This window comes from Mesocricetus auratus, unplaced genomic scaffold (genome assembly GCF_017639785.1).
Source record: "Mesocricetus auratus isolate SY011 unplaced genomic scaffold, BCM_Maur_2.0 Super-Scaffold_100020, whole genome shotgun sequence".
Lineage (NCBI taxonomy): Eukaryota > Metazoa > Chordata > Mammalia > Rodentia > Cricetidae > Mesocricetus > Mesocricetus auratus.
In genome coordinates, this window is record NW_024429201.1 from 32,618,831 (window position 1) to 32,763,009 (window position 144,179).

Sequence of the window (144,179 nt, forward strand, 5' to 3'; positions counted from 1 at the left end):
TGTGTTGTACAATATGGCGTGTGTAGCAGAGAGCAGTGGACAAGAGCTGAGAATAGCACCCCGGTGTACAATCAACAAGGCATCAGGGATTTGGTCCTGCAACTACAGAAAATGGATTCTGCCAACATATAAACACGCTTGGGCAATAACAGGAATAAAAACTCCTGTTTTATAAATGTGTGTTCTTTCATGCTGCTGTATTAGTGATTATAATCTGTGATTAGCAATAAAAATACTATCTTACATCAGATATTACTAAATATCTGTGGAATGAATGGATGCATGAATGATACTTTAGTACAATGCATGGTAAACTTAAGATATTTTTATAACAGAACAGATCAGGAAACTATGTGGAAACATAGATTAGTGGCTGAAACCAATTCCCACTACAGGGCTGTATCGGCACCTTGAGGAGATTGCTCCTTTTTCAGGGTTTTTATACCCTTTTGGCTAAATGTGTCTTACCAGCTACAAACTCTATCAAGTATCATCTATGCCAGACTCTAACAATATTATATGCAGCGGTATGCACACAAATTATGATTACCACACACAACATCCTTGTGGTTCTATGCCTATGTGTTAACAATTACAATGCTGTATTCTTCATTTATACTGATTTGACATCAGTATGTTTTTACCTAAAAACAAAATACTGATGCCATACAAAAAAAGGATGTACAGATATTTATATAGTAGTTTCTCAAAAATTCATAAGGAATGATTCCAAGATCCCAACAGATATCAAAATTCATAGATGATATAAATGACATAATATTTGCATATAATCTATGCAATACATCCATATACTATAAATTGTCTCTAGGATACTTATAAAACTCTATGCATGACCATGCTATAGAAACACTTATACTGTAATGTGCAGGGAGTAAGAAAAATTCTTTACATTCAAATTTCCATAGATGGAAATTTTAAAGAATATTTTCAACTTACAGCTGCTTAAATATATAAATGCAATAGATAAGTGCATAGCCTAGAAATATGGAAGCTTAACTGCATATCTCCATTTACATTTTATCTTTCAAGAAAGTTTAGTATGTATTAGTTCACCAATACACCCTCAAATCTATTTTGAATATAGGTATACATAATGTATAAACACAATTTTTAGTTGAAGAGACACCGTATTTCATTTAGCATAGCTGTACTGTTAAGTGTATGGTTGAATTGCAATTAATACTAGAATTTTCCTTACCTTCTTTTAAGTATTGCATATAGATTTGGAAAAGATTGGAATATGTAAGCAACATGTGCTCCCAGGAATCAATCCAGAAAAGCTTGACTGAAAGTGTACAGAAATTAAATGAACACCTTGTGCCTTCTTGTCACATAGGGGATAAGGTTGGAGGTTTCTGAGGAAACATGAAAGATTGATGTGTACTATCTGTTAAGTGTTTAGACATTTGCTTCTGAGACAAGGTCTTTCTACATAGCTTAGCCTGACCTAGAATTTACAATCATCCTCTCACTTCCTAAGTCTTGAGATTAAAGGAATGTGTCATCATGCCTGGCTGACTTTTGGTCATAACAGTATTTCTTTATATGTCATTACTTTTCCAGAACAGGTTGAGTGACAGGTCTTTCACAAAGCTAAGCAATCAATGTTCTATATAGCTATGACACCTATGGACTCCTAAGAGTGCAATATCCACACTTATATCTAGGAGAGGACCAGCAGCTATTGGTTTTGGTGGTCTAATTGGATTTATAGCCTATTCAACAAATCATGCATGGTACTGGTAACAAATTCAGGCTAGTAAGGTCACAGCCAGCATCATTCCTAATTGCATTCTAATACTCATCCTTACCACCACAGATAAGTGTAGCTCTCATACATCACCAAAAAAGTTTCTCTTTGCAACAGAATGGAGATGATTAAAGGAAACCACAACTGGTCAAAATGCAGAGAGCATATGGTATGGTTTCCAGCCCCAATGAATACTCTGCAAGACCACTGCTACACTTAAGGCTCAGGGAACATCAAGGAAAGGATGGGGCAGAAAGACTGTAAGAGACGGAGGACCAGAAAACCAGCGTGACACTGTCTTGCTGTAGATCAGTCTTTCTGTACACTCTGTGAATGTATGTCGTTATGACTGGTTTAATAAACAAGCCGACCGGCCAATAGGTGAATAGGCGGGAAAGCCAAACTGAGAATGATGGGATGAGGAAGGCAGAGCCTGAGGAACCGCCATCCAGACAACCAGTCGGACACATAAGATGAATAGAGGTAAAAGCCACGAGCCTAGGGGCAGCACATAGGTTAACAGAAATGGGCTAAATTGTAAGAGCTAGTTTGTAGTAAGTCTGAGCTATTGTGTAAGCATTTATAATTTATATTACGCCCCTGAATGATTATTGGGGAGCAGGCGGTCAGACAGGAAAACTCCGCCTGCAAATGGAGTTGCCCATCCAGGGACACTTACATCCAGACACATAAAGCCTGGAAAATCTTTAAAAAAGGATTCCAGCGGGGAGGGCACGGGAGGAGGGGAGGGAAAGAGAGAGGGACCTGGAACTGACTTGTGAAGCAACCTTGTTTCTTATCTAAATTTAAACTGGAAAATAAATAAATAAATAAATAAATAAAAATAAAAAAGGATTCCAAAACCACAAAAAAATAAAATAAATAAAATCAGACACGACCTCTTAACAACTCTTTCTTCAGGTAGGCTCTATTTGCTGGCAGCAAAGAGGACGGCTCTGTTAAAATGCAGCTTCTTTAATACGCAGAAGCGGTTACTCTATACTGCAGCTTCCAGGATCGCGCTAGTGACAGGGACTGCTCTTTTGGGAGATCCTGCTATAGAACACTTAAATGGGCTTTATGAGTAGTGGGCAGAGCAATACTGGCTGAGTTCATGGACCCCAAAATTCCCCAGAGCTGAGGCAGTAAACATGACTCCCCACTGACATCTGCACATTGAAGAAGCAGGGGGAGCCAGCCTCCTCCGAAGCCACTTAGCGGTGAGGGCTCATGTGGCCAGAAAAAGATAGAAATATACAGTAAAGACAGATTCAGATGAAAAATAAACCTCTAAACAGTTTACAGTGTGTTTAAAACTATATACATAGGCTTGGGAGAGAGAAAAGAAAGTGTCAAGCGGCAGCAGCTTTGAGTTCATGCAGGTCGATGGAAAGAAGTCTCAGAGACACCTGCAAGGGGAACCAGCCTTTTATTGTTCTCCTATTTATACCTCAGCAAGTTGATTTCCATATCATCAAAACAACCTGAATAATGCTTCCAAAGGGACAATGCCAAGTGCAAATCTCGACTCATGAGGTGCCACAGTTTTCCAGATTTCCCTGAACCAAGATATGCATACGATTTGTAAGGACAAGAGAAACAAAAGGTATCTGCTAAACAAAAGATGGATTAGGGTGAGGTGCTAGCATTCTGGATACAGGTCAGGTGTAGCTCAGTGGGGAGACTCCCACAAGAAAGAGCATATATAGTCACAGATTAAAAAATACAGTTTTAAAATAATAAAGTCCTTAAAAGGGAAGTAAAACAATATAAAAGATTAATAGTCATCTACAATGGTCAACCTTATAGTCTAGTTAGGTATGTTTTCAAGGTCATACACAGATATATTTAGATTGACAGGTAGTCTTCAAACACTTAAGAGACTCACAGAATATAGCATTTAATGTTTAATAACCTAAGGCTTTTCATGACAGTGAGACATGCCTCTTGCTGGTAGCACCAATTTACTTCAGAGAAGATGATGGGCATTGAAGAAACTACATATGGAGCTTGTTGTCTTTATGGCAAAAGCTAGCCATGTGGGCAAAGAAACTGTCTAAATTGGGCTAACAGAATGCAAGAAAGGTGACTGCTAAACGTTGCCAAGATAAGATAGGAACAGCCCTTCAAGATTATGTTACAGAGGAACTTTGGGTTACTGCTCAGGCAGCCAGATATCTGTCATTACGTAACATTTCATCCTTCTTGGATTTCTGATGGAGCTAAATACTGAATAGTTAAACATGCAGTTTTCCTTAATAATGATAGAAAACAAATTATGTATAAAATTTTAGACTCATCAAGATAGATAATATTTTTCTCTAATTTTACCAATTACAAATAGACTAGATTTTGTAACTGTAATTTTTACTTGATAACTACCTTTGTTGTATATAGTTTTAAAGTTACAATCTTCCTCTTAAATTAGACAAAAGGGGGGAAATGTTGTGGAATAATCCTTCTGTACACTATGTGAATATGTCACTATGATTGGTTTAATAAGCAATCTGACTGGCCAATAGCTGAACAGGATACAGTTAAGTGAGAAAGCCAAACTGATAATGATGGGATGAGGAAGGACATAGTCAAAAGAGTTGCCAACCAGCTAGAGAACCAGTTGGACACACAAAATGGGATAGAGATAAAACCAAAAGTCTCGGGTCAGCACATAGATGAATTAAAATGGGCTAAATTATAAGAGCTAGTTGGTAATAAGCTTGAGCTATTGCTAAAGTGATTATTTGGGAACAGACAGTTAGGACAGGAAAACTGCACCTACAGTGTCTACTAGAAATTACAGAGAAGCTTCCTTATTATGGTTGCCTAAAGAAGACTTGAACAAGGAAAATACCAACAGCAACTAATGTGGAGTAAGAAAGCTGATGGATACCACCCCTAATCCATGAACCATAGGCAGCTAAGGAAAGTGGAAATAAACTCTCTAATTGAGTTTCTCAATACCAAGTGGTCAGTCCTGAAATCACATACACACAATACTATGTGGACTCAAAGAAATTGGTTCAGGAATAGAATAGCTGGTCACATGGTGTTTCTATTTCTGCCTTTTTTCAGGAATCCCAATCCTGTTTTTCATAGTGGCTACAGCAGTTTGAGTTCCTACCAACACTGAATAAGTGTTATTCTTTTCCTACATCCTCTATAGCATTTTTGGCTTCATCACTTGGGGGTAGCCATCTAACTAAAGATAAGAAAGCAAGTCAGTGTACTCTTAATTTGTATTCCTCTGATGCCTAATGATACCAATGCATTTGCATTTCTGCTATTGAGAAATCTCGGTGGAAATCTACAGCCTGTTTTTTTTTTTACTGGGCTTATTTTCTTGGTGTTATGCTCCCCCCTCCATTCTTTATGTATTGTGGATACTTACCCTCTGCCAGATGTTTTTGTTTCATTCTGTAGGATACATCATTACTTAATTGACTGGTTTTTTTTTTTTTTTTGGTTTTTCGAGACAGGGTTTCTCTGTATTGTTTTGGAGGCTATCAGTCCAGCCCAGCCTCAAACTCACAGAGATCCCCTGCCTCTGCCTCCTGAGTGCTGGGATTAAAGGTGTGTGCCACCACCACCTGGCTAATTGACTGTTTCTTTTGCTATTTTGTTTCTTTTGCTTTTTCAGAAGCTTTTTAGTTTTATGAGGTTTTATTTGTGCATTGTTTCATTTTATTTCCCCAGTTACCAGAGTCTTATCACTTATGCCTTTACATTGTAACATCCACCCTGCCTTCTCTTCCAACACAGAAGAGTTCCATACAGAGTTTCAGGTTTTACATGGAAGACTTTGATCCATTTTTAGTTGAATTTTTGCAAGGTGAGATATAATGTATAGTTTGATTCCTCTACATGTGGAGGAATACCTTTTGTTAAAGATGCTGTCTTTCTTCAAATGTTTTATTTTGGTGGCTATAAAAATCAGGTTGCTTTAGTTATATGAATGGAAGTCTGTATCTACTACTCTTTCCATTGATCTATGTGTCTGTTTCTGTGCCAGTACATTAATGTTTTTGTTGCTTTAGCTGTGTAGTATTACTTGAGATTACATACAGTAATGTCTCTAGTATTCTTCTCTTTACTCAGAATTGCCTTGACTGCCTTGGATCTTTTGTATTTCCAAATGAAACTGAAGTTTGTCTTTTCTATTTTTTTAACATAAGACAAATGACACAATTCTTTATTCTTTGGAAATTTCACATCATATACCCCAATCCCACTTACCTCACAGTCCCTCCAATCTGCTCTTCACCCCTGCTGTGTCCCCCAAAAATGACCCCCCAAATCAATTAAAAACAAAACAGACGGCAGGCGGTGGTGGCACACGCCTTTAATCCCAGCACTCGGGAAGCAGAGGCAGGCGGATCTCTGTGAGTTCGAGGCCGGGCTGGACCAATAGCCTCCAAAACAATACAGAGAAACCCTGTCTCATAAAAACCAAAAAAACAAACAAACAAACAAAAAACCCAGACAAAGCAAAACAAAACAAAACCAACCCTACCTCAGTCCCTAGTGTCATTGGGTGCTGTGGTGTGTCACACAGTATACCCTTTTGTCCAGTCAGTTCCACAGGCAAATGTTTATTGCAAAGAATCACTCATTGGTCTGATTCAAGGCCCCTGATCTCTGGCACACCATAATCACTGGACCCTCACTGAAACTCCTCTTAGATATCCTGCTATTGCCCCGAGTCATGGAGATTCTGTGGCTATCATTCCACAGGACCAGTCCCTTCATCCTTCACATGGTCCAGCAGGTATACATGGGTTAGACACTAGGGTAGGCCAAACCAAGGCACAGGGGGTGGTGGGTCTAGGTGGTAACTGAGCTGTTCAGTCATGATTACTGGGACTACCTTCTTATGTGAGGGGTAGATCCAGCTCTCCCACCTCAGTGGTGAGGGGTGAGGCCATCTCTTCCAAGTGTGGGAGTCTAGCTCTCCTACTACATTGTCTAGTAAGGGGAAAGGGCAGCTATCACAGGGCAGTGAAGGGTGTGGCCAGCTCAGCACAGCCCTCAAACTTCAACATGGTTCCTATGATTTCATGTGGTAACATGGGCCATGACATCAACACAGATCCCAGTTGCAGTAGGACCATAGACTCTGACGTGGCCCTTAGCAGCAGACCAAGTCTGAATGACACCATGTCCCCAGGTGGCATCATAGGTCACTCAGATTGGCATGACTCCAGTGGTGGCATAATACATGGTTGCAGACATGGTCTTTGGCTGCATCCTAGGCCTGGATGACACCATGTTCCCAGGTGGCAGTGTAGGCCACTCAGGTTGGCATGGTTACAGTGGCAGCTTGGCCCTCAGACACCAGAATGACCCCAGGTGATGGTTACCTTTTTTATTCATGTGAAGAATGGTATGGGGTGCTGTGGAATAATCATCTTGTACACTGCAAATATTTTTCACTGGAATTAGTTTAATAGAGCATTGACTGGCCAGTAAGTAGGCAGGAAGCATACTCAGTGTGCCCAATAATGGGCAGAAGGTACAATCAAGGAAGATGTCAGCCAGTCACCCAGGAAGCAAGACATGTTAGAGAACAGGTAAAGCCATGAGCCACATAGCAATATATAGATTACTAGAAATGGGTTCATTTAAATGTAAGAATTAGCTAGTAACAAGCCCAAGCTATTGGCTAAGAATTTACAAGTAATACTAATCCTCTAGGTAGTTATCAGAGAACTGGTGGGAAGGACAGGAAATGGCCATTATAATGGGGATTTTAATTTGGATTGTATTAGGTCTATAAATTACTTTGGATACGATTATTTTTCCACAATATTAATTCTACCAATCCAGTAGTATAGGTCTTTCCATCTGCCAGTCCTTTGTAATTTCTTTCTTCAAAGATTTCAAGTTTTTATTGTAAAGTTCCTTTATCTCTTGTGTTAGGTTTGCTCCAAGATACACATTTAAGTTATTGTGAATATTAGACTGTTTCCTCTATGTGTTCTCAGTGTGTATATAGAAACACTACTTTTTTTTTCAAGTAGAGCTGGACTATTATATTTTTAGATGGTATTTGCTTCAAGCTTTCTCTTGAATGTAACTGTAATCCATTAACAAGTCAGCAAAATATGCTAGTTGTAATGTCCTACATCCACGAACTCATGTAGTCTTTACAACTGTCTTGGTAAGTAATAACTTTGTTAATTTTACAAAGAAACTAGTAGAAGCCTCTAAATGTTATCTCACCAAAATTATAAAATACATATAGAATATTGTGGACTATTCTTTTCTATTATTTGGCAATAGTCCATAAATTGAGAGGAATTTATTATTGAGCTATTTTCTCTTTATATTTTGTTTTCTTCCCAATCTCTACATCTTTCTTTTTTTCCATATATTTTTTATTTAACTTTTTACGCGTGTCACTTTCAGTTCTCTCTCCCTCCCCAAGACTACTTATTCTTAAGTTACTTTTTGTCCTACCACTTAACTGGAAGTGAACCACCTTGACATAGATCATGGAGACTAACATGGTCTTAGGAGGCAGCACTATGTACTACATACATAGTAAAACTATATACAAGAAGAAAAATTAAAAGGTAAGAATTGCATTCATAATATCCACTCCATTTGTACTTGTCAAATTTGGAGAAAGTACTGTATTATCTACCCTATCTTAGTGGGTTCAAAGTTTGTATCTAATTCACTTTCGATTCTAACTTGTACTACCAACCTAAAAGTGCAGTGATACAAATAAAGCTTATCTGAAGATCAGAATGCAGAGCTAAGCCCACTAGTCAACCACACACCTAGTTAAAAGTTAATCCACTAGCTAGCCAAACACACACACACACACACACACACACACACACACACACACACAAACTAAGGCATTAGTAAGATACACACCTAAGACACTGGCTAGCCATACAGGATAGGCAACGGTGGCCAAACAGGAGACAGAGGCAGATGGATCTCTGTGAGTTCAAGGTCACCCTGAGCTACATGAGAGTGAATCAGTCTAAAAGAGAAACGCGCTCAGCATTGAGATGACATGCCTTTAATGCCAGCACTAGAGAGGAATATAAGGCAGGAGCTCAGGGAAGTCATGCTGGAGCAATCTAAGGTTTTGGGTGGAGAGCATTGCAGCCTGCAATCACTCTGAGGACAGGATTGTCCCCCTCCCCACACACACACCTTGCTCTGAGCCTTGGTAGAGGTAAAAACTCTCTATTGGCTTGCCTGCTTTATTTTCTGATCTTCAGCTTGAACCTCAATATCTGTCTCTGGGTTTTTATTATCCATACTATACACAACTATCTTTTTAGACCTCAAAACATTTTCTTAGATGAACAATTTAAGTTTTTATGTCTCTCAGCCTTATATACTTTATATCTCTTATGTAATTTCCTTTTATGAATTTTGTATCAAGGAAAACTGTGACTATAACTATCTCATCTTTAACTCCATCAGAGATATGAGAAAGATATATTACCTGAGTAAACAGGAAGTATAGAGAAAACAACCTCCAAAACTAGGAACAGCAGACAGTTGGCTCCCTGGAGTCACCCAAAATTCCTCTGTAATGTTGGGGATTCATCTTCAGTCTAAAGATCTAGAATATCTGACAGACTTTTCTGTGAAGCAAGAATTTTAAAAGACTGCACTACTATGTCTTGGCAAAGTTCAGCAGTTGCTTTCTTTTGTGTCCTGCTTGTCCAGTTTGTACAGCATACTGTAGCTGTTGAGACAAAGGCAGTTTCTTTCCCAGTGACTAACTTTGCCACAGAGAAAGCAAACTCCATATGGAGGTTCTCTGATGCCCATCATCTTTTTCTGAAGTAAAGGTGCTTTCAGGAGCAGATAAGTCTCACTGTCATGAAAAGGTTTAAGTTAATAAAATATCTTAAATGCCATACTCTATAGGTCTCTGAAGTGTTTGAAGAAACACATTTCTAAAATACATCTGTTAAATATTGAAAACATACCTAACATGACTACATGCTTTATTATCAGAGATGACTTAACTACTAACCTGTATTTTTTAATTATCCTAAATGTCTTCCAAGGACTAGAAGTTTACATTACATTTTTAGATGAGCTGCATAACAAAAGTAGAAATATATATATTATACATATATATTATATATAACAAAAATAACCTTAAATTTGTGTCAATTAAAAATTTATACCAAGCCAGGCGTTGGTGGCGCACGCCTTTAATCCCAGCACTCGGGAGGCAGAGACAGGCGGATCTCTGTGAGTTCGAGGCCAGCCTGGTCCACAAAGCGAGTTCCAGGACAGCCTCCAAAACAATACAGAGAAACCCTGTCTCGAAAAACCAAAAAAAAAATTTATACCAGTGTAAAACATTTGAGACTAATGGTTAAAAGTAGTCTCAATAATCCACACATTTATACTATTATTCTATATCTCCCCTTTTTTGTCTCAGAAAGAGATCCCTGAATCTGATCTTCTTTATTTAGTTTCTTTTCTGACCATTACCAATAACAACTTGTAACCAACCCTCCACCCCCAAAAATGAAAAACATCCATAACCCACTGAATGAGCAAAAATCATCCACTAATCCCTTGGGAATGTGGGCTTCATGTTCTCTAGACTGGTTTCTGTTGTCCTGAGGTGATGACATCTTTAGGGGACTTAGAGAAAATTGGGATAGTAGTCAAGTCCTGGAAGAGCTAGCTGTATTATTTTTTATTTATTCTCTGTGGGGTGGAAAAGTGTAGAGCTTCTTTGAAGTCTTGGTTGGATAGTCTATGAGGCTGAACCATCTTAACCAGAAGCTTTGAAGTTACTCTGGATGCAGCATTTTGAGCAAACCCCGTAACAGAGGCATTTTGAAAGGCTGCATCACTTTTCAAAGGCTACTTGTCTTAATTGGTGTTTGGTATCTGGTTCTTTTGTTCTGAAAACACCCAGACTTTTAAAGGTAACATATATATCCATATTGACACAAGTATGGAACATGCAGAATGCACAAGTCAATCGAAGATGAATTTTTGTTTTATGTTTGAGTAAGATAAAGGCATCTGTTAACGCTATAATTTTGCTTAGACTGTATAACCAAAACTCTATCCATGCTATATGAAAGAATGGCATGTAATATAATAAGTCATGAGGATTCTATAGCCATCAAGATTGATCATGTCTCATCCAGTTTCAGAACTGTTCCCATGTTGAGGATCAGCATATACATCACCCAACCTGTATATTTTCTTGGCTTTTTCGCTCTTGCTGCAGCCAAGATTCTCAGGAGGTCTCCCTCCATCAAATCTGATCTTTCTTATCTCTGAAGAGAAGCATAACTTTTGCTTCCTAGGGAAAGAAAGGCATATCCTCTCCCACAATGCAACATATTTTCTCACTTCCATGCTGAAGTTAAGATATTCTTACAATATATGAGCTGGTTTAATTTAGCAGTTTTCATAATTCAGTTTCTCTCAGCAGCTAGTGCTTTTGTTCCTTAGCATTTAAAAATTGGAAGCCAACAAAGCACCATACAGGATCCAGACACCCTGTGTATTTCCCATCTTTACACGGCTTGTTTCTTTTGTATGACTTTACACTCTTTATTATTTTAAAACTATTTTTTCTATGACTATCTAAACCCATTTTCTTTTCTTTCTCAGCATCTAAGCACATCTTTAAACATATTGTGTGTTTTCAGAGGTTTTCTGTATCTGGACCTGGCTTTACACCTGCAGCATTCTCTGACTACTTAAAACAAATCTTAGACTGCTATGTCAGCTGCTGCATGGCTCAGCTTAATGCATGGTACTTGTGAGAGACTGCGAGACTAGAAATCCATGTTTGCATCTTTTGGAACCTTGTTTTGTTTGTTTGTTTGTTTTTTGGTTTTTGCTTTCTCAGGTTCTATGTGAAAACAAGTATTTCCACATTGGATACTACTTATTTGATTTTATTGTATAGTTGATTTAGAGTATTAAAACAATACTTACTATGAATTCAGTGGGGTTGGAAGTCAAGTGGTTGTACAGAGATATCCAGGTAGAATTAGATAACTAGCTGGTTTACGGAGTGGGAAAGATAAAGCAGAGGTGGCCTTTTGAAGGTGCTTTGGGTCCTATTTAAAATGTTGCTCACACACACTCAGAATGTCAGTGGAAGGAACACACAAAATGAATGGGAATTGGAGTCCCACCCTTTCTTCTTTACTGAAACCATTCAGTTCCTTTTAGTTTCGTTTCTAACATAGTACCATGAAAAAGAGCAAGACAGAGAGGAAACTATATAGTTCTTGGTCCGAGGGAAATAACTGGCAAAAAAGAAACAACTTAGAAATATTGAAGGTGAAAATTTTCTGATAATGAAAAAATCTGCAAAATACAGAAAAATAGGGCATAAAGATAAATGTTAATAGACATAATTTTATTCTTTAATTTTTCAAAGCAGTATTTTTTATATTTAAAGTTTAGACTTTACTGTAAATAAATTGAATGTCTAGAAGTTTCTTAATTTCTTTGGAGGTTGTTTTATTGCATGGGAAATGTTTTATAAATCTTTTTCTATCAGTAAGTTACAATAATCTCTGGATGAAAATGAATCTCTGAATGAGAATGACCCCATAGGCACGTATGTTTGAACACTTGGTCCCCAGTTGGTGGCACTTGTTGGGTATGATTAGGTGGAGTGGCCTTGTTGGAGGACGTGTGTCACTAGGGAAAACATTGAGCTTTCAAAAGACTGTCTCCACTCCCATTGAGTCTTCTCTCTGCCTCCTACTTGCAGCTCCCATACATTGCTCAGACATTACGGACTCTAACCCTCTGAAGCTGTAAGTCAAATTAAATCCTTCCTTTTATGAGCTGGTTGGTCATGGCGTTTTCTCACAATAGAAAGATAACTAAGACAAATGTTGGTGTCAGGAAGTGGGTTACTGCTGTGATTGATCTGACTGTGTGGTGTGGTCCTTTGGAGGAATGTAGAAGACTTGGGGGCTTTGAACAAGGAAAGCATTTGAACCATCTAAGTGGGGTTTAGTATGCCCTCATAATGTGTTCTGTGGAGATCCAGAACAAGGGGTTTTAGAGAGGAACAATACTGGGAGTAGGCTGTAGACCAACGCAGTAATAATCTGGCAAAGAATGTGGTTGCCTTTGGCCCATATCCTTAGGATTTATTTGAGGCTAAATGGAAAAGTAGTAGACTAATTTCTTTGGCAGAGGCACATCCTGACCCACCAGTGAGCAGTGCTGAGGAAAGGAAGTTGATTTTGAGATTCCACAGACTATGGGCCTCAAGGTGATACTGCCCAAGAGCCCATTACTGGGCTTCTTTGTAACTTTTATTCCAAGAGAGCTACAGGTTCAAAGCAGGGACAGGACAGCCATCATAAACATACAAAGCAATTCTCATTCCTTTCACCAAATGTGCTCAGGGGGCAAAAAGTCTGACTAGACACTGGTTCCTCCACATTTGAGGCAGTAATGGTTTATTTTGTGTCATTGCATGTTGGAAGAATGTGATTTGCTTTTCATTTTACAGGGGGTTACAATTAAGATGTCTCAGGAGAGACTTAGACTGAAAGGCTCTGGGGCTTTTGATGTTGGAATAAAGGTACTTTCATCATGATATGGCTGCCATCCTATGGGAGCCAGGGATGGGAATGTGGTAGTTTGAATAAGAATAGGCTCAAATACTAGACTGCTTGTTTTCCAGCTGGTGGAATTTTTTGGGAAGGAGATATGTGATTGTTTCAGGAGATGTCATTGGAGCCAAGCTCCGAGGTTTCAAAAGACCCCTGCCATTCTCAGTGTGGTCCCTCTCTGCCTCCTACTTGCGGTTTAAGCTGTGAGCTCTCAGCTATTTCTGCCAACACACCTTTGTTCCACCATCATGAACCCTAATTCTCCAAGACAAAGCCCAAACAAAGGCTCTCCTTTATACATTGCCTTGGTGACAGTGGTTTTTCATAGCGATAGAAAATTAACGAAGACATTTTCATAGCCTGTATCTCTTGAATGTTACTTTTTCAGAAGATGTTCCTAAGTAGAAAATGTGCTCTGAGGTCTGAGGGGTCGTACTGCAGGTCAACAATAGCAGTGGGGATATCAGGACTAGAGGTAAGGGCTTCTTCAAATTTGTTGAGACAGTGATAACTTTTGACATTAGACAAATAAAAGAACCAACTGGCACAGCTGAGGATGTGCTATGGAATTCTTAAACACAGTTGTAAGCACTTTATTGCTTCTCCCTTTTGTCCATCACCAGATTTTCATGTATTTGCTTAAGCACATTCAAGTTCTCTGCTATACTCAATGGCAGAGTTAGGATTACTGGTTTATCTATTTGACATGCACAATATGCAAAAATAGTTTGGAGTGAATTACATTAATATCTGAGGTGGCAAAGAGATGAGAATAAATACACTTATATTGTAAACTTTCAATATCTCATCATGAATGCCTTTTCCCAGGTTTTTATTATGTAATCATTAAATACATTTCCTAATACTAAATGATCCAAACAATTTTTGTTTAGCACATCCAAAAATTTTTTGTAAAGTCACAGATATAATGTCTTATTTTACTCTATGCAAAAGCTGTACTGCCTTCCAGTACCTCTCTCTTTTATACTTTCTGTGAATTTAATTAGGACTGTTTATGTCCCTCTGTTAACTGATGTTACATAAGTCCATGCCTAACACTAGTTCCTGCAGAATACTTGTCATTTCCCTCTCTAAAAAAAATAATTCAGTGTTTAAATAAAAACTGTTCTTCAATTTTTGACTAATGGAGCTTCAAGAAATTTATTTGTCAGGAAATTTAGGGGCTCATAAGAAAAAGAAGACACAGAAGCATAATATGAAACAGAAATTAGAAAAGAAAAATGGATGAAGTAGAAAAGGAAAAGAGGCCAAAGACAAAACTAAATGAAGTAGGAACATTAAATATTTTTGAACAATCTAAAATGTTACAAAACGTAGAAGCCAATAGAGATTTAAAAAATGTAGGGGCTGGAGAGATGGTTTCAGCAGTTGAAGGGATTAGCTGGTTTTCCAGAGGACTTGGGTTCAATTCCCAGCACCCATATGGCAATTTAACAACTAACTGCAACTCCAATGTCTGAAGCCCTTTTCTAGTCTTTATGGGAAATGCACATTGACCTCTTCTGGCCTCTGCAGATAATGCATGCACTCGATATACAGACATACACGCAGGCAAAACACTCACATATATGAAATGAAATATTTTTAAAGTGAACAAGCAATGATAAAAGAACAAAGCACTGCCTGGCACTACAAATAGAAATATATATTATATATATATCACACACACACACTTTACAAATAGACTTATTAGTTTCTTCCTGCTAGCATGAAATTTATTTCCAAAGATGTGCAGTGATGCAATACAGTTTTTACTTATGCTTTTAAAGAATGCAGATGTGTTAAAAAGCAGTGAGCATATCCAGAAGTGAGGAAGGGGAAAAGACAGACAGTGGGTTGTTTCTGCAGCAAAGTTTTCTAGTGACATATACTTAAAAGTAACTGGGAATATATGGAAGTGTGGAAGCTGTATCACGCTGTATTAAATACTGATACTTGAGTGCCAAAGACTTTTCAGGAAAGGAGGAGACAAGCTTGTGAGTGGAGCTGCGAGCCTGACCTGCATTTTCAGGAAGATGGTGTGTGAACCCAAAGGAAGGAAGATGGGTTAAGTAGAGGTGGTGACAGCTAACTGAGCAGTCAGCTCAAAGACCTGAATCTAACTCCCACCGTAGCGATGCGGTTTAGAGTGGAGGAGTGGGATTTAAACACCACAGGCTTTTAACCTCTGGCTGTGAACATAGTTGTTTTTGTATTTGTGTATTTGAGCTTCATGCATTCAGAAGTAGGCACAGGTGGGATTTTGGCTTACATTTAAAAGATAATCTGTTCTAAGCAGGCCACTGTAAGAAGCAGTGTTTCATTATCATTTTAATGATCATTTTTCTGCTTTATTTTGTTCTCATCTGCTCTTTTAGAATAGTACAGACCTTAGCAAACCAATATCCACATCTTACCATCTACCTAGTGAATGCCATATTGCCTCCTTAATTAGCATATCTAGCTCAGAGGTTCTCAAATTTAAGTGTGTCAACAATCACTGGAAGGACACACTTAAACACAAAGGGTGCCGTTTTGGATTCAGAAAGTCTAAGATGAAAATCTCTTAAAGGCTATTAGTCAGACTTCTACCCTGAGTCACACTCCCTTCACTCTCTTTCACCTTCCTCAGGTAACATTGCACACACGGCGACCACCACTGTTCCATCAGGTTGGACTGTGTGACAGACAGGGTGCACTGCAATGTGCAGACTGGGGAAATGTCCTGCCTGTGCTTTGTCATCTCCTCCAACGGCATCCCACCCCCCCTTTCCCTCTTGCCATCCTGGGCAGCTTGGTTTGCTCCATCTTTTTTTTTTTTTTTTTTTTGGTTTTCTCTGTGGCTTTGGAGCCTGTCCTGGAACTCGCTTGGTAGTCCAGGCTGGTCTCGAACTCACAGAGATCCGCCTGCCTCTGCCTCCCGAGTGCTGGGATTAAAGGTGTGCACCACCAACACCCGGCTGGTTTGCTCCATCTTAACAGAGAACATATGACCAGCGTTCAGTGGCAATCAATGTGACACTCTCTCCAGGGAGAACTGAAATGCTAGCTCACTGCAGGATCCCAAAGGACAAATTCCTAACATTGATAATTTTAAATAATCAGAATGATCTCTCTGTATGAATTCCTATATACTATCTGCTCTCTGTATCAGCAAACTATATATGCATGGGTGGCACACTACTCATATAAAAACATTTAGAAAAAAGTTTACCTGTACTGAATGTGTACAGACTTTTTGCTCTTATTCCCAAGCAATGATGACATAAAGGACATTTAGGTCACATTAACCACTGTAAATTACCTAGACATGGTTTAATGTATATGGAAAACGTGCACAAATTATATGATGCTAAGTCATAATCATATTTTGGAACTCACCAGTGCCTTGGAACATATCCCCAGGAAACAGCAAAAGACAATACTGTGTGTGTATGTGTGAATGAACGTATATACACATTCACATAAGGCAAACAGAAGTTTTTCCTTGGCCATATTAAGGGCGACATTGATCTGAGTTTGGTAATTTTGGAAAGTTCAGGTTTTGATTCGTCTTGCAGATTCTTGCACACAAGCGGGGACAAAACCACATTGATTTATGTTTTCTGTGCCACTTTTCCTGCTCACACCTCTTTACTATCTGGCGTGCAAACGTGTGAGCGAGACACCTGGTGAAGGGAACTTTGGTATACAGTAGTAGAGACCTGGGATTACGCAGTTTTCCATGGCTCCTTTCATCAGTCTTTTTTTTTTTTTTCTTGAGTCCCCGGGTTCAAGGTTTGGATTATTTTACCGTGTGACAGTTATACGATGACTTACATTGTGCAACCAAAAGGAATAAACTAGGACTCCCGCTTTGACCTTTGTTGCCGACTGCACCGGCGGTTGGGGACATTTTTCTACAAGTTAGAAAGTGGGGAACGGACTTCCTGGCATCCGTCTTTCCTTCCCATCGCCTCCTCGTCCCTCCGGTCCCTCGGGCGTGGACACGAGGGACCTTCCTCCTCGCCCCGTTAACAAAACAAAAGCAGCAGAGGGAGGCCGGCGCCGAGCCCCTCGGCGTGGAGGGAGCGCGCCACGCGTCCCCGGCCGCTCCGAGGAGGATGGGGGGGGGGAGCCGGCCACGCCTCCTCGCGCGCGCGCCCGCCGCCCCGCCGCCGCTTCCTGCCCGCCCGGGCTGCTTTCCCTAGCCTCCCTCCAGGCGCGCTCCCGGACGGCGCCTGCGCAGAAGCCTCGGGCTCCTGCCCCCTCCCTTCCTCCGCGCCCCGCCCTCCTTTCTCCCTCTCTCCCGGTCTCTCTCTCTCTCTCTCTCTCTCGGGTTTTGCTCCCGAGAGCGGCGGGCAGGCAGCCTTCGAGTCGGCTTGTGCGAACCCGCCCCCTTCCTCCGCCCCTCCCAGCGCCCGGGTTCCAGCCGGCGGAGATGAGGCTGCGGCGGCCGCGGCTCGGGCAGCCCCGGCGGTGGCTGCGGTGGGGGCGGCCGGAACCCGGGCCTTGAGGCGCGGCGGCGGAGGAGGAGGCAGCGCTGCCCCGGCCACTGCAGCGGGCTTCCCTTCCTCTTTAGCGCAGCCAGGAAGTTTGGCGCCCCGTGCATGTGTGCGCGTGAGTGTGGGTGTGCGCGGCCAGCCCGGGGAGCGTTTCTGCAGTGGCGCTGGGCTTTTTTGCCCGCGTCGCTTCCCGTAAGCCAGCGGCCGCCGAGGAGCTTGGGCTGTGGCCGGAGGAGGGGGCGCGGCGGCGGCGGCGGCGGGCGCTCTCCTTTTGTTGTTGTTTCCTCTGCTTGGAGAGCTGAAGGGGGGACGCGCCTGGGTGGGGCGGCTCGCGGCCCGGGCCTGCTGGCCCCCGGGGCTCCCGGGCGGCCGGGGTAGCTAGAGGAGAGCGGGCTTCAACATGATGGCGGCCGAGGCCGGCAGTGAAGAAGGCGGCCCGGCCACCGCGGGGGCCGGAGGCGGAGCGGCCGCGGGCTCCAGCACCTACCCGGCCCCGTGCCGGGTGAAGTGTCCCGCGGCCCTGCCGCTGGCAGCCGCCCCGTGCCCCGGGCTGGCAGACGCCGCCGACCTGGCTGCGGCCCTGGGCGGCGGAACCGCGATGGGGTCCGGGTTCCTGGGGACGGGGCCAGCGGCGGGTGTCCTGGGGGGCGCCGCCGCCGCCGCCGCTGCTGGCGTGGCGGGTGCCGCCGCCGCGGGACCTGCCGGGGACGGTGCTTTCACCAAGGGGACTCTGTCGTTGTCTGCCGAGACCCTCGGGCCGGGTGGCGGATTCCCTCCTCTGCCGCCGCCGCCTCAGCTGCCCCCTTTGGGCTCCGGCCTGGGGACGGTGGATGAAGGTGACTCCCTCGATGGACCTGAGTACGAGGAGGAAGAGGTGGCTATACCGCTGACCGCACCTCCCACCAACCAGTAAGTCCAAAATGCTGTGGAGGGACTGGGGGAAGCTGGTTCCATGAAAGAAATGGGCAGGAGGGAGCAAAACAGACCGTCCTCCTGCGGCTATAGTTTGTTTGAAAAGTTTTGAACTCTTCAGGTTCCATATATAGGGATTTAATTTGATCAGACGTCTTCTCTACAGGCACTGTCCCTGGCGTCCTCGCGTGTTTATTGCTCTTCTGGGAAGGCGTAAAGTTTTTCAGATGGGAAGCATGGGAAACTGTATCCAGTGAGAACCGGATATGGTTCTGCCCCTTCCTAATTGAGATAGTGTCCGGCATTCAGCAGAACTTGGCACTGTAAAGGCAGCCGCTGTCTATGCTAACTCCCATGCTCCCTGCTGAAACTATATATATAGTGAGAACCATGAGTACAGGTGTTTAAATGGGTATTGCATTAATGTAACTTGAAATTCATTGGTTAGAATGTTTTGTTTTTGCTGCAGTTGCAAATCCCTACTTAATGTCTAGTAGAAGCTTGTGATTCAGAAAAGACTAGATCACTTTAGAGAAGCAGCAGAGAATGGAAAGAAGTTCTGTGAATTACAGGTGTGATTAAGGGCCCATATGCTTAACACTATCTTGTTCCTTAAACTTATTTGTTAGTATTCATGTAATACTTACACTTATTTGTTAGTATTCATGTAATACTTCTATACTAAGACAGTATAAAACATTAAAATAAAACAGGGTCGTGACTGATGCTGTATTCTGTTTGGAAATTAATTTTGGTAGTTTATTGTGAATTAATTAGGGAAATTATTTTCCCTTTTAATTTAAAGTTGTCTCCTTAATGTTCTTTTCATAAGTGAAATAGGTATGTCTTTGTAAGTGTAGGTTGATCTTGATGAGGGAAAAGTGTTGATGGGAAGTGGTAGTAATAGGCAAAGCATGTTTTATAGAGCCTTCGAATCAGCCATAATTGACCTTTAGAATTTCAACAACATTGGTGAATATTCCGATAAAAGATTTGGTTCATATATTGACACTTTCTGGACACTTGAGAAGTTTTCTTTGGGAGGGTCAACTTCTTAAGAGGCTTAAGAAATGACCTAAAAACAATCAGGGAAGCATTTTGTAATAATAATCCATTTTGATTTAAGCTACATTTACTCCTCTTTTGAGTGGGTGTTATGATTTAGAAATGCGTTGGTCAGAATGCTTTGTGTTTGTTGACGTTTGCAAATTTCAATTTAGGTCAGTTTTGGTACTTCCAAGCCATGGTAAAAGGATGGTATGTTCCTTTTATGTTATTCAGCACAAAGTGTAACCTCTCTTTTCTAATTTTAATCTAATTTATGTCTGTGTAGTCTGTCCCGGGAATATTCTGTGTTAAAAACTTTTACAACATTGTGTGTATACCTTTTTGGCAAAATGAGTTATGTTTTTATTATAATAAAATGCAGTTTTTTAATACTGAGAGAATGTGGTCTTATGGCATTTTTGTAATTGAATTTGATTTAGGTATATTTAGAACCTTGGTTTTTTTTTAAAGGCATTTGAAACTTTATTTTTATGAGTGTTTGTCTGCATGTATGTATGTGCATTGTGACAGTGTCCAGTGACAGAGGCCAGAAAAGAGGGCATCAGATTTCCTGGAACTGGAGTTGTAGAGGGTTGAGAGAGAGCTCCTCTGTGGATGATGGGAAGCAAACACTGCTCCTCTGGAGGAACAGCAAGTTCTTTTAACTGCCGAGCCATCCCTCCATCCCAGTGTGTTATTCTTAAGTTATTTCTAGTAGATTCAGTTCACTTTGCTCTTTAAACAGGCTGTCACTCTAGTGGAGGATGGCTTGTAACTAACTCACCATGTGACCCAAGCTATCCTTGATTTGTGGTGATCCCTTTCAGCCTCCCAAGTGCTGGCATAGTAGGCTTGAGCTGTCATAGTCCCTTTCTAGGTTATAATATGCTTTAAAAGAGGAATTTAAACTTGATAGCAAAATGGAATGGAAAAATACAGATTATTTTCACACTAAATTTTTAGATTAAGCACGATTATTTGGAGAAAATTTTGTTTGTGAGAAATCTATTAGAAGTGATATTTTATTTTAAATATATTTAAAAATGAACATAAAGTTTGGTGAAGAGTTTTTATATTCTTTCCTTTTTCTTCTTTTTTTTTTTTTTAAGACGGTTCCTCTGTATAATACCTCTGGCTGTCCTGGAACTAGCTCTGTAGACCAGACTAGAACGGAACTCAAGAGATCCCCCAGCCTCTGCCTCACTAGTGCTGGCATTAAAGGCTTGTACCACCACTCCCTCCCAGCTGAGTTGTTCATATTCTAAAAAGTCCTCTATGCTTTTAATGTATATCTATTTATATAAATCTTTGTTATTTTTGAGATTGTAATTTAATTACATTTCTCCCTTTCCTTTCTTCCCTCCAAGCCCTCCCATATACAACTCCCTGACATCCTTCAAATTCATAGCTTTTTTTCATTGCTACTGCCTGCATGTTTGTGTTTGTGTATATACTGTCGGGTCATATATAGCTTTCATAATTCTCTTAGTGTTGTGAATCAAACCCACGGCTTTATAGTATTTAGACAAATACTCTACCACTGAACTATATCCCTAGGCAAATTTTTCCAGTATGTTTTTAAAATTTATTACTAATTATACAAGTTCACCTTTCTTCCTTCTTACTATAAGGTTTATTCTTATCTAAAGTGAGTTGCAAGGAAGCTTAGCTCCAAACTAATGTTCAGGAGACTCAGTTCCCTCTGTCTAGTGTGCAGTGGTTCTCTCGGAGGTCAAAGACCCTTCTTTCACAGGGGTTGCCAAAGACCATCAGAAAACACAGGTATTTACATTATGATTCATAGCAGTAGCAAAAGTACAGTTATGAAGGAGCAACAAAAATAATTTTGGGGGGTCACCCTAACAACTGTATTACATGGATGTAGCATTAAGAAGGTTGAGAACCACTGAGCTAGTGGTTCTGTCATCGTCTTTTCTGTTTGATGTGTGTATATGCATGTATTTGTCTGAGTGTGGCACACATGTGTGGTATATGCTCATGTATGTGTGGATGTTCATGGCTGTGTGTGTAGTACAGAAAAGGCCGTCGGGTGTTCTCAGTCACTTTTCACCTTCTTTGAAGCCAGATCTCTCCCCAAAACTTGAGATCAAATTTACTTTGGCTAGGCTAGTGGCCAGCATATTTACTTACTCTGTTCTCATAAATAGTTCCCCCAAATAACAATATAATTTTCTTATCATAAAAGAAAGTTCTGCCTACCAGTTCTTTTGGTATAGAGATACCTTTATTAGTAACTAGTTTTTCTTCCCTCCCTCCCTCCCTCCCTCCCTCCCTCCCTCCCTCCCTCCCTCCCTCCCTCCCCTTCCCTCCTTCCTTCCCTGACCTCCCCTTCCCTTCCCCTCTCCTCTCTCCCTCCTTAAATCAGATCTCAAGATGTTGCCGAGGCTGAGCTTGCATTTTTGGTATCAAGTGATCATCTTGTTTGAGCTTCTTGAGTAGCTGAGTTTTATGGATGGCACTTCACTGACTCAAAAATACTATTTTACTTAATTTTTTTGTTTATTTACTTATTTGAGACAAGCTATTACAAGGTACTGCATGCTAGTCCAGGGTTAGCTATCCTCCTGTCTCAAGTACTGGGATTACAAGTGTGTGGCATGCTTCACTCAAGTGCATGTGTGTGCATGAACAAGTCATTCATCCCTTCCTCTTGTCTTGCCATGTAGCTCAGCTTCCTTGTCCTTGAACTCTTATTTTTCTTGCTTAACCTCCTGAGTGCTGGGATCACAGATTTTCTTACTTAAGTTTTGTAAGTATTCAATGAAAGTTGATGCCATACTAATATGTAATAGAGGGAATACTTGAGTGATGGAGCTGGAAGTAAGTGATGGAGAAACAAAGATTATTTCTTACCCAAAATACTTGGGTCAGTTATTTAAAATTTCAACTTGTCAAAATCTAGGATATGTGTGTGTGTTTTATCAATCCAATTGAATATTCTGAATTTGAATCTATTTAAAATTTTGATGTTTAGATTAGGGATATTAAATCTGTACTTTACAATTAGACTTTGTCAGGACTGTCAGCTCCCCAATAATGGCACTTCTTATTAGTTATGAAAGCTTGGCTGATGGCATAGGCTTGTTTCTAACTAGTTCTTATAGCTTAAGTTAACCCACTTCTATTAATTTACTTTCTGCCTCATGGCTTTATTACCTCATTTCTATAGTGCCCATCCTGCTCGCTCTGTATCTCATGGCATCTCTGCCCTTCTTCCTGGTCTATTAACTGTTCAGCTTTTTATTAAACCAACCAGAGTGACATCTTCAGTGTACAAAAAGATTACTCATTCCATAGCATTTCCCCCCTTTTGTTGAAATAACAGGGAAAGGTTTAAACTATAACATACTAAAACTATATACAATAAGAACAATTATCAGGTATTGCCTAAATAGAAAGGAAAGGTATTTAACAAATGAAACTTGTTATATACAATAAGAGCAATCATAAAGCAAGAGTCACATTCACAGTAGCCAGTTCATCTGCATTTGGCATATTTGCAGAAAATATTACATTATCTATTCTATCTTGATGAGTTCAAAGCTCTGTATCTAATTTACCTTGTATTGTAACTAAGGAAAATTGCAACTATAACTACCTAGTCTTCAACTTCATCAGAAATCCTAGAAGGATATAGTATTGCCTGAGTAAACAGGAAGTGCAGTGCAAGCCACTTCCAAACCAGAAGAGATGACAGATATCTGACTGTCTAGACAGCAATGTTGGGGCATCCAATCTTCAGCCCATAGTTCTAGAATATCTGACAGGTTCTTCTATGGAGCAGGACTGTCCCTCCTTGCCTTGGCAATGTTCAACAGTCTTTTTTCTTTGCGTCTTTTACAGTTTGTATATCATACTGTCAACAATCAAGGAAAGAGCAGTTTCTTGTTCAAATAACTAGTTTTGGCACATTGAAAGCAAATTTCATATGGAAATTGTTCAGTGCTCATCATCATCTCTGAAGTAAATAGGTGCTGCCAGGAACAGATGTATCTCATTGTTTTGAAATCACTATGGTAACAAAACCATTTTAACTGCCATATTCTGTATGTCTTTGAAATGCTTGAAGACCATCTAATTATCTAAAATATATCTGTTTGACATTGAAAAATATACCTAACATGACTACAAGTTTGATTGTTACAGGTGATCAACTACTATCTTGCATTTTTTTATTATCTTAAATAGTTTGTAGTAACAAATTTCAAGGGCTAGAAATTTATATTTCCTTGTTAAATGTTAAGGTCAATACCTTAAACAAGAGTAAAAATGTATGTACAGTATGTTCTAACAAAAGTAACCTTAAGTTTGTATCAGTATACAAAAATCCATGCCAATGTTTAATATGTGAGACCAGTGGTTGTTCAAAACTAGACTCAACAATCCACCCTTTTATCTCACCATCTTTACACTTATCTCCCCTTTTTCTTCAGAAAGATCCCTGAATGTAATCTCCTCTGTTCAGCTTCTTTTCCTGACCATTACTTGGAGAGGCTGGATCATGTGAGCCACACGTTTTCATTGTTGTCTGGTCCTCTTGCTCTGAAAACATACAAACTTTCAAAGGATATATATACATATGTCAAAGGATATATATATATATCTGTATTAACACAAATATGGAATGTGCAGTGTGCACAAGTCAATTAAAGATGAATTTTTTGTTTTATGTTTGAGCAGATAAAATGTAGGACACCTGTCTTGTAGTTTTCTAGGTTTATTTTATGTCTGTGGCCAGGATTTTCATGGGATTTTTGATCAAACCTGATCACTTAACTTGGAAGGAATCCACATTTCATTCAGTAATCTGTTTACATGGTTTTTTCCTGTCTGGGTCTGCTTTACTGTGTATCTGTGACCTTTTCTGTCTGCATGAGCAAACCTTAAACTGTGTCTCTGTACTGAGGCCCTCACGAGAAACTACAGAACTAAGAAGCTGCATTTGCCTCAGTTTTTGTGTGTTTGGAACCATTTTTATTAAAGTTTTCTCAGGTTTTATGTGGAAATACTCACCTGGATGTTGGATACCACATATAATCACACGTTTTCATCAGGACTGTGGGCTCCCCAGTAATGACAGACTTCTTATTAATTATGAAAGTTGGATCGATAGCTTATTTCTAACTAGTTCTTATAACTTAAATTAACCCATTTCTATTAATATACTTTATGCCTGGTGGCTTTATTACCTCATTTCTGTAATGCCCGTCCTGCTTGCTTTGCATCTCTTGGTGTCTCTGCCCTTCTTCCTGGTGTACTCTGTGCCTAGGGATTCTGCCAGTCTATTGTCCAGTCTTTTATTAAACCAATCAGAGTGTACAAAAAGATTACTCCACAACAGTACTTTGCTTATTTTTCTTTGTTTTTTCTCATCTATGATGAAATACACATGCACTATTGAAAAGTTAATAATACCTCAAGGCTAGCTGTCATGTTTTTCTGGATTGAATTATGTCTCTGCCAGTGTTCATCTTGAAGCCCTAATCCGTGGTATGACTATATTTGTTGATAGTGCTTGTAAAGCAGTAATTATATTAAATGGCTCATAAATAGCATGGTTCACAAATTTAGCAGGACTGCTGTCTTTTCAGAAGAGATGCTGGGAGTATGCACATACAGAGAATAGTTCATGTCTTGATACTGAGAGGTTCACGATCTAGAGTCAAGGAGTGAAGCCAGCCTTGCTAGCTAGCATCTTGGTCTTTTACATTGTAGCTCCCAGAAGACTGAAACAGCACTGCAGTTGTTCAAGACTATGCTGTCTTGTTTGCTATCGTTTTGCTTTTCTTTTTTTTTATGGCGTCTTGAATTGAACCAAGGTTAATTCTACATATTAAAAATTGAGATAGGTGACTTTATGGAGGCAGTTAAACAAATATTACTTTGAGAAGAGCTGTCATTTTATTCCTTTTGTCATGTAGAAACGAAAACCTTGTGCTGTTTTACCCTTTTTGTGTGTCAGCAACATTTATTTTTCGGTTATATTTATGTTGACAAGATATGGCAGATTCAGGGTGGTATGATAGACTATATCTGTGCTAAGAGATGGAAATATTTAAATTTATGTCTGTTATTATATGAAAATCAAAAGTCCTATGGATGGAATATTGCTACAGCAAATTTTCTGTATTATGTATTTGTTTTAACATTCAATTAAATTTATTACAGTATTTTTCATCTTCAAGAATATCATACATGCATGCAATATATTTTGATCCTTTACACTCCTCCTCTTAACTACTCTTACGACCATCTTCACCCTCCCTCAACTTCTTGCCCCACCCCTACATAACCAATTGAGTTTGATTTGTGATACTCATATATGCATGATTGTGAGGCCACCCACTGGAGCATGGTTGACATACCAGGGACCTCCCACACCCTTTCTTCACGAGACGCTGTCACCCATCAGTACTCAGTTAGAGGTGTGTATTTCTACCAGAATGTTGACTAGCTTGCTCTTGTGCAGGCAATCACAGCTGCTCTGATACTGTTGTCTGGGGGTGGGGGCGCTGGCAGTCTCCAGCAGTACAGCCTTTTTGAGAGAAATCCATGGAGTTGACATAAACTAGACTTTTCTATTTGAGGGGTTTTAAGGGAAAAAGACACACATTCTCTTGATGACTTCCTGTTTCATTCCTGTTCTCTCACGTTTTTTCTCTGTTCTTTTTACTGATACTTTTTTCCCTACAGCTTATATATTCCAACAAATTGTTTCAGGCAGTATAGAAATTATAATGTGTTTACATTCTGTTTTTCAAGCAAATGATTACAACAAATACAAAACAAATGATTACAACAAATGAAAAAAAAAGCATATTTTCCATAGCCCTTACGTGAATAAAGAGTTTATGTACTACAGATGAAAAACAAATTATCCCAACAACCCACATGCATTCATACCCAAGCAACTTATTAAAGATTAACTGTGTGGGCAAGCAAGGTATTCTTGTCAGGTCTTTTATTGGCTGCATTTTGCTGTTACAAAGAAAGGCTCAATTACTTTATTACTTATCTTGAAAGGTAATCTTATCAGGAACCTTAACGGAATCACAAATCTAAACTTTTATATATGAAAACGAATCAGTCAGCTCTTCTTTAAATCTTTAGGATACATACCCACTCATTGATGTTAATTAAAGTTAGAAATTAGAAGGGAGGAGGGAGGAACCGAGCCTGGGTACAGAACCAGGACCGGAGCCAGGGACGGAGCACAAGCCATGGAGAGCACCTTAACTATAGTTTATTACAGCAAGACCAAAAGGGGGAGACAGACATGAGAGGGAGACTAAGGTAAGGGGAGTGAGAGATAAGAGAGGATGAGAGAGTGTGAGTGGGCAGGGTCCTTTGCACCTGCATGTAGACTGGTTCTCATGGAACTCTGGGCTGGCCAGAGAACTGCCTGAGTGAATCCTGCCAGGTAGCAGGGCAGGCCAGAGTAATGCCTGAACCTTTCATTCTCACCTTTGCTTATTAAAAAGAGGTGGGGGTGTTAGACGTGGTAGGTTAGGGAATAAGGACATTGAGTTCTTAAGACTGCTTCCTGCTGACCTGGGGGGCATCAACCATCTTTGAGGGACCTGAGAAAGCTGGGGTGTTTCCATGTCCTGGGGTAGCTGGTTGCTCCATCACAGTCCAGGCTCTGTGGAACTCTGGCATCTCTGTAAATCTGGCAAGATGTTAGCAGAGTGGAGGACAAGGTTAAGTTTAGAAAAATTTTCTTAGGTCCTGGTATTTGAGGGAAGATTGTAAGATGAGGGAGGGGTTCCCAAGGGGTTCCAAGATGAGGAGAGGGAATCCTGGGACCAGGGGAGAGGTTGAATATTTATTTGGAGTGAATCTCACCTGTTTTGATCGGTTCAATTTGGCTCCCTGGAACTTAAAAGAATCCTTTGAGTTTGTGAAAACATAAACATTTGACACATTACTAGCATATTTCATAGAAATGACTTGGCTGAAAGCATTACCATTTTTAAAACTGATAGATATTTTTAGCACAATGAAAGCACTGTAATTTTGAGCTTATAGTTTTGATCTTATAGTGGCATAGATGTTTAGTACTCAGTTGGAGTTGTATTAATAGCTTATCAGAACTTTATTAATATTAAAACTATGAACAGTAGCATAATGAAAGAGAAATCTGGAACATATTTCATTCTTTTTAATGTCTTAACTTACTTTATTACATTACCATCTTATATAGATAAACCTTAGAATACCTGTCCTGAAATCTGTTTTGTGACAGAGCTTTGCTTTGTCTGTTACTGTAAATTGGCAAAGCTACCAGTTGTCAAAAGCATCAGAGTTCTTGAGAAGGATAAAATTTACCTGAGATTGGAGAATGAACTTACTAGCTGACTGCATGGACAGCCACCCCCAAGGTCCTCCACAGTTGTTGAAGTTAGAGGCTTTAAGAACACCCGCCTGTGAATTGGGAACTTTTTAGGAAGACTTCCCTGCTGCTGACCCAAGCAACATGGAGAAAGTCGATTCCACTGTCCTCTTGTTCACTGTGGAGTCCTTTGCAGCAGTTGAGGTGAAGGGAAGGATTGGTCAGTGGCCAGTGTTGTCACTTAGTTTCTTCAGTGCCCACCAGTCTTAGAGGAAATGGGATGGTGCCAGCAGCTGGCCTGTCTCTCTCTTTCTTTTTTATAAAACATTTAAATGCCATGTTCTCTAGATCTCTGAGCATTTGAGGGCTGTCTGTTTAGTATGTGTTAGCAGATAAAATGTATCTTTAGTGACTTGACTTAAGCACATAGATGACTAGAGAAAAATCCCCTTTTGTAATAGCTTTACCTTTGTTAACAGCTTACAGATAGGACTGGGTGCCATAAATATTTTGTATTTAAAGATAAAACAATTTAGAAATATTTGGTACTTAGTATAGTTGAATTTAAATTGTATATAGAGTTACCTTACATTCCTTAAACAGTGGCTACATCTAGATACATTAAACAGGACTGGGTAAAAGTGTAAGAAGGAAGGACCAGAGTGTACTTTCTGATTTGTAGGTTGTAGCAGACAGACAGATTTAAAGAGACAGTCAGTGACGAGAATGCAGATCCATTGCAGATAGAGCAGGGGACCCTGGAAAGGCACAGTATTCCATAAACAAGCCATGCACAACAGGACCAGTGAAGGAAGGAATTAGAGATAAAAATAAAAGAGCAAAAGGGACAGAAATAAAAGACAAAAATAAAATAAAAAGCAAAGATAAATTGTATCTGTCATCAGGCTTTGTCAGCAGAAACTGGCTAGACTGAGTGGGCATGTTTCTGTCTGTCTGCCAGCAGAAGTGGCATTTTTTCTCCACCAGTGAGGCAGAAAGACGTGTGACCACCATAGGTCTAACATTCATTAGAATGTTGCAATGGAGAGACCCTTGGTGGGTCTGAGCAGTACAAAACCCAAAAACATCAAACATCATGGGAAAAAATGAAAACTCTAAGAGCATCCCTACAGACGCTAACACAGGCCAGGCCATTGAGAGCTGCTAGCATCTGTATCGAGAAGAAATATGATAGATGTGTAGCTGGATATAAAAGAGGAATTTGCCATTCTAAGCTGAATGAGCAGGAGAGAGACAAAACAGGACACTCCCAGGTGGAAGGTGGTTCCTGTCCTGAGACAGGTTTAGCCTCAGTGGCAAGTGGCAGGAAGCCTCTGTGGCCAGCAGGAGTTTTAACATGCAGGAAAGAGTGAGTGAAACAGACAAGTGAAAAAGAGTAGAGGCCGCATCCCCAACCATGGATCACTGGTGGAATGTAGGGTGTCAAAAGTGGGCACATGGTTTGATATGGGGGGGTTGGTCCAGCTTCCATGAGAGAGGCAGAGATCCAAAACCTATAACCGCCAGCGTCCTAGAGACTAAGGGAGAATCGATGTAAAAGGCACCAATTGATTTCCGTGATTCGTCAAACATGGTCAGGGCCAAAGCTCCTAGAGTTGAGAGACACACGAGGCCACCCAGTACTGGTATTCTGGTATTTTTGACTAATCCGAAAACAAAAGAGACCACAAAAGTCCTAACTCATGGAAGTAAGGGAGGGCTTACCAGACATGGCGATGGTGAATGGAAGAATTCAGATATCCTTAGTTGGAAAAGTGACTGAGTTGAAGTTTACAGGTTGTCGACGTCTTAGTCAGATCAGGAGGAGATGCCGGGAAAAACCTGCCCAGTCTTGGCACCATATGTTGTTAATTAGTTTAAAGTTAGAAATTAGAAATTAGAAGGGAGAAGGGAGGAACACGAGCCTGGGTACAGAACCAGGACCGGAGCCAGGGACGGAGCACAAGCCATGGAGAGCACCTTAACTATAGTTTATTACAGCAAGACCAAAAGGGGGAGACAGACATGAGAGGGAGACTAAGGTAAGGGGAGTGAGAGATAAGAGAGAGGATGAGAGAGTGTGAGTGGGCAGGGTCCTTTGCACCTGCATGTAGACTGGTTCTCATGGAACTCTGGGCTGGCCAGAGAACTGCCTGAGTGAATCCTGCCAGGTAGCAGGGCAGGCCAGAGTAATGCCTGAACCTTTCACTGATCAGTAGGTTTTTTTTTTTTTTGGTTTTATTTGTGTGTGTGTGTGTGTGTGTGTGTGTGTGTGTGTGTGTGTGTGTGTGTGTGTGTTTTAATATCAGGAGATTGAGGGCAGAAATGAGTATAAGGAATTAATTGTCACATTTGATTATTAACCAGACCTAGCATGGGGAGCTAGCTAACATCAGGCTGTTTCATATCTTTGACACTAGCCTAATGAGTCAGAGAGCTCAGCTGTATGTTCTTGTGAACTTGAGTTTATTTTTGAGGTTAATTATCTTAAAACTATTAGCAAGGTATCCCATAGAACCTGAAGTTGTTTTGAAGCTTTGTTTTATCTAATGGTACATGATGGCTTCTTTTCAGCATTAGGAGAATTAGAGTCGGCCTGGCGCCTGGACTCAGGTGCTTTCCTTTGTCATTAATCTGAGCAGCTCCTAAGGTAGAGCTCTCAGGCCTCAGCTGTGAGACTTATCCTTGTATTTGTTTCTATTCATCAAAACTCTGTATAGGCTATCATCATTATTATCATCAAATTAGACAGTACAGTTTAGGGAGGGGTCATCTTGGCAATCCACAGGTGAAAATGCCCAGTAGAATGGGACCTTTCCAAGAGATAGACACACTATATACAGGCAGTGGAGATCTCCCCATATCCAGTCACACCATGCTGGATAGCAGAGAAAGAGAATTCTTGCAGACAAGTAACTGCACAGCAGAAGCAAAAGATATTCCGGGGTCTGCAGCCCTGTGACCTTGCCAAAACAAGATTGTCCCATCAGAGAGGTTCCTTCTGGTGGGCTGAAACTTGGAACTTAGGTTGTCACTCGCTGCCCCTTTGGAATGGCATGTGAGTTCATTAATGCAGTAGTTCTGTCATATCCAGAAGAGAGCCATTTTGTCCCAGTCTTCCCTTGACCTCTGGCTCTTTCCATCCCCTATTCTGAGATACTCACTGAGCCTTGGGGAGATTTGCGATGTAGTTTTTTATTGATGAGTACTTCATAGACACATATTTTCTGCACTTGACCCGTTGTGAGTTTCTACATTAACTGTTATTCACTGCACAAAGAAATTTCTTGGATGACATATAAGCACAGGACTTATCTGGGTGTGTATATATTTTTTAATTTAAAATTTCCCCCATCTTTGTGTGGATATATGTATGTATGGGTGCACACCCCACTGCACATGTATAGAGATCAGAGGACAACTTGTGGGAGTTGCTTCTCTCCTTCTGACATGTGTGCCCTGGGGATCACACTTAGGGCAGCAGGCTTGGTGGCAGGTGTCTTTACTGGCTGAGTAATTTTACCATCCTCAGTCATACTGGTAACATCCTCTTTCTCGAGTACATCTGTCTCAAACTACAGAAAGGGGCTAGAAAGACTCCTTTTAATGCCTGTAATTTTTGTAGGTGTAATTCATTAGACTGGAATCACAATCAAGAACCTTGTGTAACAGAATCATATCTGTTCTTTGTTCTGTACTATCAGAGTACTGATTTTCACTTTTTAAGATAACATTTCTCTTGAGGTGATTAAACATTTAACATGACACTAAGAAAGCAATCACAGAGCCAGGTGTGGTGGTGCATACCTTTAATCCCAGAGCTCAGGAGGCAGAGGCAGGCAGTCTCTTGAGTTTGAGGCCACTGTGGTCTATATAGTGACTTTTAGCATAGCCAGAGCTACATAGCGAGATCCTGTATTAAAAAGCAAATAAACAATGGAATCCTGAAATTTGCAGGCAAATGCATGGCACTAGAAGAAACCATCCTGAGTGAGGTAACCTAGTCACAAAAAGAGAAACATGGCATGTACACTCTCATATATGGATTTTAGACATAGATCTGGGGAGTGCCAGCCTACAGTCCCATGGCCAGAGAGTCTGGGAAACAGAACCTTCATTCAGTGGCTGATGGAAGCAGAGGCAGACTCCCACAGCTAAGCACTGAGCTGAACTCAAGAAATCCAGTGACAGAGAGGGAGGACTGATGAGCAAAGGAGTTAAGACTGGACTGGTTTAACCCAGCCCAGAAACAGCTGACCTGACAAGGGGTAGCTTTTGAATCCCAGACTGATGCCTGGGAATCCAGCATGGGACTGATCAAGATCCCCTGAATGTGAGTGTCAGTGAGGAGGCCTAGGTTATCTATTGAGCCTTGGGTAGTAGATCAGTATTTATCCCGGGTATACAAATGGACTGTGGACTCCCATCCAACAATGAGAGATGCACTCTCACCCTGAACTCTTGGGGGGAGTGTCTAGGCTCTGCCCTGGATGAAATGACAGACTATGGACACCCCCATGGAGGGCCTCACCCTCCCAGGGGAAATGAGGGGATATTGGGGGGGTTGGTGGGAGGGCACGGGAGGAGGGGAGGGAAAGGGAGAGGGACCTGGAATTGACATGTGAAGCAACCTTGTTTCTAATTTAAATTTAAAAATAAAAAAAAGCAAATTAAATGAAACCAAAACAACAACAACAAAAAAGAAAGCAATCACCCATTTTGCTTCAGTATTATTTTTTTTTCTTTTGGTTCCATACTTTTTGAAAATTAAATTTTTGTGTTTGGGTATTATGATAAAATTACATTATTTCACCTTCCCTTTCCTTTCTCCAAACCCTCCCTTGTATCTTTTCAAATGCATGGCCTCTTTTTTTCAGCAGTGTTCCCTGAGTCTTCCGTAAGGGAGGTGTTTTGTAGATGTACACTGGGCCTGGACTCTACAACTCTACCTTTTGATCCATACATGGTTTTCTGTAATGGTCTTTGTCTGTTGCAAAGAGAGCGTTCCTTGATGAAGTGGTGAGAACTACACTCACCTGTAGGAATAAGGACAAATACTTAGAATGTAGTTGGGGATTATATTGGTTTAGTAAATTGGTTTTTGTCAGTTTTCCTCTAAGATCCATTACTTCAGTAACCCTGGGTAGTTGGCTAGGTTTCAAGAACCAGGCCTGATTACTCTGTTGAATGGGTCTTAGTACAATTAGAGAGAGCTGTTGGTAACCCTTAATAAGGGTTACTGTGCCATGCTGGTCACTGATGTGGTTCATATGTGTCATAACTCGGCAGGATTGTTGGTAGCTTCTCTCTTGTGGAAGTTGCATGGTGCCTCCTCAGGGAGGAGGCAGTTCAGGTCAGTTTTGGCTCAGAGGCCACTGGACCCTCCATCTGAAGTGCAAGGTACCTTCAGCTATAGATACTTCACTTTCTATCTCTGAAGGGCAGAGGCAGTAGCAATAACCCGTAATGTTTTGGAAGTTTTTTGATAACTTTGACCAACAACTCAAAAGATGGCTTCTCATGCCTACTTTTGGGTTTTTTGTTAGATCATCGTTATGTCCTGACACACTGCCTGCCCAGAAGAGACTGTGTATTTGTACTTATACACAGACTAATGTGCACCATAGGCTTCTTTTCTTTTCTTGGTAAATAGTTAATAGTATTATTTCTTATATTTCGTTATGACTTTTCAGACATCCTAACTGTTATTTTAACCCCTTTCCCTTCTCCTGTATTTATCTCCCTGATCAAAGATCCCACCCCCAGATTCCCAATCAGAGATCACTTATAACCAGCCATTCCTCTCTCTTGCTCCCCAACCTGGCAGTAGTTCCTTTTACTTCCTTGGTTTTAACAGTCACTTACATTGGAATATTTGGCTCTAGGAGTGAGCCTCTAATGAGAGAGAACATGTGGTTTTAGCCTTCCTGTATCTGTGTTACTCACCCAGTATAATCCTTTCTAGTTCTATTCATTTACCTGCGATGTTTATGATTTCATTTTTTTCTTTACAGCTACTTAGTATTCCATAGCACATGTGTACTGTATTTCCATTATCTCCCTTTCAGTTGTAGAACATTGGTGCTTTCCTTTCCTAGCTATGGCGACTAGAGCTGCAGTGAGCATGGCTCAGCAGGTGTCTCTGGAGTGGGAAGGTGGGTCCTTTGAGCATATTGCAAGGGTTACCTGGGCCATGTGGTAGGTTCGTTTTTAGTTGTTTTCAGCGTTACCCACACTGTACAGTGTGTGGACCAGTGTGCAGTGCCTTCAACAGTGAATGAGGCTTGCTTTCCCACATCCCCACACCTTTGCCATCAGTTGTTTTGCTGATCATTGCTGTTCTGACTGGGATAAGATGAACTCTCACAGTTGTTTTACTTTGCATTTCCCTAATTACTAGCATTGATGAACATTTTTAAAAGATATTTCTTAGCCATTCTGTTGTCTCCTTTTGAAAATTTTTGTTTAGATCCCAGGCCCAATGTTTGAATGGGTCATTTGCTTTTTAACTTCTGTTTTTTGAATTCTGTATGTATTTTGGATATGAACCCACTATCAGATAAATAACTGGCAAAGATTGACCCACATTCTGTGGGCTCTCTCGTCACATAATTCATTGTGTCTTTAGCTGTGAGGAAGCTTTTTGGTTTCATGATGATCCACTTCTTAAATTTTGGACTTAATTCTTGGGCAAATGGAGTCCTGTTCAGGAAAGCCTTTCCTACATTTGTGTTATGTAGGGTACTGCTTATGTTTTCTTATAGCTGTTTCAGGGATTCAGGTTTCAGGTTTAGGTCTTTGATCTATTTGGAGTTAGTTTTTGTAGACACAGGTTGTATAGTTTTATGTCAGGTTGATACAAGCTGAAGTCGTCCGAGAGCAGAGAACGTCAATTAAGAAAATGACTCCATAAGATCAGGCAGTAGGCAAGCCTGTAAGGCATTCTCTTAATTAGTGATTGAAGAGGGAGGGCCCAGTTCATTGTGAGTGGTATCATCTGTGGGCCTAGGTGGTCCTAGTTTCTTTAAGAATGAAGACTGAGGAAGCTGGGAGGAACAAGCCAGTAAGCTGCAGTCCTTTGTGACCTCTGTAGCAGCTTCTGCCTCAAGGTTCCTGAATCTGTTATTCTTACAGGTCTTCCAGCTTAATGGAGTGCAGGTACAGACTTTTAAAGTATTTATAATATTCTGAGTTTTTTAGGTCTGTTTGTAATGTTCTCTGTTAATTTATGATTTTTTTTAAAATTGGGGACCAGAGTGCTGTCAGTCTTCTCAGCAAACCTTGTCTTAGATTCGTTTATTCTTTGTATTGTTTTCTTAGTTTCCACTTCATTGAAATTTGCTCTGAATTTTTATTATTTATTGCCATATAGTGGGTTTGTATTTGGCTGATTTTTGTTTTTCCAAATTTTTGAGTTGTACCATTATGTTATTTGTGCTCTTTCTGTTTTTTTTTTTTTTTTTTTTAATGTGGGCACATAGGGCTATCATTTGCCCTCAAAGGAGGGAAAGTGTTTTCTTTTTATTTTTATTTTAAATAGCTTGTTTTACATGTCAATCCCAGTTCCCTCTCCCTCCCCTCCTCCCGCACCCCCCCACCATCCCCCCCAGCCTCCCACCCTATTGCCATTTCTTCCACATAGGGGATATCTAGAGTCTGTCATTTCACTCAGGGTAGGGGCCAGGCACTCCCCTAAGAGTCCAGGCTGAGAGAGCATCCCTCTTTGTGTTATGGACACACGAAGTCCGTTTGTATTCCAGGGATAGACACTGATACACAGCTCAGGGCCCCATAGGTTGCCCAGGCCTCCTCACTGACTCTCACATTCAGGGGATCTGGATCAGTCCCATGCTGGCCTCCCAGCTGTTGGTCTGGGGTCCAAGAGCTCTCCCCTGTTCAGAACAGCTGTCTCTGCTGGTTTTGCCAGCCCATTCTTTGCCAATTTGCTCATCACTCCTCTCTCTCTGTCACTGGGTTCTTTGGGTTCAGTTCAGTGTTTAACTGTGGGTGTTTGCTTCTGCTTCCATCAGTCACTGGTTGAAGGCTCCAGGATGGTTATAGACATCAAGTTCATTATCAGGAATGGGCATTCGAGGTGGTCTCTCCACTATTGCTTAGCTTGCCAATTGGTGTTATCCCTTTAGATCACTAGGGGTCACTCTGGTGCCTGATCTGTCTTCTAACCTATGATTCCCTCCTCCCCCTATTCTATCCCCCCCCACTCAGCCTTCCTGTTCCCCCATGACTTACTCTCTCTTCCTCTTCTCCCCCTCTCTTCTTCCCAGCTCCCACTCCCCCCCACCCCTTGACATGTTCCCCATCTGTTCAGAGGATCTTGCCTCATTCCTCTTCTCTTGGGTACTATGCATATCTCTTAGGTTCTTTCCTGTTTCCCAGACTGTCTGTAAGTGGAAGTGCAGACTGGCACTATCCTGATGGGAAAGTGTTTTCAGTGTGTTGTGTTTTCATTTTCATTTAGTTCCAAGAAGTTTTTTAAAATTTCGTTCTTGATTACTTCTTTGACCTATTCATCATTCATTAACAAATTGTTTAATCTCCATTAGTTTGTGTATATACTAGAGATTTTGAATGTGTTGTCAATTTTGTTTTATTGCATTGTCCTCAGAGAACATACACAAGTTATTTCAGTCTTTTAATTTGTAAATATTTGCATTGTGTCCCATGGTATGTTCTGTTATAGAGAATCTTCTGTGTGCTGCAGAGAAGAATGTGTTTTCAGTGTTTTTGTAGGATTTTTTTTTGGTATCAGTTAAGTCCTTTTGATATGTCATCTGTTGAAATATCATAATTTTCATTCAGATGACCTGTCTATTGGAGAAAGTGAGCTATTGAAATCACCCACTGTTAATAAATTAATGTTAATCTTTGTCTTTGAATCCTGTAGTCCCTCCTTCCCTCCCTCCCTCCCTCCCTCCCTCCCTCCCTCCCTCCCTCCCTCCCTCCCTCCCTCCCTGTGTATCCATATGAAACTGGATATCCCAGAGTTTGGGGCATACATGTTTAGGATAGCAATGTCTTGCCTAATGGTTATTTTGATTAGAACACAATGTTTCCCCTTCTGATTAGTTTTAGTATGAAGTATATTTCTCAGATATTAGGATAGAGATATCTGCATGTTTCCTGATCTCATTTGGAGAACTTTTGTCTATTCTTTATTCTAGGTTGGTGCCTATCTTTAAAGCTAAGTTGTGTTTCTTGTAGACAACAGATAGGTGGCTTTAGGTTTTTAGTTCATTCAGTCAACCTATGTCTTTTGCTTGGAAAATTGAGGCCATTGCAATTTAGTTACTGAAATGTGTGTTAATTGTGGTCATCTGGTTGTTGGTTTTTGGTAGTAGCATTTGTGTTCTCACTGGTGCTTTATGTTTTCATAATTATAGCTTTGTACTTCTTCCCACATTCTCCTTTGCGCTCATTCCTTTCTTTAGCCCCAAATATTGCCGTCTATTTCTTCTGTTTGCTTTGTTTGATATAAAATGTGCTAGGTTAGCTGCTTGTATCAGGGAGTGTTTTTCTTTGTTCTTCAGCTGTGGATAGTTTGTGGTGTACATTAGTGTAGTCTGGCCATCGTTCTTTCAGGAATTGGAATACATTGCTCCAGATTCCTCTGGCTTTCAAAGTTTTCATTGAGAAATCAGCTGTTACTATGATGAGTTTTCCTTTATGTGCATTTTTTTTCTTGCAGCCTTTAATACACTTTCTTTGTTCTGTATACTTAGTGTTTTAACTATGACATGCAGTGGATTTTCTTTTCTGGTCTTGTCTGTTTGGTGTTCTGTGTGCCTCTTGGATTTTTATGTATGTTTTTTTCCCCCTAAATTTGGAGTTGTTTTGTTTTGTTTTGTTATCTTATTGAAGTTATAGTTTATGCTTTTATCTTAGGATTCTTCTCATTCATCTATGCTTGTAATTTGAAAGTTTGGTCTTTTTGGTGTCCTGTATTCCCTTTATATTTCTTTCCTGTTTGCTTGTTTCTTTTTCTTTTCATATTCCTTATTTATTTGGTTTAGATATTCTACTTATCTGTTTCTTATTTATTTGGTCTAGATAATCTGTCGTTCAGAGATTTTTGTCTTCTAGTTGATCCATTCTACCTGTAGGTATTTCCTTTGAGTTTTTTATTTTTTCTCAAAGCACGTTAAGTTTTATTTTAACCAAGAAAATACAATAAATGTAATGTAATTTATTGTAGTTGGAACCTCGGAGGGGGATTGCAGGATAGTTTCAGAGCAGAAAAATTACGACCTGAAAAGGCAGCTCATCATGCATCCCCAGAGGGGGCCACCGAGGGCATTGGCCTGTGAGCACACACAGCATATGGAACAAGGAGGACCACAGCAGTGTCTATGAACCCACACAGAGAGGGTGAGTGTGTGTAGTAAATAAGTGGAGACAGGTACACTTCACAAATATATAAACTAGTTCAAAAGGACATATTGAATAGCATACATTAAAAAGTACTTCAGTTCTTAAAAAGGATGTCTCAGTCTAGACTTTGTGTATTGCTTTTGGAGTCTACCCAGACAAATCTTTAAAAAATAGTATTATTTATATAATAGTAAATACCCAATATTTAGATGATAAAAGTGCATTAAGTATTCCCATACAAGTGACATGCATCACTCCCTTGCAGTGACCGCTTTGAAGAGTAAGTATGGCCCTGACCTTTATTTTATGATATTTGTACCTATTTTTGATTATGAGAACCTAAACTGTTACATTTTATATAAAATGTTGCTTGTACATGACTCTTTCAAGCCTCCATTAATCCTCCTTGGAGTTTTCTATCTGGGATTCTCTCTGGAATTTTGAGACAGGATTGTTTTATGTAGCTTTGACTGCCCTGGCACTCACTCTGTAGACCAGGTTAGCCTCAGACACTGGTGGGCCCACCTGCCTGCCTCTGAGTGTTGGGAGTAAAGGTGTAGGCTACAGTACCTGGTGGGTTTTGAGTTTTTCAATCCCACCTTCATTTCCACTTCTGTCTACTGAATCTGTTCTCAAGTCCTGTACTGTTTGTCATTTTCATCAGCCTTCTGTTGGTGTGTTCTTGGGCATCACTCAGATGCTCCTTCTCCTAAATTCTTCCTTCTAATTCAGTGAGCTGTTGTTCTGTTTCCCTCCCTCCCTGCCTCCCTCCCTGCCTCCCTGCCTCCCTTCCTCCCTTCCTCCCTCCTTCCTTCCCTCCCTGCCTCCCTCCCTTCCTCTCTCCCTCCCTCCCTCCCTCCCTCCCTCCCTCTCTCCCTCCCTCCCGTGTTTACATATGGTTTTAAGTTTCTTGAATTTTTTTTGAGGAAGTATGATTTTTCTCTTATGTCTCCTGGGGTTCATCTAGGTCAGCAGTTCTTAACCTGTGAGTCATGACTCCTTTGTGGTTCTGGGCCACATATCAGGTATAATGCATATCAGGTATTTACTTTATGATTCATAATAGTAGCAAAAATCACAGGTATGAAGTAGCAACAAAAGTAATTTTATGGCTGGGGTCTCCACAACATGAGGAACTGTATTAAAGGGTCACTGCCTTGGGAAGGTTGAGAATCACTGCTCTAGGCATTCTCTTTGGTAAACATTTTTACAGGACTGGCACAAGACACTCCAAGATCAAGTTCTCAACACGAAGGAGATTTATTTACTCCAGAGGGACAAGGACAAGGGAGAAGGGGGAAAGAAACATGAGAGAGGGGGAAGGAATAATTTTTTGGGGCGAGTAGTTGCAAAGAACTGCCTTTGGATAAAGAGAAGACAGACATGGCTCATAAGAAAATGGCAGTTTTCATGTTAGGATGTTAGTTTTGATTGGGCATGTTTATTAGGGACCCAAAGGGTGCTTTTGATTGCTGGATTTTGATGCTTTGATACTTTGATAGCTGGACCTTGGTGATCAGCCTCAGGAGCAGGAAGTGGCTAAGTAAGGGAATAGACCTTGGTGACCAGCTTTAGAAATGTCATCTAATGGTTCTAGCAAGGCAGAGGGAATGGGGTAGAAAGGCAAGGCTTGTCAGAGTCAGGTTTGTCTTAGAGTCCCTTCAACTGGTAAATTTTGGAGAGGAGATACTGGCTTGATCTTTCACATTGTTCCTATTTTGGGGAGGAGATCTCATGTGAATGTCTTTTATTAGTTCCAAGTCTGATATGGATAAGCAGATTGGGGCAGAAGAGAGGTTGTGTGATGGGTCACTGTGGGTCAGGGATTGGGCCTGGAGGTTGAAATGCTTGGGTAGAATGAAGTAAGCCAGGTAGACAGAGGGCACTGGGCTGGTGTACAGGTTGTGTGTTCTGGACTGTGGTGGTAGATCTGTGTGAGCAGAGAGGTATTGTGTGGAAGTGGACTGTGATTTGGGGGGGGGGTAGGAGCAGTCCTGGTGTAAGTGTAGAGCTTTGTTTCTGAGCGGGCACAGGTGTCCAGTCTAGGCTGGGGCCCTGAATGTGAGTCGTGTGAGCTGAATTTGGAAGGATGCCTAGAGGGAAGGGGTCAGGGAGGATGTCTAGACTAGACCTCTGCAGTAGTGACATTTTATATAATAACTAAGTACGGTTTCAAAGCAAGAGACTCATACAATCCACTTGTTTCATTAGCTGTGTGTATTATGCGTATTTAGTGCTGTGTAGTTTTGGCACATATGTAGATATGTTATTATCACCATACTGGGGGTAGAGAACAGTTTGACCACACGCTTGCCTGTATACTTTTGTAACTAACATCTACCTGCTTCTTCATATATTTTTTCATAGCCCCTGTCCTGGCAACTACCTACGTGCTTTTCAGTTTGTCATTTAAAGGATGTTATGTAAAGGGGTTCCTTTTGACACTGGTATTTGTCACTTAGCAAAATGTGGTCTCACTTCAGCTATGTGGCTGTATTTACCTTTGTTCCATTTTCATTGTCCAATAGTTTTCATGATCTGTGGTATTCTCACATGATATAGGTGTACCTGTGTAACCAATCGGTTATTGGTGAAAATTCAAGTTCTTTTAGTTTAGTCTGCCATAAAAAAGACCTGTAAACATTTATTTTCTTGTTACATTAGAAAAATGCTTGTGAACACAGTTGCAAGGTTGTATGCAGGTGTCCCTGCTTTTGTTAGAAACTGCCCTCTATTTTCTAACCTTTATATATCCTTCCTGTGTGTGTCTTCTGTCACTCTGCCTTGTTCCCCTGCAGCAGGGTCTCACTGAACCTGGAGTCAGGGTGGCAGCCAGTAAGTTCAATGGTCCTTCTCTCTGCCCTCCCAGAATGGTGCTGTGACTGCTCGCAACCATGCCTGCCTTCTGTCATGACTGTGGGATCTGACTAAAGGCTTCTCATGCTTACACAGCAAATGTCTTACCTACTGAGCTGTCTCTTCAGCCTCTTTTCCCTTTTTATAATCCCACCAGCAATATACAAGTGACTCTATTTGTCTGTATCCACCAGCATTTGATGTCACTGTTTGTTAATTTTAGCCTTTCTAATAAATGTTCTCGATAACTTATTAGGATTTGAACTAACTTTTTCCTAGTGACTAAAAATGTAAAATCTTTTCATGAGTTTATTTGCTACCTGTATATCCTCTCTGGTGAAATAGTCTCCCCATTTTTGCCTCTTTCCATTTTTTAAAATTCTTTTTTAAAACTCAAGTTTTTAAAATTGCATTTCTACTTCTTTCAGGTATGGGCATATTCAGGTCCCATGGTGCACATGTAAAGGTCAGATGACAACTTATGTGAGAGTTCATTCCCTCTCTTCACTGCATGGGTCCTGGGGATCAAACTCAGATTTGGTGGCAGGTGCCTTTACCTGCTGAACAATCTCGATGGCTATTTCTTGAAAATTCATTTTTAAGCTTAGAATTTTTGTAATTGTTAACTTTCAGTAGTTCTGTATGTATTGCAAATATTGTTGGTTTTTTTTTTTCTATACAGTTTGCAAAGATTTTCTCTCAGCCTGTAGCTTCTCTTGGCCTTCTCCTAATGGGGTCCCTTGAAGAACAAGCTCTTTTCTCATCCATGCTAATTATTTTCTGAAAATCTGGGTGTGTAGTGATACTCCTTTTTATTCCTAGTGTTGGTAATTTGTATCTTTCCCTTTGTTAATCTTGCTAAGTGTCAGTTTTTTTTATTGTTATGGCAGAATTTAATCATGCGTTTCTTTTTATTCTGTGTCCCTGTTTTGAGACAGGGTCTCATTATCTATAGAACAGCAGCCATAGAAATTTTTTGATTTACTATTTCACTCAAGTGCTTTTGTTTCTTTTTGTGTATAAAACAGATCAGTATATAGAGTGCTTATTTATTTGTCCATGTCAGTTATGTTTTAGAGTGTGAACAAAACCTTGGATTTAGTTCAGTGTCAGAATTGTACAAGAGCTTAGATTGCTGTGGAAAAACTTTTGCCTTTGGATCACTTAGCACTAAGTTTGGACATGTGTTCCTTGTGTACCTTTGAGAGGAGCAATAGAAGAAAAATACAATAAAAGTAGATGCTTACTGTGTTGTGAAGGCCACAGAAAGGCTTACACATTGTAATGAAGGTAAGAATGGGATCTAGACAATCCTTTAAATTTTTATAGACAGTTGTGACTTTTGTTTAATAGGTTAGATTTGTATCTGTCTTTTCTCCTTCTCTGTCCCAATCGAATCAGTTACTGAGAATGTTCTATTCTAATTGCTTTAGAATTTGGCCTTTACCCCCTGTCTGTCTGTCTGTCTGTCTGTCTGTCTGTCTGTCTGTCTGTCTCATTCATACCTTACTTTTCTCTTTTTCTCTTTTTGGGAAAGTTGTTAATTTTCTCCTTGATCCTTTCTTTCCTTGACAAACTAAGAAGTCTCTTGATTAAAGTTTTTATTTCAGTCTGGGTAAAAATTAAGGAAATCACTATACATTATGAAATAGTATATGGTATGAGTCTAAAAGGAAAGCCTAAAGTTTAATGAAAAATGCCTTTTGAGGTTATTACTTGTGATGTGTTCTAGTCTCATTTTAATTTGTTCTATTGTACTTAACACAGATATTGGTAGAAATCAGATAAATCAAATTAAAACCTTTTTAATAATACTTTCCAGAACAATCTTGTGCAGATAAACCGTACCCTTTTTCTTGAAATCTTTTGTGAATGTTCTCTCTAGACAGTAGTAGCTTCTAACCCTCATTTTGACAGTGACTTAAAAATAGTCTTCCCTCCATGCACATAGCATTAACAGGCAAACAGAATGGAGACAGTTTGAAAAAGACTGTTACAAATTATGAGGTGCCCTATTGATAGTCTTTTTCTTTTTTTAATCTCCCCTGTTCACTTTTAACAAAAATGCTGGTCATGTAAGATGAGTTCTTTGCCCAATACCTTGGGCTTGCACACTAAGCAAAAACCATTAAATCACCTTAACCCTGTCTCCAGTTTCTTCGTGCTCTACTGCTTATTCTGTAACTCAGGGAGTTTTTTGTCTCTCTGCTGTCCGTTTCTCATGTCTGAGATGCCTGTCTTCTACAGGATTGTGGTGAATCTTCATTCTTTTGAATGTAACAGGTATCATGAAGTTGCTGTGATATAACTGAATAAAAACAGCTTTGTTCAAAACAATAAATGTAAGAAGTTACTTTATCAGAAAATTAACCTCACATGTATCAGTTAAGTTGATGTGATAGTTAGCTTGTCGGGTATGTATTCAAACTAGTGGGTTCTTGGGCTTCTTCAGTCTAAGGATGAAACTTGTTTCTGGTGCAGCTTTTATCTTGTTATTATGTTAGTATTTTTGTTGTGTGCATGAATTATATTCTTTTATGAAGGCTATGTAAGCAAACTGCTCCATATATTTTTATGTTAAATTAAAATTTATGGAAAACTTGTAAAAATACTGTAAAATAATCACATATCCTTTACTTTGACATTTTCTCGTTTAATTCTTTATTTTACATATGTATTATTTAATATATCCTTTCTTAAATAATTTATATACTTTTGTATGATTAAGGAAACCTAAGTAACTAAACATAATCAATTTAAAATTACACTATTCAGATATTTTTTTCTAAAATGTTGCTTAAAAATTTTTAATGTCTGCCGGGCGGTGGTGGCGCACGCCTTTAATCCCAGCACTCGGGAGGCAGAGGCAGGCGGATCTCTGTGAGTTCGAGGCCAGGCTGGACCGACAGCCTCCAAAACAATACAGAGAAACCCTGTCTCGTAAAACCAAAAAAAAAAAAAATTTTTTTTTAATGTCACATTCATTTAGTTTCCTTAAAACCAGAATAGTTTCCTCAACTTTTTTGGTTTTTTTTATGCAAAATTTTTAAAGTAGTCTTGCTTTGTATCCTACTTTGTAATTGAATTTAGGTTACTCATTCCTGACAAATACTCCAAGGTCAGGAATTCTCAGTGGGTCACATGCAGGGCACCTGCTGGTTGTTATGCTAATGGTTACATAAATTAGAATTTAATTGCTGTCGGTAGCACTAGATGTTGCCATGACCTCTGATAGTCACTGATATTTTTATTGACTCCATGGTTTTTGCCTTTTCCACAGTGAGATCATATAGTAGCTTTTTAAGATGGGCTTGCTTCTCTTAATATGAATTTAAAAATTCTCAATGTCTTCATGACTGCACAGTACATTTCTTTTTACTAGTGACTAGTATTATATTATCTGGATGTACCATAGTTTAATTATTTATTGAGGTACTCAAAGAAATCTTGGTTGCTTCCAAGCTTTGTCAGAATAAACCAGCTACAGAGTCATGTGCAATTTATTTTTGTATAGTGTTGTTTTCATTTAGCTTTGGAAAACACTGTGAAGTTGAATTGCTATTTAGTGTAGTGTCTTTTAATTTGTTTTCTGCCACAAAGAATTTGAGAATGGGTACTTTTTAAAGACAGGTTTATTTAGGTGGTGGTTTTAGAGAGTGAAAGCTCAAGATTGGGTTGCCTCATTTGGGCAGTAGCTCTATCATAAAATGATAGACAAGTGGGAAGCAAATGGCTTTATGCAGAATGGGTCAAACACAAACAGTAGCCACACTTTTATTAAAAGACAAAACAAAACAGTACTCAGGAGACAGCTTATTCTAAGACAACAGCACTCACATGAATCCCACCCAGGGCCAGTGCCTCCATTGCAGTGAACCGGTTATCTCCCACTAGGTTCCACTCTGCCTTAACCCCATTCAGTGCTGGACAGTGAACGCAGGCCCTGTTCCAGTGAGCTATCTTTAGCCCTCCCGCCGCTTCTTATTATCAACATGTGGACACCAAACCTTCAGAATCCCTGAGGGAATCACATCTAAATCATGGTGTATAGTATGCTGTATACAAATAGATTTTATAGTGAGGGCAGTATATTTATGCACAGTATTCTTACAATAATGTTCCTGGTGTTAACTAAAAGATAAATATGTAAAACAGAGGCATTGCATTTTTCACAAACTTTTTGTATGTATATCTTCTTGTTAATTTCTCCCTTATGAGTGGGTAATAGCCTATAAAAATACACAATTTTTTATCAAAAAGGATACTACAGAGCAGTTATTCAAAGGAAACATTCTTAGGCTGAGTTCTTGAGTTTTAGAAATGAAGTTCACAGTATTGGAACTTCCTTTCTTGACTGTGTGCTTCTAAATAGTGTGACTAACAAAGAGACTTGCCCTCCACATGTGCAAAAATATCCTATGATAAACATTGAAAATGTTTACTAATCATATGTCATGCATTTTCAGATCTCAAGATCTGTGTTCTTTTTACCTTTATTAGAGTATGTAACAGAAACTAGATATTAGACACAGTGTTTGATGACTATTAATACATAAATCATAAATATCTGTATAAATATTATTTTCCTTAAATGCTAACTAAAATTTGCTAGTGAATAACATCTGGGCCAAGTGTACCCATTTTTGAAAAATTATTAATTATTGATTTAATTTTCTTAAATAGCTATACACATTCATATTACCCCTTTCTTGTGAGTTTAGGCTGAGTATGTATTTCAAAGAATGAGTACACTTCATACAAATTTTTAAATTTGTCAGTAGCAAATTATTTTAATTGTAATTTATTATTATGGAGTTTTATGGGATTTATAATAATACTTCAATTCCTGATATTATTAATTTTTAGCTTATCAATTTTTTGGATGGTGAAAAGAACAAGTTAAAAAAATAAGATTTATATGTTGTTTTGCATGCATGTATCTTTGTACACCACATATGTACAATGAATGACCTTAAAGTCAGAAGAAGGTATCCGATCCCTTGGAACTGTAATTACAGATGATTGTGTGCTTCCATGTGGATGCTGGGAATGGAACCTGGGTCCTCTGCAAGAGTAGCAAGTACTGCTCCTACCTGCTGAGAGAGAGAGAAAGAGAGAGAGAGAGAGACAGAGAGAGCGAGTGCACATATAGTAGGTGGGAGACAATTTGTGGGAGGTGGTTCTTTCCTTCCACCATGTTGACTGTGGCTATGGATAGCAGTTTGTCAGAAAGAGCCTTCACCTTCTGATCCATCTCACCAGCCTGAAGTTAATTTTCTGGTTAATTACATTTAGGCTAGGTAACGTACATACTCTGAGCAGTGTTTTGGTTATTTGTAATGGGGCTTGGTTGATTGAGCGTATAGTTGATTTTAGGTAATTGCCTGTAGTCACTTGATGGGATATGATTGACAGTTTTCTTTGTGGATTTGTTGCACTTTGTAATAATGTCATGGTTTGTATCCTGATTTATTTTTTTATCTGCTTTTGCTAGCAGTTAGAAACTTTCCCATCTTATTTTGGTAGTGGAGTTGTCTTTTTATGGGGTTTATCTGTTTGTGTAGATCTATTTATACTTTGTATGTTTTAATGTTGGTATCTCAAATAATATTTGTGTTTGTGCACCCATGTGTACTAGTATGATATAACTATTTCCCATTGTTTTAAGTATTTCTGTGTTCTTACATTACAGATGCATCTCTTATATATATATTATTGTCTTAGCCAGTATGATAATCTTGGTTTATAGTGGTTGTTCTAGAGGTTACAATATGTGTCATTGGTTTATTATAGTCTTATTGAAAACACATTTACTTCTTTTGATAAGAACTTAGGACATCTAAACTCTGTTTGCTTTTCTCCAGCTTTTTAAGTTTTTTTTTTAACATCTGTTAAATTTTTTTTCTTTTTGTCAGAAACAGTGCATGTTCTTGTTTCTGCAGGATATTTTCTCTGTGTATAAGATTTTAGGTTCAAAGTAATGATGAATTTCTAATAAAAATTTAAGTACTATATTAGGGTGCCACTGTAATATTGGAAAGTTAACAAAGATTTTCACCATTGTTTCTGGTAAGATAATGCCTTTCATATTCTGATTTTATGTTTTAATCTTGTTTTGGATTTTAGTAACTTTGTTTGGTTACACCTTGAATGTGGGCTAGTCTGCTTTAGTATTTTTGCCTGATCTCTATTTCATATTTGGCATATATGGAATTTGAATTTTTTGTGTTAATGTTTTTCTTTAACTTGAGAATTTTTTTGGATTTTCTTTAGATTTTACTATTTTTCTATTCTCTTTTTTACTTTGTTTTAGGGACTCCCCATGTTCTGGTTTCTTTTTTATTGTTGTGATAAACACATGACCAAGGCAGCTTAGAGAAAGGCTTATTTTGGACTTATGGCTTCAGAGGGGTGTGGTCTGTGATAGTGGAGCAAAGACATGGCGGCACATCCAAGTAGTGAGAGCGAACTGGGTGTGGCTGGGGTCATGAAATTCTCAAAACCAGCCTCCAGATACATACCTCCTCCAACAAGGCCACACATCCTGTATTTCTATACATTGTGCCACCAGCTGGGATCGAGTATCTAAATGCCCAAAATTCTGGATGGACATCTCAGTCAAATCACCTCATCACATATGTGCAAAATGTTTTAGCCATTATTTATGTTCTTTTCTGTATTTTCTTATTTGATATTGTTCTTTAGTAAGGATATTTTCTGTTTTCAAGGTAATCTATCTTTTGAAAATATGCTTAATTTCCTGTTAATCTCATTTTGCTACTAATTTTATAAATTAGATTACTTTAAATTTTTGATTTATGCTTCTTTCATCATATTTTTCTCCTGTTTTCTTGATTTTTTTTATATTTAATAAATTTTCTTTTTCTTGTGGTGCTAGAAGTTGAACCTATGGCCTTTGACATCTAGGTAACTGATCTAACCCACTAAGCTGCATCCCCACCTCGAATAACTATTATTTAAAAATCTGTAGAATATTAGTGGAAGTGGTAGGGAAATACGGAGAAAGGGAATGGTTTGATGTTAATGACAATAATGATAAAGAGCTGAGAGAAAAAAGATCTACAAAGGTTAGGCCGGATATATAGACCCATGTGTGCCCAGCTACATTGGGGACTGAGTCAGGAGGATCACAAGTTCATAGCCCACCTGAACTACAGAGTGAGGTCCAAACCAGCCTGAACAGTGGAGAGGGGAGGGGTCTGGCATGAGGTGATTTTTATCATCATCATCATCATCATATTTTATTTTTACTTGCTTGATTTGACTTGTTGGTTCAGATTGAAAGACCCAGCAGCTGTTTTGTCTCTAAAATTGATGGGAGAGTTAGGAATGATTTAGCTTATTAAAAGTACTCTTAATCATGACACTGGGCAAGTATTGCAAATGACCTAGGGCACATGCATTCTACCTTTTCCTCTCAAGTTTATTTTGGAAATCCTAAGCAAAACCCTGCTCTTTTTAGTTCTCCTTGTTGAAATGGCATCTCATCTCAAAGTAGACTGGTATTTTGATAAACAGAAGCAAGGTTATGAGATTTTTATGTGAAAGAATGTGTGTTAAACAGTATTAGTGATACAACAAGCACTCTAGTTTGTCTAAAGAGGAAGATAAGAGCCTTTCACCATGGCCTTTGAATTGTCCGTGCTTAATTTGCTTTAGGGGGCTTAAGTTTTAGGAAATAATAACACTAGCAAGAAATAACCGATTTTAGAAGAGACAGGCATTGTGTTAGGTACATTGGCTAGCATTTTGAAAGTTTCTATACCAACCATGTAATTCAGGTAACTAAGAGTTCCCTGGCAGTTGAATTTCTATACAAAAGCATTTGTGTTTTCTCTCTAAGAAGATTTGAACTTAAATATATGATTATGAAGTAGGTTGTCTTAAAATCCAGGGCAATGATCAGTTTCCTGTTAAAACAGGAAATTCGAATAGCAGTCTTTTAAATAGTTCCAGTTTTCCTGTCAGGGTAGTAAGACTAAAATTAGATAAAATATTTTCTACAAGATTCCAAGTTCTTTGCTATGTCAGGTGGATTCCCTAATATATAGAGTTGTTGTCAATTATTTCTAATTACTCATCTTTACTATCATGTTCCAGGAAAGGAATTGACACAATAAAAGTTTTTTTATTTTGAGCAAGTAGAGGTAAATGGGACCAGAAGGGTTGAGGGAACAATGAGTTACAGGATTTGGGTGTGCAGAACAAATGAAAAAACTTTGTGAATCATTGAATTTAGAGAATTTGAGAGGAAGTGAAAAATGGAGTTAAAATTGAGTTGTTCAGACTAAACAAATGTTTAAATTGTATAAGTGTTTAAAACTTAGAGTGTTATATCTTTCAATCTACACAGAAATTTTATGGTAGATTTTTATTTTAATTATTTGTGTCTTTCCCTTAGGTGGTATCATGGAAAACTCGATAGAACTATAGCAGAAGAACGCCTCAGGCAGGCAGGAAAATCTGGAAGCTACCTTATAAGAGAGAGTGATCGGAGGCCGGGGTCCTTTGTACTTTCATTTCTTAGCCAGACAAATGTTGTCAATCATTTTAGGTAAGTATTTGTTCCTAGTTTAAGGTGTTTAATATGGCACTTTCGTATTTAATCTGAATCATATTTATAAATATATTCACTTTTACAGAAGTGAATGATACTGGTATAATAAACTTGATTTCAATTAAGTTATTTAGTCAGTGACTTATAGTAAATATTTTTGAAATGTTTAAACTTAAAGATAGTAAGTAATATTAGTCTTTTCAATGCCAGTTTTCAAATATATTCCTCATGCTTGAGGAATATATTATTACAGATATATTCTGAAAAAGATGAAAGCTAAAATGAAAGAAATATAGACTGAAACTGTAGAGTACCAGAAAATACACAAAACACTGTGTAGCAGTTGAGATTGTCCTTAGTTCCTTTTAGCTTCACTATCTTGAAATTTGGTACATGTTCACTTTTGTGAGATAAGCAGGTATGTACATTTTCAAGTAAGGTGCCGTTCTTATATTCAAATATATTTACAGATAATACTATATTTTTATGGGCGTTAATAAAGCATCTACAGCCAGTGTAAGTATTAACTGATAAAATGTTCTTGTGCCTTAGACTTTTAAACTTTAAAATAAGTTTTAAGAGGACAGTAACTTTTACATGAAGTATAATAAATTAAATATAATATAGCAATATTTGTTCATAATTTTTATATAACAATTTTATTATATTTTACAAGAATTTCAAGAGATTTGTAAGCTACTTCTAGCCATAGAAGTCTTTAAAAAAAAAAGACTGAGTCTTGCGGGAGGGGGTGGGGTGCGGTGGGGGCTGGGAGTGAGATGATGCACACCTTGAATCTCGGCACTTTGGAGGAAGAGGCAAGAGGATGTGCGGTCAAGGCCAGCCTGGTCTATAGAATAAGTGCCAGGAGAGGCTCCAGAGCTACACAGACCCTGTTCCCCCCCCCCAAAAAAAAACCCAAAAAACAAAATGCAGTCTTAAATATAGAAAGAGATGGGAGATATCTGACGGTAAATTTTCAAATATTATTTCAGTTACATAATGGAGACTTGTGATTACAATGTCATATTAAATTCATAAATATTTAAAAAATAACACTCAGTTACCAGTGACATTAATAAGTGGACTTTTGAAGTATAGGAATGTATGTTAATGAAAAAGAGTATGAAAATTATTCTCTTTATGAAACTTGGTTTTAAAAATTGGATGTAGACCTGGGCATTGGTGGTGCACTCCTTTAATCCCAACACTTGGGAGGCAGAGGCAGGTGGATCTCAGTGAGTTTGAGGCCAGCCTGGTCTACAGAGTTGCAGGACAGCCAGAACTGTTACATAGAGAAACCCTATCCTAAAAAAACAAAAAATTGGGTGTAGGTACTAGAGGGACATAGCCCCATAGTAGAGAACCTGGGTTTAATTTCCACTCAAAAAAGAATATAAAAGACTAGTTTTTAAGATCCTTTTCAAACTGTTTTTGCTTGTTTTTTCCTTTACATTCAGGATTATTGCCATGTGTGGAGATTACTACATTGGTGGAAGGCGTTTTTCTTCACTCTCAGACCTAATAGGTTATTACAGTCATGTTTCTTGTTTACTTAAAGGAGAAAAATTGCTCTATCCAGTTGCACCACCAGAGGCAAGTAAAACTTGAGTGAAATATCATAACTTTTATTTGACAAAATCAGATGAACTTTGATCTAATTAAATTTCTTAAGTCTATTGTAAATTTATAAGTATTTGTTTTAATTCTGGTCATAACGTTAGAAGAAAAATCATTGTTTTAAGATAATCCTATGTATTTATAGCTTACCTTAATAGCTAGAGAAGTTAAAATGTTTTACATTATAAAATGAAGATTAATTTCTGTGTTCTGGGTAACTTATTTAATGATTGTTTAGATTGCCTGAAAGAAAAATGTTAAACTTTTACAATAATTTCTGTAAAAGTAACAAGCAAAAGTAGTGAACATTTCTAGGTTCTGATAGACGCCCAAAAGTTTATGATATGCAGTTGGCTTTAAACTTTGTGTGGATGTATCTTTTTTGAGTTGGATACAGAGAGTCTTCTTTTGATTGTGTATATGAGTGTGTGTCTGTGTGACTGTGTGTACAGGTTCACATATATGTAGGGGCATGTGTATCAGGGTTGTATGTATACTCATGACTGGTGGCTAGAAGTCGACATAAGATGTCTGTCTTGATTGTTCTCTACTTGATTAATTGAAGCAGAGTCTCTGGATGAACCCAGAGATTTTCAATTTGGCTAGTTTGGCTTACGTATGTCCTCTTCTTGCCTTCTAAATGCTGGGATTACAGGCAGCTGCCATACCTGTCACCTGTAACAATTTTTATGTGGGTCCTATGGATCCAATATTGGTATTCAGGCTTGTGGGATAGGGGTTTTAGCTACAGAGACGTGAATGGTATCCCAAACCTGTTATTATTTTTAATGGTTTTCAGCCAGTAGAAGATAGAAGGCGTGTTCGAGCCATTCTGCCCTACACAAAAGTACCAGAAACTGATGAAATAAGGTATTTTATACTATTATATTTAAGCATTTGAAAGAGCTAGACAATGAAGATTTATTGCTCTTAAACTAGGAAAGGTTTTGAATTTGAGGAAATGTGACAGCTATATACAATTGTGTTTAGTATTGGATCTGTTGTGATCCCATGGGATGGATGTCTTATGTATTCAGGCTGAAGATATGAATCAGGGTGGCCACAGTGACAATGGCAGGAGAAATACCAACTTTTTTTTAAATAAAATTTCTGAGAAAGTAGAGTTCTTTCACAATTTGTTTGTGACCCTTCTATTTATTTATTGATTGATTGGTTTGTATAACTATAACATTTATGCCTCAGCTTTAAATGATACTGAAGTAATTTTTGAATTTTACCTAGTGTATGAATAATTTTAAATTTTAAGACTATTGTGTAGCCATAGAGCATCATAGTTTTTTATTTATATTTGTATGTAATTTGATAATAACTAATAAACTTGATAATCAAGTTATCCTTTCTTTTCTAAAATCTATTTAATCATTCAGTAAAAAACATCATTCCTTAACTATAAAATTTTTGGCTGCTTCTGAGTAGTTACTAGCTATATGGTTTCTCTTTGAAATAGCATAATAAAATATAAAAACATTTTTGTGGTACTAAAATTTTTGGCAGTTAGTATCAGAAAACAAAGACTTAATAGTTTAATCTCAAAATAAGGGTTCCATTTTAAGATAGTTATAGTCAATCTAATGACATTTAATTAATTAATTTATTCATTTATTTATTTTTGGTTTTTTGAGACAGGGTTTCTCTGTGTAGCTTTGGGCCCTATCCTGGCATTCACTCTGTAGCCCAGGCTGGCCTGAAACTCACAGAGATCTGCCTGCCTCTGCCTCCCGATGCTGGGATTAGAGGCGTGCGCTACCAACACCCGGCTTCATTTAATTCTTATTGACACAATTATTTATGAATTAATGTGGGAAAATGAATAAAAGCAGCTAAAAGGAAGAAAGTCATTTATTAGAGTTATGTAGCATTGAAATATAAGTTCTAGAAAATGTATAAAGTTCTAGTCAGAAACCTAAGGCAGCAGTTCTCAAAGTATATTCCATCTTAATTGTTGATCTGAGACTCATTCAGAGAGTCCATATGTTATATGGGTTTCTCCAGTGAAGATTTACTTCAAGAATTGGAGGCAGATTCAGGAGACCAATGCTGTCATTGTGTTACGTCCAGATTGCGTCTGAGTCGCAATCTGAGGAAAAACATAAGAAAAAATGGCCCAGAGGAACTAGTGAGTGAGGCAAAGGGGGAGAAAAGCATTTGTCTTACACTCAATGGACTCAATGGACTGGGTCATATTTACTTTATGGAGGAAATCAAGATACTCTTGACTCACCTGGAAAATGTAGCAGGAATCATAAAAACCAGAGACAGATATTGGGGTTCAAGCTGAAGATCAGAAAAGCAAAGCAGTCAAGCCACTATAGGGTTACCTTTACCAAGGCTCAGACCAAAAAGGGGTGGTCCTGCCCTCAGCGTGGCTGCAGACTGAATACACTGCATTCCTGTCCCCACCCACCTTATATTCCTCTCTCTAGTGCTGGGATTCAAGTTGTGCAATACCACTGCCTGGCCTATATGGCTGACTAGTGTGGCTAGCTTTGTACTCTACCAAAATATCACAGGAAAAGCCTAGAAGGAATCTTCATATACCTTGTCATCCTATTAGCTTGACACATAGAATTAACCACCAAAGTTCATGAGATTGAAATAATTTTCAAAATTATTTTAAACTGTGACGGTAGAATAAATGTCAAAAGTCTTGGCCAATTAGAAACTGCTGGTGCTTTAAAGGAGAGAGAAGAGCACAGAAGTGCACAGTGTTCTGGCTAAACAAAAATAGCTTCACTGGATGTTATGGATGAGGAAGCAAAGTGCTTATTATATTGTGTTTTGACCTTCGGCTGTATATCTTTCTAGTATTTCTTGTAGTAAATGAGAAAACAATTCCATATCGGTTTTAGAAAGGCTTCATTTATTTGGCTAAGTGATAAAATCTGCTATCTCAAAAATATTGGGCACCATTCAAGAATCAAGAGGTTGCTGGTGGTGGCGCAGGCCTTTAATGCTGGCACTTGGGAGGCTTAGGCAGGTGGATATCTGTGAGTTCAAGACCAGCTTGGTCTACAGAGTGAGTTCTAGGATGGATTCCAAAGCTACAAACCCTGTCAACACCACCACCACCACCAACAAAAAAGCCTGCAAGAAAAATCGCAAGGAATTGCTGATAGTTTTGTTTTTTATTGATGAAATACATCAGGCAACATCTCACGCCCCCTGATGGTGTAGAGCTTAAAAACATCTAGTAGTAAAGAGGAAATCTAAGCTTGTACTCTGAACTATATAATAGGAAAAAAAATCATAGATGACCAACACATATCTGGGTGCCATGTTGAGACAAAGAATGTTACTCGTCTGAATGAAAAAGATGTGTTATAATGCTAGTTCATTCTCTACATAATAAAATCAAGTTTGATTATCTAAAGGAATTTCTGAATTTACTTTTTCATACATGTGTTAGTTATATATTGCATTTTATTACATTTCTCATACATACAAAAGAACAACATTGAAACTTAAACTGTAGAATTCAGTTTTCTTGGAACTACTTCTAATACATGTGTAATTGTTTACTATTTAGGGAAAGTTTAATTTGAATCTAATCTAGCAAAGTAGATGGTAGATAGAGGAACTCTAATCCAGAAAACTGGACACCCAACAAAGTAGACACCCTTATCAAAGCTATAATGAAATTGTACATATAATGAAATTAGGATTCAGATTATTAACTGTCTTCAGTTTCACAAAACATGCCAGAAACAGCACAGAACTTTAGGTCTTATAAGTGTTTCTGCATTTTTCCAATATCATAATATCCAGTGTGGTGACTTAGGACTGCGTCAATGTCCATTTTTAAAATTTTAATGTCATTTACTATTTTAGTTTCTTAAAAGGCGATATGTTCATTGTTCACAATGAATTAGAAGATGGATGGATGTGGGTTACAAATCTACGAACAGATGAACAAGGCCTTATTGTTGAAGACCTAGTAGAAGAGGTGGTGAGTATCATGTTTTCCTACACTTTAGATCCTAAATCCTTATAAAAAAAAGTTTAGAACTTGTCCACTTTCTGTGCTATTAGATAGGGACAGATTTCATTTGAAAGCCTTTAATTCATAAGCACAAGGACATTTTAAGGTGTATTTGGTGTTAGTAAATAATATTTACTTATAATGAAATAAACAGTGTATTAGTATGTTACAATATACTTTGCAGCTTCTGAACTAAGTGATCACTTATTTTGATACTTTTTGTGCTTCTGCTCATAATCAGGTATATTTCAATCATATATGAATTTAAGTGGTATGTTTTGCTATAATTTTTCAAATGTGTGTATAATTTTTAATAATCTAGGAGAATGTAATTATATTACACACAAATAATCCCAAAGTCCTATAGTTTGAATATTCCCTTTGTTTACTTGCTATTATACATTTTTATTCATCTTATTATATAACATAAATTACCCATATTTTAAGATGCAGATCTAAACATTATTATTTTGGAATTTACCTTTTCCTTTTAGATTTGTGTGGTAGGAATGAATTTCTGTGATCTTTTATGCCTCTTCCCTTCCCCCCCCCTCTTCCCACAACAGCCTGTGGAAGATGGCAGGTTTTTTTTTTTTATTGTTTTTATTTTTTTTTTTTTGATTACTGATCCTTGGTCTGCCTATTCTGGCAACTAGATCCTGATTCATAAGCATAAAACATGCTGAGGAACACTGGAAGGAGTTATGGAAGTTGTATGTGATATATCCTGTATTCAGTCACATGCAGCAAAAGATTTAGGGTTATAATTTACAGTTCTTTAGTGTTGAGAGTTCTAGAGGTACTTATGCCACACAGGCAGGACATCCACACTGAGCCACCTTATTGTCTGTGTTAGTTCTCCTATACATTTTTAGGCTTTGTTTATGTTAGTTTCCTTTTGCTTATTACACTACTCTTTCCTATTCTGATTATAAAGGGATGAAAATATAGTTGGACTTGTCCTGAAGCAATTAATTTCTGGATCAAAATAAATTTTAGTAAGAAGAAATGAATATTAGCAAGTGTACGCAGAAGAATAATACAGAATAGTTCAGTATAAGATAGTGTAAGTTGCTACAACTACAGTTCAGTATATACTCAGTGAAAACTGAACTTAGCCTCTGTTTGGGGTTGTGGTGCTGTTACAGAGAATAACTTAGACTTTAGTTATATAGTCACTATTGTGGAATGAGTAATACTAATGTTAGAATAGCTTTAAAACCTGGGGTATAGAGTAGAGTAAGATAAAGTTTAAGATGACAGAAAGAGAGGATTCATTTTGTATTCCACAGAAAAGAAAGAGCTCACATTTTAGGGTCTAAGATTGTAAGGAGGTAGCAATTGAGGTAGTTATCTTTGATGGCTTGGTTTTTTTTTTTTAAGTAGGTAGGTAGAAGTGAGTTAAAGGACATTCTGATAGCAACAATCACAACAGAATGCAAATTACAGTAGAGAGGTGAAATAGATTAGCAAATGAGTAGTTATGTGTGACCATGGCATAGGCACACAGAAGGTGGGTAATGTGAGACAGGGATTTACATACTTGAGGACCAAGGTTAAGAACATTGCTTGTGAAATGAGGAATCTGTAGGCAGGAAAGGTAGTAAAGGTTTGGCTTTAAAATAGTGTGTCCATTTGGTTTGTTTACATCTACAATTGACACTAAGGAATTTAGAGAGGCTGGAGTGGGCACAGCAGTAATTATGCTGTAGTTGGGCTACCTTAATAACTTGTAAAAAGAGAAGAAAGGGTCTTATTTAAATTGATGGCGAGAGGAAGAGGAAAGAAGAGAGGACAGAGAACTATTTGGGGATAGTTCTTGAACAGAAACATCTTTTCTCCTAACACAACTATACAAAGTATGGAGATAGTTTTGAAGATCAGTTTCTTAGGAATTTTAATGAAATTACATAAGGCTTTAATTGTATATAATTAAAAGTTATGCTGTCTTAATCTCTTCCCCTTAGGGACGGGAAGAAGATCCACATGAAGGCAAAATGTGAGTTTGTATTAACTATTGAAAGGAAAAAAAATGTAAAACTGTAAATTAGAATAATAGTTAAATACTTAATGAATTGTAGACTAATGTTTTTTTAAATTTGGTTCAGAGAATTGATATATAAATAACTCTTAAGGATCTAGCACTAAATTCTTAATTTTAAGCAAGCAGTGGCCTGTACCTATATACAAATCTCATATCCACAAACAAAAGCCTTATCAAGTAAACATTGTGTTTGCATTTTAATGACCAGCACACCTCCTCCCATTTCTCTTCATTTTCTTCCTTTTTTTGTTTTTTTTTCAAGACAGGGTTTCTCTGTACTGTTTTGGAGCCTGTCCTTGATCTTGCTCTGTAGACCAGGCTGGCCTCAAACTCACAAGAGATCTGCCTGCCTTGCCTCCCGAGTTCTGGGGTTAAAGGTGTGCGCTACCAATGCCCGGCTGCTCTTCATTTTCTTACTAAGGAACTTTTAAACTCAGTTTTTATCATGCATTGACAATTTTAGTATAACCCAGCAAGGTCTTTTATAATAAGCTTTTTTAACTTGTATATATACAGGATTCCTTTTAAAATCTTAGCCTTCAATTGTCTTTTGTTCATTTTATTTCAATAGAGTACTCATGTTATCTTTTCAGTGAATTTTTTTCATAAGAAATCTCTCAACATTTATAGATGATATTTAAAGCTTGCCTCAAATGTTTTATTTTCTGTTCTGTAGCCATTAGAAGAGGAAATACATTAAACTGAATATTCAACATGTAATTCTTTTTGCTACCTTTTGTTTTTTCTTAATATAATATATTACGTCTTATGAGTACGTTGTTACATTATTGCTCCATATGGATAAAAGTGACTCAATTGCTCAACTATACCTAGTGAATTGTGTTTGAAATCTGTATCAGAAATTTCAAATTCTAATTTAATGCTTGAAGGAATCAAATTCATAACAAAAGTAGATTGGAGATAATGAATGAATACCTGTGTGTATGTACATTCCCATTTTTCTCCAAACACAATAATTCTGATCTTCATTGTATAACATCTTCATAGAGATCATAATGCAAAGAATCATGTCCTTTCCTCTTGTCAGAAGAAAGCAGTCTGAGTTACTGTAGCAAATGGCCACCTTCTTTTCTGTTGGGTATTCCAAATTGTTCTTTTCCTCACAGTCACTGTTCAATACTTAATGGTTTGTCTAAAAGGCTTATCAGATAGTACCACTTTCTCAACTAAAATCCCAAACTGATCCTTTGTTAACTTTTATTCAGCAGAGCTGCAAAAGATGACTGTGACACCTGTCTCCTGTACACCTGTCTCCTGTACCTTTTATTATTCTTACCATCTCTCTCTCCCCTTTTTAAGCCTTTTGAATGCATAGCTTTACTTTTTATGCTTTTATTATTAAGCTGCTTCCCAGGGAACGATTAATCTTCAATTATTTATGTATTTATCTAACTTAGTTCAGTGAATCTTCATGTTGTTCCTTACATATGCTGAAGATTTGGTACCTGTCTCCATTATTTTCCAAACTCCCCAGCATATACCCACAACTGTACTTACTGTAGTTTTATGCTATTTTTTTCCTAACCAGAGTCTAGACTTCTTAAGAGCAAAGGCTTTTATCTTGAGCTCAAATCATGTCATTAGTTAAATCAGTTTTATACAAGAATGACTTCAGGAAATAGGATTATCCCTTTGCCTCAAGGCTGTTTTCTTAATTTTTGAATATGACTAATATTTTGAACTTTATTGACTTTTTAAAAACTCTCTGGGTTTTATTTTTACTGGCTAGAAAGCTATAGGGATGGTCTTTGATGCCATCTAGCTGACTCTCCTAGAATATAGAAATCCTCTCTAGCATGTGTACTAAATTGTAGTTTAGCTTTAACATGAATGCAGTATGTAGCCTCAAACATTTTAAAGCATTCTGGACTGTATTGTTCATTTCCTTTTCATTATTCATGTCTGCTCTGAGAGCATCAAGAAATTTGAATTAGTAAGTTAATGGTTGGAATAATTTTTTAAAATTTTTTCATTTACTTGAAAATTAAGTTGTATTTTAACTTTCCCTAGTAATAGGATGGTTAATTTGAAGCAGAATGAAGGACTTTAAGCCTGTAGCACTGCACCTGAGAGCACTTGTATTTTCTGTCTTGTAGTAAGTGTACTTTACAACTGAAACTTAACTCAGTACTACAAGTCTGTAGACTATAGGAAGACTCAGCAGAGTGGCAGGGTAGTGATCTGAGATTCCCAGTGAGAGAAAATAGGATTCAATGTAAATAAGAGGAAAAACTTAAGAACTTTGCCTTTTAAATAATTTGATGTATTTTCTTTTTGAGACAAGGTCTCACTGTATGGTCCTGGCTGGCCTGGATCTTGCTGTGCAAACCAAGCTGGCCTGAATTTATAGTTATCTGCCTACCTTTGCCTCCCAAGTGATGGGATTAAAGGTGTGCATCCCCACTCCTAATCATTAAGTAATTTTTTTAATGTTTATTTTGTGGACAGATAAATACTAAGTACTTGAAATTTTATTATGCCATATTTTCAACTATTACAGTTTATAATACATTCTAAATGTTTAATTCCAGAATATTTATTACTTTAGCAGTCCAGTTTGATAGGCTTTCAGTTCAGAATTAAAAATAGTTTTAGTTTTCTCTGTTGGTGTGTACTTGTTCTTGTATTAACATTTTAATTTTATTGGGAGAGATCTTATGTTAAAAGAAAATTAATTTGGAGAGAAACATGAGAGAAAATAATTTAATTCTACCTTGTATCATCTTCCCCTATAAGCTGTCCAAGGAAAAATAGAGCTATGATATATGCATACTACCAGAACTAAAAATCAGTACTTTTTCAAATATTATAATTAATATGGACACTGTAGTTTATATTTGACAGTTCCTAGTTTTTCTATACTTTGTTGAAATAAAGCACAGTAAGTTTCCAAAAAACAGTAAGAATGTAATGATGAAAATTTGACTGTTTCTGTTGGGTTTATTTCATGTCAGCCTAAATTATAAAGATTTTGCTTACTTGTGAGTACATGAAAGCAGCAGGCGCTTTGTGGACTTTGATTTACATGTCACGTTTGTTCTCCTTTAAGATGGTTCCATGGGAAGATTTCCAAACAAGAAGCTTATAACTTACTAATGACAGGTACCTTTGTATTCTTTAATGTCTTCATAAAGTATGAAATTGAAACAACCTTTTCTCATGTGCTATTGTTTCCTTTAGCATTTCGTTAATACTTATGCATATTATAATTTGTTCGCAATACTTGGAAGCTGGTATTTTTCTGTTTTTAAGTTAAAATACATCTATAATAAACTCCTGTGAAGTATATTTTTCTTCTTCCCTAACTTCTGGGCCTGTTTCCTTCCCCATGTGTTAGCTTATGACCTTGTGATACACTTTTTGATTGTGTGTATCTTAGATCTATCCTACTTATAATATACTTAGAAGAATATACAACATACTAATGTTAAAAATATATTAAGAGAGCATTTCATATTTACAAATACAAATTTTTGTCATTCCTTTTATTGATCATTTGATTTCTAGTCTGCAAATACCATATAACTTACAATGTATCAATAGAGGAATACAATGTTTTCATTTATAATCCCCTTTTATGTTTCTCAAGACAGGGTTTCTCGTGTAGTTCTGGCTGTCCTGGAACTTGCACTGTAGACCAGGTTGGCCCGAACTCAGAGATCTACCTCCCTTTGCCGCCTGAGTGCTGGGATTAAAGGAATGCACCTTTGTGTGCATGAGGGAATTACATAATTAAGCCTTATTTATTGTATAATTGTATTCCTAATTTCTGTGATTTTTACAGGAAAATGCAAATTAAGTTTATTTACTATTTAAAAGCAGTTGTCTCAACCTATGGGTTGTGACCTCTTTGACAAACCTCTTTAACACAAAATACTTACATTACAAATCATAACATTAGCACAATTACAGTTATAAAGTAGGAATGATACTAATTTTATAGTTGTGGTTCAAAATATGAGGAACTGTATTAAAGGTTGCAGCATTAGAAAGGTTCAGTGATTTCAAGTAATAATTATGTAACTTTGTTCTTATTAACTGTTCATTGCTAAATTAATATAACTAGCAGGTATTTATTAGTAAGCTATGTCTGACAAAGATTGGGGACAATCAATCTACTATATGTATTTAGATGTTATAGTTCTGGAAAAATTGGTAGTTCCTGTATTTTATAGGGTACCCTATAAAATTCATAAGTATGCGATCTTAGTTTATATAAGATGTCATTATATTTTAAATCAGTGACTTACTTTCATATAGGATTTGAGGCAGTTTTTGAAGTGCTTAATGCATTAACCTGCACTAAGTAGGTTCAGAAAAGTCATAAAACATGCAATGATAGATATACAGATCATGCTTAAACCAGAGTGCTATGGCATCAGCTTATGGGCGGAACCAAAAATACGCATTTTAGTGAGTTGTTGGTGTAGGCTTATATTTCAATATTGAATCACCAAATACTTGAAGTATCCATGATTTTCTTAGGCGTGTAAACATGAAAAGAATCTAAACATATTTCTTAGATTCATTTGTATTTTTACTCATTCATATACTCATTTTGAAAGAGTGGACACTTTACCGAAATGACAAGCACATTCATGTATAAATTTACACATGATTCCCATCTTACATTGAAGAAGAAACAGAAAGTTTCACTGTCACCGAGGGTTTTCTTTATCATATATTAAATTGCAGTTTGTACAGATTTTTATTTACTTATATACTTCTTTGAATTGCACACCAAGTGTCTTGATTGCAAGAGCCTAAACTGAATGATTGGAATCATTACTCATTACATGTGATACTGTGTTAGGTATGGTTTTTTTTATAAGAGTCAATCACTAATCTTTCTGTTAACCAATACTTAACCATAAAGGAAACATTACAGTGTTAGGGGCCATTGCTAATTGAAGAAATTATTTTTTATGTACCTTTTCAGGATGATACTGAGTGAGTAAAATAACAGATATGTATGTATTGACTGTGGAAGGTATGCTCACATACTTAAGCTATTTTGAACCTGCCTTTGTAAGTGCTTATACAGTTATATTACAGTTTTACTTGTTAATCATTAATTGGAAATCCACAGACAGTGTACACTATTAGGTAAAATTAGTTTAACTTTTGAAGATCTTCTTTAGGAGATTAACATTTGATGGAATTGTTTTAGTCACTGTCACTGTCAGGTTCTTTCTGAGAAGGAAGGATAGAGGCCTGACTGCAGAGGTTACTGTTACAGATTTTCAGTTCCATATGTCTAGGAAATAAAACTAGTTAAGATATACCAGAAGCAGTATGAGTGGTTTTAAGTCATAAACTGAAAATAGGAAACACTGTCTTAAAGTTTTATAATAAAAATTTACATGTGCTTATGACTTTGAATATACTTCCTAATTAGATTACTTAGTATATTTTCCTTTTATTTGATAGAGTATAAAGCTAACAACTTAATTTTTACAGTTGGGCAAGTCTGCAGCTTTCTTGTGAGGCCTTCAGATAATACTCCTGGTGATTATTCCCTGTATTTTCGGACTAATGAAAATATTCAGCGATTTAAAATTTGTCCAACACCTAACAACCAGTTTATGATGGGAGGCCGATATTATAACAGGTAAATCATGAAACAGTTTAAAATATCTTTTAGTCGTGGGAAAAATAGTTGGACTCAAAATATAAAATTTCTAGTAGCAGTATCTTATCTGAGATTGCTTTTAAAGCAATCAAGAATGAATATTAATAGCTCGTCTACTCCCAAATATCTTATTGATTAATAAAATATTTCTGTATAATCTGTTTGTTAGTAATTCCCTAGGAGGTATCTGGTTTTTAAAAATGTCATTATATAATTGTGGCTTATCCTCTAATGTTGATACTTTCTGTGTGCCATGATTAGTTTTTACCTCTCAACTTCTATGAAAACTTTGTCTTAAAATTAATGGTGAATTTTAGTTGCTTGCTTAGAAAAGTAATTAAATTAATAGAGGAAACTGTAAGATACAGAGTGACAGAATTCTTTGGGAAAAGAAAAGGCTGAGTGAAACTTTTGCCTACTTTGATAATGAAAGTACTGTTTCCTCTTTCGGGGCTGGAATAGTCTTGTTTTTAAAATATATTTACCTGCTTAACTTGTTAATACCACACTAGTATTGCCCGTGAATTAGAATGCTGTAATTTCCAGTCTCAAGTTCATAAAGCTCCAACAGCTGCCTTACCTGGAAGAAAACAATAATCCAGTGAGAAGATCTTTTGCTTATCAGAAGTTTAATGGACAGTTAAAAAACGTTAGATGAAAGATGTAATTTGAGACATTTGCGTACCTTATACTTAAGCTACCCTAGTACCTGGTTTTAGACTTCTTCACCTAGAATTTAGCTTGCTAGAGTTTTAATTTATCTTAAATTAGATTTTCCCATTATCAAGGTTTTGGGAGACTTGGAACGAGACTTGGAACATACATTTGAAAGCATACATTTGTAGTAAATTACTAAATACCAAATTAAGATTTTTGTAAAAAAAAAATATATTGTCTTGGTTAGGGTTATATTTTATGAAGAGAAACCATGACCATAGCAACTCTTATAAAAGAAAATATTTAACTGGACCTGCTAACAGTTCAGAGGTTTATAGTCTATTCTCAGCATGCCAGGAAGCATGTTGTTGTGTAGGCAGAAATGCTATTGGAGAGGTAGCTGAGAGTTCTGTATCTTTATCCATAGGCAGGAGAAGAGTGACACTGGGCCTGGCTTGAGCTTCTGAAACCTCAAAGCCCACCCCCAGTGACACACTTTCTCCAGCAAGGCTAAACCTAATAGTTCTTCTCCCTGAGACTATGGTGACCATTTTCATTCCATCTGCCACAAGCATGAGCTGATTCACATAGGATTATTTATTTTCAAGATTTTTTATATAAACTTCATCTTTACAAACATGGACAATCTTTATAAACTGTGGGCTCTTGATTAGCTTTGTAAAGGGTAGTCCTTGTAATTAGAGAACATAAGGAACAAGAAGAAAGAAATTCAGGAATTTTTACACATTCTTAAATTATTAGAGTGCTTGCAAAATATTAAACATGGTCTCTACCACTCCTCAAATCTGACTTTCATTCCCTATGGATATATCGATCTTAAAATGTTCACGTACCTTGTTTCTAATTTTGTTTGTTGTTTGTTTATTCTTTGAGTGAAATCTAAAAGGGTAACAAGATAGCTCAGAGAGTCGAAAACCATGTTCTATGCAAGCCTGACAACATGAGTCTGATTTCTGGAACCCATGGTGGGAAGAGAGAACTGATTCTCAAAAGCTGCCCTCTGGCCTCTACACACATGCCTTCATGTACCCCAAATGTAAAAATAAAAAGAAGGCCCAGATTATGTGGCTGGTAAACAGAAAAAAAAACACTATTAGAAATATTTTCTAGGAAGTAATTTAGAAGGAAACACACATTTGCTATTATTTAAATATGAATATCCGATATAATATTCATTAGCTCTAACAGAGGCATACTATGGTATTCTGTTTTCCCATTAGACTTTTTGCTTTGTTTCATGAAGTAACTACTGAGCTACAGCTTTGGTATAACTTTAGAAAAGGAGAGGCATTAGCACCAAACTGAATTCAGCATACATTCATTGATTAATCTATTTAGTGAAATCTACTGTGCTGCATACAAATTAAAGAAAAAATAGCATTTCTACATTATTAATGCGCTGAACTGTTATAAAAGATGATGTTCAAGTTGTGTAAATTGAAAGAAAATACAAATAGGCATGGGAATCACTAAAAAGGATAGAATTTAGATAATGGTAAAAAAAGAAAGTGGGATTTTAGTAATACATTGAAGATTAACAGTTTTGTAGTTCAGGAAGAAATGCAAACAGTTTATGCTGTGGGTACTAAATTAAAGTACATTACATGTGTCTTTAGAAACTTGTCTTATAAATAAGCCCCCTCCCAGTGGCTACTATAACTGAAGAAAATAGCTTTCTCTTTGTAGTCACTATTGATTGTCTATAGACCCCCCCCCCCCCCAGGGAAGGGTGGCCCTCATGAGCCCTCTCTTCTCCATTTCAGGGTGATTGGAGGTTGAATCTTGCCAGTGGTGTGTAGTTAACAGTTGTGGGTTCATGAATGCAGTGGCCATGCCATCTCTGGGAGACAGTCTACTTAGAACACTGTACCCTTTCATTCAGTTCTTACATTCTTTCTGTTCCCTTTTCCACATTGTTCCCTGAGTTTCAGAGAGGGAGATAAGATGTCAAACTATAGCTAAATGTTTAGCAGACAAGGTTGTGAGTTTCAGCAGTAACTATTTTGCACTGTAAAAAGAACCTTTGACTAAATCTGACAACAGAACTAATCTGTGGGAATGAACACAGTAAGAATTATTTTTTGATACAAGTTATCATTATGTAGCCTTGGCTGTCATGGTACTGTATAGATCAGTCCCATCTTGCTTGAACTTACAAAAATCCACCTGCCTCTGCTTCCCCAGTGCTAGTTTAAAGGTGTGTTCTACTATGTTTGGCTAGGAAATGTGGATGTAAATCCTGTCCACTCCTCTAAACAGCATCTGTAGCTTTTTCCCTGCTGGAGCCTATGACACTCAACTAGGGGCTTGATCACAGTGACAACTGTACAGGCAGAATTGTATTAGTTTTTCTTCTTTTGACTTGTATTTTCACCTAAGTATTCATGTGTTATAATGACATTTTAAGCAAAAGCAAATGTTTATGATTTGATGACAAAAGTTCTTAGTTTATCATTTGCTAAATAGATGCCATTTCTGTTAGTTTTTCATATGTGTGAAGGGTTGTTTTTTTAAAATCATAACTTGTAATCATTTTCTCACTGAGTGTCACTTCCTGCCTATGGACTGTAGTGTCATTGACTTGGCTGTGTATTTGTGGAAACCAAAACTTTTAATTTACATAATCTAACCTGTAAACCTGTATTTGGAACATTTCGATTTTTATAAAATGATGTGACTATTATGATTTTATTCTATGAATATGTTCATATTATATGCTCTCAAAAGGTACTTATGAATAGATAATCCTTGGTAACAAGATTCTAAGAAATTTATACAGTTATTTATTTTAACAGTATCGGGGATATCATAGATCACTATCGGAAAGAACAAATTGTTGAAGGCTATTATCTTAAGGAACCTGTACCAATGCAGGTCAGTATTAATTTTTATTGCTTAAAATAATTTACATCTTGTTGTAAAAATAATTTTGTAGCTACATAAGCATAGATTCTGCTAAAACTGGATAGTATTTAAAACTACATATTATTTCAATTTCTTTACTTTTTCAAATTGTTCACATTAGATAATTCGTAAGTCCTTAGTAGATATCAATAAATCCTTGGTAGCTTCTTTTTCTGTCTTTTGTTCATTTTTATTAAATTTGTTCTTTGACAGTTTTACACATGTATGCATGCTTACTGACTATTCCCTCACCTCTTGTCCGCCCCACCTCCTCCCCAAAAATGCCTCTCATTCAGTCTGTTAATTTTGTTTTGTGACCCACAGAGATTAACCAGGGCTGTCTGTGTAACCGTGTGTTTGGAGCTCTGCTGGAGTTGTGATGTTCTCAGGAGTGGTATCACAACTAAAGACAGTGATTCTCACTTCTTCCAGAATCTATCAATAGATCAGAGGTATAGACTAGTGCCTAGTGAGTCCCTCCCCATTCTGTGATTGACTGTTGATAGGGCCAGTCTAGTAAGGACCCAGTATAGATAAGTACAGTTGTTGTGAATTATAATAATTGCAGCAGTTATGTTGAGTCAAGAGAATGGCATTGGTCGTCTTCACCCCCACTTCCGACTCTCACATATTTCCTGCTCCTGCATGGTCATGACCCTGAGAGTTAGAGTGGGTGGTATAAGTTCTGGTTGTGCTCCCCTCCCCCACAGACCTGGGTTGTTTGTTTGCCAGACTTACAGTACTCTGTACCTTCTTTGAAGGGAGAGAGCAATGGTCAGGACAGAGTAATACTAGGGAAAGGAGTAAATTCTTTGGAGGGAAAGATGAAGATGGCACAGCTTTCAGAGCCAGTCTTATGCAGGTTTAAAAAATGATGGAAGAATATTAAGGACAAGAGAAGTTTAAATGTTTTATTACTTCATTTGCCTATAGTGTTATCATGGGAAGAGCATGTCTGTATACTCAAGCAGAGTAAAAGGATAGTGAGAGTGATGGGTTAATAAGTGGCAGCCCTTGGTATACAAGGCAGGAATGCTGGAACAAGAGAGTAGTAAATACTGGTTAACAGGCAAGGTGAGTAGCTGTTCTGTATTCCACTTGTCCTGTCAGAAGTGTTCCATGACAGGACATAGCAGAGACTGCTCTATGAGGTATGCACACCTGTAATCTCATGCTCCTTAGGCAGAGATAGGATTGCTGCTAGTAAGATACCACCCTGGTCTACATCGGAAGTTCTAGGCCATGCCTTTAAACAAGAACAAAAGGAAAACAAAAAAAGAAATTTTGTTTTGTTTTAAGTAGAATGAGTGAAGTAAAGATACAGGAAGTACTGTGAAAAAAGTTTGGTGTTCCCTTACACTGTTTACAAGTTAGGTCATTTCAAATGGTTGTATATTGAACTAATTGCAGTTAACTGGGGAGTTATTATTCTGAAGTTACATGTAGATTCAGAGGCTATCTTATCCTTGTGACAGTATTGTATTAATATTTTCCTTCATTTTCCACTACCTCAAATAGGCTGTAAAACTGGGTGCTGTGTAAATATTAGCTGAATCACTCTCTTTAGGAGGTAGCTTCCAGTTTATCATGTATATATGTCTTATCTCTATGTGCTTCCTGTATTTATATCATTATTTATCTATCTAGATCTTACTAGTTTAAATCAATCTTTAGTTTCCATTCTTTCTTGACAACCTTCTATTAACTGTAATGAGCATGGGTATTCGCTTTTGTTAGCAGGTCTGAGAGACCTTGACTGCTGACAGTTTCTTTAGAAACTATTGCTGAGAACTGTTATTAGGTGTTAGTAATCCAGTTCCTGCATGCTATATCCTTAGTTCTGCATTGGCTAGTTGAGTTAGAAATGGTTCTAGTTTGTCTCATAAGTTTACAAGTTTTATGTAGAAATTAAGTAATAAAGTAGTCCATCCTAAATTTGAACTTTTATTTTCTAATTTAATTTTACAGTGAGAAATATAAACATGTAACACCAAACAGTTAGAATATGATTTGTTTCAGATATTTAGTGACTTTAACTCTTAATATAACCAAACCAAAGAAACCTTATGTTGCTATGCTTTGCATAAATTATCTACAGAGAGTTGAATGTCTCAAAAATGGTTACTGTGAAACAAAAGTATTTCTATAAAAGCAATTAAATGTTAGTGATAGTGTACTGTGTTAGTTCTATAATGAAATAAAATGTCTACAAAGAGTTGAATGCCTCAAAAGTGGATATTACTAAATAAATGTAGTTCTACACAGGCAATTAAATGTCAGTAATAGTATACTGTGTTAGCCATGGAATGAATGTAGGTTTCAGCAGAAATTTGAATAGTAAAAACATATACTTGTCTTTTAGTTGGTAGTCTATTAAAACATATAAAGGCTATTAGTATCCATTTTCTGATGAACAACTTGACCAATTGGCAAAATCAGTTAACCCTCCATACCCTATAGGCCCAGACATTAGCTTGTATAGAAAGAAGCAAGCCAGCCGGGCGTTGGTGGCGCACGACTTTAATCCCAGCACTTGGGAGGCAGAGGCAGGCGGATCTCTGTGAGTTCGAGGCCAGCCTGGTCTACAAGAGCTAGTTCCAGGACAGCCTCCAAAGCCACAGAGAAACCCTGTCTCAAAAAAACAAAAAAAAAAAACAAAAAAAACAAAAAGAAAGAAGCAAGTCTTAGAATTAGTACTTCATGGAGAAGACACTAGAATAAAAGAACAGGTGAGATGGCTCAATGCCTAATGTTCTTGTCCTTAGGTCATTTTGGTGAAAAGTAGTGTATTGCTCTCTAATTGTAAAATGTTTTCATACTTAACAAATACCAACTTAGAATATTCCAGTCATTTTTTAAATTCTATGTTTTCCTTCAATATCCCTTTTATAAGCTTGTTTTCAGCATGAATTCACAAACTCTCATGATGAAAATGATGTAAAAAATTTAAGGAACATTAATAATTTCCATTTAGCAAAGTAGGATAATTTCATTCTTGTCATAATAGTGCATGATAACTCTATTAAATGACTAACCAGATAAGAAATGTATGTGTGTATAAATATATATGTGCATATGGTGTGTGTGTTTATATAGATACATACACACACATATATACATATATTAGTTGGCTAGGGTTCTTGTTATATATGACTAATGGTTCAAATTTCCCTATTTTTTTTTTTTAGAAATAGTCATTGATTCTTAGTTTTGAGAAAATATATTGTGTATCATAGTAAGATATTTGGTTATCAAATTAATTTCCTCACAGTAAGTCCATAGTGTAGCAATTTCTTTAAATTCATTCATTGTTATAGTAAATGTCAATATTTTCCTCTCATTTCCCTCTCATCATTCATAACAGAAAATTAAAAAGTTTAAAGTTTTCATTAGCTGTTTAATGAATAATATAACAAAAGGCAAGAATATGTCCTCTTACCCTTTTCAAGATGCTATAATACCTGGCAATGCATTAAAAGCTAAGGGTGATACAACAGAGGACTTACTTTACTATTGCATCCTTGTATCTTTACCAGGGATTAGCAAAGATTTTCTAGAAAGCTCTAGGTAGTAAATACATTACGTTTTATGCCCAATCTATTTCAAATACCTAACTCTACCTTAGTAATTGAAAACAACTACAGACCATATTATTAACATGGCTGTGGTCCAGTAAAACTTTTTATACAAAAAAAGAGGACTGGGCTTGGAGCTGGGGCACCTGGTGATATAATTGAGTAGTAGAGCACTTGCCTAGCATGCAGAATGCTGTAGGTTCAAACCACAAACAACAACAAAGTAAGCGAGAGATAGTGGGTTGAATTTAGCATGCATGTCATAGTTTGTCACCTTTATCAGAAGTAATTAATGCTTGCGTTTCTTGCCATCTTATTATTGCTGAGAAAGGAAATGAAACAGAATGTCTCAAAATAGAACAAAAATGTGATCATGAAAATAGTTTAAAGTTCTGTATGTACAAGAAATTGAATAGACAAATTGAATAGACTTGACAGAGCCTCCAAATGGCTCAATACCATAAAATAGTCTTTCAAAATACAAGAACTGCTGTACATAAATGGGAAGATTAAAATTCAGTTTAACATACCTGATACAATTGAAAATTAATGTATTTAGGATGATCATGATTTTTTTATATTTGTGACGTAATTCTTTAGGCAATTTAGCAGTTAATGTCAGCTGCTTTATATGCATTACTAATGCCTATTATGTAAAATCAAGCATAGGAAAAATGAAGTTCAAAGCATACTGTTCATTTCATCCTTAACACATAATAGGAACTGAACAATGTAGCCTTGTTTTAAATGTCCTTAAGGAAAAAGGAATAAGTGTAGGTCATAGTAAATGTGGTGCGTTGGTGTAAAAGAGATAGAAGGCCATGAGAAGTTTTGAAGCAAGAGAGAGCTGTGAAGTAGTGAGAAGAAAAGTGTCTTATTTCAGATAGTTTATAAGTGCCAGGTGTGGCTGTAATAGTGTGCTGGGTCATGTGTGCTGAACTGAGGTTAAGGTGGGGATGTGTCCTGATTCAACTGGTTAGCTTTCTAATCTTACTTGGTGTTTCTCAGAGATAAAGAACATTCACCAACACGACTTTGCTCTAATTCACATGCCTCCTCATTTGCCACTTAATTCTGACTGAGGTTTTGTCCATGAGGGATGTTCTTGAGAAATGATAAACCTTTCTGAGAATTTAGATTTTAGTATTAGAAATATTTTACCTGCTTTTTAATTAGTAATTTGATATATTTTCATGAATAATTTTAGTGTTTCTTTACAATTCAGGATCAAGAACAAGTACTCAATGATACTGTGGATGGGAAGGAAATCTATAATACAATTCGTCGTAAAACAAAGGATGCCTTTTATAAAAACATTGTTAAGAAAGGTTACCTTCTGAAGAAGGGTAAGTCAACTTTTAGGACTAAGACTTTAATTTAGGATTTTATTGCTCACCATATGATAGTCATAAATATTATACATAAAACTTACTGTAAGATATAGTCAGTTGTTTTGTCATTGATTATCAGGCACTAATACTTGTTTATCTAACCAGGGTTTTAGAACAAGCGTGTATTCCAAGTGTGTCATTAAACCCTGACTTAGTTTCAGGCTCCCCTCCCCCCTTTTTTTCTTTTTTCATGTCCATTGTGTAGATTGAATATAACAAGAAAGAATAGGGCCACTACTCATAAAACATTCTTGGAACCTTCATAGCCGTTTTTCAGTTCTAGCTTCTACACCTTCCTTGTAGTAGGTGATGTTATGCTATTTTTGTTATTGTTGTTATTTGTTTTTTTTTATTAAATTTTTATTTTTTAAGTTTAAATTTAGATTAGAAACATGGTTGGTTCAAAAGTCAGTTCCAGGTCCCTCTCCCTTTCCCTCCTCTCCTCCTGTGCCCTCCCCCCAACTCCTCCATTATTCCCTCATTCCCCCAGGGAGGGTGAGGCCCTCCATGGGGGTGTGCATAGTCTGTCATTTCATCCAGGGCAGGGCCTAGACCCTCCCCCAAGAGTTCAGGGTGAGAGTGCATCTCACATTGTTGGATGCCCCCCCCCTTTTTTAAACAGAAATTCATGGCCTTCAGGGTACCAAAATTTTGATTTTATAGATCTTACCTCAGTTTGACACTAAGGTATTGAGGAGTGAGTGTTGGTGGAAAAACAACTACTTTAAATCAGGAATTTTGAAGATTTTATCATAATAAAATTTCTGAAGACATAGTTAAAGTATTCTGATGAACTCCACCCTTCATTAATTCATTAAACAAGGAGTAATAACAAAAGGCAATTTTCTATATAGGTTATGGGTATTTTGTAATTATACATAGATTGATCTGTTCTTAGAATGAAAACTAAAATGTATTTAATTTTTTTTGTATTCTGAAAATACTATTTCTTAGTTCCTAAAGAAAGAAAATTATTTTTTTTAACAGGCAAAGGAAAACGCTGGAAAAATTTATATTTTATCTTAGAGGGTAGTGACGCCCAGCTTATTTATTTTGAAAGTGAAAAACGAGCTACAAAACCAAAAGGGTTAATAGATCTGAGTGTGTGTTCTGTCTATGTTGTTCATGATAGTCTTTTTGGCAGGTAAGACACTTTTTTTTTAAATATTGGTTTAATAATAAAAATAGTGAATATTTTCAGATGATTTGAATTTTAATTTTAAGAGCATAAAATTATCTAAAATTGATTTAATTTTTAAGGTTTTATTTCCTCAACTTTTCACTAAGTTCTGTGTGAAATTCAACACTATTAGGCAGCCATACGTGGAATGGCATTTCAGTAGTAGGACTAGCTATTGAAGTAATTCAGAAATCACCTTGATCTTGTTATTATCTTTTCTTCCTTTTATCGAAGGGATTGTTTTAAAACAAAACAAGATGATGGTAAGGATAAGAATTCCACCCCTAACACACTCATAGTATGAAAGACTAGGGTTGGAGCAAGGTGGCAAAGTAAGGCCTTTCAGTCCCCAATCTCCACATGTTAATTGAAACAACTATTCATGTACAAAAGTGTCTTCACTAGAGCTAAAGAATCCAGTAGGAAGCGGACATAACATTTGATTTTAGGAATGTAAGACGAGACTCACTGAAGGAGTCAGCATGGAAATAGCATGTTACTTCTTTCCCAGCTATGAGTAGTACAGTGTGGAGAGAAGCATTACCTGTGGCAAGAGAGAATTAGATGTAGGCCTTAGATTTAGAACCCAGTTGAGGTCTACCAAATGAAACATTGTTCTTCTGGAAAATAAGCAATATGGGCATGGTCATAGGTTTTGTCTATAGATCTGAGTACATACTAAACAATTTCATTTTCTTAAAAAAATGAAGATTGGCTGGGTGTTGCTGGCACATGTCTTTAATCCCTGCACTCGGGAAGCAGAGACAGACATATCTATATGAGTTTGAGGCTATTTCTAGGACAATCAGAACTGTTACACAGAGAAACCCTGTCTTGAAAAACTGGGGGTGGGGGTGGGGACAGGAATGAACGCTGTAAGAAAATCCAGGGTGCTTCAGCCACATGAGTTTTGTTTTATATGAAGAAAAGGGATCAGACTATGACCGTTGGATATCAAAGAAAATTACCTGGTTAAAAGAAGAGTTTTGTTAAAAATATATTTTCTGTAGGAAATACCCTCTTTGTGGGAATAGTTCTATTTACTGAATAGAGTGAACTTAATTCAAAAATAATGTAGAGCAAAGATGTGTTTTGACAGTTGGAAAACAATAAATACACTGTATTGTCATTTGTTGCTTTTAATGCAGAGTTCCTTGTAGAAATTAACTGTTGAGAGTATAACACTCTAAGTGTGTTTTAGTTATGAATACTTAATAACAGATTCAAAACCTGATATGAAAAGTTATGTCAATGAAAAAAGGTCAAATCTCTCCTTGGAGAAAACACATCTCTGCTCCTGAAATAGACCAGTTAGTATCAACTTTTTATTGTATGTATCTTTATTGGGATGTGACCAGGAAAAGAGATCAGCACAATCATATATATCCTTTTTTAGAGTAAAGATACCTGTATCACACAACAGGATAAATCAAATTGAATTGATACCAGTTATACGTTATTATACAGTACAAATATCAGCACAAAAGGGCAAATTTGTGGATGAGTACTGTTATATTTTAGCATGCTTTGCACATTCATGCTTTGTGTGAGAGTGTAAAGCCTAATTATATAGATTTGTGGCACTCAAGTAAAATGTGAAAGAAAGCATAACTTTCTTTGATAGTTTGCTTAACTAATATTGGAATAGCACTGCTGTGTAGACGTTCGCCTGCATGGTTGTGCAATTTTCCCAGTTTCTGTTTATTTTTAACTATACTGTATGTTATATAGAAAGCATTTTAGGAGTTTAAATTGAAAGCTATTTCAGTGATAATTATTCAAATGACCACTGTCAGCAGAGTTGTTTGTTACACCTTTATTTTTCCATAGAATAAATCATTCACTCTGGTATTTTTGAAAATGTAATTTAAAAGGATATAAAATTTTTCTTGGGCAGTTGTTTTCTGTAAAACATTTTTAACCTATTGAATCTAAGTAGTGAACTTGAGCATGGGCTCATCCACTTGGCCATACATAACCTTTTAGTGGCCACACTCATAAAGAAAAGTAACCTTCCCTTCCCCAGCAGCCATCAACTGCCAGTAGCTCCTCTGCCAGGAGTGGGGCCCTCCCTACTCTCTTCATGCTGAAATCTTTAACTGGTTAGATCTTGTGCAAGTTTTAAGTAGGTGACTATAGTTGCTATGGGTTATATGCAACCTCCAGGCCATGTGGAGAGGGCAGCATTTTATAACACTCCTCCCCATTCTTATTAAATTCTCTCTGCCTGGTCTCATCTAAGACTGAGCAAGCACTCAGTTGCTTATTCTCAGCACTTTGAACAGTAATGTGTCTGCATTAACCACTACCACTGCATTAAGAAGCTTCTCTCACCGAGTTCTTTAACCATATTGATTGTAGCTTAATGCCTCTATCATATTCACTGTCACTTCATTTTTTTCTCTTTTAATATGTAATCTATCATCTATCTGCGCTAATGAATCTAAACTTTTTCCAGATGCTGATATCTTTTCATTAGAAAAACCAAAATGTGCCCACTGTTACACTTTTTTAAATTCTAATGATTATGTTAAAAGACCTGTTCTCTTTTGTCAACTTAGAAAATCTTTGTTAGCATGCCTTTTTTTTAACAGTGCTTCTTCACCATTTCCTCGTCTTCTAGGATGTATATTAAACATGTTGTATCATGTCCCATGCATCTAAATATGAGTTTATGTGTTTACATCTTCTTGCCATCTCTTCTTCAAACTAAATATTTAATGGCTCACTATCTATTGTTCCTCAGTTAGGTCCACTTATTAATTTTATTTATCACATTTTTCAGTTTAGAAGTTCCATTTTTATAGAGCTCATTCTCCATCTGTAAATTAAAAAAAAAAAACATTTAAGTTATACTTACTTGAAAACTGGGTCCCCTGTTGTCCCGGATTTCCTCTTGGCTTTTTCATTCGTTTGGTTCTGGTTCTTACACGATCTGCTTATGTTTCAATGAATGATGGATGTTGTGCGTGAAAAGCTGAGTAATGTTACTGCTTCAAGAAGATAGTGTTCTTGAAGAGTTTGGGGATTACTGAAGATTGAATTCAAGGTTGGGAAGTAAGCCTCACTTTGGTTTGTCCTTGTTATGTGAAGACAGTTAATTTCAGGTTGTTTAGCATGTCAGCCTTACAGTCTGTGGCCTTGAAGGGTTGGATGTCAGGCTCTCCTCAAAAGGAGCTTGTCCCTTCAAATTTCCCAGTGTTGGTTTTTCTGTGTATCGTTACATGGCCATTTATTATTTCTACACTTTTTTTTTTCCAGTCTGGAGGGCTAATCTCAGTCAGTATATTTAGATCAGAAATTCTCAGTTCACATTTTCCATTATGTTAGGATTTTCCCAAAGCATGAAAAGGTTTTAAATTTTTAAACTAATTTATATGATAAAAATCTGTCTAAAGTAACACAAGTAATATTGAGTTCTGAAAACTTACAGGCCCTTCCTTGTTATACTGAATAATGCTTAATAAAACTGTTTAACTATAAAGTCAGCACATCTCCAAAACATATACAAATTATTAAGTATTATATAGTTGTTTGATAAATGATTTATAGTAGTTCACTCTATAGAAGAATTTGAACAAACATTGTATACTACCTACTATGTCATTAGACTTCAGAACAAGGTGTGTAAGAGAGATGGTGATTTTGATTTAATAGATGAAAAAATGACTAAAAAATTGAAAATATACAAAATTACAATAAAGAACATTTAAACCACCCTCAGTCTGCTTAGGGACAGGAATTAACTTTTTTTTTAAAGACCATTCCTATATATGTTTGAGTGCATGTACACAGTTTCTGCAAATAAGTTATGTGTAATTCTACTTCTGTGTTTTTATTTTCTTTTTATGGTATATTTTAATGTTAATTTATATTGCTCCTTAGTTTAAACCTTGAAAGGCTAATAAGATTTCAATTTCATAATTTTTATGCACATGACATCATAATCTGACATAATACCTACTTCTCTAAATTAAAAATTATGACAATCTTAAATTATACTTGGTGTTTTTAAAGTTGATATAAATTCTTTAATGTTTTTTAAGTTTCTTAATGCCTTTTTTGTTTATGTTCCAAGGCCAAACTGTTTTCAGATAGTAGTTCAGCACTTTAGTGAAGAACATTACATCTTTTACTTTGCAGGAGAAACTCCAGAACAAGCTGAGGTGAGATCACTATTTCCAAAACTATTGCGATCTGGGCTAGCCTAACTTCTTTCTTAACTAGGGTAGAAAACTACTATGGTACAGTTTTATGAAAGCATGTCTGAAACCTTAGTATGTTAATAAGTGAGAAACTGTCCAAGTTTTTGCTTTCTTTTCCTTTTTAACAAACAGTGAAGAATTATTAAGGATAAAAAGTACCATACTCTGAATTCAGTTGAGGCTAATCATTTTAAATCATTCTATTTTCCTAAGTTAGAGGTGTTCTCCATATAACCCAGAAGTAACCCAGCTAGTTGTAATATTTCTGGAAAGTTTAACTATATTTTGTATGAATATGACTATTTTTCTGAGAAGAATCTTTAAGAAACAAACGGGGTTAAAAGTGAATGACAGTCTCTTTGTTGACAATAGAGCATTGTCTGTCAGGCAAGGATATGAATCAGGTGGCCCTAGATAGGCCCCTTGACTTAAGTATTAGAGTAAGAGAACTACTATTATTTTGTTTTCATTTTGCTGAGATAGAAAATTATAGTGTAGTATATTCTGATACTAGAAATGGCAGTCTAGGGATAGAAATAATAATTAAATATAAAAATAAACTGATAATTGGATAAACTCATGTATGTTTCTTTGCAATACTGTTTTTTTTGTAGGACTGGATGAAAGGTCTGCAAGCATTTTGCAGTTTACGAAAAAGTAGCCCAGGGACATCTAATAAACGCCTTCGTCAGGTGAAATTTTATCATGTCTACAGTCTTATTTTCTATCACTTCGCTTTATTTTTTTCTATACATGCTATTTTTCCAACATTTCTTAAAAATAGAAAGATTTAGTCTTTCAAGCATTTTATAGCCTTGCTGTCACTTGTTTGACTTGATAGCAGATTGCTTTGTGGAACAGAATTCTTTATATTTGTACTCTGCTTCCTAGTCTACTGTGCCAACTTAAAAAAAAATAGATTGTCTTTCTGGTTACAATTCAAAAGCAGTAACAGAAACCCTTATTTTGTGTATCTTTTTCTTGCTTGGAAAATTATCTCAGGTAAAATGAAAGATACTTGTGAAAAGTTAATCATATTCACAGCAGGATCCTGTTTGTTTGCGATCGACTACACAATTTTTAGGAACTAGTCAGTCTTATTAAAATGTAAGCCTTGTGTATACTTTTGTTAATAGGAAGTTAAGCTAAGTTTCTTTATCTAGATATATACTGCATGATTACCTTTTCTTAATTGTTTTCATTGTTAGAGATAGGGGTTGTCTGTAGCCTAGGCTAGGTTCAGACTTGCATTAATCCTACACCAGTGTCCTAAATGCTAGGATAACAAGTGTGAACAACCATAACTGACTCATTTCTTGGGGATCACATCTTTCGTTGTTGCATTAAAATTACCCCTAGATAATTGGAAGTAGTCAAACTCTAATGTGGTTGGAATTTTGAAGAAAGTTAAGACATTGTATATTTATGGAGCAAAATGACCCCTATTAATGAATATTTTTAGTAACCTTGTTGAATTTAACAGATTTTTTTTTTTTTTTTTGATTTTTCGAGACAGGGTTTCTCTGTGGTTTTGGAGGCTGTCCTGGAACTCGCTTGGTAGTCCAGGCTGGTCTCGAACTCACAGAGATCCGCCTGCCTCTGCCTCCCGAGTGCTGGGATTAAAGGCGTGCGCCACCAACGCCCAGCTAACAGATTGTTTTATTGGAAGTATAAAAAGTTGTTCTTAGGTAACGACATACTATCTGTAGCAAATTTTGGCCTTTGTCCCAAGGACATTTAATTTTATATGTACTAATCCTTTATACACATGTAGTCTTCTACATTTTACATGTAAGGAAGGCAAGGATCAGAGACTGCCTTGTATGTTGAAGGTTACACAACTGAAGGTAGAGAGAAAGAGTAACTGTATTTTATAGTAGGAAGTAGATGAACAGTTCTGGCACCTACACTGGTGATACATTAATTTCTTAGAATGTGTCTTTTCTGTAGCATCATAAAATGAGTGGCTTAAGAAACTTAGCCTGGACTCTTTTAGAGCAGTAAAATCTTCACGAAGCATACATTGATATTTGGAGTTTTGAAATGGATGGTGACAGCTGATTAGCAAAGTTTATTTCTTGAACTACTAAGAAAAACAAATCACTGTTTTTATATACAGGTCTTGAAATATTGGGTATGAATTTTTCTGTTTTCTTTAGGTCAGCAGCCTTGTTTTACATATTGAAGAAGCCCACAAACTCCCAGTAAAACACTTTACTAATCCATATTGTAATATCTACCTGAATAGCGTCCAAGTAGCAAAAACTCATGCAAGGGAGGGGCAAAACCCAGTATGGTCAGAGGAATTTGTTTTTGAGTAAGTCCTATTTTATCATATTCAATCCATTTTTAGAGTCATGTTTCCTATTGTTTATAAATAAAATTATCTAAGTTCCTGTTATTTGTCAGGTGTTAGGTGTTTCAGTAGTTTTTTTTGTTGGATTTCTCATCTTTATTAATGTCTTTGGATTACTGAAAAGTATTGAGAAAATGTTTTCTATATTTTCTAGAGCTTGATTTAATTGGTTATTAGTGGTTTAGGAAGTTTTAAGAGTAGTTACCAGTATTCTTGTGTAACAGGTTATATAAATCTGATATTAAATGTAACACTGAATTTTTAAACAGAGATATCTAATTTTTCTCCTTTCTTCTTAGTGATCTTCCTCCTGATATCAATAGATTTGAAATCACGCTCAGTAATAAAACAAAGAAAAGCAAAGATCCAGATATCTGTAAGTTGATTAAAAAGCTTTCTAAAGTAATGAAAGTATGTTGTATATATTGTCTTAAGATGGAGATGAGAAACATGCTGTGCAGTATACTACTAACCATTGACTGCTCAGGAGACTATTAAGGAAAGAACAAAATGGCTAAAGTATATGTACTGTAGACCTTACTGTTTAAAATACACAAATCTACTCTTCCTTTCCCCAAAGAATAGGACAAGAAAATGGTAGTGGTGATCATTTCTATTTTTTAACTTCCCCTTATTTCCTACTTAAAATATTAAAGGTTCCATTCAGACTAGAGATGTAGCTCAATGTTAGAGTATTTGTGTATTATGCAGTAGTCTGGAGACTAATCCCTAGCTCTAGAATATTTAGCTGTGCTGTTTTCTGTTGTAATAGCCAACACTCTGTCCCTATTCTGAGCAGCACACTTCTTCCTATCCTGTTGGTAGGACAGATGGCAGTGGTTTAGTGATTCTAATCAGGGTGAATTAGGTTAATAAGCCTTCTTACAACTCAGGCTTTTAGGGTAAGCAATGATATGTACTGACAGACAAATCAAAACCTGAAGCTCTCTGAATAAATGTTTATTCTGTAATTGCTTATATTTGTATGTGTTTCTCTATTGCTTATATGATAAAATGGCACAGTAATGGCACAGAAAGAAAGCCATACTTGTTTGGATTGTGGTCTTTATTGCTTTACCTTTTTAACCTGCCTTGCTAACTCAACTCACAGGTTCCTGTCTGGAATGGATTTTTAACTCCCTTAGGCTGTTATGTATCTTTGTGTCTGAAAGTATTATCCACTGTTGTAGTACTTACCCCACTGCATCCTCTTTGATAGCTTAAGACATTCTCCATGCACGTCAGACACCATGTCTTAATCATTTCTTAATCCCATATTCCCAACCTATGACTGAATGTCACGTTGCAGGCCTTTAGTAAATGAAAAGAATAACCAGACCAGTTAAGTATTGGCTTTGTGATGTTATTGAAGCTTGGTTAATGAAAAACATTAAAAACCATTGATAAAACTTTATTGAGAAAATGTATGACCATAGTGGTCTTTCTTTTGTAGTATTTATGCGATGCCAGTTGAGCAGGTTACAGAAAGGACATGCCACAGATGAATGGTTTCTACTCAGCTCCCATATACCACTAAAAGGTATTGAACCAGGATCCCTGCGTGTTCGAGCACGCTACTCTATGGAAAAAATCATGCCAGAAGAAGAGTACAGTGAATTTAAAGAGGTACTATATTAAACATAAATGTTAACTATTTAATAAAAATCCATCAAGCTAAATAGTAATGTCTTAGACTAGTAGCATGCTAGTAGCCAGAGATAAAAAACAAGGCTAGAAACATATAGGCTATAAACGTACTCCATTGTTAACAATTGTATTCAGTAGATAATATTCTTTTACCATCCCATTGGTGTCCAATGATACATAATGCTACATACTTTCACAGTCTTCTTTTATGTCATTTTTAGCTTATACTACAAAAGGAACTTCATGTAGTCTATGCTTTATCACACGTATGTGGACAAGACCGAACACTACTAGCCAGCATCCTACTGAAGATTTTTCTTCATGAAAAGCTTGAATCATTGTTGCTATGCACACTAAATGACAGAGAGATAAGTATGGAAGGTAATATATGGATGTGTGATACTTTGAAAAATACAAAAATATATATGATTTTATATATCAAACATGTGGGCTCTGTCTTTAGTGTATTAAACTGGAGATTGTAAACTTAAATCATTTTACAAAGTATCTGAGATTCTTTATTATGGGAATGGGTTGCTATTTTCTAATTCTCTCACGGCAGAGTAAGTATTAGAAGCTGTAAGAAAATGATTTCTTTAACCAGACTCAACGTGTGATTATCAACAATAGCATAGGATTTATCATATTACATCAGTTTTTACTTAGTCTATGAGAAGTTAGATGTCATCCATATTTCTAGATTTATAGCAGTTCCGAGGCTAACGAATATCACTATGCTTTGCACAGCTTAATGTATTTATTTCTTCTCATTGATATTTATGTAAAATGTACATGACTTAAGTTGTATTAATACAGTTCTGTTAAGGTACTCTAACCTGCATTTTGTGTGTAGATGAAGCCACTACCCTGTTTCGAGCTACAACACTTGCTAGTACCTTGATGGAGCAGTACATGAAAGCCACTGCCACACAATTTGTTCACCATGCTTTAAAAGACTCCATTTTAAAGATAATGGAAAGCAAACAGTCATGTGAGGTAGGAATTTATTGTTTAATATTTGCAGCCATTTTAATGAGAACTTTTAACAGATTATAGCTCTGGGAAAGTACATTTCTAAAATTTGTCAATGCAGTTATGCCCTCTGTAATAGATTTATAACACGCCCCACACACACACCGTGCACATGTGTGCACACACTTGGCATTTCTCCTAATTACTACTGTTGATCAAGTATACCTTGCTTTAAGAAAATGTAAACATAAATTGAACATTTTTCCAAGGGACTTTTGTTGTACGTGTTCTGTTACTCTAAAAAAAGTTGTTTTGAAACTTTGGGACAATAGTATATACAATAAGGTATCTTTAGGATGGAACCTAAGTCTAAGCATGAAATATATTTGTGACTGAAGTTCATTTGACACAGTTCTAGGAGGCTTGTTTTATGATTTTGGCCCATCATGTGAAGTCAGATGCGGAATTTCCCATTTATAGTGTCCTGTTGGCACCCAAGTCACACCTAAGGATGCTAACATCTTTTCCTTAGAGAGCTCTATAGTAGTTCTGAAGATCAGGATGAAAAGAATAATAATCTTTTTAAGATGATTAAGGTTTCAGTGTGAGTTCATAAGCAACCATGCAGTCATAAGTAGAATCATGCAAAACTATTCTATTTCATGGATGCTACAGAACAGTTACAAAGGAAGACAGTATAAAACTTTATGCTTGGTGGATACAGTGTTAGTAAAATAAGGAAATACTTTTTTTTAACACTTGGAACAGGCGATCGGTAATTCCAGCATTACTTACTATGAAAATCGACAAAAGTCCTTCAGATATCTGGCAGATCAGAACATACTGATTGGGGGTGCAGTGTACTTGAAAAGTTCTGAGAAGAGATTACGATTCTACTTAAACATTTTGACTATTTTCCTTAGCCCCTACTTTGAACCTCATTAAAAACAGTTTTGTTTTGTTTTTCCTTTTTAATGTTCACTTGAGTATCTGGGAATGGATGTTTAGCAAACATATTGAATTTGCATTTGTGGAACAGTTTGACAGCTTGGAAAAAAAATAACTGGTCATTTGCCATGATTTATCTGAATTGATAATCACTAAAATGAATTTGTATTGATTTGTTCCTTCTCTTAGTTAAGTCCATCAAAGTTAGAAAAGAATGAAGATGTGAACACTAATTTAGCACACCTATTGAACATACTTTCAGAGCTTGTGGAGAAAATATTCATGGCTTCAGAAATACTCCCACCGTAAGTTGTCAAATTATTTGCAAAAAATCAACTAATCTGTTTTCTTTTAATGAATGCTTTCTTGGTATTATACTCAGATTTTCAATACTTAAAAGATGGATTATGAACTGTGTGTGGATGGTGCATGCCTTTAATCCCAGCACTTGAGAGGCAGAGGCAGGCAAATTTGTGAGTTTGAGACAGCCACGGCTACACAGAGAAACCCTGTCTCAACCCGCACCCCCCTCCCCACACACAGAAAAAGATGAATTATGTTTAAGGAAAAAAGAGTAAATGTTAAGGCAGCCAGAATAAAACACCTGTCAATATTCCCAGTATTGGAGTGGTTTGGGAGTTTGGGCCAGCCTGGGCTACATACCAAGATCCTGTCTCCCAAAAAGGGAAAATAGAAACACATACGTTTACAAATTAAACTATGTTTAGATGGACTGAGTAAGTCTGGCTTATACTGTATCTTAGTGAATGAATGAATAAATGACATGTGTCAGATATGCAGACAGTATCTGTAAATCTAGTTTCTAGTCTTGCCTAACATCAGAGTCCCAGGAAACAAAAGCCAAAGTCACATAGGTACACAAGATACCAGTGCCATGTCTGCTTACAATTCAGTATGAATAAATTCACTTGTTTAGATGGAAGAAGTCAAAATAATAGAACAAGTACAACTTTAATTCCTCTGTATCTCTTGTCTAATAACGTGTTTTATACTTTAACACAAATTAAAATCAGTGGAGTCAATCTTACTGCATTATGTTTGTATTTATCTTAATAAATGTCCTTATTGCTTTTGACAAAATATCTTTCTGAGATGAACAGATCAAATGTATTACAATATGGTATATTGGTTGGTAAATTAAAATTTTGGTTACCAGTAGATTATCATTATGATACTTCCTGAGATGTTTATGTTATTTTGGCAGGACACTGAGATATATTTATGGGTGTTTACAGAAATCTGTTCAGCGTAAGTGGCCTACAAATAACACCATGAGAACAAGAGTTGTTAGGTAAGAGTCACTCTTTCATTTGTCATAGTCACTGTATGCATCACACACTGATTTGTTTGTGTATGTAGGCAGAGATAGAGGAAATTAGTGCTTGGAGAAGTGCAGTAGTTGAACCATCTAGGTTTTAATTGATTAGTAACATCTTTGATTTCAGGCTCTCATTTATTCTGTTTATCACATTAGGAACTGCTTTGGCAACTAATGAAATCTGAGAGATCATATATGGACTTAATTAAATTATTTGCTTAAGTTATAAACTGTTAGGAACTAAACAGAACCAAAGCAAAACTCCTACAACCACCTAATATGATTAATATTGTTCAACAATTTGTTAAACATATCTCAGTCACTACAAAGTACCTAGATATTTAGTAGAAATAAATCAAATATAGTTTTCTAGTGCTTTTGGAAAGTACATATTACCAGTCACTTTACATATGGTTTTACATTTCTAATGTCAATTTTGTAGGCAGACAGAATTTCTATTAGTGACCTAAGGGCATAGCTCTGAAGTAAGGCACTAGATTAACACTGAGAGGGCCTGGATTTGATTCTACCCTAAATAAAATTCTACACTAAGACAAACTGAAGAACTGTAGGAAGAAAGACAAAGTGTTCTGGTAAACTAATACAACAGGGAATCTGCTAATTGAATTTAATGTGACAAGGTGCTTTAGAAGTTTTTCATACCTGAAGTCGATCTTCCTTCCTTAAAGTTTTAAATTGTGTAGCAATCATGTAATTTAATATAAAATTACCTTAAAAATTCAGAAATAATGTTGCCAGTTCAGGTTTCTAGTTAAGTATTAAGATACTTTCAGTAAACCTTATATATAGGAGCTTTCTTTAAGAAGAAATATAAAAAAGGTGAAGTTATTAGTTCTATAATTATAGAAGGAATTTTATAAACTGTGGGGACGAATGCTTGCCAAAGTTAGTTATTAACAACATATACTTAATATCACTGACTGAAAGAGGCAGAGTAGGATATCTTTATAAGCTTACATTAACGACAGAACTTTCAACTGTTGTGCGTGTTTTAATTTGTTAAGGATTCATTGATAGTTACAGTATATGCCAGTGTTGTCAGCAGTATTGATACAGCCGTCTTAATTCATACTCATGGACTTTTCTGTTTAAATAAAGTTTGAAAGACAAGCAAGAAAGTAGGTAATTTGGAACCTTACAGAACTGTTACCTGATTTGTAAAAGGTTTATTTTAATCCTTATAATCTTATTGCAGTCTCAGTGTCCTAATACACTACTTTGCCTAACAAAAATACAATTTACTCATCTGCAATAAGCAGCTGAGAGAGTAATTGCAAACTTCCAAAGTTAATCTGAAATTATGCTTGCCTTACAGCTTTCTTAATGACTTTATTTGGGCTTCCTCGTGTTGAAAATAAAGATTATGGTTCTAAGTTTAATTTTTATATGTTTGTATTTTAAATACATAGTTTTCTAAAAAACTTTTCCCTCCCAATTAGTGGTTTTGTTTTTCTTCGGCTTATCTGCCCCGCTATCCTGAGTCCTCGGATGTTTAATATCATTTCAGGTAATTACCTTTTAATAAACTTTGAAATGGGACAAGTCTCAGTACTTTCATAGTATTTGAAAAAGAAAAAATTCTTGAAGTCAGAATTTAAAAAAGTACACTAAAGCACTATTCCCTGCTTTCTTTTAATATTAAAGATGTTAGGTTTTGTTTTTTGGTCCCTATGAATTTTATTTAAAAAGTTTTCATTATATTTATCTTAAGCACATAAGTGTATGTGTACAGGCATTTCAGGCATTTGCTTGCCATGATGCATACACAGGGGTCAGAGGATAATTTCTGGGAGGTGATTGTCATCAGGTCACTAGGCTTGGTAGCAGCACTGAGATACCTTGCTGGCTCTTGCACTCCCAATGTTTTCAGGTTAGGAAGCCCTTCTATCTTGTCCAATGTCTACATCAGGTTGCTGTAAGCTGAACTTCTTTTAAGATGCATTAGTAGTTTGTGAACATTAACATAGAAGGTAGCCCAGATTCTTCCAGTTATAGAACATAAATTGACCATTTTATTTTCTAAGCTTGATTCCCATTTTGCTTTTCATTCATTGCCCATTATGGAAGTTTTCAGATGTGTAAACTTAAAAGAAAGTGTTAATATAATTTAATGTCATAATGAGACAATATTAATGGAAGGAAACTGTTGAGGGAGATCAATGCAATAGGGAATACATTTATTTACCAGAATAAGAACTTGCACACAAAGGCTGGGGAGTCAGAAGCATGGCAGACTTCCAGAGGAAGAGAAGAGGGATTTTCTTTCACTTCCTTTTATCTTCACCTGTCCTAAATTTCCTTATCCTGCCCTTAGGTAGCTTTGTGGGGCTCACCCCTACAATTCCCCTTTTAGTCTAAACAGAAGACTTAAATTTGATACACACTCAAACATATACAACATATATACAGAGGGTGATAAGTAAGTTATAATGTACTTATATACTAAGCTAAACGTATCTATTCCATCTAAATTCTAAACTTTTTTATACTAATTATTTGAAGCTCAAAGCTGTATTAAAAATTATTTGAGCTGGAAATGCATTATGTAGTTACAGAACATAGGAAGCTGAGGCACAAAGGTCAAGGCCAGCCTAGACTATTTAGCTAGACCATGTCAGCACAATGGTTGTGAACCCACGTGCAGAAAGTTGTCTGAAGGACTTCTGGATCTTAAAAACAAAGAAAGCCATTTTTCTTCACTTTTACTTTCATACTCATCACATTGCTCTAATTTTCATTACTACTGAAGTGATTGAATACATGCATATTAAGAGTCAATACAGGACTGGTGACATGCTTCAGTGGTTAAGATAACCAATACCCATGTCCTGTGGCTCACAGCCAACAAAACCAGCTCCAAGGGATCAGACACCCTTGTCTTGCTTCTGTGTGTAGTAACACTCCTTTGCACATAATATATCCTCACATGGATACATACAATTTTTTAAAAAAATGAATGAAAGGGTTAGGATTTGTTCTGAGAGTTTTACCTAAACACTGGCTTTAAACTGCCACTTCAACAGTATTTAAAGTTGAGTTACATTTTTACAGTATCATCTTAAACAGCCCGACTATTATAAGTTGCTGTTACTATCGTGGGCTGGAGATGTAACGATCAGTAGAATGCTGACAGAGCACATGTGAGACCCTAGGTTCAATCTGTGGTACCTGATAAAACTCATGAGAAAAGGGAGGAGGTTAGAAATCCAAGGTTGTCCTTGAGTGAGTTTGAGACCAACATAGGACAAGCGAGAAAAAAAAAAGCGGGGAAAGGGGCTTGTCAGTTTCTGTTTCGTAGCTACAAATACTTTTCATTTACATCCATTTTCTATATTCTACAGAGAAGTATTTCATGAGCTCAGAAACTGATCCTTCAGATGAACTATATGCAGTTATTAGTAATTCCTTACTAAGACTGCAAAATGTTCCCCTAAGTGGGTTGAAATTAGCTTTGTGAAACCTGAAAGGTTTCTAGAGTGACAGTCTTAGCCATAAAGCAGCTTTTTGAGGTATTCTGGGATATTGTCAGCCAGCTGGGAATTATTCAAGTTTGTAGTTCACAAAACAAGAAGCACTTATAAATGTATTCAATTTTTTCCCTTTTAACTCAAGTTCTTTGGAATTAGGCCATACACTTTTTATGACTATCCAGAATATATTCTGAGTAAAGGATTGTTAGTATTTATTAGTAAAGGAAAACTAAAAGCACTAAATTTTTAATGCTTTTGACCTGAAAGTACCTTTGGAGTTGGTGTCATTGGTTGTACCCAATTTTCTTCTAGATTCCCCATCTCCTATTGCTGCAAGAACACTGACATTAGTGGCTAAGTCTGTGCAGAATTTAGCAAATCTTGTGGAATTTGGAGCTAAGGTATTTTGATACTTAAAATTCATTGATCACATTTTAAATGGTTATTTTATTTCACAATCAACAATCTTTAAAGCACAGTGGACTATGTAAGTACTGGAATAACACAATTACCTGCTTTTGATTTAGTATGTGACAAACTCCTTGCCCAATTCAAGTATGTACCAACTAGTTAGTATGTTTTTCTCAGTCAGATGTTTATCCTCAGACTTGTCATAAACTTTGGTGTGTAATTAATAATTAAATACACATTTAGGCTTCTGCCTAAATAGGGAATTACCTATTATTTCTTGCCAAATACAGTAATTTTTTTTCCTCCAAAAATATCTACTTGCTTTTATGTATATGACTGTTTTGCCTGCATGCATGTATACTAGTCTGTGTTTGTTGCTTACCTATGCCAGAAGACAGCACCAGATTCCCTGGAACATTAGTTTTGAGCCATCATATGGGTGCTGGGAACCAAACCCTGATCCTCTCCAAGAGCAGCACGTGTAGTTAATACTGAGGTGCCTCTCCAGCCCTGTAGATAATCCTATTTATGTTTTGTTGTTTTTCTTAGAGACTTACCTTATCACATTTGAGGTTCATTATTTGATACTGCCCTAACTATAAATTATAATAGGTTTATAGTTAGGATTTTAGTTAAGTAGTTAACATTTATGGATTATCTTTTCAATTTACCTGAAACTAAGACATATTTTGTCCCACTGCAATCATAGGGAATATTTGGTTTCACTGTATTTTAACTTCCTACAATATGTTGGATTCTTCATAATTTATCAGTAATAAAGTCTAATGTACATATTAAAAATTTGTGTCTGCTAAGCTATATGTTAAGTGATTTTTAATTTTAATTTTTTACAACCATATAGTTGTTTATATTAGAGGCAAAAATCCATATAGTAATTCTTCCTACCTGTGTAGTTTTTGTAAGGCATATGGATCCTATGTTTTTAATTTTTTAGGAACCTTATATGGAAGGTGTCAATCCATTTATCAAAAGCAACAAACATCGCATGATCATGTTTTTAGATGAGCTTGGGGTATGTATATAATTTTTACATTCTTTGAGAATGAATTTTGGCATATAAGCATAACCTTTAGATTTTAAAACCAGAACTTCAAAATAAAATCTTCTATGCAAAAATTTTTCACTTATTCTTCTACAAATTGCTAATGTGTATAATTGTGGCTTTCAACCAGCCATATTTTAGACTGTCTTTTCATTCATTATCCTTTAGCTATTGTTATATTTAGTCTTTTTACGTTATAGCTAAAATAAGATTTTAAGCCAGTTAGATTGGAACCTAAAGTTAGAACTAGATGAAACAGTGTAATTACTATGCCTCATTTTAGCCTTAAAAATAAAATTGAAAAAATTAAAGAATATATATAATTTCTGAGACACTAAATAGTAAAGTTAAATTTTCTATACCATTTCAAGTAAATAGATACATGATGTATTGTGTGTACACAAAGGGAAAAAAGTATAAAATAGCATGTATGTGTGTTGAGCTAGATTTATGTCATCAGAATTGCTGAAGATTAAGTTATCTATGTTTTGGAATACATTAGTAATATTCTGATTCAGTGATTCAGTTCAAAGCACATGTTCATCACCACCACACAAATATGGCAAAAAAAAAAAAAAGGATGGCAGGTAAGCCCAGCATTGTAAGATCTGTATATGAAATTTCTAAGTAAACTCCTGTATTCCTAATAAAAATATAGGTGGTCTATTTTCCCTGAACTTTATTTTATCCTTTCTACTAACCTTCAACCGCTATGAAGGAAAGCAAGATTATAATGTTTTGCATCTTGTAATGTTTAATCCATTGAACTGCTTAGCAAAAATGAACATATTTGAGTTATTTCTTTACTTCACAAAACTAAAATGCTTTCCAACCTAGAAATGTGTAACAAGCACATGGAATATATCTAGGATTAATTCAGCCACACATTAAATTTTACTTCAAGGCTTGAAATAATGCTGGCATTTAATATAATATAGTATTATAAATTTATTATGATGGCTAAGTTACTCCATGAACCATAAGCACTATAATGCCCAGTGAACTTACATTTTTATCTTGAGCAGTCTACAGAAATCACAAAGTAAATCTTTTAAATTTTCATAATGTAGTTCCTCTTTAGATGCTGGTCAATTTATATACAGTATCTTAGTGGTATTCAGTCTGGGCTTCTAAGTTTAATTAATCAAAATTAGCAATTAACAATGATATCTATTTGGTATATGCTCTAAATTAAAAAGGAAAAAAAACAACTCATGATACTGTCATCCTGTGGAAGAGTGTGGAACCTGGATTCCTTGTGAATAGAGATTCTAAAACCTATGTATAGGAGAATGAAAATTCTTAGAAAAATTGTTTTTTTAATACCTAGTTAGGATAGTTAAGAGACTACAAGGATTTTTATTTCTAAATGCAGTTTTATGATTCCCTTAAAGAATGTACCTGAACTCCCGGACACTACTGAACATTCTAGAACTGACCTGTCTCGTGATTTAGCAGCCCTGCATGAGATTTGTGTAGCTCATTCAGATGAACTGAGAACACTCAGTAATGAGCGTGGTGCACAACAGGTAGGTTTTACTAAACAGATGCTACATATAAAACTGGCAAGTGAGTTATTGTCAGTCGTGAGGCATGTTATTCCCTCAGCTACTCTCATACCAAGTACATGAGCAAAGTTACTTGTGAAACACAGGAGAACTATAAGGGAAATTTGAAAGTATCTACAGATGATACCTTATTAGTGATTAAGTTGGTGTGGATCACAGCTCACACCTTAAAAAACATATAGATTTCATGCGGTCCATACCAATAGATGTAGGGGTGTTAAGAGAAGCTTTTCTTGAGAGGAGCCTTCCCGCCCGCCTGGTTCCAGATCCGCATCAGTCCCAAATAAACACACAGGAGGCTATATTAATTATGAAGCTGTTGGCCTTGCTTGTCTCTTACTGGCTAGCTCTGCCTTAAGTAATTACCCCATAATTGTTAATCTAAGTATGTCTCTTACCGGAGAGGTATCCGGCTTCCTACCCCAATGGCGTTACATCTCGAACTCTCCTGTGTTTCTCCTTCCCAGCATCCTCCTGGATTCCTAGCCCCACCTATCTAGATTCCTATTGGCCAGACAGTGCTTTATTAGCATAAGACTTCCCCAACATCTCCTCTTTTCTGTTTAAACAAAAAGAAAGGTCTTAACTTTAACACAGTCAAATTGTGTATAACAGAACAGTTATCAAATAAGAATGTAGTTACAATATTTTAGCAAGATTTAAAGAAAATATCATCCATCCCATCCTTGTGAGTCCAAAGTTCTATATGTATCTTTTATCATAACTAAGGAAAACTATAATTATAACTATCTATCTTCAACTCTGTTAAGAGAAGCTTGAGAAGGAGCCGTGTTTTTCGTTAAATGTTTCAACATTATGTTCCAATTTTTCAATTCTATCTGTGGAACACATTTTTCCTGAAAGTAATTCAATTTTGTGTTCCGTCTCTTTAAACCTGTTCGTCAGACCTACATTATCATTTTTAATATCCTGATATTTTCTACCAACCCTTTCTTACTCTCCTGCAATGAATTTTGCATTTCCTGAATCCTTTGTATTAAGATTTCAAAACTATCCTGCGATGACTGTATGACCTGCATAAGTTTAGTCCTATTTTTGAGCCATTTCATTAACAAAATTATATTGATTATGAAGCTAATAATCACCATCGTGGGTAGGAAGTACCTTTCAGTCTTATATCATAGGGGGGTATATTTAAATAAGGAATAGAACTGGAAAGGGTTTTTAATTGACCTAGTGTTAAGTCATTGTAGATAGTTTTTTGGCTAAGGAAGTTAAATAGGGAGAAAAGGCATGGGGGAAGTATAAATCAATATACCCACATCCTAAATCTGGTTCATTTCTTCATGGTTTCAACTATCACTCCACTGCTGTCCGTTTTGGCAGAAATTTCACAAAAAAAAAGTGACTATGAAGGCACTTCTACAATCTTAACATAGTCTAAATAATAGAGTTCCAATTGGAAAACGTTAGAGTAGTTTATTAACAAGGTTTACAATGACAAATTTAGTGTGGTAAGATCTTTTCTCTCTGGTTTACTACTCAGTTTAACTCACGTTTTAGTAATGAGTATAATGCTGTTGCCTTAAGAACCCCATTGCTTTTATGTACATCCAAATTTCCATCTTGAAATTTTCGATTCTTTGTTTAGTGATTTTTCACCCCCCATTGTTTTTCCTTGTGTCTAGCATGTACTGAAAAAGCTTTTGGCTATAACAGAACTGCTTCAACAAAAACAAAACCAGTATACAAAAACCAATGATGTCAGGTAGCAGCCTGGTGTTCTACATGGATTCAGCATGCGCAACATGGTAATTCATATCACTATGTCTTCTTTGCTCTTGCCAAAAAAAGGAGAGAGAGAGAGAAATAGCACACCTTCCCACATTCCAGTGATGTGTGAGCTATGCAAACAAAAGCCCAAGATTCTGCTGGCGCTGCCAGCACCTTTGTAAGCTATCTGTGCAGAATATTTGCACTTTTTCCACATGGGATCTTTACCAAACTCTGAGCCTTGGTGTACAGATCAACTTTCACAAAAAAAGGAAAATGGAAAAAAAAAATTAAGTCTTGAACTTTGAAAATATATTTTCAGTATATCCATTTGCCAAAGTTTTGCTGTCTCTTGGAAGAGGAACTATCAAATCTACTGACAAGAAAATGCATCCTATTGGACAACGGAATTTTTAACTGGATTGCAGACTCTTCTTCCTTGTTAAGAATATGACCATTTGACTGTTCACTGAATTTATTTGTATTTACAGTTTCCAGAGTTTGACAATATAATAGGAACAATCTTGCTGTATACCTTTAAAAAATACTGTGCTATTCTTCCTGGAACTGTTAAAAGACAACATATAGAATGGATGAATCTATGCTCATCAGCTTTATTTTTTAAACATACCACCTATTTTGTTGGAATTGTCAAGACTGTACTTAGATCTCATGGTTTCGTTAAAATGTTTACAACAGTAAATAGTTTAAATTCAATAAACATTATCGGTCATTGTACCAGTCAATGCATGTTACCCATCTGACCATTTTATAGGTTACAGATGTCTGTCATGTTTAAACAAACTGCTAAACTACTCATGCTTATTCTAAGGTGACTTTTGTTACTGCTTTGATTATACAGACAACCTCATCAGCCACTTAACAGCTTATACATCTTTCAACTTGTGTTTGTTTTTTCTGATGGATATTTAGTTTGTATAGTTTCATCTGTTCCTGTGTTTGTGTTTTTGTGAAGTATTCACAAGGGTTAAGTTAAAATAAACTGAGGGATAGCTTGCATAATTAACCAGCTTACTATTTAATTTCACTATAATTTTCTTCTGCTTTTAGGGAGAGTTGAAGCCTTAGTAACAGAACAAGGCCCAGGAAAACTTTTATTGATTGTTTCTTTCACAGAGGACTTCATTTATTCACTCAATGTACAACTTGTTAAGCACCATGTCTTGTGCTGAAGACTTAAACAGTATGTAGCAGAGTATCCTTAGTAAAATAAAAACTACCAAGGTATTAATAAAAATAACTATCAAGGAAACTATTAATAAAACATTCCCTCAATAAAAATCTTTTTTTGAAGGCCTAGATTCCAAAACTATTTGATTGCATTCCTCAGAGATAGTGTATACAGTGAAAGATGTGAGGTAGTCAAAAGTTTAGTTCCCTTTGCTGAGGAACAAACGGAAGAGGCCTCAATGTATTCTTTAGAAAGGTGTTTGATATTACCATTGAGAGAGTTCCCTAGCTTAAATTGTGGCTGACTGCAGCCATAAAGGTAATTTACTGTCCTTACATAGCTTCAGTCAGGTTAACTGCTGTAACAAAAAGCAAAACAAAAACCATGCTTCTTGGGTTTGTTGAATTCTCTTTCTCTCTAACCCATAACAGTTCCTGTTCTTATTGGCTATGCAATGACAGTAACTCATCTCATTTCCTTAGCTTACAAGGTGAAAGGGCTACAGACTGGTTAATGTAGGTAAGGACTTTCAAAATTCGGCCAAGGTCCAAACTCTAGTGTAAGGCATTTTAGTTGATCCTCACCAATTGTACTTGTTCAGCCATGATGGCCTATCTGCCATTCCTTGGCTTGACATGCTTCTCCTTTTTTACCATTTATTTTAAAAGAATCCTCGTTTTTGTGTTTTTGTGTTTTACTGACATGTTTGTCTTAAATTAGAGTGGTAAACTTGTTACTTACCTTTATGGGCCCTGCAGTAGCTAGGTGGTTAGTGGTGAAATAAATAAAATCTTTCAAACTTTTTTTTTTTTAATGGGGTTAGGTAGAAAATTTTCAGAGGTACATGTGGACTTTGCTCTGATGCTAAACTTCAGTGATCTGAAAGAGAAACAGGAGACACACTGTGACCATTAGTTTACAGTCTATCATGCTGCTTTAACTTGAACTATAGTTGGGCATATAAGCTTTGGTTTTTATTCTATTATAAAGCATTGCACTTCATCAATTTTATTCCAGAACAAAAATGAAAACAACCAGAAACTCAAGCCATAAAAGTAACTACTAGAGATGAACATGAACATAAATACCACATTTTAAGATAAACTAAAATGCTACCTACCCTCCTGGGAAGTGTATCGTGGAATATGTAAAGCTGGGTAGATTTACATTTGAGGTAGTTCAGTTTCTCAGAATTCTTCAGGCCAGTTTGGGGGGGGGAGGGTGATCCAAAAAAACAAAACACTTGCCTAATAATATACACCTATCTGCAATTTGGTCCTAACTGTAATATCTACCACTTACTACATTAAGACAGTATTAATGCACAACAAATACATACTAGCATGCATAGCCCTGCTGTGAATAATCCTACCAGGAGTATGCATCACCCTTTTCCCCATTCTCTACTTGGGAAAGTAGCACACTGAGGTATAATTTACTAAAGTCATAGAGAAATCCAGGCATACCTAAATAATTTAATGTAATTAAATTATTTCATTTTTAAACTTTTGAATGTATCTCATCTACAAATTCCTAGTGACCATAATGCCTATTTTATATAGACTCACTTAGATATGATCATTTAATGATAAAAGTGAGTATATAATTTGCTATCACTTATTTGTAGTAATTTAAGATTTTTATCTAGACTCAAAAAGTTTATTTAAACCCAGATGTCAGTGACTCCTTAGAATAAGAGTGCCTAAGCACTAAACAGCTGCCCAATACACTCTACAGGCAGTAGTAATTCACAATTAGTTCAGTCTATTGAGCAAACATTTTGAAAAGCCATTTGTAAGACCTTCTGGAGAATGAACTCTATTTCCTTATCACTTCCAAAGTTTACCTATTAACTAAGGTTTGTTTTCTGCATTTCTTCTAAATGGGTAGGTTTGTTTAATCACATTTTGTTCAAAACAGTATAAAGAAGTACACCACAGTTAGACTTTGGCCATCGTAGGACAGAATTTGCTACTAATCTTAGTGAGTTACGAATATCCAAAGTAGGTAGTATTCAGCCTCTTTTCAAGTTATATAGAAAGCATCACAAGAAAAAATATAATTAAGTTTAATATATTTTTGATGTTTTCACATTGTACTACTTTAAAGAAAGTTAAATGCCAGACATGCTTCCTACTTCTGTTGCTTACACTGCCGTAGTCACTTCAAATGGTTAGAGAGAATCTACCAGGTCATCATCAGTCCATTCCTCCTAAGGGAAAAAAGGAGTAAGGGTAACGTTGAAGCAGGGAGCCAGTTCGTTTTTGTTTTTTTTTTTTTTTTACTCTTTAAGAAAATGCTGATTGACAACAGTCTACTATAGATTTGTTTTTCTGACATGTCTCCAGTGGCTGCAGCCAACCTTGGATTCTCCTGCCTCCCAAGTACTAGGACTACAGCTGTGGACTAAGTCCAGCACTTGACTGTGACTACAGGGACTCAACTGCCCACTGTATGCAGGAGTATATAAAGGCTCCCCTTGCCTCTACTTATCTTTGACTTAGAGACAATTTTAAAAAGTAGCACAAGGCAAGGGAGAATCCTTGGAGAATAAGAGACTGAATTTAACACCACCGCCTTCTCACATAGGAAGGATTCTTCAAGTTTTAAGAATATTGTAGTGTTAAAAAACAAAAGGAAACCCAAATCCGTTATGTGTTGACGAGGTACTCTGCATCCTGGTCAGCACCATGTAACAAGCAGCTGCCCCACATGCTCCTGCCCTCTGCCATGCTCACCCCCTGTAGTGGACTCTAACCACTCTGAACTGTTACAGATTGTTTTTTAAATTCAGACTCTGTATAAGAGGTGAGTAAAAAATAGGAATTTCAAACTTCAGAGGTACTTTACTTGTAGTCCCAGCCCTTGGAGGACTGAGGATTGGGAGTTCAAAGGCAATCTGGGCTATGTAGCAGAACACTGTTTAGAATATTCATGTCCCTACCTGTCTACAGTGCTTACAGTGCTCCAAAACAGTGCATCTTAACTTAGCTCATGGCAGAAAATGTAAAATAAATTATATAAAATTTACCTCTTCTTGTCTGGGTTTCTTTGATACATAGTCATCATCTTCATAGCCTTTCCTCTTCTTCCTATAATTAAGCAATTAGCAATTTGCAAAACTGATAGTAGCAACAAAACTATTAAAATAGGAACTAGCAAGGCTCTGTGAGCCACACCCAATGCAGTAGCTCCCAGCTACAATGCTGATACTCAGAGTGTGGCAACAGTAATGCCTTAAGTTCAGGCTAGCGCCGGTTAACACAATGAGACCCTATCTTCAAAAACAAAAGAAACATGTTTGCTGAAGAATAGAGACTAAACAAGGGATTATTTGTGACTACAAAAGCAATACTTAATCCAGTGTAGCAAGAACCTGCAAAGATTGTGAAAAGAGGCTAAGTATGGATATAAAACTCTACTAGTGACTGATGAGGTTTTGCGAAAATCCTGGGCTACTCAGTGATACCTTGTCTCAAGTAAACATTGCAAAGAGACTCCAGAAGAAAAGGTTGGAAGACCTTGTTTTCGTTATCTTAATGGCATACTAAAATGGAGCCCAACTGTGGTACACATCTGCAATGTCAATACTTGGGTGGGTGAAGCAGGAAGATTGAGTGTTGGAGACCCACTAGATCTTATAACAAGACCCTCCTAGGAACAATAAAAGGGCACACTATAAAAGCTATGGCTATTAAGAGTATGGTATCATATAAATCAGTGAATAAAGTAGACAGGCAAAAAGTGGCTTCAAAAATCTGGTGTTTAAACAACAAGCCAGAAAACTGTTCCTCTCACCCAAATGGAAAAGAGGACCTGGCGTCCTCTGCCCCACACACAGGCACCCACTTACTTCTGAACTGAAATACAACAAATAAATAAATAAATGGGATTTAAGCACTACGCCTTTAAATTTAATCTGTGATAAAAAAATTGTCATCTAAGAAAACCATGAAATATTAAAAAGCAAACTAGACAAAACTACTAATATTGGAGGGAGGACCTTATCCCTTATAAGCATTCTTTATTTTAAAAAAAGTATTAAGGTAAAATAAGAAAAATTTTTAAAGATGAGAACATAGAAAGCTTTATAAGAATAAAATACCTGAACCCATGTAGAAAAAAAGAAATTCAAATGGCTATCAAACCTAGAAACATAATATTCATAATTGGGAAATAGAAATGATCAAGGCAATACTTTTTTTCACTCAGACTGGCAAGAGTAAAAGATTGGTAATGTTAAGTGCATGCTTTGGATACACTGACACAAATTTTTCATGCATTTATCCAAGAAAGGGTTGGCAGAGGGTAGACCCATTTGCTAAGTTACTTCTGAGGCCAGGGTTGAGATAAGCAGTTACATAAAAGGGAACTTTGGTTTTTCTCAATGAGTGACTTAACAAGAATACAGTTACTGTATTATGAAAAAATAAAGGCAAAAGTTTTAATGACCAAGGAAAACAGATGCTCTGTGCTGAAATAGTGCTATTTAGTGTTGCTCTTGACCTATTTCCAGCCTGCACTGAGATGGCGAACAGACACTGTGTACTTACAGCAATTTGATAGACTAGTTTGATCATGGAATCAAATAAAACTGTAACTTACATTTTTAAAGTCTATTTTACTTTGTAGAAACTTTGGCTATATTTTATAAAAAATCTGTGATTTTTTTAAAGTCCTTCGTATACAAAGAAATATTCAAGACATTTCACAAAAATGTAGAATTCTTTTGGCAGAGGGCAAAGCAAATGGCAACTTGGAATAAAATGTAAATTCTGTCAATTAGGAATTTTGGAATATGACCCATTCCATTATTAGCTAGAACAGAATTAACAGATGAATGGTCCATAAGTACTTCAGGGTTTACAGGCCACACATGTTGGGAGTACCCTGCTAAACTCAGGCTGTAGTCCACCATGTCCAGATAGCTCTCTGGGCTCGCTGCAAAATGGAGGACTCCCTTTCCCTGGATAGTCTCTAGGCTTGGAGGCCTGACCTTACCTAGAAATTGTCCCTAAGCCTGGATGCCTGACCTATCGTCAAGGATGACCTTTGACATAGATTCCGGCAGATACTCTCCTTACACTGCCCGTATGATAACTAGGTATCAAGCTGAATGACAGGAGCCTACTGCCAAATGCAAATGAGGTGATGCCCCAGCTGCTATTACCATCCTATCTATCTCTCTTATTCTGGAATAAAGGTGAGCTGTAACACTGAAGCAGTGTCCCTGAGGCAATTTCTATTCATGTTCACAGCCATCCAAACCCTGCTCCCCACTTCCCTCCTCCCTTGTGGACTGGTGGTCAAGGATCCCCGAGGAGAAGGAAGATCCACACATAGTTTCTGCCACAGCCACTTTTCTGCCACAGAATGAAAAACAAATAATGGGCGCTCTATGTTCTCATAACTCTGCCTCTAGGAAAAAAACAGGTGTGGGCTAAATTGGTGGGTACTGAGCCTCATTTGCACATTTCAAAATCAATTTAAGAGCACAATTAAGTGCTACAGGACTTTTATTCACAGTAGATCAACTTTTCTCTACAGCTGTTATTGGTTACTACTGAACCCTACCAATTTCAAGATTTACACGAAGCCATGCTTTGAAGCCACAACAGTCCTGTAATTTGCACTTTGTACAGCTGTTGAATAGTTAGTCCTCTACTACAATTAAGTCATGGCTGCCTTGTGCTGAAGGCCTTGGCATGCTCTTCAGCTTTTCGTAGTATTTGTTAGTTACTCACTAATCACAGATATCAAAATATCACCCCCCCCCACACACTTATATGCCAAAGCTAATTCCCATTACATGGTAATAGACAATAGAACTTTGGAGTCAGTCCACATAAAACATTCTTTTACTTGCATTATTCCTATGACATGCTTAAAAAGAATTAAATTTTGGTGGAGCATAATACAGATTTTATGGTGAATTCCACATTAGCCTATAAATTAAGAAACATTAAGTATGTAAGTATGATCTTAAACATACACAAAGAAACCTAAGAGCACATTTTATTGATTCCTCAAATTGAAACGAGCCAAGTTTCTTCTCTAGTTTATAAAAATTACGTTTAAAACAGTATACTTGTTGCTCAGGTTGGTAAAGAAAGTTTAAGGATCCCATAGGAAGACTGATTTCCCAGTAATTCCATGAAGTGGAAAAACAAGCCAGTTTACATGGTAATGATCAGAATCAGAACTGTAGCATTAAAGCCACACATTTCTTCCTTCACTAGAAATGTACACATAGGCCAGGCTGGCAATGTGAGACACGTAGAGCACTTGCTTATGGACAAGGCTCTGGGGTCAAGTCCTAACACAAGCAAAACTAGTATACTTAATTGAAGGAAAGACAAAAATTTAGGTTCTAAGATATCAAACTTTGTACCAATAAAATAATTTAAACGAGTTGAACTCGATGACTTTGTGAACATACTTTTGTGTCATGCCTACTTACGTAACCACATTAAGCGCAAGGTCAGCAGAATGACATCGTTCCAACTTCTGTTTCAGAACAGCAACTTCTTCAGACCTGGGTGGCTCATACTTTTTTACTAGGTTTCTCATGCCTACATGGAGATACAAAAGTATTTAATAATGTCTGCTTTCAGCTGGGTATGGTGGTGCACACCTGCATCTCTGTACTCGGGAGGCAGAGGCAGGCAGATCTCTTGAGTTTGAAGCCACCCTGGTCTACAGAGCAGGTTCCAGGACAGATAGAGCTACACCTGTCTCAAAAAATCAAAAAGATAGTCTTTTCACATAAAGAAAGCAAATAATCTAACTTGCTTTAGGAAACAGACATTGGTGATGCTATACATACCTACCAGGATTTGTATTCTATATTAAAATCAAGAAGCACCAGCCTTTTAAGTTCAAGTAACAGGTATCTGCTGTTAATCTCATTATATATGGCATAAATATAAGCATACTGTATAATATAGGTAGTATTTTTGTAAGTACCTCCATGTTTACATTTCACTCAACTTAAGTATTGTGAAGTAACCCCTGTGATTTAGTATTCTTATTCTCTAACACCAACCATATTCATTAAGAGATGGTGACCCAAAAATATACCTCTTGTTTACCAAAAAAATTAACATAAAAAGGGGATGCTTCTGCAACAAAACATAGTTTCTATAAAAAAGCTATAGATCAGTAATTGTAAGATAATAAACTATGTTCTAACTTATGTTGTTATTCAACATAATAAAGCAAATAAATTTAAGATTTACTAGGGACATGATTAATAAATCCAGGGACTTATGGTCATGTGTTTCAGACTGGTAGCTAAACTGGAAATTGGTACTTATGATTCAACATATTAAAGCTGAGTATTTGCTGAAGCACTATCTTTGTGTCATATTTATTAAAAGTGGAACAAAATAAAGATAATGAGAAACCGGTAATTAAACGTTAAGCTTCAATAAGCAGCATGTTATCCTTATGAACCTTCACTAAATTGTTATGAATTCCTATCTATTGCCAAATCACAATTAGCTTTGGAAGTGAACCCTCTAGTGGTAAATATGAAAATCTACAATTTATGCCAAGAAGAAAAAAAAAAAACCTGCTCCACTATGCTCGGAGGAAATCCAAAATCACTTCAAGCAAATAATCACATCGTGGCATGAGAACTACATACCTTGAATCCCAGTTTTTAAAATAAACATTAAAATATATACACACTGCACATTTACTGTCACCTAAATAAAGGTCTGCAATCCTGTATTTTATTCGTTTACTCACCTTTACCTCTAAAGTACATCTCAGTAGCTATGAACACAATTGCCAAGACAATTGGTGAAGAACAGAGTGTGGTGGCATACCCTACAATCTCAGCACTCAGGAAACTGAGGCAAGAGATTCCAACTTAAATCCAGCCTAGGCTACATTGTCAAAAACAAATGTTAGTGATATATATACCATACATGTGGATGTTTGTGTGTATTATGTGCCAATCAGCTAAGCAGGTATTTTAATCAGAATTTCTACAGACAATTTCGCAACACCAACACTAGTAAATTTAAGTTTCCCAAGGCTACTATTAAAATTATCATTAAGTTGGTGTTTTAAAGCAACCAATTGTATTTTCTCACACTTCAGAGGCCAGGAATCTGAAATTTGTTTCCTTGAGCCAAAATCTGTCTGGAGGCTTTAATGAAAATCCATTTTGCCTGTTCATTTCTGGTGACTGCCAACATTCTTTTGTTTTTGTGCTTTTTGTTAGATCACTCCAAATTTTAAGGCCAAGATTGCACATCTGTTTTGCTGTTATGCCATTGTTATTATGAATATCTCAAATTTCTCTCTGCCTTTTGTAACTTGTGACTACATGTACTTGTCACTTCAATAACTCAAGTCACCATCACCGTCTTTTGATGAACTAACCTGCACAACTCCAACTCTTGTGGACTAAGGTAACAGACACAGGTTCCACAGATAGGATACGGACTTCCTTTCAGGGGCCAATTTTTAGCAGCATTCTTCATGGTTTTTGTTGTGGTAGTTGTTTTTGTTTTGTTTTGTTGGTTTTTTTTTTTTTTGTCTTTTGGGTTTTGTTTTGGTGGTAGGGTCTGAACTAAGAATTGGAATGTGCTAGACAAGAGCTTTACTACCAATTCCTAATCTAGGCCCAACTGACAAGCTACATTTTTATCAAGCTCCAAGCTGTAACAGTCAATATGTCTTCTGAAATTGACACTTCATCCCAATCAACCCCACCTGAAAATTATTGGCTTTGTATTAGTAACAAAATGACCAGGAAATGACATATATTAACTAGTTAAAATTATTTACAAAACAAAGGTTTCCAATGTAAACCTTACCCTGAAGTTAGTTCTCTTGGGTCTACCTGTCTATTACATTAAACTTTGTTTTGAATCAGCCTTGTCTAAATCTGATATCCATATTCTCTTTCTACACATACAAAGTATTTCCATATATCTTTTATTTATTCTTACCAATGTATCTTCAATGCATCACAACACAGTAATTCAATAAACAACACTGCACATTAAATACCAAAACATTTATTCAGAAGCAGCTTTATTAATAGCACTTACTTTTCATTATATCCAGTAACTGTGACAGGCAAGTTCTATTTTCTCTCAGCATTAGACTCTCTGATAAATAGCTATTGAAGAAAAAAAAAACCATCTTAACTCATCGAAAACACAGCACATTGAAAAGACAAGGCATAAATTATTTATTTCCATGTTTATTTCATCAAGTACAGTTTTTAAATTACTTATTTAAATATGACACAGTATTAGAAAACTCCACAATACTAAAACCTATAGCAACTACAGTCTTAAAGATTTAGTACCATTTTTGCTATTTAAGAGATGTGTACTGTTTCAAGTTTATTTAAATTTTATTAAAAATAACCTTTCAGAGATAAGTACTGAGCTGAACTCAAGAAAGCCAGTAACAGAGAGGGAGGACTGATGATCAAAGGGATTAAGACTGGGCTGGTTTAACCCCCCAGAAACAGCTGACCAGACAAAGGTTAACTCTTGAATCCCAGGCATCAGCCTGGGAATCCAGCATGGGACTGATCAAGACCCCCTGAATCTGGGTGTCAGTGAGGAGGCCTAGGGAATCTATTGAGCCTTGGGCAGCAGATCAGTACCCATCCAAAGTATACACACGGACTTTGGACTCCCATAGAACAATGTGAGGTGCACTCTCACCCTGAACTCTTGGGGAAGGGTCTAGGCCCTGCCCTATATGAAATGACAGACTATGGACACCCCGATGGAGGGCCTCACCCTCCCTGGGGGAATGAGGGGATAACGGGGGGGGGTTGAGGGGAGGGCACGGGAGGAGGGGAGGGAAAGGGAGAGGGACCTGGAACTGACTTGTGAAGCAACCTTGTTTCTTATGTTTCTTATCTAAATTTAAACTGGAAAAAAAAAAACTAAAAAAAAACTTAAGAGACATTTCAAAAAAAAAAAGTCCTAACAACCAATATTTATCATTTTATATTAATATTTGATATAGATATTACATAAACCTAACTTTATATGATTCATGGAGAGTCTGAGCTGTAGAAGGGTTAAGCACAAATGTAGAAGATAAGGAATACCGCACCAGTTAGTTTTCCCTCAGTAGCAACGTCATTCTGCCTATACCTGTACTTGAGCATTTACCAATAAGACATCATCTCATGCTTTGCAAATGTGTTAACACTGCTCTATGAACATCTTATAATTACACTTTGTCTACATTTTAGTTCCTCTGAAATTTTATATACCAAGACATGGTGCATAGGTGCTACAACCCCAAATGAAGATTCTTAGACCCTAGGTCTTTCAAACAAATTAGTTACAAAAAGTAACTTTTCTCCCAGGTAAATTAGTTCTAAATGAACAGTTTTAAGAACTGTTGTTGCTGTCCTTAAAACTACTTATATTAAAACTATATGCTTATATTAAACCATACAGAAAATGTTGATTACTCCGTTACATATTAACTAGTCTCTTTCCCATCTTGTTACACCTTTGCCACCTTCCTTACAGTATTTTATTCATTTGTAAACCTTTTTGACCAATTAGATTTAGAACGCAATTAGAACTCAGCATAACTGTTGAGGATGGCCTTTAACTCTTGACATTCCTGTTTTCATCTTCTATGCGCTTGAATTATAGATATGCTATCTCTCACAGATGCTCCACACCTAAACTCTAGACAAGCCAGCTATTCACATGGATGTCTTTCCTACTTAGCGCAGGGTTTCACTCTTCTTTTCCGTAAGTGTAATATAGCAGAAGCTCACTAAATGTTTGCTTAGTAAATAATGGATATAAATCAAAATATGCCTAAATCTACTTAGAATTGTTTGGACAACAACAACAAAAAAGGTATACCGGGTCTAGAGAGATGTCTCAGTACTTAATAGTCCATCCTGTTCTTGAAGAAGACCTAGGATTGGTTTCCAGAAACTGTATCTGGTAGCTCATGACTACCTAGTTCAAACTCTGGGGATCCAACACCCTTCTGCTGGTCTGCACAGGTACTTCTTCTACACATGACAGATATTTACATGTACACATAGATAAAAGTAAGTATTAAGAAAAAGGTATACATATCATAAATAGAAAAGCCTAAGGTCCCTTACCCTGGATGCAAATGTGTTTTAAAATTTGTAACTGTTCATAATGTATAAAGGTAGATTGGTATCTAAGGGTCAGAAATATTGGTACTTCTGTAGTAATAAGAAACATTCCCAATGAGGAAGGATAAAAACTAAGTTACATATGCTTATGTTTTTTTACTGTCTTATTTTAAAACTGTAAGTTTTAGTTTAAGTTTGGAAAATTCAGCTATTTATAAAAATGAAATAAAAGAATCTCAAGTCATAAGAGAAATTATAAACAATAAATAGTATAATTTGGAAAATAACTGGCATATATTAATATTTCTAATTTGCTATTCTTCCAGCTCCCTACTAATATATCTATAGTACTGTTATAAGTGTAAAAATATGTGCATAAGATATTAAAAAAATCAAGTGAATTTAATCCACATAAAGTACTCACTGTAATGTCTGTGTCTCTGTATATATACTGGATATTATTATTTATGCCTCAACTTCAATTTTCATGTGGATATACCCGAAAGCACTTGTTCTACAAATCCTTACTGCATATGTTACACATGCTCTACAACATATGAATGACACAACAGAGCAGATCTGCTGCATTTACAAGTTCATCCACTTGCAAGTCTGTTATATGACTATAGCTGTCTTCCAAAATTACCTGCTTCACTTTTACCTTAGTCAGAAATGTATTCTCTTAGCTCAACAAATCTTGATTAAATACTTTCTTTAAAGGCAATTTCATTTCTTCAGTCATGAAGCTTACCAAATATAAGGCATTATATATACAAAGACAATGATCTAATGGAAAAGTTCGGACTCTTAAGAAGTAAAACTGGAATTTGAACTAAAGTAAACAAATTGATACCTTTCCATAGTAATTCCAGCCCTAGAAGCACTTGATAAAATGGCAGTCAGGGCAATTTGAGAAGGTGTGTATAAAAGATAAGCATCTGTCAACGCAATTCTACTAAGAAAATCATCAGCTGTTTTCCTCAACATCTCTGGATTCTCCAACATGGGGTACCGCGTCTAGAAATAAAGTTTACATATATTATCATTTCTGAGAGTTTCCTGAAGATCAATAACCATTAAAAAACATACAGTAACTAGTAGGGACTTAATAAGGTATGATTTTAGAAAAGTAACTCCTTTCCAATGTTCCAAAAACTAATTTTTCAATGTTAGATTTGGTATATACTAATAGAACGTAGCTAAATTATAGTCATCAATTTCTGAATGTTTCTTTCTGCTTCTCTGATACGGCTTTCAAACATTTTTGGAACCAGAACCACGATTAGAAATATATGCTTATAGGAACAAAACAGAAACACATACTTTAAAATGGTAATACTTAACATTACTCTCAGTTTGGTCCTTTTCAAAGTTAGAAAGGTAGGCTCTTTGAGTTTCTAATGGATTCAAGGCAGACCCAAGATCTACTAGACATACAGTCTCAGGTAAAGACTAACCAAGCAATCCAGACAATTGTAAGGTCAAATTAAAAATTGTTGCACCACATCACTGTCATAGGGAATTTGTTCTAATACACATTGTGGGAGAAAATAAATGGAAATGAATGTTGAACAAGTCAGCGTTCCCAAATATCTACAGAAATATTTGTTTTAAGACTATGCCCATGAGATCTGAAGACCTTATACTGCCTACCAGTTACTTAAGTCTCAATTCCTCAAAAAAAACCTCAGATACTCAGTCAAGTCCTGAAGCAGTTAGACAATCTGCAAATATCCTGAAATGAAGTATCAAGTTCTAATGTGGAACCACATATAGGCCTAGTCATTATTCCCAATGTCTGACCCTGAAATAATAAATGCAGTCACTCTAGTCTGACTGCAGATGTCCCCTTTCTCAGGATTTTAATTTGTTCATGCTGTTCTTGTAAATCTAAGACCATTTGGTTATGAATCCTTCTATCTGATCCCACTTACCACAGTCTTCATTTCTTTCCTGTACTTTTAAAATTTATTTTTATTTCTGTATGTGTGTCTGTGTTTGTGTGAGGGTCTATAACATGTGCAGTGTCCACAGGAACAGAACATGTTGTCATATATCCTGCAGTTGGAGTTACAGGCAGTTTTGAACCACCAGATATGGGTGCTAGGAACAGAACTCAGTTCCTCTGGACCAGCAGCAAGCACTCATAACTGATGAGCAATCTCTCCAGCCCCAATTTCAACAGTATCTGAATCCATTTCTCTATTTTTGATTTCTGGGCACTGCCAGAAAAGTCTACAAAAGAAGTCTTGGGATACGAATATAAATTCAAATTCATTCATCTTGGTCTACCAATGATGATGTTCCTAGAAAACTTGTTTGCCCGTTTGTCAGTGATAATAGTGAATATTCTCTACATTTATGTCTTTACTAATCCTCAAAAATCATCATTATGTGGAAAATTATGTCTGTACTCTTTAAGAAGGAAAAGCACTATTTCCACCAAATCCCCAGATACAACAGCTTTCTCATGTCAACACAATAGTTTGTCCTCTCTCTAAGGTCAATTGTACCGTTTCAAACCCCATGCTAACCTCCTGTATGTGGTTCATAGAGAATCCATAGCTATGCTATAGGGTCTCTGTTTCCCCTTTAATCTTTCCCTTATTACTCGCTCCTTAGATCAGTATTTAAATATGTGTCAATCTCTTCTGCACAACTAAATACCTCTACAATCAGCATTTCCTCCATGTTACCTCTTTCCACTTCAAATAGAAACTGTTTAATCTAAGTTCTGTTCTACAAAACAATTTTTCTATCAATAATGAATAACACACTTGAGTTCTACAAGGTTCTAATGCAGCTGAACATTCCCCATCATTTAGTGATTTCACAACCATCACAAGAATGTTTGTTTGTAGTGATACTTGTGTAAACAAGCCTGGGGTTTAGCATAAGACACAAGTATGTACATTGCAGAATTTTGAAAAATGATAGGCAATCATGTTAATGCTGCACTATGCATTTTAAATTATTATTTTAGTACATATTCCTTTTACTTAGTAACAAAAAATTTAATTATAAAACACCTCAGTCAGGTCCATAATTAAGTAACAGAAGCCACTGTTTTGAGAAGTTGGCCAGACACAATTCTGAGTTCTGGGACTCTCCTTCCCTTTTGTTTTAAAAATGTTTTCTTTTACTTACTTTTATTCATATGAAGCGTATGGTTATTTTGTCTGCACGTATGAATGTATGTCTATATACATCATGCATGCCTGGTGCTCAAAGAGGGACAGAAGGCAGCACTGGATCCCTTGGAACTGAAGTTACAGGCAATTATTAGCTGCTATGTGGGTGCTGGGAATTGGACCCTGTTAAGTCTGGAAGAGCAGACTCTTAGCTGGTGAGTGAGTCATCTCTACAGCCAGTTCTCTTTCAATTTATTCCCCCTACCACCAATCTGCTTTTTGCTTCCAACAAAATCATAAATGACCTTTCTGGCACTAAACTCAGCAAACATTATTAATCTACTTTTTTGCTACCTGATCTAAGCAGAATGAGAAAGTTGCTATGCTTTCTTAAAAAATACTCTACTTCCTGTTTGTTTTCCCAACAAATCCCACAACTCTAGATAAATTTTTGTCCCCATACAAGTTTCTTTATTGCTTATTCACCCTTTAAATAGTTGTCATGACAAGTCCTCATTGTATCCCTTTGCCCATTCTAATCCACTCTCCTAATAATGCAAGACATAAACAGATGTCCAATCTCATCTGATGCTGTGATGGTTCTTTTGGTTGTCAACTTGACTACATCTGGAATTAACTGAATTCCAAAACTGGTTGGGTTCACCTGTGAGGGATTTGTGCTTAATTAAATCATTTGAAGGAGAAGATACCCTTCTAATCCAGATGGTGTAAGGTGGAAAGATCTGCCTCTGCTCTGTGTCACACCTTCTGATAGAAGCCTATACAGACAAGGAAGAAGGAAGCTCCTCTTTTGCCTGCTTGCCCTGGCCTTCTTGAGAAGTCCATTCCTTCACTAGCATTAGAACCTACTTCACTGGCATTCTGATATATACTGAGGGTCAGCTGAGACACCCAGCTTCATGGACTGAACAACCACTGGATTGTTGAACCTTACATTCATAGACAGCCATTGTTGGATTAGCTGGAACACAGCCTGTAGGTCATTCTAATAAGCTCCCTCCCTGCCCCCCCCCACATATTCCATTACTGTTGAGAATCCTGACTAATATAGATGCACACTAACCTGTGAGGCTGACAACATGCCATTTTTTCTCATTGCAAACCCAATCGTTCTAATTCTCTAAATAAGACTTTCATTCTCTTCTTTATCCTTTGTTCAAAATCTTCAACATTACTTATATAATCTAGACTTTTGCTTTTCATTTAAACCATAACACTCTCCCTCTCTATCCCCAGGCTCTTCATTTCTTAAGAGTTGTGGATCTGAGCTCTTAACTAGGAAGGTCTCTGGGTGGGATGTTCTTACTGCACCTAATTCCTACTCTTGATTCGAATAAATAATTATCTAAAATATTAAACTGTAAGGTCATGTCCTGTCTTGTTTCTATGCTGCACCCTCAAACACGTTTAACGTACACAGAATATCCATAGCTGCTTAACTGAGAATAACCATTTCTTGATGTCTCTTCAACTTTAGACTATTCAACAACTTAACTATGTCAATATTTACATATGTATCAACATGTGGTACATGTAAACACATAAATATAAGTTCTATACATAAACTACGCACATTTTGTGAAACAGTATCACTACACTGCAAGGCTCATCTCAAACTTCCAGCCTAAGCGCCTGAGGACCCAAGGCTACAGGTGTCAGCTATTAACTTATCATTTTAGTACTTACATTCATTCATAACCTGAGTTTATAAAACATTGAAAATAGGAGCCATTTACCTTTTAGTTTAATATTAAGCACTTTTTAAGGTTCTGTAAGTCTCTAGGTCCAGATCTATGACAATATACATCTAATAGAAGTTGCCATAATTCTTTAAGAGCATTACTATAAACTCACTATCTACTACAATAGATTACTAAGCCAGAAACCTGGAAATTCTTACCTAACCATTGAAGATAACCAACTCTTCTGGTTGCACCACTTAGAATATTACTGGTTATAAAGTTTTCAATTCTTTTTAACAAATAATAACAACGAAGTACATCTATTAGCTAATTTCCGATCAGTAAAGTTTACCTTTATATCAATGAGGAAGCCTTCAAATGGTCGATAAGGATTGTGGACAATAAGGTGAAAATTAAGCTGCTGTATAAGTAGTAGTTCATATTCCAAAATCTGCTCTAGCGCTTTCTCCTGTCCAAGGGGACTCTCTCGAAGATTTCCAACAAACTGAGGACTAGACACATTGAATTCATCTACTTTGCAGGCCAGAAATGCACAAGTGAGCCTACATGAAGAAATAAAGAAGGGCAAAAAGACCTAAATATTCCTTAAAGTACTTTGTAAATTGTTTAATATTTACATGAGACTATGCTAAACAATTAAAAATGCAAGTTAAAATGAGTTCCTCTTTAAACTTTTATCCATTAGGAGACTTAGGAGAAACTATAAGTTGAGTAGAGCCATCATCTAATACTACTACAGCATTTAGCTACCATTAATGTACTAGTAGCTTCATATAGTCCAGCCAGAAACTTGAAAAACAGATAAGGAATAAAACTGGTGTATATCAAGAAATATAAATGCAAGAGTTAATTTAAAAACAGAATAGTACATATGTATGTACTTTGTAACCAAAGAAGGCAGGTAAAGGTAACTGACATTGCAGAAGGTCATCAGTAGAAGTCTCAAGTTACTTGAGAACAGTTACCAGCTTAAGGACAAGCATGAACTTCACCTGTGTACTAAGTTCAGAGATGGAAACTTGTAGGAAGCTACTGCTCACAGCTTTTAGAAGCTGAAGTCAAAATAAAGCCTTAAGCTTGACTGCTGAGAATGCAATGGGAAAAACAACAAAAACCAGAAACATGAATGACAGCAAACTCTGATGAGTCCTACATTAATTCTGTCCTCATCTTTAATGATAAGCATAATGCCCAGCAAAGAAAAGAAACAAAATACACCTGTGTTTAACCAAAATTAATATGAAGCTATAGGATCTGCAAACTGATGGGAGTGCAGAGAAACTTCCATGAATGATTCTTAGCCTGAGAACTGGGAAAATAAAGATGTCACTGACACTGACATTAGTAAAATAGCTAGGTTTAAGAAAAACTTTGTAAATGGCAGAGAAGCTGCAGTTCAGATACCATTAGCGATATAGAAGATAATGGCAAGTAAGGAGACCTTATCCTCATATAGGAAAAAAAAAAAAGAATTCAAGTCTAAAGTGTACTTAAGAAGTCAATTATCTCATGTACATACAACAGACAAATGTCCACACATTATAAACATCTTCAATGAAAACATAAAGGCAAAATTTTATACTCACATTATTATCCGGGGGTGATACTCCATTACTGAGTTATTAAGATAAAAACGCTTGAAATACATACAAGCTGTACCCTAAGATTTAAAGAAAAAAATATACACATCTATAAAAGCAGGAACTTCTTACATGTTACATTTTGAAAACAATAACTTATTCATGCACAGGTTTTCCTGAAAAGGTTCTCCACACAGATACCTCTGAATTTTGCTTTAATCAAAATAAACTGTGGTAAAGTACAACAAAACACCATAATCAAAAGAGCCTCTTTCACCTTTTAGTCTTTTGTTCTCAGGCTATATGGAGTAAGCCCTTCTGCAGTCATCCTCTAGAACATAATGAACTCAGGGCCAATTTGACCTGTAGACCATCTCAAGAAAAAAACAAACAAAACCACCAAGAAAACAATAATAAAACCCAAGATAAACCTCTAACAACTTCTAATAAAAGTTTCAAATGATCTTACGGCAGAAGTTGCAGCTAGAACGTAATGGATGGTTTCAAACAGAAACCGAGTTTAGCAGAATTGAAAAAGCACTAGTTTATACTCTAGTCCCAACTCTACTGTCTCTAGTAAAGAATCCCCCCCCCAAAATGATGTCACCAACTGTACAGCAGACCATGAAATGACCCTGGAGCTGCCCTTATTCACAAAACACAGCAACTTAGGATTTAAGGTCTGTATTTAAAAATCTCACAAAAATTAGTTTTTCTCACTCATTATACTGATGCATGTATGAATATATCCACATTAAAAAAATACAACTACTTCATACACACTTTCACTTACGTCCTTATAGTGGCTAACTATCCATTAAAATTCATGCCTTGACACTGAGAACTAAGCATGTAGGCAGAAGTCACATTTCTCAGTCTTGCTTTTGTCTGTTACAGTTAAAAGATTTTGTGTAATGTCTCTCACTTTTCAGCCCAGAACTCAAACAGTGGATATGCCTTCTCCACAGTTCCCTCTTATCCAAGCAGAAGCAGAGGGTTACCAGGTAAGACGATGCTAGCTAGGGTCACAAGGGGGCAGGAGCCGGAGAGTCTGAGAGTTTAATCATGACTAAGGAGAGCCACTTTCTCATGAGCTGGCCTGTACTGGACCACACTATGAGAAGAAATTAACTGCTAGATTTTTTTTTCTTGTAGTTTGGGGCCTATTTAGTTCTATAGTTAAGACTACTCTAGCCTAAACGAAACTCTAACAGAAATAAAATTTTGCTACTTGAGAAACAAGGTGACAAAAATAAACACAACCGAGCTGAGTCTTACAGAGTGAAGAGGGCTCAGTTCTCACAAGCCTGCTAAGAGGCACTATACTACACTCCACGACTTACCACAACGGATCGTGGCATTGCTGGCTTAAACACGGAACAGAATTCCAGCAATCTTTTCTCATAGTACTTGCAAAGTGTAATTTCTTCATAAGGCTCAAGAAACACTGGATCATTTGGAAGAACCTTTAAAGAGAGCAAACATTTTGATGTAAGTTCAGGGAATTGTAAAACTGTCTTTTCTGCCCTGTTTAAATTTGATTTGTATCTTCAAGAAAGGGTAACTACCTCAAATCATTTTCTCTTTGTAGGTTTGCTAATCATTACACAAAATATGTTAGAAGATAATAAGCAAAATAAATAAACTGAATCTAAATCATCATGTCTCAATTTTCCAAAATATCAGCTGGACATTTTTAAACAATCATGACAGAACATATGTGCCAATATGCTCCCATGTGTGACACCATTATTTGTAAACTGATACTATTTTCTCTGGTTGGAAATCTCCCAAATTCCCTTTCTCAAGTGCATCACTGTGTCACCCAAATTAAAGAACACGGCGATAAACGACTATATTTGCTACCTCATTTTATGGGGAGTGCAAACTACCATTTACTTGCAGTCTGTAGGAGCTATTATACAGACACCACAGGTCAGGACAGCAGAAACGGGCGGCAGAGCTGTAAGAAGACCATCCCATGCTCAACTGGCAAGTGTCAACTGTCGATTTCCTTTCCCTGTGCAACCTTCTGCGGGAAGGTTGTTTCCGGGAAGCGGACCCAACAAGCCATCAGACCTCGGGAAAAGCTCCCTTCAGTCTCCGCACGAGTTTCAACCTCACGGAGGCTTCGGTTTGCAAGTTCCTCGCCTCCGCTCTCCAACCACTGCTGCACCGCCGGTCCTGCTTCGCCCGCTGATGACCACGGGCGCTCTGGGCTGTGAGTCTGACTTCCCACCTGAAAGCATCCTTTGCCCCTCCTGTCACCCCCTGCGACAAGTCGGTCCTGACACCGTGCAGGGCGAGTGACCCGCTCGAGGCCCGCACTGAAACTCCGCACGCCACCAGGGCCACCTCCCGGGCTGTCGCTCTTCCCGGTCCCGGCAGGGCGGCCGGGGTCGCGTCTGTCTGCACCGACCCCAGCCAGGGGCGCGCCCCGCCCGCCAGCCCGCCTGCCCGCCCGCCCGCAGGGAGGCGAGGATCCAGGGGAGGGCGGCCTGCGGGGCCCTCACCTTCCCGTTAGCCACCGCTTTGCACTTGAACTTGCGGTTGGCGTCGGCCCGCAGGCGCGCCAGCTGCTCCTCGCCGGCAAAGGTCCAGTGCCGCTTCTGGCTGCTGCTGTGGTACATGCTGCTGCAGCCCGGGCGGGTCGCAGGGCCCAGACGGCCACGGCGACGACAGCGGCGGCGACCGCGACCGCGAGAGCTCCGAGGCCCGGACCCTAGACGCGCGCGTGACGTCACCACCACGTGCCGGCGCCCACTGAGGCGTTTCCGGAGCCCGTGGGAGGGGTTCCGCGGCTCGGCAGGGCGGAGCCTCCGGGCTCCGGGCCTTTGGGGCGGGAGGGGGGGGCTGGGGGGCGTGGCCCGGCACAGTAAGAAAGTGGGCGTGGCCGCGGGGGGACTAGCGCGGCCGGGTGAAGGCCAGGAAGGTTCCAGAGCGCCGGCGGGAGCGGTCCTCGGAGGATGTGCAGGCACACACGAGGGCTTAAAGCTGGCGCCGTGGAGGGGTTGGTGGTTGGAAAACGGAGCGCCAGATACATATTCGTGCTAACGGCTTACACGACCTTTCTCTGGCCGGTTTCCAGTTCCTCCTGGTATAGCGATCTCTGAAGCCAAAAGTGGATGATTCTTTTGCTGAAGTTCTTGGTATTCTCATCCCCATCATTGCTTTAAGTGAATCTTAACAATAAACTAGCATAATGCGTAAGAGATTTATCTTTTTTTGTTTGTTTGTTTATCAGGGCTTTCAAAATTGCGTTTGAGATGCTAAATTTACAGGGATTCCAAAATCCTTCACTGTTTTGTTTTTTTCCCTTTTCCTGTTTTAGGGGCAGAGCACAAAGGTCCCGCCACGCGCTCCCCCTTCCCCCCATAAATTGTTCAGTGGAGTTTTCCACCCTCTCTTCCTGCCCCACCCTCCTTACTTCTCTTACTGTGTACTAGAAGTCACTATTCTGTACACGGTAGTTTCAAACTTAGGACCCCCTGTCTAATCCTCTCAAATTCTGTGAACACAGGCATGCATAGCCACACCCACCCACCTCACCTTATCTTCGGATCACATTTCACAGCCTCTAAATGGAGGTTATTCAATCAAAACACGCTCTAGTCTTCCTAGAATAGGAACATGTAAATTCCACAGCTCGATGACAAAGATGCTAATGATATCTGATGAAAATTAGACAGCACCATGAAAGATTAACAGGAAAACGTTCCGTGGTTTTTAAAAACAAATGCAATTGTCTTTGTGCTGCAGTTATGCATTATTTGTAGATAGATTCTAAATATTAAGAGTGCCGATATTACCGGCACTCCGAGACTTGCAATCAGAGATCTGGCTTTACAGAGCACTTGTTAACCTGTCTCCAAAGAGAGGCTCTTCACGCTTTGCTAAAGGGACTTGCAAGAGCACAGTATTGGGAATTCTTTTTTTGCTTTGGACAAATCTCCCCACTTTTTAAAATCCTTATCCTAGTGATCCCAATGCTGTGAGAAACTTAAAGAATCCGAGACTATGTGTTCTCACCGCAAAAGGAAGAAAAGGAACCAGAAGAAGAAGGTATCAACTTTAATTATGCAACTTGGAATCATTTTCTTTTTGTGCATGTCTGTTGTGTGTATTGTGTGAGAGCATGATGTTTACAAGTGTGAAAAGCATGGGAAAGCCCAAAGTTGATGGTAGGTGCCTTCCTCAATTTCTCTCCGGTGTATTTATTGAAACATCATTTGAATGAGACCAGAGCCCACCAGTTCCTGCTAGGCTAGCCATACTACCCTATAAATGACCCATCTCTGTCTTCCGAGTGATGGGCAGGGTTACAGGTGCTCAACGGGCATGTTAGGTTTTCGATTGAGTTCTGGGTGTCCTAACTCTGGTCCTCACATTTGAAAAGCAACCGATTAATCTACTGGGCCATCCCCATCCCCAACTTAGAGTATATTTAAGTCAAATCTTGTATAAATTTCTTTAACTTATTGACTTTATTTCACTGACACACAGTTTCTGATTTCAGAGACACACAACAAAGGGAGGCTATAGAGAAAAGAATGAAGCCAGGAGTGGTGGTGAATGCCTGTAATCTCAGCACGGAGGAGTCAGTGGCAGAAGGACCAAAAGTTAAAAACCAACTGTGTGATGAGTTTCAGGACTGTCTGGGCTACATAACGCTCTTATCTGATTTTTTTGTTTGTTTGTTTTTAAGGAAAAGAGTGAATTACATTTAAGCTCACAGAAATAATATACTTGGAAATATGACATGTTACTGTATTCCTTTGGCTACTGACATAGGTTTCTAATGTTTTAAGTACAGACATATATTATTTTGTAAAACCATTAAATCCATTGCAATTCTATTTTTATGCCATTCAATTAACATTGGTTCTAAAATCGTTTTCCTAGTCTTGAAGTTAACACTAAGAGAAAAGGAGCTATCTATAACAAATGCTTACTTTCTTCCAAACAGACCAAAACTAAGGGTAAAGAAACTATCTCAGATCTAAGGGGGTCTAAGTGGCACAGTCTGTGATGCCTGCTACTCAGAAAGTTGAGGCAGGAAGATGACAGTCCAAGCTCAGCTTGGGTAACTTCATGAGATTCTATATCAAAATAAGTGAAAGGAGAGCTGAGACTGGTGCACTTGGGTATAGTGAACAAGGGGTATAGAACATATATATATATATACATATATATATATATATACACACACATATATAAACATACACATGCCTAAATGTCATCTGTTCAGTCCAGGTAATGTTACTTGGGTATTTTCGGGGCTGCTCATTTGGCACTGGACAGTGGTGTGCTCTTTCCAAGGGTGGACCACCTGTCTTGGTCCTAGCTGTCCTCATTTCCCGATTGTTCTTTGTGAATGATTGAGAGCTTGTAAGCTTTTCCCTGTCAAGTTTGACATATCCATAGGTGTCATCCCTGTTCCACTCACTTTTGGGCAGTCATTATTGGTGAGACATTATGGTATAGCTTCTGATATTACTGAGGAGACACAATATCACAGCAAACTCCAAAATCTTCTGGGTCTTATAATCTTTCCACCCATCTTCTGCAATGTTCCCTGAGCCTTTTATGTGGATTGTTTTGTAGGTATATTTACTCATTTGTACTGGGCTCTGCAATTTGACATTTTGATAGGTTGTGGTTTTCTGTAGTAGACTCCATCTATTACAAAGAGACATTTCCTTGACCAGGGAGTGGTGAAGACTACACTGATCTGTAGGTAAAAAGCTAAATGTTTACAGATTGTTGCTAAGTATTGTGCTAGTTTATAAATTAGTGGCTGCAGATTTTTTTCCAGTACCATGGCTTCTCTAGCACTGATCAGTTAGCCAGGTTTCCAATACCAGGAATGGTTTCCCTTTGTTGGATGCATTTTGTAAGCATTACAGTTTGAATGAAAAGGTATCCTGGCGGTCAGGAGCCAAGGAATTCTACAAAGTCACACAGCATGAATGCAGAGTAGAAGGGCCAGCCAAAGAAACACACTCTGACCCTGAAACCAGAGCCATTGAAAGAAACACACCCTGGTCCTGAAACTAGACCCAAAAAGCTAAAAAGGACCATTCAAAGAAACACACTTTGGCCCTGAAACCAGAGCCAGAGAAACATGCTTCCCCTGACTAACTCAGCACAAAAACCAACCAATCCCTGAACAGGAAAACCAATCAGTCTCTGAGCAGGAAAATCAGCCAATCCCTGAGCATGAAATCCAGTCACTCTCTGTGCTTGTCCAAGTTTAGGGATTGAAATCTGACCAGTTCTCACCCTGAAAATCCTCACCCTGGAAAACCTCCGTCTCTAAGAAGCCCTATATAAGCCCTGTGATTGCTCAGTTGGGAGCTGCCCTTTCTGCCTTGGAAGAGGCAGCTACCCTCCTGGATTCTTCCCGCCCAATAAATCTCTTGAATGAGATTTGGGTGAGACCGTTCCAGGAATGGGTATGAGCATAAAAGTAACACCTTTCCTTGAGCTGAAACCGAGTGGGGTGGGGCACGGTGGGGCAGGGTACAGCAGAGCTGTAACACTGGGGAAATCTTCCCTTGCCGAAGCAGAGTTGTTACACTGGGAAAACTGTAACACAAAATAAAAGACCCAAAGACAGACATTGGGATTTAAACTTCAAGCTGAAGATCAGAAAAGAAAAGCAGCCATCCACTGTCTTTTACCTCTAGCTCAGGCTGAAAGGGCGTCATTATAGAATCTAGTATGAGCAAGAATCCTAGTAATTAAATTTGACAAGTCCATGCCCTTTATGAGTTGCCATTCTTAATATACAAAGAGGTACAAAGTACAAGATATATCTGAAGATTAGCTTAGAAATAAGGTGAGTTGCCTGAATATTACATATTAAAGTAAGAAGGTTACCAAATGGCTTTGGCTGAGTTCATATGGATAATATTTTCTTTTTGAGACAAGAGCATATGAAATGTAGGCCTCAAACTCACTGTGTAGTTGAGAATGGTGAGTTCCTGATCCTACAACCTCCACCTTCTATATGCTGGGGTTATAGAAGGCCTGGGCCACAATGCTGTTTAGGCAAATGCTGATGGATTAAGGCTTCTGCCCATTTGAGTTATTGTTGCTGTACTTTAGAAGTTGTTGAATTTTGTTTCCACATAAGTCCCTCCAAGAAACATATAATGAAGCAACCAAAGCCATGTGTTACTTTGACTCACTGTTTTTATATGCTTTGGAGAACATTATGCTTACTGGATTAGTAAAGTTTCTATCTACCAGAGGCATTCCAGATATCATTTTGTTTTGAGCATGCTTGCATATGGATATGAGCTGTATATGATCAGAACTGTGCCTATCTCTGCATATATGAAAGTTTCCAACACAAATGTGAATACATTTTTCTAACATATGCTTTTATTTTTTGAAGAAGGTGCTACTTTGTCAATCACGGACAGTATGCTATTGCGATTCTTTGGGTGGGAGTCTTCCTCTCTCTATTTCTATCTCTGTCTTTCTTGGCTTTTCCAAGCAGAGTTTCTCTGTGTGGCTCTGGCTGTCCTGGAACTTGCTCTGTAGACCAGGCTGGCCTCAGACTCATAGATCTGCCTGCCTCTGTCTCTCCAGCGTTGGGATTAAAGGCATGCTTCACCACATCGGATTCTCTTCATTTTTGAGACCTGATTACATTCCCTAGCTCATATTGGCCCAGGACTCAGGCTGGCCTCAATCCTCCTGCCTCAGCCTACTAAATACCAAGATTACAGACAAGAGCCATCACACTCATCTTAGTGTTGACTTCCCTGTCATTTATTATAATCCAAAGTCTCCTGTAGTCCAGGATGGGCAAGGTTACCTTGAGCTTTTGATCTTCCTGATACCACCTCCCTGAGTGTCGGAATTACCAGTGTGTACCCCTCCAACCAGATGGTCTATGTGGTGCTGAACACTGAATCCAGGATTTCAAGCGTGCCACACAAGTACTCTGTCAGTTGATTTCCATCTCTAATCTTGTGGTGTGTTCTCCCTTCAAGTAATTAACTTGTATTTAAAAAATAATGCACTTTCATCTTATGTGTATGAATTTTTGGCTTCCATGTACGTAAGTTCACTTCATATGTGTCTGAAGCCCGCAGTGGCCTGAATAGGGCAATGGTTCCCCTTGAACCAGAGTGATAGGGTTGTAAGTCTCCATGTAGGTTCTGGGAACTGAACCCAGGTCCTCTCTAAGAGCAAAAAGTGCCCTTAACTCATGGGCATGCCTTCAGACCAATAAACCCAACTTTACTTTTACCCCCTGTTCCCGCTTGCTGGCCCTGTATTCGTCAACTGATGGATTCATTGTGTTTGTTTACAAAGTGGGAGACTCCATTTCAAAAGATCTGAGGAGCCTGGGATTGTGAATTCTTAGTAAAAATTCTCTTTAAGTTATACAACTTTCTGAAGGTCTCTCACTTCTCTCAATCTCCCCCCCCCCTCTGTGTGTGTGTGTGTGTGTGTGTGTATGCACGTGCACATGCGTTCACATAAATGTACTTGTGAGGCCAATGGTGGAGATGTTTTCCTTGGTTTCTCTGAAGAGTATATATAAATTTGATGTATTTAGAATCTTTCATTTGATCATTGAACTTACTCTTTTTTTTTTTTTCCAAGACAGGGTTTCTCTGTGTTTTTGGAGGCTGTCCTTGAACTAGCTCTTGTAGACTAGGTTTATCTCGAACTCAGAGATCCGCCTGCCTCTGCCTCCCCAGTGCTGGGATTAAAGGCGTGTGCTACCAATGCCCGGTTTGAGCTCACTCTTTTATCTAGTGAGATAGTGAGCTTCCTCTAAAGACCCAGCTCTACTTCCCGAGCACTGGGAATGCAGTTAGGCCACCACACCTGTCCAGCATAGATGTGGCTTCCAGAGACCCACCCTCTTTGATCATCATACTTGAGCTAGTACTCCACCTACTCCTCTCTCTTCCCAACCATTAGACATTACTTCTGACACATAAAATTAACCACTGCAAATCCCCCTTTTGTAAAGTTGGAACTTGTATGTATTTTAATAAAGTATACTAACTTTCAAGTAAACATAATGGGATGTTGCAATACCACTTAATATAATTTAGCTACAACACATCCAAGTAAACATGAACTATCTTCTTCCCAAAAATAAGGGATAAAGTCTTCAGATGACGTTTGCTTTTTCTGTTCCCATAAGCTTAAGTACTATCATGTAAAATTAAGAAGACTTAAATATTATTTTAATAGTGTAAATAAATATATCTTTTTAATATAATGGAATACATGAATGAAGAAAATAAAGATATATATATATTGAAAGTGTATATTATATTGAATGTGTGTAAATACTGACACAAATATACATACCAAAAGCAAATGTTTAAAATGGAATAAAAGGGAACACAATTACAACTTTCATTACTACAAAATTGGTCCCATGATTATAGATGATATTTATAACTGCATTCTTTCATGATCCATTCTGTGTCCCCTTTGCCTGTAACACATACTTCAGCTAATTACTTACCTGGTGGAGTGAATCAAAATTTTTTCTCTGGGATCAGTGGTTCTGACCCTTCTGAATGCTGCAACCCTTTAGTACAGTTTCTCATGTTGTGGAGACCCCCAACCATAAAACTATTCTATTGCAACTTCATAATTGTCATTTTGCTACTGTTATATGTAAATAATATGTGAATAAATGTAACTTTATGATATGCAGAGTATTTGATATATGACCCCAAAGGAATCATGACCCACAGGTTGAACACTGTTGGTCTGGAGCATTAGTAGCTATGGGTGGATTGAGTTATTTTCATTTTCTGTTTGTTTTAGTTATTAATCTTATAATACTAGACACTCTGAAGAATCACTGTATACCAGCCACACCCTTTCTTACCACCCTTGATGGAATACTAGTCCAGTTTTCCACAGGTGGTTGTAATCTGTCATCTCACTCATTTCAAGCACTCCTTTGTCTGTTCATTCAGAAACCTGAGGACTACAAAGTAACCTCACAGGAGTCTTAACTTCTAGATCAGAGGAATCATTGTTGTGTCTCTTCAAGGTAACATTCCTGTCTTCTGAGTCAAGACTTTAGGCCAGAAAAGCATAAGGCCATAGGAAGCGAAAGTACAGATTTTGCTAGGTGGTTGTTGAGAGTAATAGCGATTGACACAGTTCCCATTTTCACACTAATTCCTTGAGTCAGCTCCATGCTGATTCAAAGCATGCAAGATCTTCTGGAGTTTGTGCCCCAGCCCTACAAAGTATAGCTTTGAAGCTGATGTTCTAAATGAATCTTCAAATCTACTGCTCTAGGATGGTGAAAAATGTGGCAAGACCTATCTCATACACTGCATGAGTATGAATCCCAATGCCATAATTTTTGCACTGGGAAGCGACCTGCAATGTAGTTGTGACAATAAGTCAGGAATAGTGTGCAGCACTGAGTGCAGGAAAAACAAATCCATACCCAGAATAAGTGATTATACCTCCCACTGCAGAGTCTCTCCAGGGCTATCCACGTTTCTTTTCCCTCTGACATTCCCAAACATGGGTTCTGTATTCATATCTGTATGAAGTAGAAAAATTTCTGGGCTGCAGTTGTGGTATACTTGATGACACTGTGTGAAGATGTGTCTCTGTCCTCCCTTGCTAGCCTAAGGTACCTTCCAATAAAAAGCTGACTGGCCAGAGAGGATAGGCAGAACTCTGAGGAAGAGAGAGGAACTTAAGGAATCTGAATGACTACAGATTCGCCAGGAAGATGTAGAGGAAATCGGACATACTGTATGGAGTAGAGGTGACAAGCTACGTGGCAGAATGTAGGTTAATATAAGTGGGTTAATTTAAGATTTAAAAGTTAGTTGGGGACAAGACTAAGCTAAGGCCAAGCTTTCCTACTTAATAAGAAGTATCTGTGCCATTATTTGAGAACTGGCGGTCCAAAGAAAGTCTGGCTACAGACGGCAGCTCTTTTTTCATTGGTCACACTTTGTACTTCATTTATGAGCCTGTAGGACTTGATTCTAATTACACGTCTAAATGGAAACAATATAAAGGTGGGGTGGTGTGGGTCTTGAAGGGAATCCACAGAGGCAGCCATTACAGCTTCTCAGACAGTGCAGACCTAGTACTCTCACACTATAACACTGCTGTTGACACTGTAGAAGGGGTGCTCTTCCATTGGTAAAGACTTGAATTTAGAGGCTCAACTTTACCAGCTCCTTCCTGACTTTTTTCATACCTCCGCACCCAATATTGTATGATGTCATTCTTTCCTATGCAGTGCCTTCTCTTTGACATAAACATGCCATGGGGCAGGAAGCTGACCTTGAGTTATAATTTGGTCAGATTCAAAATGAAGCTCTGCATTTTATTTTCAATGATCTGAGTCTCCAGGTGTTCTTCAAGACACACATGAGGTACTGAGTTTAGAGATTTACTTTTCTTCAGTGATAGTGGAACAACCAGAAAATTTCGTTACATTGTTTAGTTTTTGTCCTTGCTTCCTTTCAGTTGCTGTGACAAACACCATGACTAAAGTCAACTTTGGGAGGAAAGGGTTTATTCCATATTACACCTTATAGTACATTATGAAGGAAAATAAGGGCAGGAACTCACAGCAGGAATCTGGAGACAAGAACAGAAATGAGGACCATGAAAGGATGCTGCTTGCTGGCTTGCCTTCTCCATGACTCACTCAGACTTCTTTCTTATACCATCCAGGCCCGCCTCTCTAGGAGCCTAGGCAGCCATTAGAAAGTCTTACAATGGACTGGACACTTCCAAATCCAGAACATGCCCCACTCTTGACTACAGGCGAATCTGATGGAGACGTTTTCTCAGTTTAGGTCTCCTCTTCCTAGATAACTCTAGCTTGTGTCAAGAGGACAAAAACCAACCAGCACAATTTCCAAAAGTCCTCTAGTTCATTCAGAGCCACCCAGCTCCCAACGTCTTGTAATTGGCTTGCTGACAGTATCCAGTGAAGGTATTTTATGTATCTCTATTACCATTTCACACCAGGGACCACTATGGTGCTTGTGCATGTGTTTATATAAAGAATTAACACAATTATAGAGGCTGAGAAATCCTAGGCCCAGATCTCCTTTCTGTAAACTCAAACCCAGGAGACAGTTTCAGTGAGAGTGTGAAGGGCTAGGAGTCAGGAGAAGCAGTTATGAAAATTGTAGTTTGAACACAAAAGAACTAATCAGAAGGGGGAGAGGGAGTTCTCACTTAGATGCTCCTCCAACCCCTGTATCAGCACTCATTCGCCTGCTATCATCCAGCACTGCTTCCAGGCTGCAGCAGTAGAGACAGAGCACATGGCCTGCAAGGCCTAAAATATTTACTCTCTGGCCCATTAGAGAGCACACTTTGTTTAACATTGTCCCAAGACGCTGGTTTTAAGAGTTTAATGTGCACACAAGTCACCTGGGAGATCTTGTTAAAATGTTGACTTTGATCCATGAGGTCAGGACCCAGCTTCATTTCCATCTTGATCCTCAGGGAGGCCATGCTGCTGGATTGAAGACTGCTTTTTGTTTCCCAATTTTCACTCTTGTCATAGCTCCTGACTACAGTGTCACAAACATATACCTATATCAGTTTCTTTAGGTCCATTTAACTTAAATCCCATTACTTCTGTGTACTCTCATAATTGTACCAGTTGTAAGAATCATATGTCTTCCAGGACAAAACTAGTGCTAAATAAAATCCAAATCTTTGAATTGATATATTAAGTCAGACTGTAGGGCTGAATTTAAATGATGCAAGCCCTTACATTAAAAACCACACCTCAATTATGAACTGAAAAATTGCTTACTGTGCAAATTGCCTGGTGACTGCAGAACTAAGAATGTGATTTAATTTCCCATCTTGATAATCTCATTTTCAGAATCTGCTTGAGGAGATATTGATAAATTGTAACAGCTAATCCTGCATGAAAGTTTACAGACTATGAAAATGGTTTATTTTGCAATTAAGAATCATGCATTCCAGCCTTTGAACAGAAGTATTTGAGTAGTTAAGTAAGATGAGGAAATTCTGTAGTCAAAAATTAGTCAATTTATTTTGCTTTTCTTCTAATCAACAGAAATTTCTACCTGACCTGTTTCTATATATCCCGAGAATAAATGTAGTGTGATTATGGGCTGCTTGAAAGGCATCCTAGAGACATGAAAAATCAGTTGTGTTTGGCATTTCAAAAATCCTCATAGCAGTTCTATCTCTACTTAAAATTGTGTACAATCATTTCATTATCTAATACACTTGTACATAATAAATGCAAATAAATACCCTTTTCATAAATGTGCCCAAAGAAATATTGTAAAGAAATTATATGCATGAAATTATTTCATATCCTAATAAAGTATTTGTGCTCCAAATATTTTAAGAGTCAATATACTTTTCTTTAAATCAACATATTATGGTTGTCTTTTTAATTAGTGTCTATTAGTATTTGAATGTTAAAAACAAAACAAAACAAAAAAGCTAAGATCAGGAAGTAAAAAGCCACCAATAACCTTGGTACATCACAGTTTATCCACATGGTGGAGCTATGGGGCTAGATCCTGGAGACTAGCTTTAATATACTCATCATTGTGAAACAACTAACGGTAAACCCACCCAACCCAAATTCCTACATGCAGTTTTCTCTGGTAGTCTCTGACTTTAGCATAGTGCAGTCTCACTCATTCCAGCCCAGTTTGTTTCCTATAGCAGTGTGTCTCCATCCTTGGCTGTGCACTAGCATTACCTGGGCAGCTTTTAAAAACCCTGTAATGGTATCCTTAGCCCAAGTGAACAGAATCTTTCCATGGTAATGGATGGGCAGTGACCCATTTTAAGACCCACAAGATGATCTATAATGAAATTGATTTTGCAAACTTATTACTATAACTTCTTTAAAATAAAAACAAAATCTAACTGCATCACATTTTTTGTATAATCATACATTGGCTCCCTATTTACTCTATGATAAAATCAACCCATGATGGATAAACCCACTCAAACAGCTGACCATTCATTCCTTTTCTGCTCTCATCAGTACCACCTCCTACTCCAATCTGTGCAGACTCAGCCTACAGAGTTGCTTTCAGATTTCTTAACTCAACCATCTTTTCTACACTTTTAAGCTTGCTCTTATATGCCCAACAACGAATACAGTAGGTAATAATTAATATTTATTTAATGGCAAAATGGATAATGTAAATTGTCTTCTTCCTATTTAGGACAGAAATATTTATTCTACCAACACTTCAAGAGTATTTGCTTACCTTCCAGTGTGTTGGAAACAAAAAGTGGCATCTGATCAACAGCAAATCTGGCATATTTTAAAGACTCTGTGTTCTGCCAACTGATTCAATTTAGAGGTAACATTTGAAACTTTCTTGGGAACAGCTGCTTCTCCTTTGTTTCTTTTCTCCCCCTAAATTTCTCAACACAAGCATTAGTGTTTAAAGCAACAGAGTAGTTGCTTGCATGTGAGTTATACTCCAGGTATCCTTTCTGAATGTGCAGGGCTTTGGAAAGTCGTACAGAGTTTCCAGTTCTAATCCTGGAAATGCTATTAATGCTATTGAGCTTTAACATTAAGGCTGAATTCCCCTCCCTGCAATACACACATAATGGGGCTGGATTTCAAACACAAGGCTACATGCTGGGCAAATGCTCTAACACTGAGTTTCACACTCTACCCTGTAAAAACATTTAAATGCCCTGTAAATCAGAGACATAAACCAGTACTTTAAAGAAAAAATTAATATAAAATATTAATATTTCTCCTTGCTGACACAGTGATTAAAAGGCAACAATTACATTTTTTCGGAATAACTAGGTCATGAATGTAAAACTGCCTAAGGTTCAGAAGAATCATGTGGCTCTCATTTCATGGGAATAAGATATATTAGGATTCTCTAAAGATACAGAAACTGATAGAATGAAATATATATGTATATACATATATATGTGTACAGGTAAACTTATATTTTATTCTATCAGTTCTGTTTATATATGTATATGTGTATATATATATGTATAATATGTATTTCATTCTATCAGTGTCATATGTACTGGTGTGTGTGTGTGTGTGTATGTGTGTGTGTGTGTATGTGTGTTTATATGGGATTTATTAGAGTACCTTACAGACTGTAGTCCAGATAGCTCAACAATTGCTGTCTCCTGAGTGACAGGTCAAGGATCCAGTAGTTGTTCTGTCCACAAGACTGAATGTTTCAGCTGTCTCTTTCTGGTGCTGGAGTCCCAAGGATGCAGCCAGTCTTCAGTCAATATTGGAATCCCAAAGAAATAGATTCTAACCCCAGACAAGAATGGCTCAGGAATAGGACAGAGGAACTTGGCAGAGTGTGAGGGGAAGGAAGCAAGAAGCAAAAGCTTCCTTTTTCAGTGTCCTTTTGTGTGGGCTGCCATCAGAACACGTGGTCCATATTTAGGGTGGATCTTCTAACCTCAAGTAATCTAATCAAGAAAAATCTCTTATAGGTGTGCCCAGCTGCTTGTGTTTTGGTTAATTCCAGACGTAGTCAGATTGACAACAATGATTAGCCATTGCATAAGGGAAAAGTCCTCCAACCCTGTGGTGGTTTGAATGGGAATGGGCCCCATAGGCTCACATATATTAATGCTTTGTTCCTAGTGGCTGGAACTCTTTTGGGAAGGATTAGGAGATGTGTCCATGTTGGATAAAGTATTTCATGGGCATGGGTTTTTATATTTCAAAACCCCATGCCAGGTCCAGTCTTTGACTCTCTGCCTCCAACTTCCAGATGAGAGTTAACCTCTCAGCTATTGCTCCAGGACTATGCCTACCTGCCTGCTGCCATGCACCTAGCTGTGATAGCCATGGGTTCACATTCTGACTATGTAATCAAGTCCTCAATTACATGCTCTCTTTTGTAAGTTGTCTTAGTCATGGTGTCTCTTTCCAGCATAGAACAGTGACTAAGACAAAGCCCTAAAAATAGCTTCCTATATTATAGTTACCAGAAGACATAAAACTGGTGGCAGCTACTTACAGTATCCTGGCCTTTATTTTCAGGCCATCAGTTAAAGTTGCCTCCTCCTCCTCCTCCTCCTCCTCCTCCTCCTCCTCCTCCTCCTCCTCCTTGTTCTCATTTTCCTTCTTTTTTCTTCTTCTCCTCCTCCTTCCTTCCTCCCTCATTCCTTCTTCTATGTTTCCAGAAGAAGTTAAGTGAGTCCAGGACTTGGACACCAAACACTATAAAATGTACATCACCACTCCAAACTGATGCTTTAATGTGGTATATTTCTCTTAAATATACCAGTGAGTCATTTGGCATGGAAAGGCTGCCTCTTAATTCAGGCATATCTTCGTATCGCTTGAATAAACACATGTAAATATTAGAACGAAATAATAATGTTCTGTCATGTACAGGCATATAGTCTTTAAAATAAGCCTTGTATAATGTCTTCTGGTGAATGAATTTGCTGAAGTTTTCAAGTTTTTGAAAATACACCTTTTTGAAAATGTTAAACATTTTAAAGAGTTCACATTTACATGAACATCTGTGATGCTGAAATCCATGGTTAGAATATGGATGACTTTTATGTACAATAATAATCAAGGGGTTTTGTTTTCTAATGTAAATTCAAACATGCTGCTGAATCAATTAGTGTTTCTATGACGTTGAGGAGGCTTAACATGATTCTTTATTAAAGACAATAAATGCTAATGAATTCTATTTACTTGTTCATTTTAATTTTGAGATAGGTTCTCATGAAGCTTAAGCTGAGTTTAAACTCACTGTATAGCTGACAGAAGACTTTGAACATCTGATTGTTAAGAGAAGCTTTTTCCTTTGCTAGCCGCTTTGGTTTATCCCCCGCCAGTCACCTGGGCTCTGCCGCGCCAGCCTGGTTCTAGATCCGCATGAGTCCCAAATAAACACACAGGAGGCTATATTAATTATGAAGCTGTTGGCCTTGCTTGTCCCTTACTGGCTAGCTCTGCCTTAAGTAATTACCCCATAATTGTTAATCTAAGTATGTTTCTTACCGGAGAATAGTTCCCGGCTTCTTACCCCTATGGCGTCACATGTCGACTCTCTTGTCTTTCTCCTTCCCAGAGTTCTCCTGGACTCCTAGTCCCTCCTATCTAGGTTTCCTATAGGCTCAACAGTACTTTATTGACAAATGCACAGGACTTCCCCCAACATCTGATCCTCCTGCCTATAGCTTCCAGGTGCTGGAAACTTTATTTCTTTCATTGACTATATATGAGGAAATTCACACTTGGTGGCAAGAGCATTTTATGGTCTTTGAAAACTGGGGTGTGTTTGGATACATTTTTGCTACACAGAACGAGTATATATGTATTTAAACCCTAGTGTCATGCTCATAAAAAGTAAGGGACTTTTAGCTATGTGTGTTTTGGTTCCCTGGCTGGCATTCAGACTGCATACTTGGACAACAATTCACCTTCTTTCTTTACAAAATATATACTAAAAATATATGTTTATATATATATAAATATATATTTATATATGTATAAAGCTACTACATAACTTTAAATGAAAAGAGGCTTACAATTGTTTAATATACTACTGTTGATAGTTTTTGTTTTCTTTTCTTTCTTCTGGTATTAACATTTTGCCTTTAGTATTGCCTTTGGTAATGGTTGCTGCTGATCATAGCACACTGTAATGTGGGGTGTGTGATGTGGGTCTACAGTGTGGGCTCTACTTGGAATCTGTCAAAATTGTTAGTACTTACAGAGTGTTAGAGGATGATAGGAAACTCCTAGGTCAAAGACAAAGGACTTGCTTTCTCACAGTACAAAGGACAGCAGTGAGTACCAGCATATTCACACATGGTTCTCCTTGTCAAAACTCTGAGATGGGCCAAATAGAACCTACACATGCAGATTCTGGGGAGGATCCAGAGACCCAGGGTTCAGTGACTAGTTTCAGAAACTACTTGACACTAGGGTTTAAATAAGTTTTACAATCTGTCACACAGAGAGAGACTATGCAGGATATGATAGAGATGCCAAGAGTGCCCAGGCATTGCTACTTCCTGTTTGTTTCAGGAATCTGATCTTTTCTATTAAGTGCATCATTTCTGTTGAATTTATCATCTGTCATTGAAATAAGGCATTAGCTGAGGCTGTTCCTTACCATATATGGCTTGCAGGAATCTGCATATACTGAAAATGTAGATCTGACCTCTGCAGCTTGCTTGCTTAATTCTAGTTATACACTTCCTTATGACTTTGCATTGTCCATCGTTCCTCCATGACTGGTGTTCAAAGACTCCCTCAATGTTGTAGCTATTTTTTATTGTTAAACACAAATCTAAGAGTTACCCAGTCAATGTAGAAAATATGGACTGTAGGGAGAGGTGTAGGTATCTGTCATTTTTCCTGATCCTGAAAATTTAGTTTTGTTTCAAGTCTAAATCTTTTCTTTATACTAAAAGGGGAATTGTAGGGAGAGATCTAGGTACCTGTGGTGCTGACCATGCCTGTTTTGGGTGTGGCCACAGGTGCATATGGGCATGTGGAATAAAGGATGGAAGAGAGGGGCTCTCTCTCTCTCTCTCTCTCTCTCTCTCTCTCTCTCTCTCTCTCTCCCTCTCCCTCTCTCTCTCTTTTGGGGGTCCCAGTCAGGTCTTGAAAGGCTGAAGAGACTAACCTTGGTTTTTGGTTTCTCATGTAAGTAACTTCCCACAATAAATAACCAACAACATCCTTATCCCGTGTACTGTTACTTATTTAGTCAACAATGGACATCTAATTTTCTACTTTTATTAAATTTACCATTTGGAATTTTACAGCATAAACATAGGACTGCATCACTTCCAATCCTGTCTTTCCCTTTTTTTTTTTAAATGTCAGGGCTTTTTTTTGGGATCTCATACTTGACTATTGTATTTGCATCATTTCCATCCCCAACTCCAGGTCTTACCCTGTTCCTTCCACTTCTCAAATCCGTGACCTCTTCTTTATTACTGTCATATATACATATAATTGTATGTATGTATGTATGTCCTTACCAAGTTCGTTTGGTGTTGTTCAAATGTACATATGTTTAAGACTGACTACTTGGGGTTGGATAACTTATCAGGGGATTCATCCCCAGAGAGAACTGATTCTCCTTCTCTCAGCAGTCATTATTGCCTATAACTCTTCATCTGAAGGTGAGGCCTTGTGAGAATTTTCCCTATCCATGTTGTTGGCATGTCAACTGGTATTGTCATTATACAGGCCTTGTTTGGGCAACCATACTGTCGAGATTTCATTTGTGCAGTTTTGCTGTGATGTCTAGAACATATTGTCTGGCAGAAGGCATCCTGATCTGCAGGCTTTTACAAACTTTCTGCCCCATCTTCTGTGATTCTGACTGAGCCTTAGATGTAAGGGTTGCATTATAGAAGTACCAGTTGTGGTTGGGTGTTTTAAGGCATTGTGGGTTTTTGTAATCGCCTCCATCTTCTTTAGAAGAGGCTTCTTTGATGAGGGGTGGCATGTACACTTTATAAGGATAAGGATAAATATGTTTAATACAGTTGGTTTGGAAAATGGCAGTTGTAGAAAATTCTCTAAGGTCTGTGACCTCTATAGTCATTGGTAATTGGCTAGGTTTATAGTCCCAGGCATGAATTCACTCCTATTCAGTAGGGCTTAAGTCCAATAAGATAGCTGTTAGTTGTGCTAAAGATAAGTGTGCCATTGGTATAATATTTGGGGGCATCTTTCCAGGCCAGCCATGGTTATGAACCATAGGCTGTACAGATGGGTAGGACCATTGATTGCTTTTCTCCTTGGCAACTTGGGTAGCCCTATCAGATACTGTGAGAACTAGTTCTCAAGAAGGAGACGTCCAGTTACAGTTCATCTTGGTTGTTCCAGGTCCTGGGTCCAAAATGTGTGGTACTTTTAGCAATAGGGTTTTACTTTCAAGTTCTGAAAAGCAACCAATAGCAGAGTACCATGGCTGTTCTTGATTGTCAACTTGTCTACATCTGGAATTTACTGAAATCTGTTGGTGTGTAAGCAGCAAATCAATCAGCCATAGTTTATGTCTCGGCAGATGTGGCTGACTGATGAGAATGCTGTGGTAGTATCTGATGAGTAGTGTATTGCTAGAAATAACCCTGTAAGAATTTGGATTCCTAGACAAAGTCCAGTTAGGGATCTGAAGTTTCATCAGGATGAAATGTTGGATGGGGCTGGTAGGTCAATGAATGAGTGGCTGATAATTTTTATTAGTGGGTGTTTTATGCTGAGGTTTGTCATTAATGTTTCTATAGTTGAATTACAATGATGATTTTCCATGTTAGTCATAGGAATAATCTATGTAGAAATTATGACAGAATCTATTTTATTTTAAGCTCATCATTTGCAGTAGGTTGTTTAGGCACATGTTTAAAGCCTTCCCTGTTTATGGTGTTATTTTTTTTATCATTAGTGGGTATGCTTGTGAGGGATTTTAGCTTACTTTGAATTAGAATGATCCACTTCTAATCTGAATCTTTAAGGTTGGAAGACCAACCTTTAATCTAGATCTTGAGATGGGAAGACACACCTTCAATCCAGATCTTTTGAACTGGCAAAATGCACCTCTAATCTGGGCCTTGCTTTTTGCTGAAAAGCCTTTATAAGGACATGGAAGAAGGAAAACTCTCCTCTTTGCTTGCTTTCTTTCATCTTGCTAACAAGTCCATTCCTTTACAGACATTATAGCTTAATTCTTGGGGATTCTGGCATGTACTTAAGGCCTGCTAAGACATGCAGCTTCTTGAACTGAACAACTACTGGATTCTTGAACCTTACATTCATAGGCATCCATTATTGGATCAGCTAGACCACAGCCTGTAGGTCATTCTAATAAATCTCATATATAGATATTCAAATATATTCATGATATATGAATATATATTCAATATACATATAAAAGTACAATTTATAAGTTTTGTGCTTGGCACTGAGATTTTTCTTAGTCTATGACTCCTGGTAGATCAAATGTCCAAATGGAAATGGTATGCTAACCACCAGAAGATACCTACTCTCCATTTTCTTCTCCTAGAACAGAAAATCAGCTAGCACATTATAGAACAATTTTGTCAACATGAGTCCTATGGTTCATTTGCACAAGCTGAACTAGGCTTGTGCCTTGGTGAGATGGTGGAAGACTTCAACTAAGTAGAGAAATGAATAACAAAAACATAAGTTTTTTGGTTTCTTTCCTTGTCTTACTTTATTTATTTATTTTTATTAATTTTTAAAATCTAAATTAGAAACATGGATGCTTCACATGTTAATCCCAGCTCCCTCTCCCACCCCTCCTCCATAGTCCCTCCACCAGTTCCCCCAAGCCCCCCATCCAATCCCCTCATCATTCCCCAGGGAGGGTGAGGCCCTCCTTGGGGGGATCTCCAAAGTCTGTCATTTTATCCAGGGCAGGACCTAGGCCCTTCCCCATGTGTCCAGGCTGAGAGATATAAGTTTTTATGCTAAACTCTACTTCTTCTTTCAAGCCTCATTCCACTTAGAGTTACATATTAATTGAGAAAGTTTCTTTTAAACTAATATTTACCTAGTAGCTTGATACTATATTTTATCCAAGAAAACAAACAGTTTCCTATGATTGAGATGAGAACAGACATGTGATTCAATTTAATAAGAAGTGTCTTGGTTAGAGTTTCTAGTGCTGTGAAGAGACTCAATGACCAGGGAAACTCTTGTAAAGGAAAACATTCAATTGGGGTAGCTCACATACAGTTCAAAGGTTCAGCTCATTAACATTTTGGCAGGGAGCATGGCAGTATGTAAGTAGACATGGTGCTGGCCACATCTTGATCAGAAGGCAGCAGGAAGTGGACTGAGAAACTTGAGCATATATGACACCTCAAAACTCGCCTCTGCAGTGATAAATTTCCTCCAATCAGACCACACCTATACCAACAAGGCCACGCCTCCTAATAGTGCCACTCCTTTTGGGGGCCATATTCCTTCAAACCACCACAGGAAGTGTTCCAGTTCTCACATATTTCTTGAATTTTATAGCTTTGAATGCATGATACAGATAATCTGCGGTTGCTAATTAAAATAACGCTTGTAGTCTATAAGTTTCCTATAATTTTTTTGTGGGGGTGGTGTTGAGGCAGAGTTTCTTTGTGTAGCCCTGGGTGTCCTGGAACTTACTCTATGGACTAGATGAATCTGGAACTCAGAGATTCACCTGCCTTTGCCTCCTGAGTGCAGGGATTAAAGGTGGTCCACCACTGTCTGGTTTACAATTCTTATTTTCTGTTAAACTATTAGATCAAGGTGTAATTTTAATATATTTTGTTGTGATAGTGTTGTTTTATTTTTTTTTTCATCCTACAAACCTTAGGAAAACTGAATTATAGGCCATGCAAATGGCTGCCATAGAAGTTGAGAAACTACGGTGAATAATAGAAGGGTGGCCCAGGTTTCATGTTTGGTGTCAAAGCCATGAACAGAACCAGGCTCAATGGATTCTTCATCTGATGTTTTTGTGCTTTGCTAACTGTGCTTTTCCCAAGCACACCTGTCATGATAAAGATAGTATTTATTCTGAGTCTCTCTCCATATTCACGTGTCAGGAAAGCTAACATGTCATTTTTCTCTTTCTTGATGCCTCTACTGCTTCAAGGAAATATAGCTTTAATATTCAATTGTGAATATTAAATACATCTATTAAACATGATATATGACAAGGAATCTATATCCTGCATTCAAATTTATACTGTTATTCAACATCCTGATGTATGTGTCAATGCAGAGAACACAATGGATTACCTTTTAACTACCCAAGTTCTTAGGACTCCAGGTAGGAAGCATGTCAAACTTGATGCCCCCATGCTCCTTTCTTAATCTTGAGTAAAGAACAAAAGGTACTACTGCCCTTATATGGTTGGTAACTGATAAGCAGATGTCTGTTTCACCGTTTCAAAAGAACTGATGCTGTCACAACCTGCCCCCAGGGTTCCAGCAGGGACTGCTGACATTCTACATGAGATTCCCATAAAGTGATAGGTTCCATTATGATCTCTCAGATGTGCAGGCGGACTTTATACAGCTAGAGGAACAGCCCTGAACAGTGAATTCTGGAGTTTGGAAAAACGAAGCTAATTCTTTTTTTCACTTGTCATTAAGTGCATGGTGTTAGCAAACAATTTGCTTCTTTTCATTTGTACTCAAACCAACCCTTTTTCTTCAGAAAACTTGCAAATGAAAACTTTGTTCACCTTTCTCTTGAAATAACTTAAAGCATTGGTTTTTATGGTATACATATTGTAAAACTTCTCTAAGGCTGTAACAAAAATTTCTGTGATTATTTCTATTTGTCTATATAGGACTGATAGAAAATCTAGGAACAGAAATTGAGCTCCACACACTATTCTTTTCTAATTCTTCTTCACTTCCCTTTTCTCACTGTAACAGATCGAGTTTAAAAATGTTTTCACAGTGTCCAGTGTAACACGAGCATGAAGACAAAAGGAAGACATTGACATACATTAGAAAAGTATTGCCAGATGATTCAGTGTAGAAAACACTTGCCAATGCAAATTCAATGACCTGGGTTCAATCCCTGGAGCCTTCAGAAATGTGAAAGGGGAGAATTGGTATCACAAAGCTGTCTTTTGACTACCTCATTCATGCCGTGGTGTACATACACACACATGCACACACACACACACACACACACACACACACACTCATCACATACACAAAGAAATAACAAAACATAAATAGAAAGCAAGACCTAAACCTACAAACAAACTAAAGGCAAAGCCTTGTGTGCTTTTTTAAGTTGCTATTTATGCATTTTAGACTCATTCGGGGAAATGGTGATATCTATAAAATTCCTCTGCATATGATGTAATTGATAAGATATTGCAGGTTCAATATGGTCATACTCCTTACTGTGGCAGCAAAACAACTAAAAACAATTAAAATTGGGATCAAAGAAGGTAAGAAAATGTGTAATTTCCAATGTGTACGTTTGCTGATTTTCCACTGTGCTAAGGAAAAGCACCCCAGATTTTCTACAGACCCTGAATGGCCTGGTGGGAAATGTTTCATTTCTTCTTTTTCCTTTTTTTGAAACAGTAATATACAAGTGAAAGATCTGTAAGAAAAAATGCCCAGAAAAAGTATTGTGAGACAAAAGTACCCTTTCAAATGTCATTGAGTTCACTTTCTATTGGCCATCTATTACTGGGCATCAGTCTGCTCTAAATGTGGTTTCTCTACCCAGTGAGACTTTATTGGAGAAAACTAATTTTTTCCTTTGCAAATAGTCATCAGTTGAAGATAGCATCTGGGTTACAAATGGGGTGCTGGGGCCCCATCTGGCAGGCCCCATGCTTGCTGTCACAGTCTCTGTGTGTTCATATGTGCGTCAGTCCTGTTGTGTCTAGAAAGCCTTGGCGTTTTCTTGGTGTCTTTCATTCCCATTGCCTTTTACAATCTTTCTGCCTCCTCTTCTGCAGAGTTCCCTGAGCCCTGAGGAAAGGGATTTGATAGAAAATTTCTATTTAATAAGGAGTGTTTCAAGATCTTTCTCTTTCTCTCTCTCTCCCTCCTCTCTCTCTCTCTCTCTCTCTCTCTCTCTCTCTCTCTCTCTCTCTCTCTCTCTCTCTCTGCTCATCGTCTGGGTTTGGGTCTCTGTATTTGTTCTCATCTACTGTAGGAGGAAGTTTCTCTAATAAATAATGAGCAAGATACTGATGCATGAATGTAATAGCAAGTCATGAGGAGTCATTTTATTTGTACATTCCTTTAGCAGAACAGTAGTATTTACTTGTCTCCTAAGATCTATTTAGTCTCAGGTTCTTGGCTATCCAAGAGGGCCTAAATTCCAATCATATAGTAGCTGGTTACTCCTACAGCATTTGTGTCATTATTGTACCAATATAACTTTCAAGCAGGTCAGCATGGTAGAACAAAAAGTTTGTAGAAGGATTGGATTTTATCTTCCTCCTTTCGTAGGTACAGTACTGTTTGTACCCTGGACAGTTGTAAGTAGGATTGAAGGCTGTAGGTAGATGCCATCTTGACTTCCCCCCTTTAAGTGGGCTATGTAAATGCTGTCTTCAGCAATTGTGCCATACCATGGATTTGTGGCGTGAAATCAAAAGGCTTGGTGATAGCTTGGTTGTTTGGGGCTTTATTATTTCCACATTCTATTAAAATAGATTATTTTCTCATACAATACATCCTAATTACAGTTTCCTCTCCTTCTCTTCCCAGTTCCTCCCCATCTCCCTTCCCATCCAGATCCACTCCCTTTCTATCTCTCATTAGAAGAGGCTTCTAAGAGGTAACAACAAAACATAACAAAATAAAACTGGCAAACTGAAGTTGAACAAGACAACAAAAGGAAAAGAGACCAAGAGAAGGAACAACAATCAAAGAACCACTCCTCTGTACACTCAGGAGTCCCATAAAATACTAAACTGAAAGCTATAATATACACACAGAGGTCTCTGCATAATGTCTGGCTGTGAGTCTCTATTTGTTCCCATCTGCTGCAGGAGGAAGCATCTCAGATGATGAGTAAAAAAGGCACTGATCTATGAGTATAGCAGAATATTATTAGGAATCATTTTTTGTTACTTTTATGTTTTAGAACAGTAGTATTTGGTTTTACCATAGGTTTCTGGGTTGTCTAGTCTCTGGTTCTTGGCCACCCATATAGTGCTGGATAAGGGTTCCATCTTGTGAAGCAGGTCTTAAGTTGAATCAAACATTTTATTCCACGAGTTTCATGCCACCATTGCCCTAGCATATTTCACAGGCATGACAAATTGTAGATCAAAGGTTTTGTGGCTAGGTTGGTGTTTATGTTTCCACTTTGGTAGCCTGCGAAGTACCTTCCCAACCAAAGGCACAGAGCATAGGGTTGTGTAAAAGGAGTTCTTAATTGGTATGAATAATAAAAACACGGAGTCAGACATAGAGGAAATTGCTGAGAGACCAGAGAGAAGGAGCAATTCAAGTCACCTTTTCCTCCTTAGCATCTCGGTGGGCAAGAGAGCATGTTCCTGTTTCTTCCCACTTATATCCGCTCTCTGCCCAACCATCTTACTTCTTGTCTGTTTGTATAGACATCCAGACCTCTATGGTTAGCTAGTGGCAAGCTCTATCCTCTGATCTTCTCTTTAATTTGTACAAGCAAGATACCACCACAGAGTTGAAAGTTCTGTATAGGACAATTTCATCCTCTCCATGTTTAATGAGTTGTGTGGGTGTTGTCTTCAGAAGTGGGCTTTGTTGTCAGTTTGTGGAGATCAACCTATTCTTTTAGCAACAGCCTGGATTGTTGGTGAATTTCCATGGGACATCTTTGACTAACAACTCAGTTGTATGTAACCCTGTCACAGAACTGAAAGAGCCAATAGGTGGCAACAGATGACCAGTTGGGACTCAACCGCCCTCATTTTTTTGATATTTCATTAGGATTGCCTTCATCCTATCAGGCAGTTTCTACTACATTAGGTTTCCATACCATCTCTCAAATCCCCTCAATTCTAGCTATTTCTCCCTTAATTCCTCCCTTAATCCCATCTCCCCTTGCCCTCCCCTTCTGATCCCCCCATTCCCATGGCTTACCTGCCCCCATTCACACATAAAATGTATTCTGTTTCCCCCTCCTTGGGAGATCTATGTTCCCCCAGTCCCTTCTTCTGTGGCAGTTTTATGGGATCCCTTTGGCCAACAACTTGTTTAGATGTAACTCATTACTGGCACTGAATGTTTCATTGGGTGGTGGAAGATGTCTAGTAGGGGTTTGTCTCACCACTATTTGTTGACTGAGTTTAGATTCCTTTCATATATGTATATATTTTAAGAAGCTAATACTCAATTAGGTTTCCATATGACCCTTCAACTGGCCATTTTGTTTAGAGGCCCTTTACCATATTCCCTCCATTACCATCTCTGCATTTGATGACTCCATTCAACTCCCCAAAACAATCCATCCAAAACCATATATTTCACTTTCCTAAGGGTAGCCTTTGCTTCTCCCTAGTCCCTTACTTTATACCTAAGCTGTATAGTTATATGGATTGTAACTACCATTGACTCAACGGTTAACATCCATTTATAAGCAAATACATACCATACTTTTCTTTTGGGATATGGGTTACCTCACTTGGGATGGCTTTTTTTCTAGATACATCCATTTACCTGAAATTTTCATGATTTTGTTTTCAGCAATTGAGTAATATTCTATTGTGCAAATGTACAAACTTTTCTTTATCTGTTTATCGTTGATGGACATCTATGCTGTTTCCAAATTTTGACTATTACGAATAGAGCAGCAATGAATGTGAGTAACAAGATGTCTCTGTAGTAATACTCAGAGTATTTTGGGTATGGTATAGTTGGATATTGAGTTAGATCTCTTCCTAATTTCCTGAGGAATGGTTCTGGTTTCTTTCTATGTCTTTCTTTCTTTTTTAGTTTCTTTTTTTTGACAGGGTTTCTCTACAGAACTCTGGTGTCTAACCATTTTTATATGCAGATTGCAAACATATCTGTTTGTAAATAACAATATCTGATATTAGAATCTCTTTTTTATTCACAAATGTTACTCTTACTTTAAATCGCTCTCACAGGAAATAAATTCTGTCAAGAGTAATTAGAACAGATCTATAGAGGTTCAAGAAGAAGATGACCAACTTAACATTTATGTGTACATCTTATATAAAATTTAGAATAAGTGTACCCTTGGAAATCCTGATTTCCAAAAGGATCCACAGTGATGTGTGTTTACTATAAGTGTTGATTAGAGTAGTTCCCCTCTCATATACCCAACATTGAGAAAATAATATTCAAAGTTAGAAAAGACTAAATCTATAAGGAAGAATAGAATTGATTTCCTTTTCTACAATTTTCAAAGCAATCATTATCCAAAACTTGCCTACTTGTATTGGTAGTGTTCATTCTCTCCCTCATTTTTATATTGAGTTCTCCAAACTAATGTATATTGTTCTGGTTTACTTTCCATTGCCACTATATACACCATGATTAAGACCAATTTGAGGAAGAAAAGATTTGTTTGCCCTATACTTCCAGATCACAGACTATCACTGAGGGAACTCAGGGCAGGAACTGAAAGCAGGAACCTGGAGTTAGGAACAGAAGCAGAATTACACAAGAGTGCTATTTACTGGAATACTCTTCAGGCTCACATCCAGCTATCTTTCTTATATCTCAGTGGACTATTTTCCCCAAGCTGGCATGTCTCATAGTAGGCCCTCCCCCATCAATCATCAATCAAGAAAAATTTTCACAGGTTTCCCCACATGCCAATCTGATGGAGGCATTGTCTCAATTGAAGTTCCCTCTTCCATTCCCCAGCTGACCCTCTCTGGTGGCAAGCTGACAAAAAAAAATTAAGAAGCACAGTTTTAAATAAAAAAATCACTTGTTTCTTTAGCTGGAGACAATCTAACCAAAGTATATACTGTTTATTAAATAATGCCACTGTCTTTCTTTCTGGGCATGGGCATGGAATAGGAGAAAGGTTTAATTCTTCTAGTTAACAATTGCAAATCTTTCTTTTTTAGCTAAATATGTTTGGGGATAATACGGGGAGTATTAGCCAAATACAATGTAGGAATATTAGAAAATAAAGCATCCATAAATATGCATTAGGCTTTACATTGAATTTCAAAATATGAAAGAAGCTCTCTCTTAACACAACTGTAGCAAATGGGTAGAGTACTTATATCCATTTATTAAACACTGAACTTCTGTTTAATTTTTGAAATAATAAGAAAAAAGAAGTAATATGTTGTTTGAGACTTAAAAAGCCCAAGTTGTCTGAAAATCTCTGAAGTTGAAGAGTACTTATTTTTCTATTCTTCCTGTACCCTTACTTTTTATAGAATATTACCCTTTAATTTATTTAATTTTTGACATGCAAAACATGGAAAGAGCAAGAACATTGACTAGCTGACAAATGTCAGGGCAAAAATAAGATGTAATTATAGCTTCAGATGATGTCTAAATTTCCCATAGCAAGTAACACAAGTCTCTGAAATCAGGGCCAAATAAAACCTAAATTTATAATCAGGCAAAAAGATGGAGAGTAACTTTGATATTATATCATCAATCACACCTTTGAAGATTTAAGAAAAATACAACTAAATTTGAGATTTTCATCATTTTTAAACATTCTAGTTGAAGATAAGATATAAAGTATAAAAATTTCACTAGGCTATTCATTTTAGTATATTTCAGTCACTCTAACAGTGCTTGGGGTAACTGTACATATTTTATCATCTCTTTTCTTGCATTAAAGTGCTATTTGTGTGAAAAACTCTTGCTATTTTGGGGATTGATATGCCTGCATTTACTCTTGAGTGTTTTTCACACAGGTCTCTAAAAAAAATAACTTTCTGACCTAGTGTTTTTCACATCTACAGAGGTTTATTTAAATGATCTGGGCTTACTTATCAGTTGTAATGTTCTGGGTTTAGGGTACAAGGTAAATCATAAACATACCTCAGAAAAGTGATTCAAAGACTAAAATCAAATATCTAATTAAACTTATAAGCTGTTCATTAATGTGGACAATTAGTACATGTTAATTGCCTAGAAAATGTTGCCATATAATTATAATTTCAAGAACTACTATGCTTGACAAATGACTCCTATCCCAAACATACATGTGAAATAGTAGTTTTCAATCAAAGTATTATCTAACCAAAGGCCCCATGGTTAGGCTACAACTCTAGGAAAACCAGAAACATTAGAGGTGGCACTTAAACACTAGTTTTTTTTTATTTTAACATTTTATTTTTAAATTAAAAACCCAATAAACTATTCCTAGAATAATAAACCAAACTTTATGCCCCTTGTGACATTTGAACTAACTGCTGACATAAATATTAGTATTTCATTATTCTGAGACATTTGCAAAAACTTAATCTCAAAACAAACTGTGAAATTTTCTCTCACTATTTCTTAATTCCTACTCTATGAAAGTCTGATCGTCTCAGGAAATTTACCAGTGATAGCACATTATTATGAAGGGTACAGTCTGTATTCCAGACCCCCCATTTACCCTCCTTATATCCTTCATAGATGTCCATTTAAAAATCAGGATCTGCTAAAAAATCCTGTGTAAATTTGCCTTCATTTTTATTTTCTTTAAGTAAAAAAGCACTAATTATTTTATTTATAGATACAGAATTGTACATAGTTTCCTGTACTTTTATTTTCAAATTTAATATTTGTCACCTTTAATTTGACTTAAGTACATTACCATAGTTACTATTCAGTTATACAGAATAATCATAGGCTAATAACAATTATATACTACTTTATATTTTTGGATTTCTATTTAACATCTAAAATATTGAGAAGATTTGTTTGTAATGTACAAATTATTTTGGAATACATATATATTATTGAAGACTCACTACATCTAACTGACATGCCTTACACTACATCTCAATTTTTCTTTTATTGAAAATAGGATTTTTTCCTTTTTTAAATTTAAATTAGAAACAAGCTTGTTTTACAAATCAATCCCAGTTCCCTCTCCCTACCATCCTCCTCTACCCTGCACCAACCCCCTATCCCAACCTTTCTGCTCCCCAGGGAGGGTGAGGACTTGCATGGGAGATCTTCAAAGTCAGTCATATTGAAGACATATGGAGACTTGCTTCTTGAGTTCTTTGTAAATTTTGGAGATTAGCCCTCTGTCAGATGTGGGGTTAGTGAATATTTTTCCCATTCTGTGGACTGCCTTTTTGTCTTGTTGACTGTGTCCTTTGCCTTACAGAAGCTTTTTAGTTTCAGGAGGTTCCATTTGTTAATTGTCGATCTCAGTGTTTGCGCCACTGGTGTTATGTTCAGGAAGTGGTCTCCTGTACCAACTCGTTGAAGAGTATCTCCCACTTTCTCTTCTAAAAGTTTCAGTGTGGCTGGATTTATGTTGAGATCTTTGATCCATTTGGACTTAAGTTTTGTACAAGGCGATAAACATGGATCTATCTGCAGTCTTCTGCATACCAGTACCCAGTTATGCCAGCACCATTTGTTGAAGATGCTTTCTTTTTTCCATTGTACAGTTTTTAGCTTCTTTGTCAAAAATCAAGTGTTCATAGGTGTGTGGGTTAAAATTAGAGCTTTCAATTCGGTTCCATTGGTCTACCTGCCTATTTTTGTGCCAATACCAAGCTGTTTTCAGGACTATAGCTCTATAATAGAGCTTGAAGTCAGGTATGGTGACGCCTCCTGAAGTTCCTTTATTGATAGGGTTGTTTTGGCTATCCTGGGCCTTTTGTTTTTCCATATAAAGTTGATTAATGTTCTTTCCAGGTCTGTGAAGAATTGTGCCGGAATTTTGATAGGGATTGCACTGAATCTGTAGACTTCTTTTAGCAAGATTGCCATTTTTATTATGTTGATCCTACCAATCCAAGAGCATGGGAGATCTTTACATTTTCTGGTATCCTCTTTGATTTCTTTCCTTAAAGACTCAAAGTTCTTGATATACAGGTTTTTCACTTCCTTGGTTAACATTATCCCCAACTATTTGATGCTGTTTATGGCTATTGTAAAGGGTGATGTTTCTCTGATTTCTTTCTCAGTCACTTCATCGTCTGTATATAATAGGGCCACTGATTTTTTTGAGTTTACCTTGTATCCTGCCACTTTGCTGAAGGTGTTTATCAGCTCTAGGAGTTCCCTTGCAGAGTTCTTTTGGGTCACTTATATAAACTATCATATCATCTGCAAATAGTGAAAGCTTGACTTCTTCTTTTCCTATTTGTATCCCCTTGATCTCCTTTTGTCTTATTGCTGTAGCTAGAACTTCAAGTACAAAAAAGTGACTGGAATGACAAAAAAAAGTCAGTCATATTATTTGGAGCAGGACCTAAGCCCTCTTTCATGTGTCAGGCTAAGATAATATCCCTCTATGTGAAATGAGCCTCCAAAGTCGATTTGTATACTAGCAATAAATACTGGTCCATTGCCAGAGGCCCCATAGATTGCCCAGGCCTCCTAACTGACACCCACGTTCAGGAGGTTCTAGGTTGGTCCTATGCTGGTTTCCCAGCTATCAGTCTGGGGTCCATGAACTCCGCCTTGTTCAGCCCAGTTACTTCTGTGGGTTTCTCCAGCCTGGTCTTGACCCCTTTCCTCATCAGTCTTCCCTCTCTGAAACTGGATTCCAGGAATTCAGCTTAGTGTTTAGCTGTGGGTGTCTGCTTCTGCTTCCATCAGCTACTGAATGAAGGCTCTAGGATGGCATATAAGATAGTCATAAATCTCATTATCAGAGAAGGGCATTTAGGGTAGCCTCTCCACTATTGCTTAGATTGTTAGTTGGTGTCATCCTTGTACATCTCTGGACATTTCCCTAGTGCCAGATTTCTCTTTAAACGTTTAATGACTTCCTCTACTATGGTATTTCTTTTCTTGCTCTCTTCTGTCCTTCCCCTGACTCAATCTTCCTGCTCCCTCATGTCCTCCTCTCCCCTCCTCTTCCTCCCCATCTTTCTCCTGATTCCCTCTCCCCTCCCCCCATGATTCCAATTTGCTCAGGAGATCTTGTCCCTTTCCCCTTCTCTGGGGGAACATGTATGTCTCTCTTAGGGTTCTCCTTGTTCCCTAGTTTCTCTGGCTGTGTGGAT

The 144,179-nt window shown here is 37.4% G+C and overlaps 2 protein-coding genes and 2 long non-coding RNA genes across 8 annotated transcripts; 2 read left to right on the forward strand and 2 right to left on the reverse strand.

Annotated features, from left to right (window-relative positions):
• Positions 1-17,650: 17,650 nt before the first annotated feature.
• Rasa1 (RAS p21 protein activator 1) lies at positions 17,651-93,799 on the forward strand. 3 transcript variants are annotated; one of them, XR_005869873.1, is made up of 25 exons: positions 17,651-18,767; positions 49,838-49,990; positions 51,454-51,589; positions 52,413-52,483; positions 55,463-55,580; positions 57,581-57,612; positions 60,728-60,780; positions 63,139-63,289; positions 66,784-66,862; positions 71,693-71,813; positions 72,846-73,002; positions 77,117-77,204; positions 77,858-77,935; positions 79,403-79,560; positions 79,899-79,975; positions 81,053-81,225; positions 81,468-81,627; positions 82,100-82,242; positions 83,356-83,471; positions 84,392-84,478; positions 85,966-86,033; positions 88,309-88,397; positions 89,363-89,440; positions 90,846-90,999; positions 92,688-92,748. XR_005869873.1 is itself a non-coding variant. In XM_005065683.4 (25 exons), the coding sequence occupies exons 1-25, from the start codon at positions 18,259-18,261 to the stop codon at positions 92,769-92,771; spliced, it is 3,114 nt and encodes a 1,037-aa protein (XP_005065740.1). In that variant the 5' UTR covers positions 17,653-18,258; the 3' UTR covers positions 92,772-93,799. The 3 variants fall into 3 exon arrangements, 2 of the variants coding, with proteins under 2 accessions (XP_005065740.1, XP_021079131.1); XM_005065683.4 differs by having other exon boundaries at positions 17,653-18,767; positions 90,865-90,999; positions 92,688-93,799; XM_021223472.2 differs by lacking the exon at positions 17,651-18,767 and adding an exon at positions 35,195-35,328 and having other exon boundaries at positions 90,865-90,999; positions 92,688-93,799.
• A 962-nt stretch (positions 93,800-94,761) lies between these two features.
• Positions 94,762-114,266, reverse strand: Ccnh (cyclin H). 3 transcript variants are annotated; one of them, XR_005869874.1, is made up of 10 exons: positions 114,035-114,266; positions 112,865-112,987; positions 111,528-111,601; positions 110,273-110,483; positions 105,940-106,103; positions 103,033-103,103; positions 100,425-100,536; positions 96,996-97,056; positions 96,076-96,176; positions 94,762-96,026 (listed from the first exon to the last, which is right to left on the reverse strand). XR_005869874.1 is itself a non-coding variant. In XM_013126071.3 (10 exons), exons 1-9 carry the CDS (start codon positions 114,149-114,151, stop codon positions 96,138-96,140), a joined length of 972 nt encoding a protein of 323 aa, XP_012981525.1. In that variant the 5' UTR covers positions 114,152-114,266; the 3' UTR covers positions 94,762-94,843; positions 96,115-96,137. The 3 variants fall into 3 exon arrangements, 2 of the variants coding, with proteins under 2 accessions (XP_012981525.1, XP_005065741.1); XM_013126071.3 differs by having other exon boundaries at positions 94,762-94,843; positions 96,115-96,176; XM_005065684.4 differs by having other exon boundaries at positions 94,762-94,843; positions 96,102-96,176.
• A 179-nt stretch (positions 114,267-114,445) lies between these two features.
• On the forward strand, positions 114,446-116,377 carry LOC121133147. The gene is made up of 2 exons (XR_005869909.1): positions 114,446-115,583; positions 116,038-116,377. It is a non-coding gene; the product is annotated as an uncharacterized LOC121133147 (long non-coding RNA).
• A 6,678-nt stretch (positions 116,378-123,055) lies between these two features.
• Positions 123,056-128,607, reverse strand: LOC121133164. Its single transcript, XR_005869930.1, has 3 exons — positions 128,548-128,607; positions 123,945-124,087; positions 123,056-123,137 (listed from the first exon to the last, which is right to left on the reverse strand). It is a non-coding gene; the product is annotated as an uncharacterized LOC121133164 (long non-coding RNA).
• Between the last annotated feature and the right edge of the window lie 15,572 nt (positions 128,608-144,179).

What these genes read in the sequence shown, in the direction of transcription:
- Rasa1 (XM_005065683.4), top strand. Translation starts at nt 18,259, where the DNA reads ATGATGGCGGCCGAGGCCGGCAGTGAAGAAGGCGGCCCGGCCACCGCG. An exon ending in AAAGCAAACAGTCATGTGAG is followed by an intron (nt 82,243 to 83,355) that starts GTAGGAATTTAT and finishes TCCTTCTCTTAG; the next exon opens with TTAAGTCCATCAAAGTTAGA. An exon ending in TGTTTTTAGATGAGCTTGGG is followed by an intron (nt 89,441 to 90,864) that starts GTATGTATATAA and finishes ATTCCCTTAAAG; the next exon opens with AATGTACCTGAACTCCCGGA.
- Ccnh (XM_013126071.3), bottom strand. Translation starts at nt 114,151, where the DNA reads ATGTACCACAGCAGCAGCCAGAAGCGGCACTGGACCTTTGCCGGCGAG. An exon ending in CAATGCCACGATCCGTTGTG is followed by an intron (nt 111,602 to 112,864) that starts GTAAGTCGTGGA and finishes TTTAAATCTTAG; the next exon opens with GGTACAGCTTGTATGTATTT. An exon ending in GCTTCCTCATTGATATAAAG is followed by an intron (nt 106,104 to 110,272) that starts GTAAACTTTACT and finishes CTTTATTTCTAG; the next exon opens with ACGCGGTACCCCATGTTGGA.